Source organism: Pelophylax lessonae, assembly GCF_965119305.1.
Source record: "Pelophylax lessonae genome assembly, chromosome: 11".
Lineage (NCBI taxonomy): Eukaryota > Metazoa > Chordata > Amphibia > Anura > Ranidae > Pelophylax > Pelophylax lessonae.
The window spans coordinates 203,100,767-203,244,945 of record NC_138778.1 but is presented as its reverse complement, the minus strand read 5'-3'; the positions used below and the strand labels follow the sequence as shown (position 1 = coordinate 203,244,945).

At 43.2% G+C, this 144,179-nt stretch overlaps 1 protein-coding gene across 1 annotated transcript; it reads right to left on the bottom strand.

Annotated features, from left to right (window-relative positions):
• Positions 1 to 81,571: 81,571 nt before the first annotated feature.
• Positions 81,572 to 133,277, bottom strand: SLC17A9 (solute carrier family 17 member 9). Its single transcript, XM_082272396.1, has 13 exons — positions 133,022 to 133,277; positions 115,800 to 115,997; positions 110,587 to 110,726; positions 108,989 to 109,088; positions 104,528 to 104,649; positions 96,849 to 96,942; positions 94,106 to 94,202; positions 93,118 to 93,205; positions 87,370 to 87,404; positions 87,172 to 87,287; positions 84,615 to 84,670; positions 84,107 to 84,136; positions 81,572 to 81,961 (listed from the first exon to the last, which is right to left on the bottom strand). The coding sequence occupies exons 1-13, from the start codon at positions 133,150 to 133,152 to the stop codon at positions 81,792 to 81,794; spliced, it is 1,377 nt and encodes a 458-aa protein (XP_082128522.1). The 5' UTR covers positions 133,153 to 133,277; the 3' UTR covers positions 81,572 to 81,791.
• Positions 133,278 to 144,179: the final 10,902 nt, after the last annotated feature.

The window sequence follows — 144,179 nt, the reverse complement described above, 5'->3', positions numbered from 1 at the left end:
GCCTCTTCTCCTTCTCCTCTCGCTTCACAATTGTCCTCCACTCCACCTTCCATCATGCCGTCCTCACGTTGTTCTGGAAAAAGGCAGGCTTCCATGGCCCAAATGTTGGAGCGTAAAAAAATGATGATGCCAGATAACCCTCTTGCCCAACGCTTGACTGCTGGCTTGTCGGAACTGATAGCCCGCCAACTACTGCCATATCAACTGGTGGACTCGGAGGCCTTTCGGACATTTGTGGCCATTGGAACACTTTAATGGAAGGTCCCAGGCAGGAAATATTTCTCTCAGAAGGGCATTCCAGAGCTGTATGGCCATGTTCAGCAGCAAGTGAATGTATCTCTGGCACACAGTGTCGGTGCCAAGATTCATCTGACCACAGACACGTGGTCTAGCAAACACGGGCAGGGAAAGTATATCACTTTTACTGCCCACTGGGTGAACCTTCTGATGGCCGTCAAGCATGTAAACCGTGGCACCTGTGTAGATTTGGTTTTACCACCACGGATTGCATTCAGCCCTGCCTCTTCTTCTCTTCCTCCTACTCCATCCTCCCTCTCCTCCTCGGCTGACTCCTTCTTTGCCGCTGCTACCGTCTCTTCCGCTGTGCCGCCGCCCACATGCCAGGTGAGACGTTGCCATGCTGTGCTGTGGCTGTTGTGCTTGGAAGCCAGGAGACACACTGGTCCTGCACTCCTTTCAGCTTTGCATTCACAGGCAGATCAGTGGCTGACACCGCGCAATTTGACAGTTGGTAAAGTGGTGTGCGACAACGGTGCCAATCTGCTGAGCGCGCTGAAACAGGGCAAAATAACACACATGCCATGCATGGCACACGTCCTGAACTTGGTCGTGCAGCGATTCGTTGCCAAATACCCTGGGGTCCCGGACGTCTTGCGGCAGGCCAGGAAAATCTCGGGCCATTTCAGAAGATCTTACACAGCCATGGCTCGCCTTGCTGACATTCAGCAGCGACACAACCTGCCCGTCAGACGTCTTATTTGTGACTGCCCGACGCGATGGAACTCAATGTTGCATATGCTTGATAGGCTGCTCCAGCAGAAACGTGCAGTTAACGACTACCTGTACGAACTCTGCGGCAGGACAGGTTCTGGGGAGCTTGGGTTTTTTTCACCTCGACAATGGCTGCTCATGCGCGACGAATGCAGACTTCTGCGGCCATTTGATGAGATCACCAAACTGGTCAGTCACGGCCAGGGCACCATCAGTGACATCGTACCTTACGCCTTCTTTCTGGAGCGTGCATTGCGTCGTGTCATTGATCAAGCCATCGAGGAGCCGGAGCAGGAAGATGAGGAAGTCGCAATGTTGGATGAATTCCCAGTGGGTGCTACTCCATCTGAGGCAAGTCAACAACAGAAGTCTGAAGAGGAGTCAGAGGAGGAGGATGGTGCTGGGGGGGATGAGGAGGAGCAAGAAGAGCATGCTTTAAACCTGTCTGGGATCCCTGGTTTTGTCTGTGGATGGGGGGAGGAGAGCGAGGACGAGATTATCCTGGATGATGAGCTGGAGCCAGGCCTCTACACCGCGTCCAGTTTAGTGGGAATGGGGGCCTTCCTGCTCCAGTGTTTTAAGGGGGACCCCCGTATAAAAAGCATAAAGGGCAAGGACCAGTACTGGGTGGCAATGTACTTAGACCCCAGTACAAACAAAAAATGGCGGAAATGTTACCACCATCACAGAGGGCGGTCAGAATGCAGCACTTCCAGGCCTTGCTGCGAGAAATGCTGCATTCTGCTTTTGCGTGCGCTGGCAGAGGAATTTCCAGTCACAGAGAGACAGGTGTGGGTAGCAATCCAACAGCGCCTGCAAGAAGAGGGCGGCTTGAAGATGTCTTGGTCACTTCAGATATGAGATCCTTCTTTCAGCTGAACCATCGACAGCTGTACTCTGGATCCAACATCAGGGACCGACAGGTGTCTGACTACATCGGGTTAACTGCCGATGTGGACGCTCTTAGGAGTGATGAACCCCTGGACTACTGGGTGGGCAGGCTTGACCTCTGGCCAGAGCTTGCACAATTTGCAATGGAAATGGTGGCTTGCCCCCCATCCACTGTCCGGTACGAAAGGACGTTCAGCGCAGCAGGGGGGATCGTGACCGATAAGCGCACTCGCCTAGCTCATGACAGTGTAGACTACCTCACGTTTATAAAAATGAATGAGGCATGGATCTCTGAGGAATTCAACACATGTGACCAGTAGACCATGTTTGATTAAAATTCCTCATGACAGGCCACAAATATCCACTAGACCGCCATCCACCCACAACAATTCATGGTCCTTGTCTTCGGCAAATACAGCCGCATAGAAGGCATTTCATGTCCATTGAATGCCTAATTTTTGGGGCCTTTTATGGCTGACACTTACTTCTGTATCCTGTCAATGCGTAATGTACCTTCAGCCACAGAATACTACGTTCTTAGCTGTCAGGTAAACCCATGTGGGCTAATTTTTGGGGCCTGGAATGGCCGACACTTACTTCTTTATCCTGTGAATGCCTAATTTTTCAGACTGGAATTGAAAATCAATGGGTCTGTAAACATTCCGCCAAATTGTGGAACGGATGCGGACCCATTTTACAGATGTGTGAATGGACCCTATATGTACAGTGCCTTGCGAAAGTATTCGGGCCCCCTTAAACTTTGCGACCTTTTGCCACATTTCAGGCTTCAAACATAAAGATATAAAACTGTAATTTTTTTGTGAAGAATCAACAACAAATGGGACACAATCATGAAGTGGAATGAAATGTATTGGATATTTCAAACTTTGTTACCAAATAAAAAACTGAAAAATTGGGCGTGCAAAATTATTCAGCCCCTTTACTTTCAGTGCAGCAAACTCTCTCCAGAAGTTCAGTGAGGATCTCTGAATGATCGAATGTTGACCTAAATGACTAATGATGATAAATAGAATCCACCTGTGTGTAATCAAGTCTCCTTATAAATGCACCTGCACTGTGATAGTCTCAGAGGTCCGTTTAAAGCGCAGAGAGCATCATGAAGAGCAAGGAACACACCAGGCAGGTCCGAGATACTGTTGTGGAGAAGTTTAAAGCCCGATTTGGATACAAAAAGATTTCCCAAGCTTTAAACATCCCAAGGAGCACTGTGCAAGCGATAATATTGAAATGGAAGGAGTATCAGACCACTGCAAATCTACGAAGACCTGGCCATCCCTCTAAACTTTCAGCTCATACAAGGAGAAGACTGATCAGAGATGCAGCCAAGAGGCCCATGATCACTCTGGATGAACTGCAGAGATCTACAGCTGAGGTGGGAGACTCTGTCCATAGGACAACAATCAGTCGTATACTGCACAAATCTGGCCTTTATGGAAGAGTGGCAAGAAGAAAGCCATTTCTTAAAGATATCCATAAAAAGTGTTGTTTAAAGTTTGCCACAAGCCACCTGGGAGACACCAAACATGTGGAAGAAGGTGCTCTGGTCAGATGAAACCAAAATCAAACTTTTTGGCAACAATGCAAAACGTTATGTTTGGCGTAATAGCAACACAGCTCATCACCCTGAACACACCATCCCCACTGTCAAACATGGTGGTGGCAGCATCATGGTTTGGGCCTGCTTTTCTTCAGCAGGGACAGGGAAGATGGTTAAAATTGATGGGAAGATGGATGGAGCCAAATACAGGACCATTCTGGAAGAAAACCTGATGGAGTCTGCAAAAGACCTGAGACTGGGACGGAGATTTGTCTTCCAACAAGACAATGATCCAAAACATAAAGCAAAATCTACAATGGAACGGTTCACAAATAAACATATCCAGGTGTTAGAATGGCCAAGTCAAAGTCCAGACCTGAATCCAATCGAGAATCTGTGGAAAGAACTGAAAACTGCTGTTCACAAACCCTCTCCATCCAACCTCACTGAGCTTGAGCTGTTTTGCAAGGAGGAATGGGCAGAAATTTCAGTCTCTCGATGTGCAAAACTGATAGAGACGTAATACCCCAAGCGACTTACAGCTGTAATCGCAGCAAAAGGTGGCGCTACAAAGTATTAACTTAAGGGGGCTGAATAATTTTGCACGCCCAATTTTTCAGTTTTTTATTTGTTAAAAAAGTTTGAAATATCCAATAAATTTCGTTCCACTTCATGATTGTGTCCCACTTGTTGATTCTTCACAAAAAAATTACAGTTTTATATCTTTATGTTTGAAGCCTGAAATGTGGCAAAAGGTCGCCAAGTTCAAGGGGGCCGAATACTTTAGCAAGGCACTGTATTTGACATGTATTTACTGGCTGCTGTCAGTTCTGGCTGATTTAGGAAAAAAAAAATATTTTTTTGCTCTAAAAAAAAAAAAATTTTTTAGGGCAATTTTTCCAATTGCAATACTTCTGTTATGACATTGTCCATGTGCTGGGACTATTTGTGCACAGCTAGTAAGTCTTTTGTGGCTGCAAATATGACCTAAAGGTTGTTTAAGTTCGCCTCCCATTAAAGTCAATGGGCCCGCCGCGAACTTGCGGTTCGCGGACATTTGAGAAAGTTTGTGGCTAACGTTCGCGAACCGCCCCGGCCGATGTTCGTCCATCACTAGCGCTCAGTACTGATCACTCCTGTGTCCATTCATAATTGAAGCAGTGTAAACTCTTCTTTAGCTTATGAATGAACGGGAGCCTCTGTCTCCTATTCATTCATCTTCAGAGCAGCTAAGGCTACAGAGAAAGGAATTGAAGAATCTGTGTCCTCAAATCCTTTCTCTGTCTCAAAGGAGAGATGTCAGGGCTCTGTTTAGCCCCCTAATATTTCATCCAAGCACCCCCCCCCCCCAAACCGTTTTTAAAAAATTGTAAAAAAAATAAAATAATTACATGTAAAAAAAAATGTAAAAAATAATTTAAAAAACAATTATAATTTAAAAACTATATAAAAATAACGAAATGTAAAAAATCATTAAAAAAATTGTATTAAAATAATTAAATGTAAAAAAATATAATAATAATAAAAAACTCTAAAAAAACATAAAAAGTAAATCATAAATATTAAATAAACAAATGTATAAAAAAGAAAACAAATTGTAAACAATAATAAAAAAATTTGTAAAAAAATAATTAAATGAAAAAAATGTAAAAAAATCATTAAAAAAATAATAATTTTAAAAATATATAAAAATAACAAAATGTAAAAATCATTAAAAATATGTAAAACAATAATTAAATGTAAAACATTATAATAATAATAATAAAAACTGTAAAAAATCATTAAAACAAAAAAATCATAAATAATAATTAAACAATTGTATAAAAATAGCAAATTTTAAACAATAAAAATTAAACATTTGTAAAAAAAATAATTAAATGTTAAAAATAATTTAAAAAATAATAATTTTAAAAAATATATAAAAATAACAAAATGTAAAAAATCATTGGAAAAATTGTAAAAAAAAATAATTAAATGTAAAATAATAATAATAATAATCTTAATAAAAACTGTAAAAAATCATTAAAAAATAAATCCTAAGTAATAATTAAACAAATGTATAAAAATAACAAATTGAAAAAATAATTTAAAAATTTGTAAAAAAAACAATAATTGAATGTAAAAAAAATTAAAAACAAAAAAATTATTTCAAATGTAAAAAATTATTTTAAAAAATGTAAAAAGATAAATTGTAAAACGTAATTTAAAACTGTCAATTTTTTTTTTTTAATTAAGGGCTCATTTACATGTTTTTTTTTTTTTTTACCTATACAGTGTGTTTGAGCAGTTCATTTGTGTGGCTGGAGCTGCTTGTTATTCTAGGAGAATGCAGCTGCTGTACGAATGTACACTGTCTGTGTTTGGGGGCCGTACACCTGCACCCACACACCTGTCAAACACGGACCTGCGGCTGTGTGCATACAGCTGCTACATCCCCATCCTGTAACATAGGCTGCCTGCACACAGCAACAGTCACATTAAAAAAACATAAAATAAAAACATGCGGAATAGTGTACAGGACGCAGCACCTATGAATGAGCCTCAAGGCCTCACTTACACACAGAACTGTATTTATTCACTCAATGCAGTTTTATCTTTTAGGGTTAGCAGGAATTTTGTAAGTTATGTTAAGTTTGTGTCCGCAATAATGATTTTTGTGTATTTTAAAAATATTATTTTGATATTTTTTTTGGGGGGGGGGTGGGCTGTATGGGGCCCCCATGATTTCTAATGACAGCCCTAATTCCAACTAATATTATTCAGCAGAGAGCATAGGAAGTTATCAGATTTTTTGGCAGGATCAACAGGATTTTTCTAAATGTATCTGACAGATATAAGAAAACACTTTCTATGGTAAATTTAACAGACCAAAAGGGAACACATAAGAGAATTTTAAAATATATTTTAAAATTACGTTTTGATTATTGGCACCTAAAAAATCCCCAATTTCTTCTCCCCCCCCCCCTCCCTTGGGGGTTGATTGTTCTTGGAACACATAAGAGAATTTTAATGTCCAGCCAGTTTCTGGTGGGGTGACCCTTTAATCAAGGGTGTCACCCGGCCCCACTTTAAAAAAAGTGTGCCCCCCCCCCCAGTGATGGATAATCTCCACAATATCGCGATCAGGCTATTTGTAATCTCTTGTATGGCATTTAAATGAAGTGACTCTCAGTCATAAACAGGAGGGGGGGGTCTGTTCAGTAGTGTGGGGGGAGGGGACAACTGTGATTAATTTTCCTGGTATAATGACCCCTAGGTAAATCTTTGCAATTTTCATTTTGCTGAGCTTTAATATCAGATCCCATCAGATTTCATAGCCGCCTCCCCCTCTCACTCATGCCGCTTAATCCCGCAATTCTGCGCAGATTCCGCAGACAACTCCCGTGATTAGGGGGCCTGAAAGATGAATTTAGGATATTAATTCCTGCCGGCCAGATGGAGGGCGGCATCTGTTTTCATTATGAATATTGGTGTTAATCTGAGATTGCACAGACCATTACACATATTAAAAAATGACAGGTCACATGATTTACATAATTGGGGTGTGTTTATGGGGGTGAAGCAGGCGAAGGGTAAAGGTCATGGGGGTACCAGGTAATTGACCCTGGGGGGGGGGGCGAGAGATCCAAGGGTAGGTTTATCCCAAGTAAGGTTTAGCTGAAGTTTTATTTAACTGCTTGCCGACTAGCCGCTATACATATACTGCGGCAGGTTGGCAGGTTGTACCCATATGTCGCTTCACAGGAGCGCTCGTGGGAGCGCGCACACGCCCATTCGCCAGGGGGGATGCTGATCTGCGGGATGAGCGGCCGCGATTGCCGCCAGGCACCAGCGATCACTCCCCGTGGAGACAGAACGGCGGTCTGCCGATGTAAACACTGCAAACTGCTATTCTGTCAGCAATGAACACAGGGATCCTCTTAAACTGTAAGCTCTAAGGGCTAGGGGCCCTCCGATTCCTACTGTATTAAAGTGTATTGTATTTGTACTGTATACCCTCATGTTGAAAAGCGCTGCGTAAACTCTCGGTGCTATATAAATTCTATAATAATATAATAATATAATATTAATAATAATAATAATTATAATATATAATAACATATATTATAATATATGTGACAGGATGGGAGACAGTGGAGGACAGCTTGGGGGTGCAGTGTAATAGGAGTTAGTGTGACGGAAGGGGCCAGAGTGGCTGGAGGGTGGGACTGTGTGACAAGAGGGGGGCAGTGTGATGGGAGGGGGCAATGTGATGAGAGGGGGGCAGTGGATGGGATGGGGGCAGAGTGACAGGAGGGAGGTACTGTAATGGGAGGGGGGGCAGTGTGATGGGAGGGGGGCAGTGGAGGGCAATATGAGAGGGCAGTGTGACAGGAGGGGGATGTATGGGGGCATAGCATGATTGGGTGGGGGCAGTGGAGGGTAGTATGGGGAGGCAGTGTGACAGGATGGGGGGACAGCATGGTGGGAGGGGGGCAGTATGGGGGGCAGTGTAAAGGAGGGGGAAGTATGGGGGGACAGCATGATGGGAGGAGGGCAGTGGGGGTCAGTATGGGGGGGGCAGCATGATGGGAGGGGGGCAGTATGGGGGCAATGTGACAGGAGGGGACAGTATGGGGGGCAACATGATAAGAAGGGGGACACTGTCATGGGAGGGGGCAGTGGAAGGCAGTTTTGGGGGGGCAGCATGATGGGAGGGGGACAGCATGATGAGAGGGGTGCAGTGGAGGTCAGTATAGGGGGCAGTGTGACGGGAGGGAGACAGTGTGAAGGGAGGGGGGCAGTGGAGGGCAGTATGGGGAGGACAGTGTGCCAGGAGGGGGATGGTATGATGGGAGGGGTGCAGTGGAGAGCAGTATGGGGGGACAGTGTGCCAGGAGGGGGCAATATGGGGGGACAGCGTGATGGGAGGGGCTAGTGGAGGGCAGTATTGGGGGCAGTGTGACGGGAAGAAGACAGTGTGATGGGAGGGGGCGGGGGGGACAGTGTGCCAGGAGGGGGCAGTATGGGGGACAGTATTATGGGAGGGGGGCAGTGGAGGGCAGTATGGGGAGGGGTAAAGTGTGCCAGGAGGGGGCTGTATGGAGGGACAGCATAACAGGAGAAGGGTGGTAAGGGACGGGGGGAGCAGAGTGACAGACAGTAAGACACCTGGAATGCTATACTCACTGGGCAGTGGATTCCATTATATTCTGCTGCGGCAGATATGGGTTTGTATCTTACTAGACGGGAGCGGCCTCGGGGCAGAGATCATTTTTCCTACCATGCCCAGCAGCAGGAACAGCCTTAAAACAAGAAGTTGAAGTTGAAGCTGGAGTCGGGGGGCAGAGCTGGGAGGTGGTCCTAGGTACGAATGACTACTTGTGAACGTTGTGGATACAGCCAGCACCAGGCTGGATAGGAGGGCTGGTGGGGCGGCATATAGGAGTATCGATCACACTGAAAGCCCTGCAGAAGCAAGGAGGATAATGGAGGAGATTGGTTCTCCTATATTCCACCCCGCCAGCCCTCCTATCCAGCCTGGTGCTAGCTGTATCCACGATGTTCACAAGTAGTCATCTGTACCTAGGACCGCTTCCCCGACTGCGGCTCAGGCACAGGTGTAGACAAATGTGACAGGGGAGCTACACGGGCCCCCTGTAGCACGGGGCCGGGTCACCATGGCGACCCTTGTGATCCCTATAATTACTCCCCTGAGATGGAGTCAAGCGTGTGTGAGGAGGTGAAGAGTACAAAGACAAGTTTGTCTTGCCTACAGTCAAGCATGGTGGTGGGAGTGTCATGGTCTGGGGCTGCATGAGTGCTGCCGGCATTGGGGAGCTACAGTTCATTGAGGGAACCATGAATGCCAACATGTACTGTGATATACTGAAGCAGAGCATGATCCCCTCCCTTCAGAAACTGGGCCACAGGGCAGTATTCCAACATGATAACGACCCCAGACACACCTCCAAGACGACCACTGCCTTGCTAAAGAAGCTGAGGGTAAAGGGAATGGACTGGCCAAGGATGTCTCCAGACCTAAACCCTATTGAGCATCTGTGGGGCATCCTTAAATGGAAGGTGGAGGAGCGCAAGGTCTCTAACATCCACCAGCTCTGTGATGTCATCATGGAGGAGTGGAAGAGGACTCCAGTGGCAACCTGTAAAGCTCTGGTGAACTCCATGCCCAAGAGGGTTAAGGCAGTGCTGGAAAATAATGGTGGTCACACAAAATATTGACACTTTGGGCCCAATTTGGACATTTTTACTTAGGGGTGTTCTCACTTTTGTTGCCAGTGGTTTAGACATTAATGGCTGCATTGAGTTATTTTAAGGGGGCAGTAAATTTACACTGTTATACAAGCTGTACACTCACTACTTTACATTGTAGCAAAGTGTAATTTCTTCAGTGTTGTCACATGAAAAGATAGAATAAAATATTTACAAAAATGTGAGGGGTGTACTCACTTTTGTGAGATACTGTATATATATATATATATTTCATTTTTTTGTTGGTAATATTATTATTAATAACAATTATAATGATAATAAACAATAATGTTGCTATTAAAAAAAAATGGGGGGAGCTACCAGGTAATTGTCCCTAGGGGGTAAAGGTCTAAGAGGAGGTTTTTTTTTTCTAAAAATATATATTTTTTAAAACTTACGGTTAAATAAATTGATACTACTATTAAAAATATTTAAATAATTATAATTTTACCATTAAAAAAAAAGTAAAAAATTACCTGAAATTGGCAAATCTGAATCTAAATATTGACCGCATACCACCAGACGGGAGAAAAGTAGTGACACGCTTTCCATAACGAGATTATGGAAAATTCAAACACCCCCAAAAATAATAGATGCCATCAACACGACCCAAACATATTACACATATGAACTCCTACTGACAAAAAATAGGAGGACCCATTTACGTGAAAGCAAAGCATGGTCTCTATGGCTCAAATGGTTTGACAGTTATAATAAATGACCTCCTAAATCTTATTGGCCATAATTCTGATGTGTGACTATTATAAGATGAGTAAACAACCTACAAATATAAGAAGTTTACTAGATGGAACGAGTTTGCTAGTTAATCTGTTGTATATATCACATGTATTGCTAGGTCACTTGCTGAACAATGTTTTTAAACCGGATTTGACAAACTATGCACGTGAGCAATATTGTCTTTATTTGTGTGTGAAAAACGCAATAAAAAATGTATTTTATTTTTATATATATATATATATATATATATATATATATATTTATATATAATTTTTTTTTCAATTTTTTTTAGAGAGTATATATTTATATATCTATTTGTGTGTTAAAAACGCAATAAAAAAATATTTTATTTATATATATAAATACTGTTTTTTTATTTGTTTTATATATATATATATATATAATAATAATATTTTTTATATATATATATATATATATATAGATAGAAAAACGTTTTGGGACTTTAAGATGAGGCATAGCCACCTTCGGGCTAAATGCCTCCATCCCTGGATCATAAAGAAGCATTGGGGAAGGGGGGAAAAAATTGAAAGGGGGGTGTGCTAGGCAATAGATATAAATTGTAACATATGGTCAACTAAATGAAGTGTGGACATTCCACAACATAATCATAATATAGTAACATAATAACAAAGAACTAGTTGCCTAACATCCCAGAAGGCTGGGAAACATGGGATAAATGGAGGGGGGAGCAGGTGGGACTTTAAATGAAGTGCATACAAGGGGTTGGGATGCAAAGGACTCATATAGGTATAAAGGTGGGTCCACAGTAAAATAACGATATAAACAGTTTAATGTGTGTCATCAATCATACAGATATACAATGTTGGCATAGGTACATACATGTGATGGTATACAATAATACAGTTAAAACAACAGGATTAGAAAATCACATATGGCTGGCAAGGCCTAAAATGGTTGAGGCATTGGCTGTAAAACGGGCATATGCGAAACCCTGAAATAGATACATAAGTAACCGTATAAGTATACAAAAGGGATTGCATCATAATGAGCTCAACGCGTTTCGTGGAGTAGATTCCACTTCTTCAGGAGCGGATGCATCCCATGTCACTGCAAAGAGTAAAAAATTCCCCTTTTAAAATAAAATTATTATAGATAACAGGGATGGATATGTAATCCCAGTCCAAGCCAACTCCACCCAATGTACTCACAGCCATGAAAATCATGTAAGTATAGAATGTTGTGGGCATCGGTCCGATGGGGAATAACGTCCAACCGGGAGCTGAGGAAGACCAATAAGCGGCCCGGCGGGAAACCATGAGAGGGCATTCCGGAAGAAGCAGGTGTGTCCCAATAAAAGGAATAATTGTGATGAAGATCAAGAGAGGTCTCCTGAAGGGATGCCATATGCAAATAATCTATGCAAAAATAATATAATTGTGGGTTATAATGGTGAGATAGCAGGATTAATATACCATATAGAAAACCGCATACCCAGACAAAGGATCTCCGTTATATAAGATGTAAGTAGGTGGTGATAATAGGGACAACACGTGTGCAAGAATTGAAAAATATTAACCAGTGTAATACAGGTGAAGGACAAAAGCACCAGTAGTTGGGGAGGGATGAAACCAGGAACCCCATAGTGTTGTATAGACCTAGAGTGGTAGAAAACACCAAGTGAAAGAAGGATGCCAAAAAGAAAAGTGAAAGAGATGCTGGAGGAATATCCTGAGATGGTGCCCACCTGTGGCCACGAATGGCTCCCAACGTCACGGAGCACCACTAAGAGGGGGTAGAGGACGCCGCACCACCTGTGGCTGAAGCCGAACAGGACTGCGGCGCCGAGGAGTCCCCTAGTTATAGTGCGCTGACGGAAAACACACCTGCCGTCGTAATGGCGCATTGACGTCACACGTACGGCAGGGGATCCGTGACGTCGATGCACAATGGGTATGACCCGCCCATATCCCCGCGTCAAAGGCGAGGGGAAGAGGGGAGGGCCCCCGGAGTGCATCGCAGCTCCCGGTAACTAGACGAAACCCGGCGGGTCCGTAGGTCCACGGAAACGGGGTATGTAAACCCCATATGTAAACCATTTGCCAAAGTAACAGATAAATAATGATATTATTATTGTCAACCATTCAAATTGGATGTGGAGCCACCTATAATGAATGCAATAGTCACACTAATTTGGTAGTCATATCACCAGCCCTGTACGCACTTCCATCCCTAGATCAATAATACAAATAGAAAAACGTTTTGGGACTTTAAGATGAGGCATAGCCACCTTCGGGCTAAATGCCTCCATCCCTGGATCATAAAGAAGCATTGGGGAAGGGGGGAAAAAATTGAAAGGGGGGTGTGCTAGGCAATAGATATAAATTGTAACATATGGTCAACTAAATGAAGTGTGGACATTCCACAACATAATCATAATAATGATTATGTTGTGGAATGTCCACACTTCATTTAGTTGACCATATGTTACAATTTATATCTATTGCCTAGCACACCCCCCTTTCAATTTTTTCCCCCCTTCCCCAATGCTTCTTTATGATCCAGGGATGGAGGCATTTAGCCCGAAGGTGGCTATGCCTCATCTTAAAGTCCCAAAACGTTTTTCTATTTGTATTATTGATCTAGGGATGGAAGTGCGTACAGGGCTGGTGATATGACTACCAAATTAGTGTGACTATTGCATTCATTATAGGTGGCTCCACATCCAATTTGAATGGTTGACAATAATAATATCATTATTTATCTGTTACTTTGGCAAATGGTTTACATATGGGGTTTACATACCCCGTTTCCGTGGACCTACGGACCCGCCGGGTTTCGTCTAGTTACCGGGAGCTGCGATGCACTCCGGGGGCCCTCCCCTCTTCCCCTCGCCTTTGACGCGGGGATATGGGCGGGTCATACCCATTGTGCATCGACGTCACGGATCCCCTGCCGTACGTGTGACGTCAATGCGCCATTACGACGGCAGGTGTGTTTTCCGTCAGCGCACTATAACTAGGGGACTCCTCGGCGCCGCAGTCCTATTCGGCTTCAGCCACAGGTGGTGCGGCGTCCTCTACCCCCTCTTAGTGGTGCTCCGTGACGTTGGGAGCCATTCGTGGCCACAGGTGGGCACCATCTCAGGATATTCCTCCAGCATCTCTTTCACTTTTCTTTTTGGCATCCTTCTTTCACTTGGTGTTTTCTACCACTCTAGGTCTATACAACACTATGGGGTTCCTGGTTTCATCCCTCCCCAACTACTGGTGCTTTTGTCCTTCACCTGTATTACACTGGTTAATATTTTTCAATTCTTGCACACGTGTTGTCCCTATTATCACCACCTACTTACATCTTATATAACGGAGATCCTTTGTCTGGGTATGCGGTTTTCTATATGGTATATTAATCCTGCTATCTCACCATTATAACCCACAATTATATTATTTTTGCATAGATTATTTGCATATGGCATCCCTTCAGGAGACCTCTCTTGATCTTCATCACAATTATTCCTTTTATTGGGACACACCTGCTTCTTCCGGAATGCCCTCTCATGGTTTCCCGCCGGGCCGCTTATTGGTCTTCCTCAGCTCCCGGTTGGACGTTATTCCCCATCGGACCGATGCCCACAACATTCTATACTTACATGATTTTCATGGCTGTGAGTACATTGGGTGGAGTTGGCTTGGACTGGGATTACATATCCATCCCTGTTATCTATAATAATTTTATTTTAAAAGGGGAATTTTTTACTCTTTGCAGTGACATGGGATGCATCCGCTCCTGAAGAAGTGGAATCTACTCCACGAAACGCGTTGAGCTCATTATGATGCAATCCCTTTTGTATACTTATACGGTTACTTATGTATCTATTTCAGGGTTTCGCATATGCCCGTTTTACAGCCAATGCCTCAACCATTTTAGGCCTTGCCAGCCATATGTGATTTTCTAATCCTGTTGTTTTAACTGTATTATTGTATACCATCACATGTATGTACCTATGCCAACATTGTATATCTGTATGATTGATGACACACATTAAACTGTTTATATCGTTATTTTACTGTGGACCCACCTTTATACCTATATGAGTCCTTTGCATCCCAACCCCTTGTATGCACTTCATTTAAAGTCCCACCTGCTCCCCCCTCCATTTATCCCATGTTTCCCAGCCTTCTGGGATGTTAGGCAACTAGTTCTTTGTTATTATGTTACTATATTATGATTATGTTGTGGAATGTCCACACTTCATTTAGTTGACCATATGTTACAATTTATATCTATTGCCTAGCACACACCCCCCTTTCAATTTTTTCCCCCCTTCCCCAATGCTTCCATATATATATATATATATATATAAAAATTCTTTCCAATTTTTTTTACAGAGAGTATATATATATATATATATATATATATATATATATATATACAGTATATATATATAGTCTTTATTTGTGTGTGAAAAACGCAATAAAAATGTATTTTATTTTTTATATATATATATATATATTTTTTTTTTTTTTTTTTTTTTTTTTTCAGGCCAGTTAGCAAACTTAGATTTTTACACATGCCTTTGGAGTCATTTCTTCAGGTTGAGCTCTCAGTGGAAAGAGCTTATGAAGTCACATGATCTTAGTCAATAGTGATGCAATATCTACACATTAAAAAATAAAAAATAAAAAAACTAACAGTTAAAGAAAGCCCCTGTTGCCCCCAACCCCCAATGGCTGTGGCAGGAACCTGAGAATTTATCTGTAGATATCTCAGAAGGGTATCAGAACCCGCTTACTCAACTTTCAGAATTTAAAGAAAAACTGGCACATCAGTTATGGGCGGAGCGGTCCCATTTCTGGCGCCAAGGATGTTTTTTTTTCTCATCATGATAAAGTCTGAGTGAATAAAAAAATTAATATTAAATGTTTAATCAACTGGACTCAATAATGAAACTCCCAAATCCAATGAAGGCACCTCAGGATCATCCAATCACATTATTATCTGCTGCTTCCAAACTACTAAACATGACATAAAGCATAGGCCAGGGTCACATGATCTTGGTCTACCAGCAGCATTATGGATATTCCACCTCATTAGAGACTGCAGTAAGCCTATTGTATCCAGGCAGACAGTGTATGGTAGATCTGCATTGAGAGTAAAGGAACGGCAACGTCAAATCTGCCTATGCCATCAAATATGAAATTTCGACTTCATACACACTGGGGGTCAAAAATGCCACTTTTTATATGACTGGGGTCCACAGGGGTTGTCTCCAGCCGACCAAGCCGGGCATCCCGTTAGGTTCTTTGTTGCACTGTCTATATTGCATGTTCTGATCCTATGTTATGTCACACTTGTTGTACTTGTTTTTGGCATACCTCTAAATAAAGAATTTAGTTTAAAAAAATGCCACTTTTTTTTGTTAAAAAAAATGGCAATTGATGTTTTTTATTTCTGCCTCTAATTGCCCCTCCATGTTAGCCATGTCCATGCATACATTGGCGTTTATAGGCGTTTAGATACAGCGAAAACCGAGCCAGCGTGTTCAGGAGAGAAGTGTTTTGCCGCTTAAAAAAAAAAATTTGACGCTTCTAAATGCATGTAAACCTGCGATGCGTCAAGCGCTTGAGCGTTCATTATTTATAATGGACAAAATAAAATAATATTCTGGCCAATGAAATGAATGTCCAAGTTCAGCTTTTGTCGCATTTTTTTCTCTTGCGAAAAGGAGAAGTCAGCATTGCTACCGCGTGCGCGAAGTCTAAATGGTAATGCTGACACCCCACCCCCATCCTGGGTTCAAGGCCCCCCCCCCGTAGAGAGCAGAGTCTCTATTGCCCAGTCTGGTACCTGCTATGATGCCGCTTCCTTTATTGCCTCGTAGACAGGTTCTCTTTACATGGGGTCTCTCTTCACCCTATTGAGCAGTACATCAGATCTAAGAAAGGGTCCGGCTATACAGGACCCAGCACTGGCTACAGGATGAGCCCCCAGCGCGTCGTTCGCCTGCGTTTCCAGGTTTCGATGTGGCAGACGAGGGGTTAAACTTTTGCTATTGTGCGGGGGAAACAGATGGACGATTCCTTTAAAGGCCCAAACGTATGCAAATCTCCATAGTAAAGTGTGCAGGATGTATTTAATAAGAGTCCATCGCCCGGGGCCATGATTTAAATCCATCTCGCTCGGGCGCCGAGCCTTTTCATCAGTCAGGCGCCTTTGGCGCACAGTAGGCACGGACATCTGGGGGTCCCTCCAGCCTCTCCCCCCCCCCCCCCCACTTCATACGCCGCAACAACCTGGGGAACGGGAAAGCCATCTTTGGGATAAAAAATAAAAAAAAAACACACAACGTGGCGTCCATATTGACTTGTCCCCCGCGCCCCAGAGCCAAACCATTTACACAAGCTTTACATTTGGCATGCCAGCCCCCTGGCAATATAATATTGTACCCATTTGCCATCATTTCTACCCACAGCGCATATGGACAGATATGTATGTACAAAACTCACACACAAACTGCTTTCCGTCAGATCCTTCAAAGAGGACCTGTCATTGCAGAGTAAAAATAAAAGGACCTACCCGAACCGACGCATCCAGTAACAAATCAGAAATTGTTAGAGCATTTTCTTCTGTGCTCAATTTTATAATATATATATATATATATATATATATATATATATATACATACACACAAATTTACATTTTAAGTATCATTTCTAGTTATGACAAGAACATTGGTAATAAATATAAAAAATGGTATTACATTTTATTTAAAAGAAAAATAAAATGATATTTTTTTAATTAATTTTTATGTGTCATTTTAGGAATGGCAATAATGTTGGCAAGAAATATAAATAAAAAATGTTATTAAAAAATTCTTCAAGGAGGACCTGTCTCCTTGCAGAGTAAATTTGAAAGGACCTACCTGAACCGACATGTCCAGTAAAAAAAAATCAGAAAGTGTTAGAGCATTTTCTTCTGTGGCCAATTTTTATAATATATACATATATATATATATATATATATATATATATATATATATATATATATATATATATATATATATTACACACATTTACATTTTAAGTATAATTTCTAGTTATGACAAGAACATTAGTAATAAATATAAAGAATGGTATTACATTTTATTTAAAAGAAAAATTGAATTATATTTTTTTTTATTGATTTTTTTATGTGTCATTTTAGGTATGGCAATAATGTTAAGAAATGCAAGAAATATAAATAAAAAATGTTATTAAAAAATCCTTCAAAGAGGACCTGTCATTGCAGAATACATTTAAAATTCCCCACCAGAAATGATGCATCCATTAAAAAAATCAGACAGTGTTAGAGCATTTTCTTTTGTGGCCAATTTTTATATACATATATATATATATATATATATATATATATATATATATATATATATATATATATATATTTAGATTGTAAGCTCTAACGAGCAGGGCCCTCTGATTCCTTTTGTACCAAATTGTATTTGTAACTGTAACGTCTGCCTTAATTTTGCTAAGTGCTGTGCAAACTGTTGGCATTATATAAATCCTGTATAATAATAATAGCAATAATAAATAAAATAAAAAGAAATAAAAAAAGTGTGGAAACTTTTTAAAGAATATATATAATATAACATACTTTTATTGTTACATAGAAATGCTTTTTTTTTTTTTCTTTTAATAACATTTTTATTGATAATTCTTGCCAACATTATTGCCATAGCTAAGATGACATTTGCAAAAAAAAAAATTCAATAGAAAAATCTATCATTTTATTTTTATTTTAAACAAAATGTATTACCATCCTTTATATCTATTACCAATGTTCTTGTCATAACTAAAAATGATACATAAAATGTAAATATATATATATATATATATATATATATATAGATATATATATATATATATATATATATATATATATATATATATATATATATCTATATCAACTTGTTCATAACCCTTAGGGACCCCTCACTGCATTGCATTATAAAATGTTATGCAATGCATTTTACTCATACCGTATTATGCATCGTGATGAAATGTAAAATAAAAAGATTTTTAAAAAAAGTAAAAAAAATTATTTAAATATAAAAATATATTTTTTAATGTATTACCATTACAACTTGTTCATGACTCTTAGGCGTGGTTTACACCATTGCGTTAAAAACCAATCATGCATTTTATTTAAAGCGTGTTGTGCATTTTTTGCGTTAAAAGGTAGTTAAGAAAAAATATATATACTGTATATATGTTATTCATGACCCTAGGGCCCGTAAACACTGTTGCATTTGAAAACGCATGTGTGTTTAAATGCATTCTGCATTTTTTTACCACGTTTTTATGCAAATGCATGTTTTTTACATTTCATTTTCATTTGCCTAATTTTATGGGAAATATGGACATGTGAATTTTTAAAGAAATGCACTAATTAAAATGCACATTGCATTTTTAGTGCAATTGTCAGTACATTTCCAGTGTGTTTTCCATGCGTTGCCATCATCTATAGAGTAAAATTTTTTCGAAAAAGCACAAACGGGAGTTTTCAAAAACTCCAGGCGCTGATGTGACGAGCTTCATAGATTATAATAATAACTTTATATAACTTTTCTGGCAAATCCGCCCAGCCTCAGTTTGTCGAAGTTTCGGTGAATCCCATTTGAAATTCGGACACAAGTTTGATGGCAAAACCCAATGAAGTCCATAAAGAGATTAAGGGGTTAATCTCGTTCTTAAATTCTGGCCATTTTAAGGACAAATAAGCAAACTACTGCCATAAGGAAGTCATGTGGAGCTGGGCACTGCCATGGACATGTACCAATGCCAAAAAAAAAACAATATTTATATATATATATATATATATTATATAAAACAGAGGAGGGGCTTTTCACGCATCTTTGAGGGCAACATTAAAGAAAAAAATAAACACAAAACCTTTATAGTATAACTATTGCCAAAACTTTTTTTTTTCCCCCATTTTGCGTAGAGTGGGTGGGTTTAAACCCCTGCAAGATTTTTTTTTCACCATGTGTCCCATTGCAGACATTTTCCTTCACTTCCTGTCCCAAAGCCAAACAGGAAGTGAGAAAATTTCCTTCAAATTGGGCGAATTTCTTGCCCCCCCCCCACCCCGGTCACCAGAACTAGTGTCCTCATAGGAAGGTTTCCCCTTTATTACCTTTCTGGGGACAACCCAAAATGAATTAATTTATTTTTTTACTTTCACTTTCAATGATAATGGTAAACAAGACAAATAGAGAGGGGGAATCTCCCTAACCAGTGTGGCGGTGACAAGGGACAGTGACTGGTGACAGTTTGTAAAAAAAAAACAAAACAAAAAAATAATTAATAATGTTTTTACAATTTTTTAAAATATATATATTTTTTATACACACTGCGACCAGAGCTATACAGTGTCACCATAGTAACACTGTACCGCTCTGGAGAGTTAATCAGGATTTTTTTTTTTTTTTTTGGTACATACTAAGATTGCTTATAGCAATGAATTTCACTGCTACAAGCAAATATTTTGACTGATAGACAGTGTGTGCACACTGTGTATTGTTGTGAATAGCTGTGATTGGCCATAGCTAATCACATGGTACAAATGGGCTGTGATAGGCCCGGTCTGTACCATGTGATCACTGTGACCAATCACAGCCTACAACACTAATGTACACAACGAATGGCATGAAAGGAAGCCCATTCATTGTTTACAACTGTCATGTGATCTGCTGTGATTGGTCACAGCGATCACATGGTAGTGGCAGCGGGCGCGTTCTCTGGAGGACGTCATGTGACCTTCTCCCAGAATAATAGGGTTCCTGCCCGAACGTCATTTTACAATGGTGCGGGCAGGAAGCAGGTAAATAATGGGAGATACCTTATAGCTGTATGTGGAGTTACAGAACAGTAAAAGTTTTACAGACAGCCTCACTGATGTGATCTGGACAGATTTCTTTAGGACCGGTCATTTTGAAACCGCAGGATTCGCCACAATCCCATGGTAGAGGCCATTCCAAGCCTCGACCCCCCACCCCCGCTGGGATGTTTATTAGCTATATCTAGTCTATTTATTGGAAACCTCAGCGCAGGTTTGCATTTGGGGTGATAAAGGAGATAAAACAACATATCCTGCCGTAAAGACTCGCCAAGGTTAAATTAATATTTTGCACAAAATGGGGTAACGATTGCCCGCTGGTGTGATATAGTAATAATGGAATACAGTAAATCATGCATCACTAAATGGCGGACTGCTGGCCAAAAAGAGAACTGCAAGGCAATTCTACCCCGACCGCGGCTCCACCACTTAGCAGCCTGGATATCCTCTCCCGGCTGACAGCTTTCTTCTCCCGCCAGCTGCCACAGCATTCGTCCGTAGCATGCAGAAGGTGCGGAATGTCCGGACAGAGGGCGAGACATCCTTTTCAAGTTAGCAAGCCAGTGATTTATTGCTAGGATGTGTGGCAGTCCTAGCAGCCAATCCCCTGCCTGATAATATGAAAAGCATGCCCCGCCCCCTGTCTGGACATCCTGTGCCTTCTATCTTCTGTGTAAGGTAGGATCGCAAACATTGGAGGAGGATTACAGGGACGGAAGAATGGCTGTAAAGGGGACCAGTATAAAAAAAAGGGTGGATGGTGGTGCTGTGAAGGGGGCTTGGATACAAGGAAGGGGGGGGGGTCTGTGAAGGAGACTGAGGTGAAAGTATTGGGATGTAAAGAGGACTGGGGTGCTAGGAGGGGGGCTGTGAAGGGGACTGGGATACAAGGAGGGGGGCTGTGAAGGGGACTGGGATACAAGGAGGGGGGCTGTGGAGGGGACTGGGATACAAGGAGGGGGGCTGTGAAGGGGACTGGGATACAAGGAGGGGGGCTGTGGAGGGGACTGGGATACAAGGAGGAGGGCTGTGAAGGGGACTGGGATACAAGGAGAAGGGCTGTGAAGGGGACTGGGATACAAGGATGGGGCTGTGGAGGGGATTGGGATACAAGGAGGAGGGCTGTGAAGGGGACTGGGATACAAGGAGGAGGGCTGTGAAGGGGACTGGGATACAAGGATGGGGCTGTGGAGGGGACTGGGATACAAGGTGGGGGGCTGTGGAGGGGACTGGGATACAAGGAGAAGGGCTGTGAAGGGGACTGGGATACAAGGATGGGGCTGTGGAGGGGACTGGGATACAAGGAGGAGGGCTGTGAAGGGGACTGGGATACAAGGAGGAGGGCTGTGAAGGGGACTGGGATACAAGGATGGGGCTGTGGAGGGGACTGGGATACAAGGTGGGGGGCTGTGGAGGGGACTGGGATACAAGGTGGGGGGCTGTGGAGGGGACTGGGATACAAGGTGGGGGGCTGTGGAGGGCACTGGGATACAAGGAGGGGGGCTGTGAAGGGGACTGGGATACAAGGAGGGGGCTGTGAAGGGGACTGGGATACAAGGAGGAGGGCTGTGGAGGGGACTTTGATACAAGGAGGGGGGCTGTGAAGGAGACTGAGATGCAAGTAGGGAGAGGGCCTGAGATGCAAGTTAAGGGGGATTTAAAGGGCGCTGGGGTGCTAGAAGGTGGGCTGTGAAGGGAACTGGGATACAAAGAGGGGGGCTGTGAAGGAGACTGAGATGCAAGTAAAGGGTGGCTGTGAAGGGGACTGAGCTGTAAGTAAGGGGGGGCTGTAAAGGAGAGTGAGGTGCAAGGAAGGGGGGCTATGATATGAACTGGGGTGCAAGGAAGGGGGTCTGTGAAGGGGACTGGGATGCAAGTAAGGGGGGGCACTGCAAAGGGGACTGAGGTGCAAGAAAGGGGGGCTGTGAAGGAGACTGAGATGCAAGTTAGATGGGGCTGCAAAGGGGACTGAGGTGCAAGGAAGAGGGGCTGTGAAGGGGACTGAGGTGCAAGGAAGGCGGGCTGACATAAAGGGTGTAGGTATCTCTTGTAAGGTGGGGGTGCAGTAATGTGAAGGGGGACAGAGAGCATTTAAGTAAAGGAAGCGCTGTGATGTAAAGGGGGGCTTTGATGTAAAGCAGGCACTGTAATGTAAAGGGGCTGTATTTTAAAGAGGGGATTTATTGTAAAAGGGGTGCTCTGATGTAAAGGGGGTTCTGTATTGTAAAGTGGGGTACGATGATGTAAAGGGACACTGTAATGTAAATGGGGGCTGTATTATTCTGTGATGTAAAGTGGGGGTCCTGCAATGTAAAAGGGGAAACTGTAATTTAATGGGGGGGGGCTGTAATGTGATGAAACTGAGTCATTGCACAAACATGAGACTCGGACCTCTGCTGGATAAAAATTTTAATGGCCGGGCCTCCATTATTTTAATTCAATACCCCTGCAGTAGATTGTTCAGTGAGAAAATGATGTCAATGATGGTGATTAAAAAATCATTTAATTAAGCCGCACCGCTTAATTGTCTTTTACTGAGCAGGCACACACTGGAGGAAATTCAAGATCAGGCTTACAGTGGGTTGAGTGCCTGAAAGAAAAGTCATCCTAAACTTGAACAATTAAAACTGAACATGTGATGGACAAATACATAAGCAGGGATTACTTTGAATGAAAACAATGTGTAAAAATAATCAGCAGATCCATATATATATATATACATGCAGCAAATAAGCAAATTAGAAGCAAATCCAGCTTGGCTCCACCCCACACCTTCTGACCCTCCATAGTGGTTTATGAATGCTATAGGTGGTCATAGGAGTGGTATAGGGGTGGGCAGGATCAAGGTCAACTTCTGGGGGGGAAAAATGGAGATTTGCATGTAACTTAAAGTGGAACTTTACTATCCCAATAAACATTGATTATTTTTAATAATCATGCTGATAGCATTAGTAAATAGATGTATAGGTAAATCATATTTACTTGTTTTAAACTTTTTGATGACTTTCTCTTATGCCTATTTTTCGTTTTGTTATTTTTTTGTTTTTACTGGTGATAACTTCCATGTATGTTTTTTTTTTTCCTTTACTGACAAGTACTTCAGCTTATGCAATTTTTATTTTTTTTTATATTTTATTTACCGACGATGACCTCTGCTTATGCTTTTTTGTTTTGTTCTTACTACTGATGAGGGCCTCTGCTTATACATTTTTTTTTTTTTTTTTTTACTGACAATGACCTTTGCCTATGCATTTTTTTTTTTTTACTGAGGATGACCTCTGTTAATGTTTCTCTTTTTTTTTTTTTTTTCTTTACTGACGATGAACTCTGCTAATGCATTTTAGTTTTGTTATTTTTTCTACTGATGAGGGCCTCTGCTTTTGCATTTTTTTAATTTTACTGATGATGACCTCTTTTTTTTTTTTTTAACCGACGATGACCTTTGCTTATGCATTTTTGTTTTTTACTGCTGATGACCTCTGCTTATGCATTTTCCTTTTGTTTTTTTTCTACTGATGATGACCTCTGCTTATGCATTTCCTTTTTTTTTTTATTGCTGATGACCTCTGCTTATGCATTTTGCTTTTGTTTTTTTTCTACTGATGAGGACCTGTGCTTATGCATAATTTTTTTTTTTTTTTTTTACTGAGGATGACATCTGTTAATGTTTTTTTTTTCCTACTGATGATAACTTATGCTTATGCATTTTTCTTTTATTTAACTGACAATGTCCTCTGCTTATGCCTTTTTTTTCATTATTGACAATGGCCTCCTTTTTATGCTTTTTTTTTCTATACTGATGATGATGATGATGATGATAACCTACACTTTTTTTTCTATTTTTTATTTTTTTTGCTTTTTCTATTTTTTATTTTTTTCGCTTTTTCTATTTTTTATTTTTTTCACTTTTTCTCTTTTTTTATTTTTTTTTTATTTTATTTTTTTTTACTGATGATAAACTCCGCCTATGCATTTTGTAAATTTTTTTTTTTTTTTTTACGGATGATGCCTTCCACTTTGATTTTTTTCATCTTACACTCAATTGTCTAACAGGTGCATTTAAAGGGAAGCATACAGGAGTGTCAAATCTTCCAAGTGCCAGGTATTTTGTTTCCAAATCTTCAGCACAACTACCCCAGTGTAAGCATCTGGAGTCGCCCTTTAAGCACCCACCAACCAAGTGAGCTAACGCTTTAACCCCTCTGCTGCCAAGCTGCACCGCGTTCACCCCCCACCATTCCCTTCCAGCATTAAAGTTTTTTTTTCCCCCCTTTCTGGCGCCTGCTGTATTTTCCTTTAACTTCAGATGGCGGGTGGCAAGGAAAGTAATTTTTTATTTAAAACAAATTTGGGTCTCTGGCTCTCCGAGGAGCTTCTAATCAGCGCAAAGTGCCCGAGGCACGCCGGTGATTGACAGGGCAACTTTGCTGCTTGTGAAAAGCAAATTGGCTATTGACAGAGCGGAGCACAAAAGGAAAAAATGCTAAGCGCGTATTATTTAGAAGCTATTAGTGAAACGCTGTGAGCATCTGTTATACACATGTGCCAGAACACCTGTCATTTCGCTCCACATCACACAGCTCCCCTCCCCCTCCCTGTTCTTTCAAGCCCGGGCTTTGTTAAAAAGTTATTAAAAATTGAATGTCATCTTAAAACAAACTTTGCAGATCACTGCGGCCCCCCTGCCTCCCAAACCGCGTTTTATCTCCCTCTTCAAATGTTTTTTTTTTTTTGCTTTCTTTTTTTTTTTTTACTTAATTTTTTTTGTGGCAAGCGAAGGGTTAAGTTGGAGACCTTTCCTGACAGCTTTTAAAGCATGGCTGCCAACATTTTAAACATTGTGTCGCCGGTGTCTTTTTTAATTTGCGCTTGTCGCTCGCAATACCGCCGAGGCGCTCTTCCATTTTTTTTAATTGATTTTAAGCGGTTAAAGGCACAGTCCACTTTTGGCCAAAAAAAAATTAATAAATGCACCCGCATTGTTAAAATAAAATAAAAAAATAAATTACATTGTGTAAGTGCATTCCATATATATATATATATATATATATATATATATACATATATTTGTGGCATTAATAAATGGGTATTTTATTAAATTTTTGCATTCAATACCATTTATCAATGCCACAAAGATATTAAGAAATGCACTTACACAATGTATTATAAAAAAGAAACCCCTACACAAACTTTAAGGAACTGCCGCATGTTTTCCAGTCGGACCAAAAGTTCTGCCCTACGCGTTTCATCATTACCATGCAACGCCCTCAGGTTAACCCCCAGCCTCAGGACTGTACGGAGGAATAGACCTTCCATTATGGGTGTAGTGATGTCACTGTCATTCTGCCGGAGCGATCTGTGAGTCCCCCTGCCACAAAGGCTGGTGGAACTTCACAGATCCCTGTGGATGGATATGGATGTGAGGGCGGAGCCGCGCCCATTTAACACCTTCCTGCCTGGCCTATAGCAGATTGACAGCTGGGCGGGACTTTCCTCCTTTTGAGTGGACGTCATATGACATCCCATCCAGTGACTGATCACTATACCATCCCGCTGCCAGTGTTATGTGATCACTGTGACCAATCACAGCAGATCACATGACAGTTGTAAACAATGGATGGTTTCCTTTCATGCCATACATTGTATACAATTGTGTTGCTAGTTGTGATTGGTGACTGTGGTCACATGATACAGACAGGGCCAATCACAGCCGATCTGTACCATGTGATTAGCTTTGGCCAAATCACAGCTAATCACAACAAAAGACACTGGATGAATTAGTTTCATTCAGTAAAAGTGGTTGCTTATACCAATGAAATTCATTGGTATAAGTGATCATAATGTGTATAAAAAAATAAAAAATAAATCCTGATCACTTACCCAGAGTAGAAAGGTGTTACTATGGTAACACTGAATTGTTCTGACCACAATGTTTAAAAAAAAAAATCTTAAAAAACTAACATAAAGTTAATTAAAAAATTATTAAAAAAAAAAAAAAGTATTAAAAATATGTTTTTGTTTATATACTGTCACCAGTCAGTGTCCCTGGTCACCGTCACACCAGTTATTTCATAACACTGTACTGCACTGGTGACCATATGTAATAAAAAAAATAAAAGGATGTGAATTTTTTTTTTTTGTTTCTTCATTTTCCAGAAAATGTGCCAAAAAATTACAAATTTCAAAAAACTTGCTATGCCTTTTTTAAATAACTTTAACTCTCTACTTTCCAAAAAGAGAGGCATTTGGGGGATATTTGTATTGTCCTGATGTTTTTGGGCCTCAAGAAATGACATAGGCCGTCAGTACATCAGGACTGATCAATTTTTTAGAACTACAGTGCATCCGGAAAGTATTCACAGTGCTTCACTTTTTCCACATTTTGTTATGTTGCAGCCTTATTCCAAAATGGATTAAATTCATTATTTTCCTAAAAAAATTCTACAAACAATACCCCATAATGACAATGTGATAGAAGTTTGTTTGAAATCTTTGCAAATGTGTGAAAAATAAATAAAATGCCATGTACATAAGTATTCACAGCCTTTGCTCAATACTTTGTTGAAGCACCTTTGGCACCAATTACAACCTCAAGTATTTTTGAGTATAATGCTACAAGCTTGGCACACCTATTTTTGGGCAGCTTCTCTCATTCTTCTTTGCAGGACCTCTCAAGCTCCATCAGGTTGGACAGGGAGTGTTGGTGCACAGCCATTTTCAGATCTCTCCAGAGATGTTCAATTGGGTTCAAGTCTGGGCTTTGGTTGAGCCACTCAAGGACATTTACAGAGTTGTCCTGTAGCCACTCCTTTGCTATCTTGGCTGTGTGCTTGGGGTCGTTGTCCTGTTAGAAGATGAACCTTCGCCCCAGTCTGAGGTCCAGAGCGCTCTGGAGCAGGTTTTCATCAAGGACGTCTCTGTACATTCATTTTTCCCTCAATCCTGACTAGTCTCCCAGTTCCTGCTGCTGAAAAACATCCCTTCAGCATGATGCTTCCACCATCATGCTTCACAGTAGGGATGGTATTGGCCAGGTGATGAACGATGCCTGGTTTCTTCCAGACATGATGCTTGCCATTCAGGCCAAAGAGTTCAATCTTTGTTTCATCAGACCAGAGAATTTTGTTTCTCATGGTCTGAGAGTCCATCAGGTGCCTTTTGGCAAACTCTGGGTGGGCTGTCATGTGCCTTTTACAGAGGAGTGGCTTCCGTCTCGGCCACTCTACGATACTACTTGGCAGAGATGGTTGTTCTTCTGGAAGGTTCTCCTCTATCCACAGAGAAACTCTGGAGCTCTGTCAGAGTGACCATCGGGTTCTTGGTCACCTCCCTGACTAAGGCCCATCTCCCCCAATCACTCAGTTTGGCCCGCTCTTGGAAGAGTCCTGGTAGTTCCAAACTTCTTCCATTTACAGATGATGGAGGCCACTTAGCTCATTGGGACCTTCAATGCTGCAGAATTTTTTCTGTATCCTTCCCCAGATCTGTGCCTCCATACAATCCTGTCTCTGGGGTCTACAGACAATTCCTTGGACTTCATGGCTTGGTTTGTGCTCTGACATGCACTGTTACCTGTGGGACCTTATATAGACAGGTGTGTGTGCGTCTCTGAATCCTGTCCAATCAACTGAATCTACCACAGGTGGACTCCAATTAGGTTATAGAAACATCTCAAGGATGATCAGTGGAAACAGGATGTACCTGAGCTCAGTTTTGAGTGTTATGGCAAAGGCTGTGAATACTTATGTACATGGGATTTTTTTTTTCATTTTGTTTTTTTTTAACAAATTTGCAAAGATTTAAAACAAACTTTATTTCACGTTGTCGTTATGGGGGATTGTTTGTAGAATTTTGAGGAAAATAATGAATTTAATCAGTTTTGGAATAAGACTGCATCATAACAAAATGTGGAAAAAGTGAAGCGCTGTGAATACTTTCTGGATGTAATGTATAACAGTTTGGGGATTCTGTAAATTTCCTACAAACTAAATAATATACAAGGATTTGGGTTATTTCCACCAAAGAAATGTAGCAGAATACAGTTTGGCCTAAATTTATGAAGATTGTTTCTGTTATAAAATGTTGTAAATAAATAGAAAAAAAATGCTTTTTTCTTTTTTTCAAAAATGTTGGCCTTTTTTTGTGTTTATTTAGCAAGCTGAAAATTGGCTTAGGCAGGAAGGGGGTGAAAGTGCCCCGTATTGAAGTGGTTTAAAAAAAAAAGGAGAAGCACCCTGCAATTCGGAGGGGGGAACCATATTTCATGTATACCCTAAACATGTTCCAAAAGGTGGAGTATCCCTTTAAAAAGAGGAGGAGGGTACTAAAGTGAAGCTGAGCAGCTCAAACTTAGCATAAGAGGGAAATACACACAAGCACAGATCAACTCCGCTAAATGCCAACTAGTGAAATGGTCAAGTAGATCCAGTGATATAGACAGCTAAAGTTCCGTGCAAATCTCTGTTTTACTGTAAAAGCTGATCTTGGCACATTCCTGAGCTGCCAATCTGATAACGGGGGCCACCGATCACATATAAGAACCAATAGGGAGGATCAGAAGGTTCGAGGGTGGGGCCAAATTGGACCATGAATCTGAAATTTTTCAGTCCGTGCAGCTTTGCAAAAGGGCAACAGTTACAGTCAGGTCCATAAATATTGGGACACCGACACAATTCTAATATTTTTGGCTCTATACACCACCACAATGGATTTGAAATGAAACAAACAAGATGTGTTTTAACTGCAGACTTTCAGCTTTAATTTGAGGGTATTTACATTATTATTATATAGTATTTATATAGCGCCGACAGTTTACGCAGCGCTTTACAACTTGGGAGCAGACAGTACAAATACAATACACTTCAATACAGGTGAACGGTGTAGGAATTACAACACTTTGTATATGTGCCTCCCACTTTTTAAGGGACCAAAAGTAATTGGACAGATTAACAATCATAAATCAAACTTTCACTTTTTAATACTTGGTTGCAAATCCTTTGCAGTCAATTACAGCCTGAAGTCTGGAACGCATAGACATCACCAGACGCTGGGTTTCATCCCTGGTGATGCTCTGCCAGGCCTCTACTGCAACTGTCTTCAGTTCCTGCTTGTTCTTGGGGCATTTTCCCTTCAGTTTTGTCTTCAGCAAGTGAAATGCATGCTCAATCGGATTCAGGTCAAGTGATTGACTTGGCCATTGCATAACATTCCACTTCTTTCCCCTAAAAAACTCTTTGGTTGCTTTCGCAGTATGCTTCGGGTCATTGTCCATCTGCACTGTGAAGCGCCGTCCAATGAGTTCTGAAGCATTTGGCTGAATATGAGCAGATAATATTGCCCAAGACACTTCAGAATTCATCCTGCTGCTTTTGTCAGCAGTCACATCATCAATAAATACAAGGGAACCAGTTCCATTGGCAGCCATACATGCCCACGCCATGACACTACCACCACCATGCTTCACTGATGAGGTGGTATGCTTTGGATCATGAGCAGTTCCTTTCCTTCTCCATACTCTTCTCTTCCCATCACTCTGGTACAAGTTGATCTTGGTCTCATCTGTCCATAGGATGTTGTTCCAGAACTGTGAAGGCTTTTTTAGATGTTGTTTGGCAAACTCTAATCTGGCCTTCCTGTTTTTTACTGATGATGATGATGATGATGATGATGATCTCTGCTTATGCATTTTTTTTAATGATAATGTCCTCCGCTTATCGTTTATTTTTATTTTTACTGATGATGACCTCCACTTATACTTTTTTTTTTTTTTTTTTATGATGATGACCACTGCTTATGCATTTTTATTTATTTTTTCTGATGACCTCCACATTCTTTTATTATTATTGATGATGACCTCTCCTTTTGCATTGTTTTTTCCCTTTACTGTTAATGACCTCCACTTACCCATTTTTTTTACTGATTATTACCTCTGTGTATGCATTTTTTTTTTCTTTACTGATGATGACCTCCACTTACGCGTTTTTTTTAATTTTATTTATTTATTTATTTTTTTTACTGATGATGGCCTCCACTTACGCTTTTTGCATTTTCTATTTTTTTTACTGATGATGACCACTGCTTATGCATTTCTATTTTTTTTACTGATGATTTTCACTTTTTTTATTATTATTGATGACGACCTCTCCTTTTGCAATGTTTTTTTTTCCACTTATGCTTTTTGCATTTTTTTTTTTACTGATTTTACTGATGATGACCACTGCTTATGCATTTTTATTTTTTTACTGATGAACTCCGCATTTTTTTTTATTATTATTGATCACAACCTCTCCTTTTGCAGTTTTTTTTTTTTTTTTTCTTTCTTACTGCTAATGACCTCCACCTATGCATTTTTTTTACTGATTATTACCTCTGTGTATGCATTTTTTTTTTTTTAACTGATGATAACCTCCACTTGTGCATTTTTTTGTTTACTGATGATAACCTCTACTTATGCATTTTTTTTGTTTACTGATAATGACCTCCACTTATGCATTTTTTTTTTTTTTGTTTACTGATGATGACCTCTCCTTTTGCATTTTCTTTTTTTGTTTACTAATGATGACCTCCACTTATGCATTTTTTTTTGTTTACTGATGATAACCTCCACTTATGCATTTTTGTTTTTTGTTTACTGATGATGACCTCCACTTATGCATTTTTTATTTTTGTTTACCGATGATGACCTCCACTTATGCATTTTTTTTTTTTTTTTTTTTACTGATGATGACCTCTCCTTTTGCATTTTTTATTTTTGTTTACTGTTGATGACCTCCACCTATGCATTTTTCTTTTGTTTACTGATGATGACCTCTCCTTTTTCATTTTCTATTTTTGTTTACTATTGATGACCTCCACCTATGCATTTTTTTTTTTTTTTTGTTTACTGATGATGACCTCTCCTTTTGCATTTTTTATTTTTGTTTACTGTTGATGACCTCCACCTATGCATTTTTTTTTTGTTTACTGATGATGACCTCTCCTTTTGCATTTTTTATTTTTGTTTACTGTTGATGACTTCCACCTATGCATTTTTCTTTTGTTTACTGATGATGACCTCTCCTTTTTCATTTTTTATTTTTGTTTACTATTGATGACCTCCACCTATGCATTTTTTTTTTTTTGTTTACTGATGATGACCTCTCCTTTTGCATTTTTTATTTTTGTTTACTGTTGATGACCTCCACCTATGCATTTTTTTTTGTTTACTGATGATGACCTCTCCTTTTGCATTTTTTATTTTTGTTTACTGTTGATGACCTCCACCTATGCATTTTTTTTTTTTTGTTTACTGATGATGACCTCTCCTTCTGCATATTTTTTTTTTCTACTGTTGATGGCAACTTTTTCACCCTACACTTATTGTCTGAGTTTGTGCATACAAACAAGAAAAGAAAAACAATGATTGGTGCAAGAGAAAAAAAAATTGACAAGGGAAATTAAAAAGAAAACAATAAATGATATAAGAAAAAAAAAAAATATGATTGAAACAAGAAAAAAAAAAAAATATGATGAGTGACACACCCTTCAGATTCCTTCCAGTTTTTAAATAAAACCAGCTTCGTAACTGAATTTTAGCTAGAATGCTTTTTACTCCACAGATATAATTATTATCTTGAAGATTGCGAGTGTCGCATATTTCCCTCCATGATCGGCGCTGTAATACGGACCTCCATGACGCCCCTGCCGTGCCGGCTGCATCGCCAGGTACCTAAATCAGCCCAAAAATTCCCCACCAATGGCGAGCCCCCATTATCTCCATTTTCTACAGGTGACCCCTGTGTTTGCCGTGGCGTCTGTAGAAGATGTAAACAGCGATCGGCTCCTGTGATCAGCGAGCTAATAAACCGTTTCTAGATAAAGTTTAACCATGTATCCGCTAATTAGGCCAGGGGAGGGGCAGCTTGTTAGTCGCCAAAACAAGTCCTGGTCAGTCGCTGTTTACTCGGGTCATTAGAGCCGTTCATTAGTGCGTTCGGAATGCAAACTAGCTGATAGTAAAACGACCAGCAATGGGGACGATTTAAAGGAAACGCCACGGTTTAGCGGCAGAAAAATCACGCCACGCGGACGCATTCTTATACAGCGCACCTATAGACGAAGCGTCATTCCGTTTTTAGCGCAATGGGTTCCAGTGTAGGATTTTTGACGCAATGGCTTTTTCACTATTAGTCAGAATATGGAGAAACGTGAAGGTGGCCATCGCTGACCTCGCCTTTGAAAATGCTGGTTTCCTGGCTGTCGGGGCTCATTCACACAAGCTAGTGCCCTCTGAAGAGCGATCTGCAGTGGACTGATTTTTAGAGGGCATTTGACAAGTGGGGAGGAGCCTATATGTCGCATGATTTAAAGGTGACATGATTTAACCCTATAAATGCTGGGGCGGCCCCAAAGATCTGCTTTAGTCGCGTTCGGTGGCAGCGGCGACATCGCGGAACCAGTACTTGTACAGCTGTTTGTAGCTACGTGCGAGTGGTTGGGGTCGGTAAAACTGCAAATCAATAATGCCCACTGGTGGCACGTGAAGCCTGATGCCGATTGTTGGGCTTTGGTATGTTTCACCAAGTTGGCCCTTCAGGTGTTCACTGGATGCATGCTTGTTGGGGGTCAGTGACCAAAGAGTGTTAAAAGCAGAGGTAGTCACTTTTCAGAGGGAGATAAGTGTAAGCTGTAATTAGCCACTTGCCTCCCAGGCCAATTCTGGTATTTCTCGCCTACATGTAAAGATCATAATTTTTTTGCAAGAAAATTACTCAGAACCCCCATACATACATATATATATATATATATATATATATTTTTTTTTTTTTAGCAGAGACCCTAGAGAATAAAATGGCAGTCGTTGCAAAATTTCATGTTACACAGTATTTGCGCAGCAATTTTTTAAACGCAATTTTTCTGGGGAAAAAGGCACTTTTATGAATAAAAAAACAAAATGTTTTTTTTTTGCTAGAAAATGATTTAGAACCCCCACATATTATTTATATAAATATATATATATATATATATATATATATATATATATATATATATATATATATATTTATTTATTTGTTTATGTATTTATTTTTGGCGGTTGTTGCAATATTTTATGTCACACAGTATTTGCAAATTTTATGGGGAAAAAACACTTTATGAATAAAAAAACAAAATGTTTTCTCCTGCTAGAAAATGATTTAGAACCTCCACATATTATTTATTTATATATATATATTTCTATTTTTTATATATATTATGTATATATATTATTTATATACATTATATTTATATAAATATATATATATTTATTTATTTATTTTTGGCGGTTGTTGGATAATTTTATGTCACACGGTATTTGCGCAGCAATTTTTTAAACACAATTTTTTGGGGGAAACAAAAACACTTTCATTAATTAAAAAAGAAAACACAATATTTACCTACATTTTTTGTATAATGTGAAAGATGATGTCACAGCGAGTAAATAGATACCCAACATGTCACACTTTAAAACTGCGCACACCCGTAGAATAGCACCAGACTTCGGTACTTAAAAATCTCCCTAGGCGACGTTTAAAAATGTTTAAGGTTACCAGTTTAGAGTTACAGAGTAGGTCTAGCGCTAGAATTATTGCTCTTCCTATATATCGTTCATGTCGATACCTCACGTGTGGTGCGAATGTCGTTTACATATGTGGGCGCAAACTTCGTATGCGGTCGTTCTGTGTACAAGCATGAGGGAATCGGGGAGCTATAAATCTTTTTCTTTTCTTTTTTTTCTTGTTTATTTTTACACTCTTCCTTTATTATATTTTTTGTTTATTTTTACACTTTTCCTTTATTTTTTTATTGTTTATTTTTACACTTTTCCTTTAATTTTTATTTTTGATCACTTTTAGTCCTATTACAAGGAATGTAAACATCCCTTGAAATAGAAATATAGCATGACAGGTCCTCTTTATGGAGAGATCTGGAGTCTATATTTCCCCCATATCTCTCCTCTATGCTGGAAATCCCGAGATAAAAAAAAAAAAAAAAATTGATCTCAGGCTTCCCAGCACAAAAAAAAGGCAGTTTTCATTTGCCAGTGCCGGTGTTCTAAAATTTCCTCGGACCCATGAAAAAATCGGACCTCGTCACTTCCGGTGGTCCTACGTCATGAAACAGCTGATGGAGTCTCAAGTGCGCATGCGCACAAGACATTATCTTGGTTTGGTAAAGTTATAACACATAGCGGGCAGCTGACTGAGAGAAGGCGGGGCTGAGGTGGGACGGAAGACACCGCCGCGTCATCTGCAGAGCTGAATAGAGGAGGCGGGACGGAGGTGCGGCCGTAATAGATGCAGGGCTTAAGCGACTCCTTCTGTTTTATTATCTTTAGTAATTATCATATTATTCATCCTTAGGATTTAATAACATTTAGTATTTCTATAGTACAAAATAAGAAATAACAGTCCCGCCTCCTCTATTCAGCTCTGCAGATGTGCCTCTGTCCCTGTAATGTTTCAGTGAAGCGGCGGTGTCCTCCGTCGCACCTCAGCCCCGCCTCCTCTCAATCAGCTGTCCGCTCTCTGTTATAATTTTGCCAAACCGCGAAAAATTTCTTCTGCGCATGCGCACGGACGACTCCCATCAGCTGTTTTGTGATGCTCTGTCCACCGGAAGTGACGAGGTCCGATTTTTTCACGGATCCGACAAAATTTTACAACACCGGAAGTGACGTCATGACATAGCTCTGGCCTCCGAGGGTCATAGAGATGGCCGGGGACCATGGGGATGGACGTCCCTCTCCCGCCGCCTGTAAAAGCAATAAAGCGGCTACACAGACTCTACGATGGCTTTTACATTGTAGGAGATCGGCAGCAAAAGAATTTGCAAAAAAAAAAAAAAAAAGCTGCTGCACCCATCATTCAGATATCTCCAGTCCAAGTCCCCAACGTCATATGACATCATCCCAGGGGTGTGGTTAACTACTTGCCGTAAAATCACGCACCTGTATGTCATTTTGCTCACATGATTTTACCGGGGTGATGCCTGCAGCTGGTACTGTTTTATTAGAGCCAACGGTGGGCTTTCTTGTAATAACAACTAATGCGGCTAATTAGCCACTCGACTGTTATTACAAGCAGGAGTGGACGCTCCCCCTCCCGCCACCTTCCGTGGCTCACCTGGCCTCTCCCGTCCCACCGGAAGACCCGAGCGACCACCTGGCACGTCCGTCAACTGTCCGGAGACCCGAACAAAGGCGGAACCGGCTTTAAATGGGTCTCTGATGTAACCCGGAAGCAACGTCACAATGTCACAACGTCACTTCCGGTTCACTCAGCAGCCAATGGTGCAGAGGAGTGGTTTGGGGTCTGTTAGACCCCAGATTCCTCCATAAAGAGTACCTGTCACTGCCTATTACTGTCACAGGGGATGTTTACATTCCTTGTGACAGCAAAAAAGTGATCAAGAATTTTTATTTTTAAAGGGACAGTAAAAAATAAAATAAAAAAATAAAATAAAATAAATAAGAAAAAAAAAACAAAGTAAAAAAATAAAATAAAAAATAAAATAAAATAAATAAGAAAAAAAAACAATGTTTTAAAAAAAATTAAAATAAATTTTTTAATTTAATTTTTTAATGTATTGGAAAAAATTCAATAAACTTTCAGTAAAAGAAAATGTTTTATTTTTTTTTAAATGCCCCATCCCTCGTTGCTTGCGTGCCAAAGCGAGAGCAATAATTCTAGCACAAGACCTCCTCTGTAACTCCAAACGAGTAACTGATAAAAAAAATTTAAAGTGTCGCCTATTGAGATTTTTAATCACTTCAGCTCCGGAAGGTTTTACCCCCTTAATGACCAAGCCATTTTTTGCGATTCGGCACTGCGTTACTTTAACTGACAATTGCGCGGTCGTGCGACGCTGTACCCAAATACTATTGATGTCCTTTTTTCCCCCCACAAATACAGATTTCTTTTGGTAGTATTTGATCACCTCTGCGATTTTTAGATTTTGCGCTATAAATGAAAAAAGAGCGACAATTTTGAAAAAAACACAATATTTTTTACTTTCTGCTATAAAACATTCCCAATAAAAAAAATGTAAAAAATCAAATTTTTTTAACATTTTTATACCAATTTGTATTCTGCTACATATTTTTGGTAAAAAAAAATCCCAAAAAGTGTATATTAATTGGTTTGTGCAAAAGTTATATTGTTTACTACTACTAACTACGGGATAGAGTTATGGACTTTTTATTTTTTTAATTTATTTTTTATTAGTAATGGCGGCGATCTGCAATTTTTTATCAGGACTGCGACATTGCGGCGGACAGATGGGACACATAACTGACATTTTTGACACTTTTTGGGGACCAGTGACATTACTACAATAATCAGTGATACAAATATGCACTGTCACTGTATAAATGACACTGGCAGGTAAGGGGCTAACACCGGGGGTGATCAAGGGGTTAAATGTGTTCCCTATTGTGTTTACTAACTGTGTGGGGGGATGGATTGGACAGAGGCACAATCTTTCCTTGCCTCTCTGACAGAAGACCCGTCTGTTTTGTTAACATAAGCAGACGGCTCTTCTGTTATTCTAGCCGAAGATTGTGGGAGACCAGCAGCGATCGTGCACGCTCCTCCCGCGGTCTGACTCCTGCTGTGTCTAAACACAGCGGGAGCGTGGCTCCAGGGGCGTGCACGTGCCGCCGAGACCGTGTGCACATAATCACCTAGATCTACATGATTATGTGCAGCTGAGCCGCCTGCCGCAGTAAATCTGAGTGGGGCGGTTGGCAAGTGGTTAAGTACCGTTGTTTGGCGCCATTCCACGAGTGTGCGCAATTTTAAAGCATGACATGTTAGGTATCTATTTACTCGGCGTGACATCATCTTTCACAGTATACAAAAAAATTGACCTAACTTTACTGTTTCGTTTTTTAAATTCATTTATTCATGTGCACTAATAGGAGGCACTAATATGCAGCACTGATGGGCATTGATAGGTGGCACTGATGGGCACTAATGAGGCTGCACTGATGGGCATTGATGAGGCTGCACTGATCAGGAGGCACTAATATGCAGAACTGATAGGCGACACTGATATGCAGCACTGATGGGCAGCAATAATGGGGGGCACTGATAGGTGGTACTGACAGGCACTACTGATGGGCACTGAAAGGCAGCACTGATGGGCACTGATTGGCATCACTGGGGGACACAGTTGGACATCACTGGAAGGCATTGCTGATGCGACTGCACTGACAATAGCACTGATTATCAGTACAGACCCCCCCCCCCCCCTGTCAGGAAAAGGCGCTTATTGGCTCTCCTCTACTCACGTGCTCTCAGTGCGAATAGAGGAATGCTGATAACCGACACTTCCTATTTACACTGTGATTGGACACAGCTGATCACATGGTAAAGAGCCTTTGTCATCGGCGTGAGATGCGGTGTGACCGAGTGACGCATCACAGCACCGATTGCCATACTGCGTGCCCACGGGGGGGCATGCATGAGCGGCTTGTTCTGATGGACATCCTATGATATCCAGCCAGAACAATAAAACCTCCACCGGGCCATCATTTTGCTATTGGGTGAACGAGAAGGTGTTAATCGATGGGTGTATGGCTAGCATTAGTGATATGAGGACTAGGGATGAGCACAGGAGTGTTCACACACAAGCTGACAGCCAATCATAGGCGGCCGAGGCATGGAATTTAAACAAATCTGAATTAACAAAAAAAAAATTCGGATGAAATTCGAATAGTTTTCTAATCTAATTTGAATAGTTTTCTAATTGAATTTGAATTTCCGTAGAGTATAAAATAGAATAGAAAAGAAGATAACAGAAAAGAAAAGAACAGAATAGAATAGAAGATAACATATGAGAATATAATAGACTAATAGAGTAAAACGGAACAGAATGCAAAATAAAAGAATAGAAAAAAATAGAATAAAAAATAAAGGGATAGAATAGAAAATAAAAGAATAGAATATAAAAGAATAGAGTAAAACAGAACAGAATAGAATAGAAGATAAAATAATAGAATATAATAGAGTAAAACAGAACAGAATAAAAAATAAAGGGATAGAATAAAAAATAAAGGTATAGAATAAAAATAAAGGGATAGAATAGAAAACTAGAGTAAAACAGAACAAGATAGAATAGACTAGAAGATAAAATAATATAATAAATAGAGTAAAACAGAACAGAATACAAAATAAAAAAATAGAATAAAAAATAAAGGGATAGAATAGAAAATAAAAAAAATAGAATAGAAAAGAATAGAGTAAAACAGAACAAAATAGAATAGAATGGAAGATAAAATAATAGAATATAATAGAGTAAAACAGAAAAGAATACAAAATAAAAGAATAGAAAAAAGTAGAATAAAAAATAAAGGGATATAATAGAAAATGAAAGAACAGAATAAAATAGAATAGAACATAAAGGAATAGAATAGAATAAAACAAGAAAGAATTTAACCATCTTCTGAAATTTGAATTTCAAATAGAAAAAAATTGAATTTGAATACAATAGAAAATAATAGAATAGAAAATCAAATCATAAAATAGAAAAGAATAGAATAGAGTAGAATAGAATAGAGTAGAATAGAATAGAATAAACAACAGATAAAAATAATAGAGCAGAAAACAAGAGAATATAATAGAAGAAAACAATGGAATAGAACTGAATAGAAAGAATAGAACCATCTTCCAAAATTTGAATTTCAAATGGAATAAATTTGATTTCGAATGGAAATCGAATGACATTTGATTCTAATTTTAATGTAATTCCAAATAGAATTTGAATCGATTAAAATTCAAATAAAAAAAAATGAATTCCGAAAACAAATTTAACTAAACACAAATAATGTAAATATCAAATCGAAAATAAACGCATTTTTTTTAGTTACGCACATGTCTAACAATGGTGGACTGAGTGGGTCAATCCCCCCCGGCGTGTTTAAACCCTTCCCCCACTCTGTCCAAAGATAAAAGATACATTTGGTGCAGAGATACATTTTATTTCTTTTGTTCCCAATAAGAGTTTATTTAAAGGGGCAGCCCCTCTCCTCCTGGTGGGCTTTGACATGGCATACCCATCAGACCCAGAACTCCAGGAAGATGAACCGCGGACCTTGTTATTACTTTTATTAGCCATAAAACCTTTTGGGGTTTTTTCTGTGCACCTCTCTAAATCTAATTTCACTTGGTTACCAAGAGTTCAATTACCTGGACAATTGCCATCACTCTGTCCCTTTTTGTAGCCCAAATGGACACTCTGATTGGATAAGAGGTTGGCAGGTGGACAGGACTTAGCCCTGAAGTCCAAAGTGAAAGTATTTTCACAGAGGTGCATAGAGGGGGCTTCCTGGCTAATAAAGGGAACTTCAGACACCTTGGCATAGGATAATTGTGTGTATACTTTTAGAACAGGTCCACTTTAGGTCTAATTTTATATGTACTGTATAGGCAGAACGCCTTTGTGTAAATCATGGTTTCTCAACCAGGGTTCCGTAGAACCCTAGGGTTCCTCCAGAGGTTGCTAGGGGTTCCTTGAGCATTGGGCAATTTCTGCCTCTCAGATACAGTAAGTTCCCAATGACACCATTGATCTTCTTAGCTATCTGAAAGAAGGTAATTCTTCCCAATGACCACAAGTGTAAGGAACGTTCATCCCACTGACCATCACACCGATGTATCATGAGTTGTAAATAGAGTCATTTTTAGCAGTTCCCTGAGAACTGAAAAATATTTCAAGGGTTCCTCTGTGTTGAAAAGGTTTTAGAACCTTTTTTAGAAGACGGGTCCACTTTAGGTCTAAAGCCCCGTACACACGTACCGATCGTCGGCATACAAACGTCGGTGGACGAAGGATCTGCCGATTGTACGCGTGTTAGTATGGTGCCTCCGACAGATGTCTGCGCACAATCCGCGGACAAAAGTCTTTCTTGCAAACATGAAAATATTTGTATGCCGACACCAGAACGGACGATTGTTCGCCTGTCAGTACGCAATTCTGCCGACACACAGCTACAAATCCCAACACGCATGATCAAACCAAATGAGTTCCCGGAAGAATTTTCTCTAGTAAACTCGACATTTTATTCAGAAAGAACTTTCGGCTCGCGGAAGTCCAAGAAATAGGTGAAATGCGGAGCACATGCTCATCTTGATAAATGTGAGAAGAAGGAAGATGCTGCTCATAATGCCATACTTTTCTAATAAAAAGGCATGTGTTCTGTTATGATGAAGATAATGTTTGTCTATTCTATCTGTTCTATCAAATTTTAGAATTAAATAATTTGAACTCTTCACCATTATTTTTGTATTTTCACACCAAAGATCTAACTATTGATATGACCCTTTATTCTTTTATGAATTAATGTCTAAAACATATTTTTCAGGTTATGTACAATATTAAACATGTTAACAAATTCAGATAGGCCATTTTTTATTTTCATTTTCTTTATTTTTTGGATCTCAGCAAAAAAAAAACAAAGCAAACATCAATACTTTCCGTATAATAAACTAAACATAAAAAAGGTCCATTTGGACAAAATTAAACTAGAAACTGGCAAACAGGGGTAAAATAAATAATAGGGGGTTACACAAATTAAAGTTGGTGATAGCTATAATCAGGTTGCCATGAGGGCAGGTTTGGATCCTGCTGGCCATATTGCCACTGGCCATGTGGCATTTGGCGAGGTGGTGGGTGTTGTGGAGGTGGAGGTGGAGGTGGAGGTGGAGGTGGAGGGCACGGGTGCTCCTGGCATGCATGGCTGTGCTCATTAAGTATGCCGTTTTCTGCGTTTTGCAGCACATCCAGAATAATTTTTCTGGCATACTGACACTGCCTGAGGTCCACCTTATCCAGGATTTTGGCAGTCATATTCCCGAAGGACTCATTGGCCTCCGGTTTCCGACGTAGGGCTATGGTGGCCTCCTGGATAAACTCGTCGGTGATGTCATCCACGTGCTTCCTCTTTTGCCTCCGTTTGGCAGGAGGAGGTGGTGGTGGAAATAGTTCCGCAGGCTCCTCAGGCTCCGCAGGCTCCCCAGGCTCCTGGCTGCAACCTGGCTCCTCCTCAGTGACACTTCCCTGTTGATGAAATGAACAATTGATTAGAATGTTATAGTGTATATAAAAATGCATGTTTGTTATATTATTGTGAACAAATAGCAGACTTTACATACAGTGGCGTATCTAGGGTCTCCAGTGCCCTTGTTGAGGAGCTGTATTTGGCAACAACCCCCCCCCCCCCCCAAGATCAATGGAAAACTGTAACCCACCCCCCCCAAAAAAAAATTAAAGGGCATTAAAAGTTTCTAATTTGCCCCTTGTTTGCCCAGTGTAGAGCTCTCTAGTGGGCAATCATTGTCTCAGGTGTGAAAAAGAAAGAGAGGGTTGAGAGATAGAGAGAGGGAGAGAAAGAGGGGGTGTGAGAGAGAGAGGAGGGGGTTGCAGAGAGAGAGGGGCCTGAACTTGCAGAGGGCTTGATGTAGGGCATTGAGGGTGAAGCAGTGCAGGGAAACATGAATAAGGAAGCCACCTGCCTTGCTGACCCAGAGTGAGAGACCAGAGACATGGAAGCAAGGATGGATGGATCATTTGCAGGAGCTGTTAGTTTTGTATTAAAAAAGGTTGAGCCAGAGGAATGCTGAGGCTACAGCAGTGTTTCTTTGGACCAGAGGTGTGCTGGGGATGCAGCAGTGTTTGTAAGACCAGAGGTGTGCTGGGGATGCAGTGAGAGGCAGTCTCAGTCTCCTGGTCTTTTGGCTCAGCTGCTCTCAATGTTTTACACCTGCATGAAGCAGCTCTCAATGTTTTACACCTGCATGAAGCTGCTCTCAATGTTTTACACCTGCATGAATCCGCCTGCAAACTGGGGGTTCTGGGGTGTGCAGGCTGAGTGGATTGTTAAAATAAACAATAAAACAATGCCAATGTTTTTGTGACCCACCCCCCTTGGCCTGCGCCCCTGGCGGTTGCCTGTCATGCCAACCCCTTGCTATGCCCGTTTACCTAAAGGGTCAATTATGGTTTAGCTTATAATTTTGTTACATGATTACATTTTAGCAGACAATATATTGTGAAATGCCATACCTGAGTAAAACTCTCCTCCAGGAAATCCTCATCCTGGCTTGGATCTACCGACACTGAGCCCTCTGCCGAAGTAGAAGGCAGTGTTGAAATTGACGGCCTGGATTCCATGGTGTCTGCCAGGAACCGCATGTTATCAAAGTACCACAGCCGTGGTACATGTACATTCCGTGCCCCTGCTCCAGACTGGGTGGAATCTTCTATTTTTTTTAACTCCCGCCTGTAGGCAGTACGAATACTGTTTATTTTTTTGCGGATATAATCAAAATTTGCCCCAGGACAGACGGGCTTGTAGAAGGCCACCAAATGTTCCATGGCCTGTTTTCGGAGTTTTCGATTTTTATAATCCGCGGACTTCACTTGCCACAAACACGGCAGTTGCCTGAACTCATCAATAAAACTTATTAAAAAGTTGTGGGTGGTGAAATTGTCCACCATATTGCAGGACAGTATATGCCTGCAAGACACAAAACAACACAAAACATATTAAAATAGCATGTATTTTGGCACATAATAAAGATATTCCTAATAAAAGCTGTATAGGGCCCAAAACACACACTTTCTATTAAAAGAGTCGTACCTTTGTTTGTGGGGAAAAGTCGTGATTCGCCGCTCGATCGTGCTCCAACTCTCGATATGTCCGCTAGCGAATCGTCGGCCGAACGATCTGGCGTCCTTTAAATACAGCGCAGGCGTCAACTCCTCCTCCAGTGGCGGGCTTGTGCAGGGGTGTGTACGTGCCGAAGATCAGGCCTACATGCGACACTCACACCTGAAGCAGTGGAATAATCATTGTTTAATTACGAACCATGTCTCAACAATCTGGGAGCTCAATTAGTGGGGGCCGAAGTGATTGGGCCACCCGAAAATCAAGGGCTACACCCATGTCAAAGGCAGAAATGGTGGAGATGGTCTCCATTTTAGAAAAAACGGATTACGATGGAAAGTTGGCAAATTACGAGCGGCCCAATGCCAGGAAAGATGGCATCATGGACAAGGTGGTGGCCTGTTTGGTCAGAAAATTCGGTGTCGAGCGATCGAAAGATCAGATTAGGAAACGATGGTCTGACCTCAAACACCGTGAGCAGGATCAGCTTTCCCAAATCCATCGGATTTTGAAAAAAAGTAAGTTTTATTTTTTCTTTATTTTTTTAATCATGCAATATGTTTTTTATAATTTGGTGTATGTTGTATTAACATGTCTAGATTATAATGTCTATGTAAAAAGTTAGATTACTCATTTTAGTTGTCATGTCGTGATTTGATCGATCTATTGTTGATGTTTTAGTATATGACATTAAAAGTCAGGAAGCCATAGTGAAAAATATATGTATTGTGTTGCAACGAACGTTCTTTCCTGCACGAATCTTCTCAGCAAACATTCCTATTAATCACAGATTATTATTCAAACCTTTAAATAGGAGAAAAACGTAAACTCCGTGCCAAACAGTGGGAAAGGAGGAGGAGAGGTTTGGCAGCTCCATCTGCAGTGGAGGAAGAAGAGGAGGACATGGGCACAGAAGGTGGCACAGATTCCACTAAAGGTAATTGGTTCCTATGCACTGTCAAACATTAATGTACCATATTTTTCGTAGATAACCATGTACATGTCTTCATATTTGTTACTAAAAGAGCTATCAAGCAGGGCACCATGTCCTAACAAATGTACCTCTGGTGACTTTTATGATATGGCCAATGTTTTGTATTATGTAGATGAAGACATTATTCCAGAAATAATACTGGTGGAGCCAACAAGTGACCAGACATCAGAGCAACATGAAGGTTGGTAGGCACAGATTTTTGTGTAGTGGTATCATAGAAATATGTGTATTTGCAATGATTGTTTAACCTTATATTCTTGTATTCCCTTACAAATTTACATTGCAGATGTTGCATCATGCCAGGATGTGGCATCCCCAGCCAGGTCAGAAGCCCGATCTCCTGGCAACGTGCCAAGCAGCATGGAAGCCAGTTCAGAAACTGTGGAGGAACCAGGACCAAGTGTCCAAGAGCCAATTGTGTGCCCACGTAGGTTTTTTCAGAATGATTTTTATCAGTGTTATTTTTAGCCTCCAATTTACAACACTAGTTCCCTATGGGAGCCTCTTTATTTGAATGGAAGTGGCACCGTAAGTCGGATCAGGATGCTCTGACTTGCGGGGCCACTTGCGTTGTGAAGATTTTTGAGGGGGAACTACACCCAAAAATTGAACAACCCACCGTGGGTGTCCCCCCAAGTTCACAACCAGGCCTTTTGTGTGTGGTATTGAGTTTGAGGGTATGCCCACAACAAAAAGACAGCGTGGGTTACCCCCAAAACCCCTACCAGACCCTTATACAAGCATGCAGCTTGTCAGGCCAGGAAAGAGAACGAGCAAGCGGAACAAACACCCCCTGGACCACAGCAGGACACATGCCCTCAACATGGGGGGGTTTTGTTGCTTTGGGCCAGGGGGCCTCTGCACCGCACACCCAAAAGCACCTTACTCCCATGTAGAGGAGGACAAGAGCCTCATCCCCACAACCCTGTCTGGTGGTTTTGGGGGGTCATGCGGACAGGGGGTTCCTAGGACTTTGGAAGCAACCTTTAACAAAGGGTGGCCCCCAGATCCCAGACCCCAATCACTATGTGAATGGGTATGGGGTACATAGTACCCCTACACATTAACCACATAAATGGAAGTGTATGTGAATAACGACAGGAGACGTTTATGAAATGTTCTTAAATATCTTCATCCGGTCTTCTCCACTCTGCTCTTTGGATCTTCTCCTCTCCACTCTTCTGCTGTCCAATCTTCTGCTCTTATGTTGTCTGCTCTTTTGCCCTAGGCTCTTCTTCTTCCTCCTGTCCTCCTCCAATGCTGTTGCCGTGCATTCTGCCCGTCTCTGGTCTCTGCATCTTAATATATATACATTACAACCATGCCCTCACAATGACGTCATCATGCGTTCACACCCCTAATGAATATATAGTAAGCTCAGGAGACCGGCAGAATCATCAGCAACAGCATCGGAGGAGGACAGGAGGAAGAAGAAGAGCCTAGGGCAAAAGAGCATAAGAACAGGGTAGGTATTAACTCGAGAGGAATTTAAGATTACCTGGACACCAAATGTTTCTCTATTATTATGACCTCATGTAGGTGATTCACATTGACTCATTTTTTTTTAATTTTTACAGACCATGTTTTACATAGTTGCACATTAGCCAAATTGACCCGTGAGGCTCTCCAATGCTGCGCAGACCTGGAACAAATAAAGGAGACTGCAACGGCATTACAAATCAAAATGCGCAATTTTGTGGACATGATTGGCAAATTTTAAGCCACAATTTTACTAGGTTTTTAATGTTTGTATTGGGATGTTCCTGATGTTACAATTTTTTTAGAATGTTTTAGGGCATTTTAATTACACTCAGATGTTAAAGAGTGTACCCAAGTTTGGGAAAAGCACTTTACAACACCCTAACCCTAACCCTAACCCTAACCCTAACCCTAACCCTAACCCTAACCCTGTGAATGTTTGATACTAAAACGTTTTTACATTCAACAATGTGTGTTCAATTCTTTATTAGACTTTAGTTGGGGGGTCGAGGTCTAAAGCTGTGTAAAGAAGCACTAAATGTATGATGGCTGTCCTATTCCCATATTTACATGTTAATGAAAGCATTTTGGACACTGCCATATGCGAGTTGCTGGAGGTGTCAATGAAATGTTAAAGATACCCCCAGTTTTAACGCATATCACAGTGCGATCTGACATTTCACACAGGATCGGATCACACAAGTTTGAACGATTGTGCGATCCTATCCTGATGCGGCTGAATAAATGCATCATGTGCGACTTTTGTGCGAGTGCAGTGCGAATTGAGCCATACAAACTGTATAGCTGATTTTCGCATGAACATCTGATCGCATGTAATAAAGGAGCAGTGCGCTACGATATTACATGCCATCAGATGTGCAGTGTGAATTGAGACATACACTTTGTATGGCTACATTCGCACTGAACACGCATACAAGTCGCACATGACCCTTTATTTCTGATGTATCTGGATTGGATCGCACAGTGCTTAACACTTGTGGAATACAATCCTGTGGAAAAAGTAAGTGGCGGGTCACCCTTATGCAATGCTGGAAGGCTGCAAAGTCGCAGACTTCCCGCATCGCATAAGTGTGACTCAACACTCAAGGTACTAGCAGTCCTAGGATTCAATATGGCATTGATATTGGCAGTAGAAATCAGTGTAGGGAGATCAGTGTAATCTATAGTGTATTGCTTGTTCGTTGCTCTAGTTCACTTTCCATTACCTATATATATAACACTTTGAGATGAACAATGATCAAGTTTCACATAACACTGACATATCCTAACATTGGTGGGCAGTGAGAAGGATGTCATAAATGAACACAACATAACAGGTGTAGGTACTTTGTTAATACCCTAATGTATTATATGAAATATATAGTATGGGCAACTTCTGGACAATGAACACCAATGTAAGGTGACATTAGATGAACCTTGGGTGTGACCTAGTTCTCAATGTGACAGGGTTTGTGTACATTTTGTGGGGTGCAGAAGGCCCTTGTATTTACACCACTGGCTAAAAAATAACACATGGCCATCATCACTTTGGATCAGCTGGTGAGAGACTACAGTCAAGAAACACACTGATGAATGTATTAACCCTTCCAAAGTCACACATATATAACACATGATTAACCCAAATAATTGTGTTTGGCATATGTGCCCAAATGATTATAATCCACAATACAGAATCATTGCAATTTTTGTTTAATGTGTTGAAAAATAATATATCTCTGACATTTATCTTGTGTGTCCAATCTTTAACAAGATTAATGGGTGTGTGACAGTGATTGCTGCCAGGACACAGCTCCTCTCCCCACGAAATAGTCCAGATATTCCTGGCGGATCTGACGGGCCCTGTGTGATGCCAATGCTGACCGTCCAACTTCCATTGACGTCATGGACTCCACTTGGTTAGAAGGTTGGGCCTCTCCACTTGTACCTGGCATAGCAGGGTCAGTATCCAGTTGCTGCAAGACATAATTTTGTGCATTCCTGCGTAGGAAGTTGTGCAAAATGCAGCAACACAAGACCACATTATCCACTTTGTACAGTGCCAGGTTTATGGACGTCAGGAATATCCGGAACCGGTTGGCCATTATCCCGAAGGCATTCTCCACAACTCTGCGAGCTCTGGACAACCGGTAGTTGTAAATCCTTTGGTCTGGGGTGAGGTTCCTCTGAGGGTAGGGCTTCATGAGATGCTCCCCAAGCGCAAAAGCCTCATCTGCGATAAACACAAAGCTCATACCCTCAACAGTTTGCTCCCTGGATGGCAGGTTCAGAGTGCCGTTCTTTAGACGACGAGCGAACTCCGTCTGATCAATAACTCCCCCATCCGAATTGCGGCCATTTTTGCCAATATCCAAAAAAATAAACTCATAGTTTGCATTAACTATGGCTAGCATGACTATACTAAAAAAACCTTTATAATTATAATAAAATGTGCCGGAATTCGGAGGGGGGACAATGCGGACGTGCTTCCCATCAATAGCACCCCCACAATTGGGAAAATTCCACTTCTCCAGAAATTGATCAGAAATCTCCAGCCATTGCTCTGCGTTTGAAGGAAACTGTGGGGAAAAAATAAAAAAAAAAAAAAAAAAAAAAATTAGTGCTTGAGCACATCACATTATTAATTACACACACAGTTGTCTGTTAAATGCTTATGCAACTTGCTAAAAAAATATACAACAGGAAGGCAAAGGTTTGGATATGGGGATGTAACATCTACATACATTTCTTTTCAACCTCCTATTGTTCTTATATTGTAAAGGGCCATACACACTAGAAGATTCTCTGAAGACTTTTTCGTACAGATTTAACTTTTCTATGTAGTGCAAGGGCCTACCAGATTGCATAGGATTTGAAAGTGTTTGTTGGACCTCATATTATTTGGTTTTGGTAAATCGGAAGGATAAATTGTTCTGACAATCTTCTAGTGTGTATGGCCCATTATACTCACCAGCTAGAGCTGAGATTTACAAACTACGGCCCTCCAGCTGTTGCAGAACTACACATCCCATGAGGCCTTGTAATTCTCTCACATTCACAGACATGACTAGGCATGATGGAAATTGAAGTTCGTGAACAACTGGTGGGCCATAGTTTGAAGACCTCTGAACTTGAGCTTTGGTATATGCTGACTTTGAGATTTAGCATGTGGGTGGGGGGATGGGTAAGTAAAACTGGGCATTTATACATCAATTAGGGCTTGTGGTCAGTGAAGGTTTTAACATCATTACATAAACATACAGAATCATAGGTGGGAATGGATGGACTGATGTATTTTAGATAAATCATTAACTAGGTACTAAAACATTGGCCAAGGAATAATTGTTTGAGGGAAAGCAATAAAATGACCCAAATTCAAAATACTGTTAACAGGCAATGCGTTTAGGGACACATAGGAGAGAATGGTGGGGTGGTTAGTGGGTAATTTTACAAATGGTTAAAGATAATCTACATCTTTACTACTATGTGCATGCGGACAGAGGGTAGTTTACAAATAATGGCCTGTGTCAATTGCTGTACATCCAAAAACATCATAATTCGGGTGAAACTAGTAATACATGTAATGTAATGTAAAAAATCAAACATACCTTGATATAGTCCTTCTGCAAGACCTTGATGATGGCAGAGCAGGTCTCAGGGATGATGACTCCCAGTGCTTGGGGGGAGATGCCTGTGGTGAACTTCAGATCCTGCAGGCTTCTCCCTGTTGCAAGATACCTCAACGTCGCAATTAACCTTTGCTCAGGAGTAATTGCAAGCCGCATACAAGTATCCTGCTTCAGAATATAGGGGGACACCAGGGCAAGAAGACGGTAAAAGATGGGATCCGTCATCCTCAAATAATTCCTGAAGTCATCAGGATTATTTTCCTGGAGCTCCCTCAGCAAGGACATATGAGAAAATTGATCACGGTTAAGCAACCAATTTTTCGTCCAGGAGGTCCGCTTCTTCTTCCTATTGCTCGTACGTCGTCTCAGAGCCAAAACTCCAACACTAACGACAGCAACGGACGAATTCACGGTCGCCATAATAAATTCTCGAACGATGTCTCGGAAAATAGCGAAATGTCGTCAACCAAACAAATGCTACCGAAATCAGCGCGAGATGCCCAGAAGGGTCACGGCCAAACACTCACTTCCTCTTTTGTAGCGGCGAACGTGCGTGGAACGTAGTGACGTCATTTTCTGTCGGAAGACAAATGTCCTGGGCAAGTTTGGAGCACTTTTCAACAGACAAACAACAAACACACCAGCCGCGAACATTTGTAGGACGTTCCGTCGGCCGACGATCGGTACGTGTGTACGGGGCTTAATTTTATATGTACTGTATAGAAACACGTGACACATATATCTAATTAACCACTTAAGCCCCGGAAGATTTTACCCCTTTCCTGACCAGGGCCTATTTTGCGATTCGGCACTGCGTGACTTTAACGGACAATTGCGCGGTCGTGCGACGCTGTACCTAAATAAATTTGACATCCTTTTTTTCCCACAAACAGAGCTTTCTTTTGGTGGTATTTGATCACCTGTGCGATTTTTTGATCATGCGCTATAAACAAAAAAAGAGCGTCAAAAAATAACAATATTTTTCACATTTTTTATATGAAATTCCCCCCCAAAAAAATGTAAAAATCAAAATTTTTTAACATTTTAGGCCAATTTGGTAAAAAAAAATTGCAAAAAGCGTATTTTGATTGGTTTGCGCAAAACTTATTGCGTTTACTAACAAAGAGAAGATTTTTGTCATTTTTCTTGTTTTTTATTTTTAACGAGTAATCGTAACGAGTAAAGCGGCGATCTGCGATTTCTTTTGCGGGACTGCGACATTGCGGCGGACAGATCGGACCCTTGACTGACATTTTTGACACTTTTGGGGTTACCAGTGACATTACTACAGTAATCAGTGCTATACATATGCACTGTTACTGTAAAAATGACACTGGCAGTGAAGGGGTTAACTGTGGGTCCCTAGGGGTGTGATTCTAACTGTGATTGGATGTGGCTTGAGGTGTAAGAACAGAGATCAACAGTCCTACATAGCAGAACCATATGATCTCCATTCTTACACAGGGGAGAATGACAGGCGGCTTTGTTTACATTAGCCGCCTGCCTTTCTCCCGCTGTAACGGACAATCGCGAGTGACCGGCGGAAATCGTGTCCGCCGGGCACACGCGCGCGGGGGGGGGGAGTCCGTGACCGGGCGGCGCGCGCTCGCTCCCCAGAGCCTCACAGGCTAGCAACGTAGTACTACGTCGCTTTGCCTGTGAGAGGCTGACTGCCGACGTAAATAGTCGTTGGGCAGTCGGCAAGTGGTTAAAGTAGAACGCCTTTGTGTAAATCAGGGTTCCTCCTGAGGTTGCTAGGGGTTCCTTGAGCAATGTGCAATTTCTGCCTCTCATAAGTTCCCCCTGACACCATTGATCTTTTTAGCTATCTGGAAGAAGGTAATTCTTCCCAATGACCATAAGTGTAAGGAACGTTCTTGCCACTGACCATCACACTGATGTATCATGAGTTGTAAATAGAGTCATTTTTAACAGGTGTTCCCCGAGACCTGAAAATTATTTCAAGGGTTCCTCTGGGTTGAAAAGGTTGAGGACGCCTTTGTGTAAATCATGGTTTCTCAACCAAGGTTAGAAAAATTCCAAGTTTGAGACCCCACTCAGGGTATATCATGAAATCAAAAGGTTTCTTTATTCCTCATAAATAAAGTAGACAGACAGTGTACAATCAGACGTGTCGGGTTGACGCGTTTCACGATGCTGGAGATCGCTTACTCATAACAATGTGGTTATGAGTAAGCGATCTCCAGCATCGTGAAACGCGTCAACCCGACACGTCTGATTGTACACTGTCTGTCTACTTTATTTATGAGGAATAAAGAAACCTTTTGATTTCATCATATACCCTGAGTGCGGTCTCAAACTTGGAATTTTTCTACTCTTGGATGACGGATCTGACCTGCACCGGGTTTGGAACATACACCTGAGCAGCTTTCTCTCATTGTTTCATTCTCAACCAAGGTTCCATGGAACCCTAGGGTTCCTCCTGAGGTTGCTCGGGGTTCCTTGAGAAATAAACAGTTTCTGCCTCTCAGATAAGTTCCCACTGACACCATTGATCTTTTTAGCTATCTGGAAGAAGGTAATTCTCCCCAATGACCACAAGTGTAAGGAGCGTTACTCCCACCGACCATCATACTGATGTAACACGAGTTGTAAATAGAGTCATTTTTCGCATGGGGTTCCCTGAGACCTGAAAATTCTCCTCCTGCTGGTCCTGAAGATGCGCAGTCTCTGCTCAGTGACGCTGAAGAGTTTTAGAGATTACCCTCAAACAAAAGTGTGGTCAACGCTTCAGAGAATGCCCTCTTCAACCATAGGCTTCTCACACAGGTGTTTTATTGCATGGCTGGTCCTTTAAAGGTGCCATATTGTGTTCACTTTCTGTCCTTGGATGGTAAGTCACGTGACCAAAGATCTTAACGGAGATCCCCCCCCCCCCCCCAATGTCCCAGGCCCCTTGAGGCTCCTCCAACACAACCCCAATCATACGAGTTCCCCTGTAGGGAAAAAAACAGTCACATCCCTTTCAAATGCTAATGTGTTTGGATCAAAATAAAATACAAAAATACTAACCTGATTTTATTCGTGCCATGTTCTTTTTATCTCACAATTTAAATAATTCAAAGACGCTTCTGTTTTTCCCTCAACCCAGGGCGCGCATCGCTGGGGAGTCCGCAGGAATGGGGTTACGGAGTTCACAGGGGGAGGGGGGAGACGGCGAGGAGACGATCTGCCAGTTTGTATTATGCAAAAAAGTTAGTTGGAGTGATGTTCTTACTGCTCTCCTACACCGGATCTGTACACCTAATAACACACTACCGGGGATTGTATGTCTGGTGATCGCATGGCCTGTAATCGCATGACCAGTGATTGTAAGAATATGTGATTGCATGACCAGTGATTGCACGACCTGTGATCATGCGACCTTTGATCGCATGACCAGTGATTATACAACCTGTGATCGCATGACCAGTAATTGCACGACCTGTGATCGCATGACCAGTGATTGTATGGCCTGTGATCGCATGACCAGTGATTGCACGACCTGTGATCGCATGACCAGTTATTGTATGACCTGTGATCGCATGACCAGTGATTGTACGACCTGTGATCGCATGACCAGTGATTGCACGACCTGTGATCGCATGACCAGTGATTGTATGGCCTGTGATCGCATGAGCAGTGATTACACGACCTGTGATCGCATGAGCAGTGATTACACGACCTGTGATCGCATGACCAGTGATTATATGACCTATGATTGCATGACCAGTGATTGTACAACCTGTGATCACATGACCAGTGATTATAAGACCTTTGATCGCATGACCAGTGATTATACAACCTGTGATCGTATGACCAGTGATTGTATGGCCTGTGATCGCATGAGCAGTGATTGCACGACCTGTGATTGCATGACCAGTGATTTTACGACCTGTGATTGCATGACCAGTGATTGTACGAACTGTGATCGCATGACCAGTGATTGTACGACCTGTGATCGCATGAGCAGTGATTGCATGACCTGTGATCGCATGACCAGTGATTACATGACCTGTGATCGCATAACCAGTTATTATACGACCTGTGATCGCAAAACCAGTGATTGCACGACCTGTGATCGCATGACCAGTGATTGTACGAGCTGAGATCGCATGACCAGTGAATGTATGGCCTGTGATTGCATGGCCAGTGATTGTACGACTGGTGATCGCATGACCAGTGATTGTACGACCTGTGATCGCATGAGCAGTGATTACACGACCTGTGATCGCATGAGCAGTGATTGCATGACCTGTGATCGCATGACCAGTGATTGCACAACCTGTGATCGCATGAGCAGTAATTGCACAACCTGTGATCGCATGACCAGTGATTGACCTGTGATCCCATGAGCAGTGATTATGATTACACAACCTGTGATCGCATGAGCAGTGATTGCATGACCAGTGATTGCACAACCTGTGATCGCATGAGCAGTGATTGCACGATCTGTGATCGCATGAGCAGTGATTGCACGACCTGTGATCGCATGACCAGTGATTATACGACCTGTGATTGCATGACCAGTGATTGTACGACCTGTGATTGCATGACCAGTGATTGTACGACCTGTGATTGCATGACCAGTGATTGTATGACCTGTGATCGCATGACCAGATTGTATGACCTGTGATCGCATGACCAGTGATTGTATGGCCTGTGATCGCATGACCAGTGATTGTATGGCCTGTGATCGCATGAGCAGTGATTGCATGACCTGTGATCGCATAACCAGTTATTATACGACCTGTGATCGCAAAACCAGTGATTGCACGACCTGTGATCGCATGACCAGTGATTGCACGACCTGTGACCACCATATTTTTATAGCCTTGAACCATGCCTCTGTACCCCACCATACCTATATATGCCCAACCATGCCTTGAAGTATATCAGACCATATTTATATCTACCAAACCATACCTCCATCTATATTGTGCCATACCTATAAATCCTCAATCATGTGTCTATCTGCACCCCACTATACTTATATATGTCCTCAACCATGTCTCTATCGTAACCCCACCATACCTATATATAGCCTTAACCATGCCTCTGTCTTAACCCCACCATACCACCCTCAACCGTGCCTCTATCTTAAACCAACCATACCACCCTAAACTATGCCTCTATCTTAACCCAACCATACCTATATATATATATATATATATATATATATATATATATATATATATATATATATATACTCAACCATGCCTCTATCTTAACCCCACCATACCTATATATATCCTCAACCATGCCTCAATCTATACCCCACTATTCCTATATATATCCTCAACCATGCCTCTATCTATACCCCACCATACCTATATATACAGTATATCCTCAACCATGCCTCCATCTATACCCCACCGTACCTATATATATCCTCAACCATGCCTCCATCTTAGCCCCGCCATACCTATATACTGCATATTCCCAACTGTGCCTCTATCTTAACCCCACCATACATATATATATCCCCAACAATGCTTCCGTCTAAACCCTGCCATACTTCTATATATCTGTAACCATGCCTATACCTCCTCAACCATGCCCACCATACTCATATATATCCCTAACTATGCCTCTATCTTCACCCCACCATACCTATACCCCCCCAAGCATACTTCTATGTATTCCCTGCCATAAATATACAGTATATTAGTCTATCTATTCTCAATGACCGAATTGAGAGCTAGTCCCAGGAAACTTTTTGACTTAAAATGGTTGTAAAGCTCAGACATATAAACAAAGTATATCCCTCTATAGTGTGTACTTGTGTCAATCCAGAGCACTAAGGGGTTTATTTACTAAGGTCCCTTTCACACATACGGGCCGATCAGATCCGCCTGTATCTCAGTCAGACGAACCGTGAATCGGATGCTCCATGCATCCCTATGGGGCAGCGCATGTCAGTGGAGACATCTCCGCTGACACCCGCTGCCATCCGATCCAATCCTGTCCGTGAAATACGGACGGGTGGAAACCCTGTTTTCCATCCGTCTGGCGGATCGGATGAGAACGGACAGGCGGTCTGTTCTCATCCAATTCCCCCATAGAGGACAGCGGGGATCTGACAGCTCTGTCTCCACACACAGAGCGGAGACGGAGCTGTCATCTGCCTGCTCAACGGGGATCGGCGGATCGATCCCCCGCTGAGCAGAACGGAGTCCGTCGGCGGAACGGACAAGTGTGAAAGGACCCTTAAGCTGCAGAGTGCAAAATCAGTCTCACTTCTGCATAGAAACCAATCCGCTCCCAGGTTTTATGGCCAAAGCTTATTTGAACAAGCTGAAGTTACAAGCTGATTGGTTATTAAGCAGAAATGAGTCGGATTTTGAACTCTCCAGCTTTAGTAATGAAGTGTCATTTCTGTCTGCTGCTTTGTTCCTCTGCTATCAGCAGGAGTCACTTCTGACAAGTTTTCCTGACACCAAGAGGAAAATGGTGACAGAGGAGGGACCTCCAGCTGATTTACAGCCACAGCTCTGCTCCTGTGTGCTAAATGAAGGGGGGTGCGTCCAGTGCCAGGACAAGGTCATCCAGCGCCCACAGCAAGGATGCCAAACTGCGCCCCCCCTTCCCTTAAGGTCAAGGTGCCCCCCCATGCCTGCAATAAACCATTGCGCCCAGGGCAACCGCCCCTCCTGGCAATCCCTTCTCCTGGCCCTGGGTGCGTCCCTTCCCTCCAATAAGCTCACGGAGTTCTTATCACCGAGCTCTGCAGAGTGTAACTTCAGCTCTCCACCCTTTTTTCTGAACTCTGACAAGCTGTAAAAATTCAGCACTTTGCATGGATGTAGAGAAGAGAAGACTGCAGATAAACAGGTACAACTTACGTAGGAGTATGGTATATGGAGGGCTTACAACCACTTTAAAGCCAAATGCATAGGTGTCTCTTACAAACTGCCACCCTTCGAGTGGATACTGTGGCGCTGATTCTGGTATGTCTCTGGCTAATGGGTCATACAGGTTTCAGGATCTGGCTAGACATCTAACCGCGCCTTCTGTTGTCCTATGGGGGACATGCAGTGTAAGTGGCTGGTCCCCCCCCCCCCCCCCAGCTCCCGTGAAATTGGTGTACGACTGGGCGACTCCGTTTGGCTCGTGATGTTGAGATACACTTGGAAGACTTTCTAGGTTCATCGGTTCATCTATCTGGCTAAAGTAAACCAGGTCTTACAGGTGGACCCTGTGGACGAGGTGGATGGGAATTTTAGTGTGCCCAAGAGTATCAATTAGATAAAATACAGATTATAAAAATATAAATTTTATTAAAGGCAAGATAGTAAAGACATCATGTGAGAATATAGTATCTAGGTGTATTGCAGCACATCCTCTAATGTGATGGATCGACGTGTTTCACCCACACGTTGGGCTTCTTCAGGATCCAGATGTGTCGCAGGCTCTCAAAATTGTATATATATATATATATATATATATATATATATATATATACAGTGGGTACGGAAAGTATTCAGACCCCCTTAAATTTTTCACTCTTTGTTATATTGCAGCCATTTGCTAAAATCATTTAAGTTCATTCTTCTTCCTCATGAATGTACACATAGCACCCCATACTGACAGAAAAACACAGAATTGTTGACATTGTTGCAGATTTATTAAAAAAGAAAAACTGAAATATCACATGGTCCTAAGTATTCAGACCCTTTGCTCAGTATTTAGTAGAAGCCCCCTTTTGATCTAATACAGCCAGGAGTCTTTTTGGGAAAGATGCAACAAGTCTTTCACACCTGGATTTGGGGATCCTCTGCCATTCCTCCTTGCAGATCCTCTCCAGTTGTCAGGTTGGATGGTAAACGTTGGTGGACAGCCATTTTTAGGTCTCTCCAGAGATGCTCAATTGGGTTTAAGTCAGGGCTCTGGCTGGGCCATTCAAGAACAGTCACGAAGTTGTTGTGAAGCCACTCCTTCGTTATTTTAGCTGTGTGCTTAGGGTCATTGTCTTGTTGGAAGGTAAACCTTCGGCCCAGTCTGAGGTCCAGAGCACTCTGGAGAAGGTTTTTGTCCAGGATATCCCTGTACTTGGCCGCATTCATCTTTCCCTCGATTGCAACCAGTCGTCCTGTCCCTGCAGCTGAAAAACACCCCCACAGCATGATGCTGCCACCGCCATGCTTCACTGTTGGGACTGTATTGGATAGGTGATGAGCAGTGCCTGGTTTTCTCCACACATACCGCTTAGAATTAAGGCCAAAAAGTTCTATTTTGGTCTCATCAGACCAGAGAATCTTATTTCTCACCATCTTGGAGTCCTTCAGGTGTTTTTTAGCAAACTCCATGCGGGCTTTCATGTGTCTTACACTGAGGAGAGGCTTCCGTCGGGCCACTCTGCCATAAAGCCCCGACTGGTGGAGGGCTGCAGTGATGGTTGACTTTCTACAACTTTCTCCCATCTCCTGACTGCATCTCTGGAGCTCAGCCACAGTGATCTTTGGGTTCTTCTTTACCTCTCTCACCAAGGCTCTTCTCCCCCGATAGCTCAGTTTGGCCGGACGGCCAGCTCTAGGAAGGGTTCTGGTCCTACCAAACGTCTTCCATTTGAGGATTATGGAGGCCACTGTGCTCTTAGGAACCTTAAGTGCAGCAGAAATCTTTTTGTAACCTTGGCCAGATCTGTGCCTTGCCACAATTCTGTCTCTGAGCTCTTCAGGCAGTTCCTTTGACCTCATGATTCTCATTTGCTCTGACATGCATTGTGATCTGGAAGGTCTTAAGGCCCGTACACACGTACCGATCGTCGGCATACAAACGTCGGTGGACGAAGGATCTGCCGATTGTACGCGTGTTAGTATGGTGCCTCCGACAGATGTCTGCGCACAATCCGCGGACAAAAGTCTTTCTTGCAAACATGAAAATATTTGTATGCCGACACCAGAACGGACGATTGTTCGCCTGTCAGTACACAATTCTGCCGACACACAGCTACAAATCCCAACACGCATGATCAAGCCAAATGAGTTCCCGGAAGAATTTTCTCTAGTAAACTCAACATTTTATTCAGAAAGAACTTTCGGCTCGCGGAAGTCCAAGAAATAGGTGAAATGCGGAGCACATGCTCATCTTGATAAATGTGAGAAGAAGGAAGATGCTGCTCATAATGCCATACTTTTCTAATAAAAAGGCATGTGTTCTGTTATGATGAAGATAATGTTTGTCTATTCTATCTGTTCTATCAAATTTTAGAATTAAATAATTTGAACTCTTCACCATTATTTTTGTATTTTCACACCAAAGATCTAACTATTGATATGACCCTTTATTCTTTTATGAATTAATGTCTAAAACATATTTTTCAGGTTATGCACAATATTAAACATGTTAACAAATTCAGATAGGCCATTTTTTATTTTCAATTTTCTTTATTTTTTGGATCTCAGCAAAAAAAAAACAAAGCAAACATCAATACTTTCCGTATAATAAACTAAACATAAAAAAGGTCCATTTGGACAAAATTAAACTAGAAACTGGCAAACAGGGGTAAAATAAATAATAGGGGGTTACAAAAATTAAAGTTGCTGGTAACTGAAATCAGGTTGCCATGAGGGCAGGTTTGGATCCTGCTGGCCATATTGCCACTGGCCATGTGGCATTTGGCGAGGTGGTGGGTGTTGTGGAGGTGGAGGTGGAGGTGGAGGGCACGGGTGCTCCTGGCATGCGTGGCTGTGCTCAGTAAGTATGCCGTTTTCTGCGTTTTGCAGCACATCCAGAATAATTTTTCTGGCATACTGACACTGCCTGAGGTCCACCTTATCTAAAATTTTTGCCGTCATGTTGCCGAAGGACTCATTGGCCTCCGGTTTCCGACGTAGGGCTATGGTGGCCTCCTGGATAAACTCGTCGGTGATGTCATCCACGTGCTTCCTCTTTTGCCTCCGTTTGGCAGGAGGAGGTGGTGGTGGAAAGAGTTCCACAGGCTCCACAGGCTCCTCAGGCTCCGCAGGCTCCCCAGGCTCCTGGCTGCAACCTGGCTCCTCCTCAGTGACACTTCCCTGTTGATGAAATGAACAATTGATTAGAATGTTATAGTGTATATAAAAATGCATGTTTGTTATATTATTGTGAACAAATAGCAGACTTTACATACAGTGGCATATCTAGGGTCTCCAGTGCCCTTGTTGAGGAGCTGTATTTGGCAACAACCCCCCCCCCCCCCCCCAAGATCAATGTAAAACTGTAACCCACCCCCCCAAAAAAAAATTAAAGGGCATTAAAAGTTTCTAATTTGCCCCTTGTTTGCCCAGTGTAGAGCTCTCTAGTGGGCAATCATTGTCTCAGGTGTGAAAAAGAAAGAGAGGGTTGAGAGCTAGAGAGAGGGAGAGAAAGAGGGGGTGTGAGAGAGAGAGGAGGGGGTTGCAGAGAGAGAGGGGCCTGAACTTGCAGAGGACTTGATGTAGGGCATTGAGGGTGAAGCAGTGCAGGGAAACATGAATAAGGAAGCCACCTGCCTTGCTGACCCAGAGTGAGAGACCAGAGACATGGAAGCAAGGATGGATGGATCATTTGCAGGAGCTGTTAGTTTTGTATTAAAAAAGGTTGAGCCAGAGGAATGCTGAGGCTACAGCAGTGTTTGTTAGGACCAGAGGTGTGCTGGGGATGCAGCAGTGTTTGTAAGACCAGAGGTGTGCTGGGGATGCAGTGAGAGGCAGTCTCAGTCTCCTGGTCTTTTGGCTCAGCTGCTCTCAATGTTTTACACCTGCATGAAGCAGCTCTCAATGTTTTACACCTGCATGAAGCTGCTCTCAATGTTTTACACCTGCATGAATCCGCCTGCAAACTGGGGGTTCTGGGGTGTGCAGGCTGAGTGGATTGTTAAAATAAACAATAAAACAATGCCAATGTTTTTGTGACCCACCCCCCTTGGCCTGCGCCCCTGGCGGTTGCCTGTCATGCCAACCCCTTGCTATGCCCGTTTACCTAAAGGGTCAATTATGGTTTAGCTTATAATTTTGTTACATGATTACATTTTAGCAGACAATATATTGTGAAATGCCATACCTGAGTAAAACTCTCCTCCAGGAAATCCTCATCCTGGCTTGGATCTACCGACACTGAGCCCTCTGCCGAAGTAGAAGGCAGTGTTGAAATTGACGGCCTGGATTCCATGGTGTCTGCCAGGAACCGCATGTTATCAAAGTACCACAGCCGTGGTACATATACATTCCGTGCCCCTGCTCCAGACTGGGTGGACTCCTCTATTTTTTTTAACTCCCGCCTGTAGGCAGTGCGAATACTGTTTATTTTTTTGCGGATATAAGTAAAATTTGCCCCAGGACAGACGGGCTTGTAGAAGGCCACCAAATGTTCCATGGCCTGTTTTCTGAGTTTTCGATTTTTATAATCTGCGGACTTGACTTGCCACAAACAGGGCAGTTGCCTGAACTCATCAATAAAACTTATTAAAAAGTTGTGGGTGGTGAAATTGTCCACCATATTGCAGGACAGTATATGCCTGCAAGACACAAAACAACACAAAACATATTAAAATAGCATGTATTTTGGCACATAATAAAGATATTCCTAATAAAAGCTGTATAGGGCCCAAAACACACACTTTCTATTAAAAGAGTCGTACCTTTGTTTGTGGGGAAAAGTCGTGATTCGCCGCTCGATCGTGCTCCAACTCTCGATATGTCCGCTAGCGAATCGTCGGCCGAACGATCTGGCGTCCTTTAAATACAGCGCAGGCGTCAACTCCTCCTCCAGTGGCGGGCTTGTGCAGGGGTGTGTACGTGCCGAAGATCAGGCCTACATGCGACACTCACACCTGAGGCAGTGGAATAATCATTGTTTAATTAGGAACCATGTCTCAACAATCTGGGAGCTCAATTAGTGGGGGCCGAAGTGATTGGGCCACCCGAAAATCAAGGGCTACACCCATGTCAAAGCCAGAAATGGTGGAGATGGTCTCCATTTTAGAAAAAATGGATTACGATGGAAAGTTGGCAAATTACGATCGGCCCAATGCCAGGAAAGATGGCATCATGGACAAGGTGGTGGCCTGTTTGGTCAAAAAATTCGGTGTCGAGCGATCGAAAGATCAGATTCGGAAACGGTGGTCTGACCTCAAACACCGTGAGCAGGATCAGCTTTCCCAAATCCATCGGATTTTGAAAAAAAGTAAGTTTTATTTTTTCTTTATTTTTTTAATCATGCAATATGTTTTTTATAATTTTGTGTATGTTGTATTAACATGTCTAGATTATAATGTCTATGTAAAAAGTTAGATTACTCATTTTAGTTGTCATGTCGTGATTTGATCGATCTATTGTTGATGTTTTAGTATATGACATTAAAAGTCAGGAAGCCATAGTTAAAAATATATGTATTGTGTTGCAACGAACGTTCTTTCCTGCACGAATCTTCTCAGCAAACATTCCTATTAATCACAGATTATTATTCAAACCTTTAAATAGGAGAAAAACGTAAACTCCGTGCCAAACTATGGGAAAGGAGGAGGAGAGGTCTGGCAGCTCCATCGGCAGTTGCCGAACAAGATGAGGACATGGGCACAGAAGGTGGCACAGATTCCACTAAAGGTAATTGGTTCCTATGCACTGTCAAACATTAATGTACCATATTTTTCGTAGATAACCATGTACATGTCTTCATATTTGTTACTAAAAGAGCTATCAAGCAGGGCACCATGTCCTAACAAATGTACCTCTTGTGACTTTTATGATATGGCCAATGTTTTGTATTATGTAGATGAAGACCTTATTCCGGAAATAATCCTGGTGGAGCCAACAAGTGATGAGACACCAGAGCAACAAGAAGGTTGGTAGTCACAGATTTTTGTGTAGTGGGATCATAGAAATATGTGTATTTGCAATGATTGTTTAACCTTATATTCTTGTATTCCCTTACAAATTTACATTGCAGATGTTGCATCATGCCAGGATGTGGCATCCCCAGCCAGGTCAGAAGCCCGATCTCCTGGCAACTTGCCAAGCAGCATGGAAGCCAGTTCCGAAACTGTGGAGGAACCAGGACCAAGTGTCCAAGAGCCAATTGTGTGCCCACGTAGGTTTTTTCAGAATGATTTTTATCAGTGTTATTTTTAGCCTCCAATTTACAACACTAGTTCCCTATGGGAGCCTCTTTATTTGAATGGAAGTCGCACCGTAAGTCGGATCAGGATGCTCTGACTTGCGGGGCCACTTGCGTTGTGAAGATTTTTGAGGGGGAACTACACCCAAAAATTGAACAACCCACCGTGGGTGTCCCCCCAAGTTCACAACCAGGCCTTTTGTGTGTGGTATTGAGTTTGAGGGTATGCCCACAACAAAAAGACAGCGTGGGTTACCCCCAAAACCCCTACCAGACCCTTATACAAGCATGCAGCTTGTCAGGCCAGGAAAGAGAACGAGCAAGCGGACCAAACACCCCCTGGACCACAGCAGGACACATGCCCTCAACATGGGGGGGTTTTGTTGCTTTGGGCCAGGGGGCCTCTGCACCGCACACCCAAAAGCACCTTACTCCCATGTAGAGGAGGACAAGAGCCTCATCCCCACAACCCTGTCTGGTGGTTTTGGGGGGTCATGCGGCCAGGGGGTTCCTAGGACTTTGGAAGCAACCTTTAACAAAGGGTGGCCCCCAGATCCCAGACCCCAATCACTATGTGAATGGGTATGGGGTACATAGTACCCCTACACATTAACCACATAAATGGAAGTGTATGTGAATAACGACAGGAGACGTTTATGAAATGTTCTTAAATATCTTCATCCGGTCTTCTCCACTCTGCTCTTTGGATCTTCTCCTCTCCACTCTTCTGCTGTCCAATCTTCTGCTCTTATGTTGTCTGCTCTTTTGCCCTAGGCTCTTCTTCTTCCTCCTGTCCTCCTCCAATGCTGTTGCCGTGCATTCTGCCCGTCTCTGGTCTCTGCATCTTAATATATATACATTACAACCATGCCCTCACAATGACGTCATCATGCGTTCACACCCCTAATGAATATATAGTAAGCTCAGGAGACCGGCAGAATCATCAGCAACAGCATCGGAGGAGGACAGGAGGAAGAAGAAGAGCCTAGGGCAAAAGAGCATAAGAACAGGGTAGGTATTAACTCGAGAGGAATTTAAGATTACCTGGACACCAAATGTTTCTCTATTATTATGACCTCATGTAGGTGATTCACATTGACTCATTTTTTTTTAATTTTTACAGACCATGTTTTACATAGTTGCACATTAGCCAAATTGACCCGTGAGGCTCTCCAATGCTGCGCAGACCTGGAACAAATAAAGGAGACTGCAACGGCATTACAAATCAAAATGCGCAATTTTGTGGACATGATTAACCCTGGACATGATTAACTAACCCTAACCCTAACCCTAACCCTAACCCTGTGAATGTTTGATACTAAAACGTTTTTACATTCAACAATGTGTGTTCAATTCTTTATTAGACTTTCGTTGGGGGGTCGAGGTCTAAAGCTGTGTAAAGAAGCACTAAATGTATGATGGCTGTCCTATTCCCATATTTACATGTTAATGAAAGCATTTTGGTCACTGCCATATGCGAGTTGCTGGAGGTGTCAATGAAATGTTAAAGATACCCCCAGTTTTAACGCATATCACAGTGCGATCTGACATTTCACACAGGATCGGATCACACAAGTTTGAACGATTGTGCGATCCTATCCTGATGCGGCTGAATAAATGCATCATGTGCGACTTTTGTGCGAGTGCAGTGCGAATTGAGCCATACAAACTGTATAGCTGATTTTCGCATGAACATCTGATCGCATGTAATAAAGGAGCAGTGCGCTACGATATTACATGCCATCAGATGTGCAGTGTGAATTGAGACATACACTTTGTATGGCTACATTCGCACTGAACACGCATACAAGTCGCACATGACCCTTTATTTCTGATGTATCTGGATTGGATCGCACAGTGCTTAACACTTGTGGAATACAATCCTGTGGAAAAAGTAAGTGGCGGGTCACCCTTATGCAATGCTGGAAGGCTGCAAAGTCGCAGACTTCCCGCATCGCATAAGTGTGACTCAACACTCAAGGTACTAGCAGTCCTAGGATTCAATATGGCATTGATATTGCCAGTAGCAATCAGTGTAGGGAGATCAGTGTAATCTATAGTGTATTGCTTGTTCGTTGCTCTAGTTCACTTTCCATTACCTATATATATAACACTTTGAGATGAACAATGATCAAGTTTCACATAACACTGACATATCCTAACATTGGTGGGCAGTGAGAAGGATGTCATAAATGAACACAACATAACAGGTGTAGGTACTTTGTCAATACCCTAATGTATTATATGAAATATATAGTATGGGCAACTTCTGGACAATGAACACCAATGTAAGGTGACATTAGATGAACCTTGGGTGTGACCTAGTTCTCAATGTGACAGGGTTTGTGTACATTTTGTGGGGTGCAGAAGGCCCTTGTATTTACACCACTGGCTAAAAAATAACACATGGCCATCATCACTTTGGATCAGCTGGTGAGAGACTACAGTCAAGAAACACACTGATGAATGTATTAACCCTTCCAAAGTCACACATATATAACACATGATTAACCCAAATAATTGTGTTTGGCATATGTGCCCAAATGATTATAATCCACAATACAGAATCATTGCAATTTTTGTTTAATGTGTTGAAAAATAATATATCTCTGACATTTATCTTGTGTGTCCAATCTTTAACAAGATTAATGGGTGTGTGACAGTGATTGCTGCCAGGACACAGCTCCTCTCCCCACGAAATAGTCCAGATATTCCTGGCGGATCTGACGGGCCCTGTGTGATGCCAATGCTGACCGTCCAACTTCCATTGACGTCATGGACTCCACTTGGTTAGAAGGTTGGGCCTCTCCACTTGTACCTGGCATAGCAGGGTCAGTATCCAGTTGCTGCAATACATAATTTTGTGCATTCCTGCGTAGGAAGTTGTGCAAAATGCAGCAACACAAGACCACATTATCCACTTTGTACAGTGCCAGGTTTATGGACGTCAGGAATATCCGGAACCGGTTGGCCATTATCCCGAAGGCATTCTCCACAACTCTGCGAGCTCTGGACAACCGGTAGTTGTAAATCCTTTGGTCTGGGGTGAGGTTCCTCTGAGGGTAGGGCTTCATGAGATGCTCCCCAAGCGCAAAAGCCTCATCTGCGATAAACACAAAGCTCATACCCTCAACAGTTTTCTCCCTGGATGGCAGGTTCAGAGTGCCGTTCTTTAGACGACGAGCGAACTCCGTCTGATCAATAACTCCCCCATCCGAATTGCGGCCATTTTTGCCAATATCCAAAAAAATAAACTCATAGTTTGCATTAACTATGGCTAGCATGACTATACTAAAAAAACCTTTATAATTATAATAAAATGTGCCGGAATTCGGAGGGGGGACAATGCGGACGTGCTTCCCATCAATAGCACCCCCACAATTGGGAAAATTCCACTTCTCCAGAAATTGATCAGAAATCTCCAGCCATTGCTCTGCGTTTGAAGGAAACTGTGGGGAAAAAATAAAAAAAAAAAAAAAAAATAAAATTAGTGCTTGAGCACATCACATTATTAATTACACACACAGTTGTCTGTTAAATGCTTATGCAACTTGCTAAAAAAATATACAACAGGAAGGCAAAGGTTTGGATATGGGGATGTAACATCTACATACATTTCTTTTCAACCTCCTATTGTTCTTATATTGTAAAGGGCCATACACACTAGAAGATTCTCTGAAGACTTTTTCGTGCAGATTTAACTTTTCTATGTAGTGCAAGGGCCTACCAGATTGCATAGGATTTGAAAGTGTTTGTTGGACCTCATATTATTTGGTTTTGGTAAATCGGAAGGATAAATTGTTCTGACAATCTTCTAGTGTGTATGGCCCATTATACTCACCAGCTAGAGCTGAGATTTACAAACTACGGCCCTCCAGCTGTTGCAGAACTACACATCCCATGAGGCCTTGTAATTCTCTGACATTCACAGACATGACTAGGCATGATGGAAATTGAAGTTCGTGAACAACTGGTGGGCCATAGTTTGAAGACCTCTGAACTTGAGCTTTGGTATATGCTGACTTTGAGATTTAGCATGTGGGTGGGGGATGGGTAAGTAAAACTGGGCATTTATACATCAATTAGGGCTTGTGGTCAGTGAAGGTTTTAACATCATTACATAAACATACAGAATCATAGGTGGGAATGGATGGACTGATGTATTTTAGATAAATCATTAACTAGGTACTAAAACATTGGCCAAGGAATAATTGTTTGAGGGAAAGCAATAAAATGACCCAAATTCAAAATACTGTTAACAGGCAATGCGTTTAGGGACACATAGGAGAGAATGGTGGGGTGGTTAGTGAGTAATTTTACAAATGGTTAAAGATAATCTACATCTTTACTACTATGTGCATGCGGACAGAGGGTAGTTTACAAATAATGGCCTGTGTCAATTGCTGTACATCCAAAAACATCATAATTCAGGTGAAACTAGTAATACATGTAATGTAATGTAAAAAATCAAACATACCTTGATATAGTCCTTCTGCAAGACCTTGATGATGGCAGAGCAGGTCTCAGGGATGATGACTCCAAGAGCTTGGGGGGAGATGCCTGTGGTGAACTTCAGATCCTGCAGGCTTCTCCCTGTTGCAAGATACCTCAACGTCGCAATTAACCTTTGCTCAGGAGTAATTGCAAGCCGCATACAAGTATCCTGCTTCAGAATATAGGGGGACACCAGGGCAAGAAGACGGTAAAAGATGGGATCCGTCATCCTCAAATAATTCCTGAAGTCATCAGGATTATTTTCCTGGAGCTCCCTCAGCAAGGACATATGAGAAAATTGATCACGGTTAAGCAACCAATTTTTCGTCCAGGAGGTCCGCTTCTTCTTCCTATTGCTCGTACGTCGTCTCAGAGCCAAAACTCCAACACTAACGACAGCAACGGACGAATTCACGGTCGCCATAATAAATTCTCGAACGATGTCTCGGAAAATAGCGAAATGTCGTCAACCAAACAAATGCTACCGAAATCAGCGCGAGATGCCCAGAAGGGTCACGGCCAAACACTCACTTCCTCTTTTGTAGCGGCGAACGTGCGTGGAACGTAGTGACGTCATTTTCTGTCGGAAGACAAATGTCCTGGGCAAGTTTGGAGCACTTTTCAACAGACTAACAACAAACACACCAGCCGCGAACATTTGCAGGACGTTCCGTCGGCCGACGATCGGTACGTGTGTACGGGGCTTTATATAGACAGGTGTGTGGCTTTCCTAATCAAGTCCAATTAGTATACTCAAACACAGCTGGACTCAAATAAAGGTGTAGAACCATCTCAAGGATGATCAGAAGAAATGGAAAGCACCTGAGTTAAATATATGAGTGTCACAGCAAAGGGTCTGAATACTTAGGACCATGTGATATTTCAGTTTTTCTTTTTTAATAAATCTGCAACAATGTCAACATTTCTGTGTTTTTCTGTCAGTATGGGGAGCTGTGTGTACATTCATGAGGAAGAAGAATGAACTTAAATGATTTTAGCAAATGGCTGCAATATAACAGAGTGAAAAATTTAAGGGGGTCTGAATACTTTCCGTACCCACTGTATATATATATATATATATATATATATATATATATATATATATATACATACACATACACACACACACACACCCCCTCAATAGAAACACCAAACTAAAATTCATCGGCCATGCCATAGAGCCTATATTGATATTGTCAAAAATGTGCACAGCGTATGCGCAGGGAGAAGGAGCTCACAGGCCCACAAATGAAAATAAATACATAGTTACAAAGTTACATAGTTTGTGAGGTTGAAAAAATACATCAGTCCATCCAGTTCAACCTATGATGTGTGTGTGTGTTTGCTGTTAACCGTACATTGTATACCCCTGTATGTTGTGGTCTTTAAGGTGCCCATCTAATAGTTTTTTGAAACTATTGATACTCCCTGCTGAGACCACTGCTTGTGGAAGAGAATTCCACATCCTTACTGCTCGGACAGTGAAGAACCCCTTACGTATTTTAAGGTTAAACCGTTTTTCCTCTAGTTTTAGTGAGTGGCCACGTGTCTTATTGTAATACCAATAGACCGTAAGTGGAAGACAAAGTTCAAAAAACATATAGCTACCAAGAATCATCTCTGGTTAGAGCTACATGTCAAACAGGAGGAGTATATTCATATAAAGGAAACACACTGTTCAGCATCCATGCTGACAGCAAGCTGCCCCCCCCCCCCCCCAGCTCCCGGGGTGAAATTGGCTTGTGATATTGAGATACAGTTGGAAGACTTACTAGGTTTATAAGTTTATCTGTTTACTGTACATATATGGAGTTCCTCTGCAACTATTTAACCAATAATATCTATCGGTGCCTCTCCTGAGGAAGCAAGTTTTTTTTATCTCACGAAACGCGTAGAGAAAACCTGCACAGATCACCCATTTCTATGGAAGGTTTTCAACCTCGTGTTAATGCGGTTCACTTATGTACCTTGATTGTTGGCAACTATATACGACAAAATGTTCTTAATGTATGGAATATGTTTTGACGTGGAACAATAAATTATTTTGTAGATTTGACATAATTTCTGGGGTGTGAGTCGTTAAAGCCCCGTGGGCAATGAACTGTGTTTGCTCCTACAAACATGGCCTACTTGCCCCAAATGGCAACACTCATCTCTGAAATGCAAGTCTTCTCCTTTCCGGAATCAGGTGAACCGACAGTCCGTTTCATCATCCCCCCCCCCATCAAAACAGCAGAGCTTTGCACCAAACTTCGCCGGCTCCTTGGAAAGGCCACGGGCCAAAGTTGGCTTTTAATTAAAATGCATATTCTTTAATTAAAGGCAGCGTAACACATGAAGGGCACTCACTGAAATACGATATGTGACATAGTCATTACCCCGCTGTTAATTACTAATTAATGAAGCTATTTCAATTAATGGCCTTCCTGCTGTCATTGCGGGTCTGACAGGCCTCCTAGCTGTGAGTCAGAAAAGAATTTGCGGGATGTCAGGGCATCGCTGGAATGCCACAGAATGGGCCCGCATTGAATATTCATGCGCCGAGGCTGCAGTTCTTTTCAATTAAACATAATAGAGACAATCCTTTTGTCAAACGTACAAATCAAACGCATGTCAGGAAGGGGTCCTTTGTAACGACAAGAAGAATGTAGCCCCAGGCTTTCTCTTCCAAAACTGTGAAATGGGGAGAAATGAGAGGGAGAGGTGGCGCAGACTGCAAGCTCTTTGGTCAAGACAACTTTAATCTCCTGGGGTGGTGCTGGGAAATATTAAAGCGCAACTCTAGACCGTAAGATCAATCAAGGTGCTGCGAACACCATCCAGGACCCCCTGATGCTGCTTAACTGATCTTTAAAGTCGTTTTTTCGTTGTACTTGGCATCCTGCCTCGTTGTATACAGTTTTCTAATGCTGAAGTTTAGTTTTGGCAGTTATTACAGCTTGGACCAAGGTAACTACTGTATGCATATGACATACCACATAAGCAGTCCATTGACCAATGGAAGAAGGGCACATGGCAGGCTTCCATGGCCATAGCTTCCCATTGGTAGCAGCATTCTCACTCTTCAACAGGAAGTGCCATTACTGGTAGAATCTCCAGCTTGGACCAATAGACTTACAGTACATTGTCAAACGTATTGGGACACCTGCCTTTGCGTTCACATGAACTTTAATGGCATCCCAGTCTTAGTCTTCCATTGGTCATAGGACTGCATATCAAATATGGCACATACATACACTATATTGTCAAAACTATTGACCGTGCATAGGGTTCAATATGGAGTTGGCCCACCCTTTGCAGCTAGAACAGCTTCAACACTTCTGGGAAGGCTGTCCACAAGGTTTAGGAGTGTGTCTATGGGAATGTTGGAGCAGTATTCCAGAAAGCAATTGGGAGGTCAGGCACTGATGTTGAACCAGAAGGCCTGGCTCACAGTCTCTGCTCTAATTCATCCCCAAGGTTTTCTATCGGGTTGAGGTCAGGACTCTGTGCAGGCCAGTCAAGTTCCTCCAGCCCAAACTCGCTCATCCATGTCTTTATGGACCTTGCATTGTGTACTGGTCCAAATCATTTGGTGGAGGGGGGGATTATGGTGTGGGGTTGTTTTTCAGGGGTTGGGCTTGGTCCCTTAGTTTCAGTGAAGGGAACTCTTAAGGTGTCAGCATACCAAGACCTTTTGGACAATTTCATGCACCCAACTTTGTGGGAACAGTTTGCGGATGGCCCCTTCCTGTTCCCACATGACTGCACACCAGGGCACAAAGCAAGGTCCATAAAGACATGGATGAGTGAGTTTGGGGTGGGGAAAGTTGACTGGCCTGCACAGAGTCATGACCTCAACCCACTAGAACACCTTTGGGATGAATTAGAGAGGAGAGCTGCAAGCCTGGCCTTCTTTCCAACATCAGTGCCTGACCTCACAAATATGCTTCTAGAACAGGGGTGGGCAAATTTTTTGACTCGAGGGCCGCAATGGGTTCATATATTGGACCCTGGGCCCGGACCAAGAGTAGATGGACGGTGTGTAGATGCAGTTATGCCAGGGGGCCCCCTTTCAATGCAGATATGCCAGCGTGCCCCCTTTCAATTCAGATATGCCAGGGCCTCCCCGCGAGACCAGTGCACTTACCTCAGGCAGCGCTTCTCTTCAGTCCCCCCGGCGTCGTCTCGAGTCCTCAGTCCTCCCGCCTCCTCCTCGGCCAATAGCATAGGGTTTGCCTTTCGGGTCATCCTGCTTCCTGATTGGCCAATAGGAAGATCCGTGTGACAATAGCAAATTTTCATTCGCTATTGTCACACAATGGGCGGGCTCGGGGCGCACTGCTCTGTGCGCCCCGGCCGCCACTGCCAAAGTTCCTCAGGCGGCCCGGTACCGTTTGATCCACGGTACCGGTCCGCGGGTTGGGGAACACTGCGCGCTCCGCAGGCTGGATTAAAAGGTCCGCCGGGCCGTATACGGCCCACAGGCCGTAGTTTGCCCATTCCTGTTCTAGAAGAATGGTCAAACATTCCCATAGACACACTCCTAAACCTTGTGGACAGCCTTTCCAGAAGAGTTGATGCTTTTAAAGCTGCAAAGGGTGGGCCAACTCAATATTGAACGCTACGGACGGTCAATACATTTGACAATATAGTGTATGTATGTGCCATATCCGATATGCAGTCCACTGACCAATGTAAGAAGGGCACATGGGAGGCTGACAATGCTGCTACAAATTATAAGCCGTGGGTTAGCATTGTCATTCTGCAACAGGAAGTGCTTTTAGTGGAAGGATCTCAAGCTTGGACCAATGTAAGTAGTTATGTGCCATGCCCGATAAGCAGTCCAATGATCATTGGAAGATGGTAGGCTGACACCGCTGCTACAAACTGGATTCCTGGCTGTAACCACGTATGTGCCATAGCTATGGGTTCCAAGTGAAAGCTGGAAATCACTGTGGTAGGCACCATTAGTACAATGATCTCGACTAGCTTCCGGGTCCCATGCCAAGCGCCTGCTCTGCTACATTGTGAACACAGGAAATCGCAATCTCAGCACGGGCGCCATTCAGGGAACACTTTGCATTTTCTCAAATTATACAAGGTGGTAACGTGGAGGGCTGACACCACAGTCTCCACGTTGTCCAATCAGAGAGCACTTTGCAATAATTGAGAGAATGTCAAAGGGCACCCGTGCCAAGCTGACGACTTCCTGTGTTTACATTACACTATGGCAGAGAACCCAGAAGCCAGCAGCAATCACTGAAGTAGCGGTGCCTACTACAGTGGTTTCCAGCTTTCATGGGTATCTCACAGGTATGGCACATTCATTCTTACATTGGTCCAATCTGGAGATCCTGCCACAGGCGGACAATGCCAAACCACAGCCTCCCAATGCATAGCAGTGTTGTCAGCTGGGCATTTGCATTCCTACTGTTGGCCATTGACTGCTTATCAGGTACATCAGGCTTGTTGGTAGCCTTTTATCAGGGAACACAAGGCTGCTATTGCTGCTCCAGCTTTCTAAAAATGCTAGGCATCTGGCTGTCATGCTGATCCTCTGGCTAGTTAATAGAGGTTAGCTTAAGACAAATTTAGTTTTGGATTGAGTAGATTGTTTGTGTATTTACATGCCAAAGGATTGAGGTAATTAATTAATTCTTGTGACTACAAGTCCACCCCTGCAATGGTAAAAGTTTATAAAGGAGGAAGAGGAGCGGACACAATGGCAATTCTACAGCCTCTGTAACACTGATCTTCCTCCTTTAGGCTTGTTTGGACGTCTTGTCCAAATACAAGCAGCTTAAGTACCGGAATGTGATCTGGTATCAGCCTCTTGTAGGGCTAGAATGTGACAGGAAAAATCAACACAAGAAGCCAATCAGTTCATGTATTGACAAGAAGCATGCTGATAGGTGAGAGAAGAGTGACTTTAGAGAGAAGAGATGACCTTATCATTGTGATGCTTCCCATTTCACTGTCCAATCCCAAGCTGGGGGCTCGTCCGGGATGGCCTAGTCCCAGAGGAATTGGGCTGAATGATGCTAGCCATCAGACTGGCAGAAAAAAGTATTGCAGTGGAAATCTCTGAATTGAAGGTGAATATTGCAGCAGTCGTTTATTTTTGCCTTATCCTCTAATCCAGTGGTCCTCAGGGCCCACTAACAGGCCAGGTTTGCAAGATAACTGAAATAGATCCCAGGTGATATAATTTGCTGCTCAGTGATTGCATTACTCTAGTCTGCATCTCCCCAAGGTAATACTTAAAATCTGGCCTGTTAGTGGGCCCTGAGGACCGGAGTTGAGGACCACTGCTCTAATCGACTAGTCATTTTTATTTGGTTTGGGTTTAAGTGACACTTTAGACTCCCCCTGTTCTATTTCCAACAGAAATACTCATTTGAAAGCTGTCTTTCCTATATTTGATTACTATTATTATTTTTTACAACATGGTACAATAAGTGGGAAATCTTGCCTCCCTTGCAAAGCTTTTAATTGCTGTCTGTGTCGCTACTGAAGATTTTCTGGCATCACCAGGAGAGGAAGGGAGGAAAAAGTCCTTTTAATGTAGCCACAGCTGAAGAAATAATTTAAACATCGTTTAGGTGTAAAGTTGCCTATACAGTGTATGTTACATGTATGTATGTGATGGTTTGGGCAAACTTTCCCTCCGACTCATACATTGCCTCTTATCAAAAACAAATTTCAAATCCAGAGAGCGGCACGTGCGTAGATGCCCGAAGCTGAAAGAGACGGGAGCAGATGATGGCAGCTTCAAGGTCACTCAGCAGAATTTCCCCTGCAGAAGTAGCAGGAATCAGGCTGAGCCTATGAATTGCACCACGTTGCAGGTGGAGGGTAAACAGCGGCCGCGATCCCCTGTAGAAACACAAGGCTTTCAGAGCCAGGCGGCTGCCGCTCAACATCTGTTCAACGCGCCATTCCTCCTCACTCATTCCGCAAACCACCGTCCACATTTATTGCCCAACCACCAGCCGCTCTTCTCCTCCTGGTCAGTGCCAAGCTGTATATGGGATGCAGGAGAGGACCCTACAGACGGTTCAGGGTCCAAGTGACAGGACAAGAGGGAGAGTGAAATACTTAACACCATCTGTCCACTTGGCACAGAGCAGAGGCCTTTGGGAGGGAGCCATAGGCTTACATTAGCTCATCCTCAGAGCCACTGTCTCTTCCATACGGCAGGCAAGAGCACAGCCATATGGAGTCAGATCTTAGTGGTGACTGGAGGGCAGAGATGCACCTCCGTCTGTAATCTGCAACAACCAGGGTATAGAAAAGCACAAAATATAAATCTGTGTCACATCATAGACCTCCCACTGAGGAGACAATACAGGAACGGGATGACCTCAGTCTATAGAGTCTTACTAGGATCCTGTATACCTCAGTACCTAGGGCCCCTACTAGGAGCCCGTATACCTCAGTACCTAGTGCCTTACTAGGAGCCCGTATACCTCAGTACCTAGGGCCTTACTAGGAGCCGTATACCTCAGTACCTAGGGCCTTAGTAGGAGTCCGTATACCTCAGTACCTAGGGCCTTAGTAAGAGCCCGTATACCTCAGTCCATAGGAATGGGATACTCAAACTATGGCCCTCCAGCTGTTGCAGAACTACACATCCCATGAGGCATTGTAAAACTCTGACATTCACAGTCATGACAAGGCATGATGGGAATTGTAGTTCCTGAACAACTGGAGGGCCATAGTTTAAAGACCCCTGCCATAGGGTCTTAAAAAAAGCTTGTATATCTCAGTGCATAGTCTTACTATGAGCCTGTAGACCTAAAGACCTAGGGTCTTACTAAGAGCCCTTATACCTCAGTCCATAGGGTCTTACTTAATGCCCATATAACTCAATACTTAGGACCTTAGTAAGAGCCCGTATACCTCAGTCCATACAGTCTTACTAGGAGCCTGTATACCCAAGAACCTATGGTCTTACTAGGATCCCATATACCTCAGTACTTAGAGCCTTACACCTCAGTCCATATAGTCTTACTATGAGCCAGTATACCAAAGAACCTAGAGTCTTACTAAGAGCCCATATGCCTCAGCACCTAGGGCCTTACTAAGAGCCCGTATTCCTCAATACCTAAGGCCTTACTAAGAGCCCGTATTCCTCAATATCTAGGGTCATACTAAGAGCCCATATTCCTCAGGTCATAGAGTCTTACTAAGAGCATGTATACCTCAGTCCATGGAGTCTTATTAGGAGCCTGTATACCTCAGTACCTAGGGCCTTACTAAGAGCTCATATATCCAAGTCCATAGAGTCTTACTGAGGGCTCATATACCTCAGTATATAGAGTCTTTCTAAGGGCCCGTATACCTCAGTCCATAGGGTCTTACTAAGCTTGTATACCTCAGCCCATAGGGTCTTACTAAGAGCCCGTATACCTCAATCCATAGGGTCTTACTAAGAGCCCGTATACCTCAGTCCATAGGGTCTTACTAAGAGCCCGTGGAACCGGTGTTGGATTTTTACGGATGTCAGGAACAGGCCAATGAAAGTCAGCGCCATCTAGTGGCCATAATACAGTATTCTCCTGGTTCACTCTATGAAGAACATTTAACCTTCAGAGTAAGGCTGGCCATACATTATACAATTTTGTTATTCAATTTCCTTTAGATTTACCTTCAACTATGTAATGCAAGGTCCTGCCTGATTGCATACACAATGAGAGTCTTTAGGTTTGACCTCATATTACATGGTTTAAATGAAAATTTGAATAATGTATGGCCAGCCTATAGCCTAACAACACTTGATTTTGCCCCCGTTCGTACAAAACGAATATCTCTGCACAGTTTTTATAAGTACACAATTGAGAGCTACTGTAATTTTTTACCTGAAAGTAATCATTTATAAGTGACCTTGACATTAGGTCTGCTTCTGTGCAGCACAAATTATAAAAAGAAAAAGGGGACTTTAAAAAATTAGCATGCAATGATAATATAACTTATATTAATTTATTAACTTTCAATTTTCATGTAATATATATATATATATATATATATATATATATATATATATATATATAAAAAAAAAACTAAACATTTTAAAAAGTAATCTGTTCCCCTTTAAAAACAATGACATAACTTTTAAAACTTTATAAGGGTTTTAATACATTTGCAATAAATTGGCAGTTGCACACGTCTGTGCTTATATCTGGCATAAACAGACCTTTCTAGTGTAAAATAAATTAGAATATAAAAAAAAATGGCTCATATTTAGCTTCTGCCTTTAACCTTAATATTTTTGGAACATTTGAAACATCTTCATGTGGAAGCTTTATTGCAGGTACAGACCCTGGGGTAGCAATAAAGCAATGGGGTATTATCTCCAAAGGCTTTAAACTCTATAATAGCGATCGACTGATATCGGGTTTTTTTAGTACCGATATTTTGGTCATCGAATATCGGCCGAAATTTTCAGACATTTAAAAAAATTATAATTATTTTTTTTTTTTTCACAGGTACTCTGGACTCCTCTGCACTTAAAAGCATTCAAGTTTGGCTGTTTTGAATGCTCGCATTTTTTTTTAATTTGCCGCCGAATACCCGGAAGTGAGGTCATGAGGGTTTTTTACATGGAGACCCGATCAGAGCCGAATAAGTCTTTGATCGGGTCTTCTCTTCGGCGGCTGTGCAGGTAGGATGCCTGGGTCTCCTGACCCACGGGAAGGCGGCGGGAGGGGGGGGGGGGGGTTGACGTCCCCTCCTGCTCCTTGTAATGACAGCCGAGTGGCTTCTCAGCCGCATCGGTTGTCATTTCAAGACAGCCGGGCATCGGCTATGGATGCCGGTACCGGGGTGATGCCTCTAGCTGCAGGCATCACACCGGTACAGCACTTTCCCCGAAATATTGGTAACCTCCGGGGCAGATTCCGATATATAGGGAAAAGTGCATATCGGCCTCCGATAATCGGTCGATCCCTACTCTAAAATGGTTGTGTCGTTTGGGGCCTCCTTTGAGGTATAATTCATCTTCAGTTATCAACCATAGAATTCATAGAGTTAACTGCTGCTAAGATTAGTCCAATTGGGGGATCATTGGATCAAATGCCCCTTGCATTGGTGGGAACCAAGCCCCACTTACGTTGGTGGCCAGAACATCACTTTTGTTTGCTCTGCCAAGTGTGTTTGACCTAGAACTACAACCCCAATTCCATAAAAGTTGGGACGCTGTATAAAATCTACATAAAAAACAGAATGCAATGATTTGATTTGAATTTCATAAACCCATTCACAATAGAAAACAGAGAACGTATCAAAGGTTTAAGCTAAGAAAATGTACCATTTTACCCACTTCAGCTCAGGAAGGTTTTGCCCCTTCGTGGCCAGGGTGTTTTGTGCTATTCAGTACTTTGCTACTTTAACCAAGTGACATCCGGAAGGTTTACCCCCCTTAATGACCAGGCCAATTTTTGCTTTTTGGCACTGCACTACTTTAACCACTTAAGGATGGAGCCTATTTCTGACATTTGTGGTTTAAAAAAGTAAAAGAAAACAAAATTTTGAATACTTTAATTGCTATTAAAAGGAATGTATGAACAATATAGGCCATGTGGGACTTTAAGTGAGACACCAGCAGGAAATGCCCAGCGTCTCCATCCCTGTATCAGAAAAACTGAAAGTTGAAAGGATTAAAAGAGGTGCATGGAGCATTTCATGCACCTCTTTTAATCCTTTCAACTTTTAGTTTTATTAGAAGGAATGTAAACATCTCTTGTATTAGAAATAAACATGACAGGGCCCCTTTTTTTGGAGGAGATCTGGGGTCAAAAAGACCTAAGATTTCTCATTTACAATTAAAAAAAAAAAAAAAAAAAAAGTCATGTTACTTTTTCTATAAAAAAAAAAAAAAATGGCCATTTAAGGCCGTTAGACGGAAGTGACCTTTGGCGTCAGTCCAGTCCTCCAGGGGCATAGAGTCGAGTGGGGGCCATCTTGCCCTCCCTCGACTTCCTGCCCATCACTCCACAGAATCAGATCGTTTTCGCTGCTGACGGCTCCGGTTAGCAAGGAAAACTAAAGGGAAGCCGCGGGAGTGGGGGGTGGGGGATGGGCACCTCTCTCGCTGCCCATAAAAAAAGTGATCCTGTGGCGAATCCTCCACTGGGACCACTTTTATGTGAAAGAGGATCGCCTGCTGTACAAAAAATACCGGGGTTATGGCAGCTATCTGCTGCCATAACCCTGGTATAACGTCATGTACAGTGGGTGGTCCAAAAGTGGTTAACTGATAGTTGCGCAGTCATGCAGCGCTGTACCCAAACTCAATTTAAATAATTTTTTCCCCATAAATAGAGCTTCCTTTTTGGTGTTATTTGATCACCACTGGGGTTTTTTATTTTTTTTTCGCTACAAACAAAAAATGTTTTTTACTTTCTGCTATAAAAACGTATCCAAAAAAAAATCAAAATGTCTTCATAAATTTAGGCCAATATGTATTCTGCTACATATTTTGGGTACAGAAAATCCCCAATAAGTGTATATTGGTTTACGCAAAAGTTATAGCGTCTATAAACTATGGTGTATATATATACTGGAATTATTTTTTTTTATACTAGTAATGGCAGCAATCAGCGGTGTATAGTGGGACTGCAACAGTATAGTGGACAATCTGACACTTTTTGGGGACCAGTGACACAAATATGCAGTCACTGTACTGACACTGGCTGGGAAGGGGTTAAACATCTAGGGTGATCAAAGGGTTAACTGTGTGCCTAGCCATTGTTTATGTGTACTTTGTGGTGCTTTTACTAAGAGACGTGCTGGACTTTATTCCCTGCTTTGCAGATAAACAAACATTGACAGAGCTCTATCCTGTCTTCCTCCTCGCTGGTCAGCGGCGCTCATCCACTGGCCGGCACCCCCTGGATCTGCTTGTGCTTTGACTAATCACAGCAAAGCCGGCACACCCCCCTACCCAGAAAATCTCACTCTAAATATATATATATATATATATATATATATATATATATATATATATATATATATATATATATATATATATACATACATACACATACAGTGGGTACGGAAAGTATTCAGACCCCCTAAAATTTTTCACTCTTTGTTATATTGCAGCCATTTGCTAAAATAATTTAAGTTCATTCTTCTTCCTCATGAATGTACACATAGCACCCCATACTGACAGAAAAACACAGAATTGTTGACATTGTTGCAGATTTATTAAAAATGAAAAACTGAAATATCACATGGTCCTAAGTATTCAGACCCTTTGCTCAGTATTTAGTAGAAGCCCCCTTTTGATCTAATACAGCCAGGAGTCTTTTTGGGAAAGATGCAACAAGTCTTTCACACCTGGATTTGGGGTTCCTCTGCCATTCCTCCTTGCAGATCCTCTCCAGTTCTGTCAGGTTGGATGGTAAACGTTGGTGGACAGCCATTTTTAGGTCTCTCCAGAGATGCTCAATTGGGTTTAAGTCAGGGCTCTGGCTGGGCCATTCAAGAACAGTCACGGAGTTGTTGTGAAGCCACTCCTTCGTTATTTTAGCTGTGTGCTTAGGGTCATTGTCTTGTTGGAAGGTAAACCTTCGGCCCAGTCTGAGGTCCAGAGCACTCTGGAGAAGGTTTTTGTCCAGGATATCCCTGTACTTGGCCGCATTCATCTTTCCCTCGATTGCAACCAGTTGTCCTGTCCCTGCAGCTGAAAAACACCCCCACAGCATGATGCTGCCACCACCATGCTTCACTGTTGGGACTGTATTGGACAGGTGATGAGCAGTGCCTGGTTTTCTCCACACATACCGCTTAGAATTAAGGCCAAAAAGTTCTATTTTGGTCTCATCAGACCAGAGAATCTTATTTCTCACCATCTTGGAGTCCTTCAGGTGTTTTTTTAGCAAACTCCATGCGGGCTTTCATGTGTCTTACACTGAGGAGAGGCTTCCGTCGGGCCCCTCTCCCATAAAGCCCCGACTGGTGGAGGGCTGCAGTGATGGTTGACTTTCTACAACTTTCTCCCATCTCCTGACTGCATCTCTGGAGCTCAGCCACAGTGATCTTTGGGTTCTTCTTTACCTCTCTCACCAAGGCTCTTCTCCCCCGATAGCTCAGTTTGGCCGGACGGCCAGCTCTAGGAAGGGTTCTGGTCGTCCCAAACGTCTTCCATTTGAGGATTATGGAGGCCACTGTGCTCTTAGGAACCTTAAGTGCAGCAGAAATCTTTTTGTAACCTTGGCCAGATCTGTGCCTTGCCACAATTCTGGCTCTGAGCTCTTCAGGCAGTTCCCTTTGACCTCATGATTCTCATTTGCTCTGACATGCATTGTGATCTGGAAGGTCTTATATAGACAGGTGTGTGGCTTTCTTAATCAAGTCCAATCAGTATAATCAAACACAGCTGGACTCAAATGAAGGTGTAGAACCATCTCAAGGATGATCAGAAGAAATGGAAAGCACCTGAGTTAAATATATGAGTGTCACAGCAAAGGGTCTGAATACTTAGGACCATGTGATATTTCAGTTTTTCTTTTTTAATAAATCTGCAACAATGTCAACAATTCTGTGTTTTTCTGTCAGTATGGGGTGCTATGTGTACATTCATGAGGAAGAAGAATGAACCTAAATGATTTTAGCAAATGGCTGCAATATAACAAAGAGTGAACAATTTAAGGGGGTCTGAATACTTTCCGTACCCACTGTATATATATATATATATATATATATATAATATCTCGCTCTCTAGTATATATACACACACATATACACATTTTTTTTCTCACAAATAGAGCTTTCTTTTGGTAGTATTTGATCACCACTAGATTTCAAATTTTATAGACTGAAAAAAGCACAAAATTAAAAAAAAAAAAAAAAAAAAAAAAAAAAGAGAAAATCGAATTTCTTCATAAATTAAAAGGCAAAAATGTATTCTGTTATGTCTTCACTAAAAAAAAAAAAAAAAAAATAATCCCAAAAATTGTATATTGGTTGGTTTGCGTGAAAGTTATACTGTCTACAAAGGATGGCCTATATACTGGAATTTTTATTTTATTATAATTTTATACTACTAATGGCGGTGATCAGCAATTTATAGTGGGAATGTGATAGTGTGTTGGGAAATCTGACACTAACTGACACTGGGAGGGGGAGGGGGGGGGACTGACTAACACTGACATCTCCAGTGCCACTAATACAGTGATCAGTGCTAATACTATACACACTGTCACTGTACTGAGACTGGCTGGGATGGGGTTAACATCTAGGGGCAAACACGGGGTTAAGAGTGTGTCTGACAATGTGTAATGTGTGCTGCTAGTACTAATCAATGTGGTTGTTATTTAAATACACAGCCGCATGGACACTGCGTACACAGAGCCCTTTGTTGTTAATAAACACAGAGCTCTGTGCTGTGATTCGCTAAGCCAATCAGCAGGTCCCGGCCATAAATCATTGTCCATCCAGGCCCTGCTGACCAACTTGTGCTTTTCTGAATCACAGCACAGAGCGTGCGCACCAGCCCCTATCCAGAAATGCTGGATCACGAATGTATGCATGGCACAGAGCAGCCGCCTTGCCGCATTATTTTTACATGGGGTGGTCTGCAACAGGTTAAGAAATAAAATAAGGTAATTTTGGTTTTCTTTTGTGAATAATATATGGGTTTATGAGAAAAATCCTTGGCATTCTGTTTTTATGTAGATTTTACACAGCATCCCAACTTTTTTGGAATTGGGGTTGTTTGAAGGCATCATCAGATGAGAGGTCAGTTGGCCAAAGTTCAAGGAACTTTTAGCCACCTCTGGAGGAGCTAGACGATCCATGAAACCCTTTTTCAGAATGGCTGCTCTAAGGTATCACCCTGTTGTAAGGTTCAAATTTAAGACCTTCTCTGAGGTATCATTCATCTCCAAATCTTGTCCGATATCTTTTTAGAAGCATTGACCATCTTCAATTTGACGAGCTGAGATCCCTGAAGAAGCATTTACGATAGCTGGGTCCAGCTCAGGTCTTCGTCAGGGTGTAATCCCTCAACTCAATCTGATCTCAAAAGCATCAACTATCTTTAGGCTGCATCAGGAGACCTCAGACTCCCACCCTGAAATTTCCTCCAAAATATTGGCCACGCTCAGATCAAGCAGTCGGCTTCTAGACCCGGACGACAGGAGTAACGTTCTCGATGTCCATCCTTTCAGTTTTGGCAAACTCCAAATAAATGAGGAGACCCAACACATTCACAGCAACCAGTAGGTGAAACATGGAATCCCAAGATCCGGTGATATCGAGGAGGTAGCCAGAGAGGTAGACCCAGAGGATTCCTAGGCCAGAGACACAACAAGAGTCAAAGAAAGTATTACAAAATTCACATCTAAAGAAATAAAATTGTGCTTCTGACAATGGCAGTTAATCGGGGGGTTTACTAAACTGCACTGAAAAATATCAGATGGAATGTGTGCGTTAACAGCACCAACCCCCGGGGTGTTCTGTTGACCTCAAACATCCAGTCCTAGGGTGACAATGCTGTTCCTTCTTAGAGACAGTTGGACAAGTGAGCGTTGTCACTACAAGCGTGCACGCAGGGTGTGCCAGGTGTGCCTGGGCACACCCTAATCACGCAGTGCTGCACAGATTCCCCCTGCTGCTTGGCTGCAGAGAAAGCGTAATTATTGTAAACAAATATTGTAAAAAATAAAATTGTAAAACGTTATAATAAAAAATAATGTCATTAAACTATTGACACCAACCTCAGTCCTGCTGATATTGTCCACTGCTCTGACACCAACCTCAGCCCTGCTGACATTTTCCATCGCTTTACTGACACCAAGCTCAGGCCTGCTGACATTGTCCACTGCTCTACTGACACCAACCTCAGCCCTGCTGACATTGTCCACTGCTCTACTGACACCAACCTCAGCCCTGCTGATATTGTCCACTGCTCTACTGACACCAACCTCAGCCCTGCTGACATTGTCCACTGCTCTACTGACACCAACCTCAGCCCTGCTGATATTGTCCACTGCTCTACTGACACCAACCTCAGCCCTGCTGATATTGTCCACTGCTCTACTGACACCAACCTCAGCCCTGCTGACATTGTCCACCGCTTTACTGACACCAACCTCAGCCCTGCTGACATTGTCCACTGCTCTACTGACACCAACCTCAGCCCTGATGACATTTTCCACCGCTTTACTGACACCAACCTCAGCCCTGCTGACATTTTCCACCGCTTTACTGACACCAACCTCAGGCCTGCTGACATTGTCCACTGCTTTACTGACACCAACCTCAGCCCTGCTGACATTGTCCACCGCTTTACTGACACCAACCTCAGGCCTGCTGACATTGTCCACCGCTTTACTGACACCAACCTCAGGCCTGCTGACATTGTCCACCGCTCTACTGACACCAACCTCAGGCCTGCTGACATTGTCCACTGCTTTACTGACACCAACCTCAGCCCTGCTGACATTGTCCACTGCTCTACTGACACCAACCTCAGCCCTGCTGATATTGTCCACTGCTCTACTGACACCAACCTCAGCCCTGCTTATATTGTCCACTGCTTTACTAACACCAACCTCAGCCCTGCTGACATTGTCCACTGCTCTACTGACACCAACCTCAGCCCTTCTGACATTGTCCACTGCTTTACTGACACCAACCTCAGCCCTGTTGATATTGTCCACTGCTCTACTGACACCAACCTCAGGCCTGCTGACATTGTCCACTGCTCTACTGACACCAAAATCAGCCCTACTGACATTGTCCACTGCTCTACTGACACCAACCTCAGCCCTACTGACATTGTCCAATGCTCTATTGACACCAACCTCAGCCCTTCTGACATTGTCCACTGCTCTACTGACACCAACATCAGCCCTGCTGACATTGTCCACTGCTTTACTGACACCAACCTCAGCCCTGCTGACATTGTCCACTGCTTTACTGACACCAATCTCAGCCCTACTGACGTTGTCCAATGCTCTACTGACATTGTCCACTGTTTTACTGACACCAACCTCAGCCCTACTGACATTGTCCACTGCTCTATTGACACGGTCTATTGCCCTACACATACACACATTTTTATATTATATATATATATATATACACACACACACATACACATGCACAAAACCATGTGTGTTTAAGCTTTTGGGTGCACACCCTAATGCAGTGGGCTGCACACACCTATGGTTGTCACCCTAGGACAGGAAGCAAATTACTGGAAGGATCACCTGGTGAAACTAAAAGAAAAAAGGCTAACAGTAACATAAATGCAGCCACCACATCTGAGAAATGGTGAGCTGCAAATAAATTGCATTGTTCTTGGGTTTACATCTATTGTATGCTTCTCTAACAGAACATGATCACTTGTCATGTCACAGTGACCTCTTGTGGCAGACATGGATTATACATGCAATCATACCTGCAAAACTATAATGCACTTCAGAACTTACCAAACAAAGAACCGCCAGTGTTAGCCACTCCTAAAAACAAAAAAAGGGGGTTTATTTTTTGGACTTGTTAAATAAAGTAAAAACATATTACACAGACGTGTCCATTGGTCCATGGAGAAGCTAACAATACAATGTCCCAACCACATTTTTTTTTGGGGGGGGGGGGGGGGGGGTGTTGGGAGAAGCCAATGCAAACACAGGAGAGACAAACACTTCACATAGAACTAAAATGCTCACAAAATTGCAACTCAATAAGCAAAAATGATAAGAAATGGTCACTGAACCGAACCACCAATAGTGATGTCACAACACTGCCAGAGTACTATTATTATTTATAGATCTCGTATTTTCTACCAGCAATAGTTCCTATGTTGTGCCTTTCTTCTGGATGGTCAGTTCTTTTTTGGGTGTTCCAGAGATCTGATTGGGTTTAAGCTGATCCAGTCAAATGCATGTTCTAAGGCTCTGATTGGTCACTGGCTGGTCAAATCCAAATGCATGTACTCACCAAACAGGAATCCAGAACAGGATGGAGCGAGTTCCTGGATGTTGATGGTTAGGCCGCTAGGAAATAGAGGGAATGACAGTCAATTATTTTCAATCTGATTACCCCAAAATTGCATATTAAAAAAAAAAAAACTAGAAGGAAAAATAATTGGTGTCTCCAATGGGCATGGTACTGGGGTGAAATAGGCAGTATGCGTTATAACTGAAGTGTTTTATCATCATCATTATTATGATTATTTCAGGTACTTATATAGCGCTGTCAATTTACGCAGCGCTTTACATATAAATTTTACATTCACATCAGTCCCTGCCCTCAAATAGCTTACAATCTAAGGTCCCTAACTCACATTCATACATACATAGTAGGGCCAATTTTTTTTTATAGAGGATCCAATTAACCTACCAGCATGTCTTTGGAGTGTGGGAGGAAACCGGAGTACCCGGAGGAAACCCATGCAGGCACAGGGAGAACATGCAAACTCCAGGCAGGTAGTGTCGTGGTTGGGATTCGAACCAGCGATCCTCTTGCTGCTAGGTGAAAGTGCTAACCACTACACCACTGTGTTTTAGGTGATGTTGGCTCTGTGGCTATTAGTGATAGTTATGCAGAGGTAATTTCCACTGTTGTAGGCACGCCCTCAGAACTACGTCTCCCATGAGTCATGTCTCTTCGCAAAGTGTCTGAGGAGTCAAGGTGGCAGCATTATCTTCCTGGGAAAGAAATTAATGTATGCACGTGGAGGGGGACAGAGAGGGGCTGGGATAGGCAGAGTTCTGTAGTCCAGCAGAAAGGGCCAACAATTCAGGTTGGATTTTAGTGCACTACAGCAGAGTTTCAGCAACTTTTAACTATGCAAAATTTCAAGGCTCCCCAGTTTACAAAACCGTAAATGTTACTTATCACTGAGAAACCTGAGCGTGGGATGATGTACATAACCACCTGGAATAACTTCACACCAGAGGTCCCCGCATCACATCAGAGCTCCTCCCCGCATCACACCTGAGGTCCTCCATCATATCAGAGGCCCTACCCGCATCACACCAGAGGTCCTACCCGCCATCACACCAGAGGTCCTACCCGCCATCACACCAGAGGTCCTACCCGCCATCACACCAGAGGTCCTACCCGCCATCACACCAGAGGTCCTACCCGCCATCACACCAGAGGTCCTCCCCGCATCACACCCGAGGTCCTCCATCATATCAGAGGTCCTACCCGCCATCACACCAGAGGTCCTCCCACCATCACACCAGAGGTCCTCCCACCATCACACCAGAGGTCCTCCCACCATCACACCAGAGGTCCCGCATCACATCAGAGCTCCTCTCCGCATCACACCAGAGGTCCTCCATCATAATCAGAGGCCCTACCCGCATCACACCAGAGGTCCTCCCACCATCACACCAGAGGTCCTCCCACCATCACACCAGAGGTCCTCCCACCATCACACCAGAGGTCCTCCATCATGTCAGTGGCCCTACCTTTTCACATCAGGAGGTCCTCTCTGCATTACACCAGAGGTTGTTCTTCATGTCAGAGGTCCCCCCATCACATAAAAGGCCCTCCCCCAACCACACCAGAGGTCCCCCCAGCATGTCAGAGGTCCTCCCTTCCCATCAGAGGTCCTCCCCACATAACACCAGAGATCCTCCATCATGTCAGAGGCCCTACTTCACATCAGGGGTCCTCCCCCAATCACACCAGAGTTCCCCCCCATTATATCAGAAGTCCTCCCCGCATCACACCAGAGGTCCTTTCTTTAGAGAAGAGGTCATCACCCCATATTAGAGGTCCTCCCTTGCCATCAGAGCCCCCCCCACTCACATCAGAGACCCCCAAATCATGTCAGAGGCCCCAAACCGTGTCAGACCCCCCCCCCCCCATCACATTAGAGTCCCCATCATATCAGAGTCACCCCTATACCTCAAGATGCCTTCTACATACGAGTCCCCTCATCATATTAGCGCCCAACCCCCCACCACCACATCAGAGGTCCCTCATCACATCTCATCACATCACACTGTCCCATCACAGAGCTCCCCAAGCCCACAGTCCCCTTTTCACATCAGAGCCCTAACTTTTGGCTCCAGAAGTGTGGCAAAGGATTGAAGGACGAGAAAGTCCGGAGGAGGCAGACTTACATCTTATCCTCAATGTTAGGGACAGCCCTGCATGCCACCTACCCTGGATCAGAGTCATGCATTGCCATGGTGCAAGCGAATGACACCTTATGTCCTGACCGTAGAGGCTCATTGGTTGTTATGGTGCTGGCCTGTCCACACCATGGCAGCTCGAGATGCTGATCCAGGGCAAACCAACAGGTATTTTATTGTATTTTTTTTAAAGGGACAAACCATAGGGAAATGTGCATGTATTGCACAGTTATACGGATTAGATCTTGACTTAGTTTCTGGGCCAGTATTAAGTGGACCTGTTGCTTTGTCCTGCATGGGTAAAGCATGCGTACCTTTTACTATTTTTACTTTCTGAAGTCACATTGTGAAAATTCAGTGAATCACGTGACCTTGCACAGTCCAATCGCAGCAGCTGCCCTTACCTGTGGTTGAAGGTTTGCAAGGCCACTGCCACTGAGATGAAGACCAGAGCTTGGCAGAAGCTTTCAGACTGTCCTAGAAGGAGGATGAAGATGCTGGAGACCCCCATTCCCATGATCTGCAGAGACAAGGGGCACCATTAGAGGAGGGGAGAGAATTTAGAGGCTTCGGTCATTATACAGAAAAATGGTATACTGTACCTGCATGAGCTTCCGCACAAAGATGGGTCTATATCCTAGAGGAGAGAATAGGGGAGAGTCACTTAGACAGGCCAGTCACTTTCCATCACCCCAAACTGGTTCATCCATGTCTTTATGCGCTTTGCTTTTGCACTGGTTACGCAGTCATGGTGGAACAGGAAGAGGCCATCCCCAAACTGTTACCACAAAGTCGAGAGCATGAAATTGTCTAAAATGTCTTGGTATGCTGATGCCTTAAGAGTTCTCTTCACTGGAACTAAGGGGCCAAGCACAACCACTGAAAAACAACCCCACACCACAACCTCCCCCAAAATGATTTGGACCAGTGCACAAAGCAAGGTCCATAAAGATATGGATGAGCGTGTTTGGAATGGAGGAACTTGACTGACCTGCAGAGTCCTGACCTCAACTCGATAGAACACCTTTGGGATGAATTAAAGCACAGACTGTGAGCCAGGCCTTCTTGTCCACATCAGTGCCTGACCTCACAAATGCGCTTCTGGAAGAATGGTCAAACATTCCCATAGACACACTCCTAAACCTTGTGGACAGCCTTCCTAGAAGAGTTGAAGCTGTTATAGCTGCAAAGGGTGGGCCAACTCAATATTGAACCCTACGGATGAAAATTGGGATTTCATTAAATTTCATGTGTGTGTAAAGGCAGGCGTCCCAATACTTTTGAAAGTATAATGCATCTAACTAGACAATATTTGGGAATCCTTCGCTCCTCCCACCACATTTACAGCAGCAGGTACAATCAGGTACCCCTGAGAAAGTCCTGTGACGACACGCGTAGGGTGTACCTGAGTGACGTATTTGCCGAAACCAGAAGTGACGCGGGATTGCATTTTTTTACTTTATTAATTTAAGTGCAATTTTATATAAAAAGCAAAAGGAGGTTTTTTTTTAACTTGTTACACAATTTTGGACCCCTGTGCTGTGTGAGCTTGTTTGCAGGGAGAACCGCAATCTTTTACGGGGTCATACACCTATTTAGGTGGCTACAGCTCATTTCACCCTAAAAGTCCATAGAAGGAAAAGAGTGGAGAGACGCTTTGGCAGAGTGGAATTAGAGTACAGTCCCATGGAGGGGAAAGCGTGTGACCTGAATATTAGCAGGTCTAGAGGTGAGCGCATGAGTGGGTTGGTGGTGGGAGGCACTGCACAATATATCTATGAAGATTATCTGAGAGGTGGATTGGAAGTCACATTATAAAGATGAACAGTTCCAGAAACTGAAATATTCACATTTATTATATTGGATTTTGTTTATCAGTCACAATATTATTTTGTTATTATTATATTATTTTATTATTATTATAATATTTTATTATTATATTATTTTATTATTATTATTCTATTTTATTATTATTTTTTTATGTATTTATTTAGTGTTTTGTATTTTACCAAATGATTTTCCACAATGTGCACTTTAAAATAAGCTATTGGGGTAGAAGCAACAAAAAAAAAAAAATCTTTATTTCACAGTCATGTACATGTCATGTGAAGACTGGAAGTTCAGGGAAGCAGCACCGAAAGCTGTAAACTTAAGTGCTGGAGTAAGAATTGTAACAAAATAGTTAAATGGGGAATGTTTATTTTATTGTGTTCAATGTGTTAAGCTATAAAACACAGAAGGTATCATTCTACTCTAAGGTACCAAAGCCAATGGCTGGCATAAAAGCCAGGGGACTAGCATTTTCAGAAGCAATTGTAGCCTATAGTGCATCTGGAAAGTATTCACAGCGTTTCAATTTTTCCACATTTTTTTAAGTTACAGCCTTATTCCAAAATGAAATAAAATTCCTTATTTTCCTAAAATTCTACAAATAATACCCCATAGAATGATAAAATGAAAGAAGTTTGTTTGAAATCTTTGTAAATTTATTAAAAATAAAAAACAAAAAAAATCCCATGTACATAAGTATCACAGCCTTTGCTCAATACTTTGTTGAAGCACCTTTGGCACCAATTACAGCCTCAAGTCTTTTTGAGTATGATGCTACAAGCTTGGCACACCTGTTTTTGGGCAGTTTCTCCCATTCTTCTTTGCAGGAATTTTCAAGCTCCATCAGGTAGGATGGGGAGCGTCGGTGCACAGCCATTTTCAGATCTCTCCAGAGATGTTTAAGCCTGGGCTCTGGCTGGGACACTCAAGGACATTCACAGAGTTGTCCCGTAGCCACTCCTTTGCTATTTTGGTTGTGTGCTTAGGGTCGTTGTCCTGTTGGAAGATGAACCTTCGCCCCAGTCTGAGGTCCAGAGCACTCTGGAGCAGGTTTTCATCAAGGATGTCTCTGTACATTGCTGCATTCATTTTTTCCTCGATCCTGACTAGTCTCTCAGTTTCTGGCATTAAAAAACATCCCCACAGCATGATGCTGCCACCACCATGCTTCACTGTAGGGATGGTATTGGCCAGGTGATGAGCGGTGCCTGGTTTCCTCCAGACATGATGCTTGCCATTCAGGCCAAAGAGTTCAATCTTCGTTTCATCAGACCAGAGAATTTTGTTTCTCATGGTCTGAGAGTCCTTCAGGTGCCTTTTGGCAAACTCCAGCCTGGCTGCCATGTGCCTTTTACTGAGGAGTGGCTTCCATCTGCCCACTCTACCATACAGGTCTGATTGGTGGAGTGCTGCAGAGATGGTTGTTCTTCTAGAAGGTTCTCCTCTCTTCACAGAGAAACGCTGAAGCTCTGTCAGAGTGACCATCGGGTTCTTGGTCACCTCCCTGACCAAGACCCTTCTCCCCTGATGGCTCAGTTTGAACGGGCGGCCCGCTCTAGGAAGAATCCTGGTGGTTCCAAACATCTTCCATTTACGGATGATGGAGGTCACTGTGCTCATTGGGACCTTCAATGCTGTAGACATTTTTCTGTACTCTTTCCCAGATCTGTGCCTCCATAGAATCATATCTTGGAGGTCTACAGGAAATTCCTTGGACTTCATGGCTTGGTTTGTGCTATGACATGCACTGTTAAATGTGGGACCTTCTATAGACAGGTGTGTGCCTTTCCAAATCATTTCCAAATAAACTTAATTTACTACGGGTGGACTCCAATCAAGTTGTAGAAACATCTCAAGGACGATCAGTGGAAACAGGATGAACCTGAGCTCAGTTTTGAGTGCCATGGCAAAGGCTGTGAATACTTATGTACATGGGATTTCTTCGTTTTTTTTTTTAATTTTTAATAAATTTGCAAAGATTTCAAACAAACTTCTTTCACATTGTCATTGGGGGGGAATTGTAGAATTTTGAGAAAAATAATTTTAGAATAGTGCTGTAACATTACAAAACGCTGTTGTAAACACAGCTGACCATTGTTCTCTCTGAAATTATCATCACAGAGCACCTGTGATCCTTCTATATAGGAACACAGGTGTCTATGATCATTTCACAAGTCCATCCCCCATACAGTTAGAAAACACTCCCCTAGTCTCACACTTAACCCTTTGATCACCCCTGGTGTTAACCCCTTCCCTGCCAGTGTCATTATTACAGTAACAGTGCATATTTTTAGCACTGATTACTGTAGTAATGTCACTGGTCCCCCCAAAAGTGTCACAAATGTCAGTTAGGGGTCCGATCTGTCCGCCGCAATGTCGCAGTCCCGCTAGAAATCGCAGATCGCCACCATTACTAGTAAAAAATAAAAATACATTTTTGAGGAATTGAGGATCCCTGCTTTAGGGTGTCAGCTTTCAGAAAATATATAATGTTTGAGGGGTTTTATGTAATCTTTGGGCCTAAAATAATTTTTATAACATGTTCAAAAGAAACGCAAAAACGGCTCTGGCCGTGAAAGGGTTAAAGGTTAAAGTTCATCTTCGGAAACATGCTCCATCCGTAAGATTGGTTACTTAATAAAAACTGTCTCCTAACTTTTTTAGCTGGCTCCTAGATTCAAAGCAAATTTGTTAAGCCCTGGGGTAATGGGTGTATATATAAAATTGGGAGTGCAGCCCTAAATGAATCATAATAGTATAAAGTCCTTAAAAAAAAAAATTCTTAAAAATTAGTCCACAGGAGTAGTCAAAGCAGGAACCGGACAACCAATGGAGACAGATGAGTAAAGATAAAGGTAAGGGGGTGACTCAAGACACACCCAAGGTGACTTATCAAAATGCGCTCACCAGATATCCCAGACCACTAATGGAGAAAGCAGAAACCGGACCACCAATGGAGACAGAGGGAACTGGACCACCAGTGGAGACAGCAGGAACCGGACCACCAATAGAGACAGCAGGAACCGGACCACCAATGGAGACAGCAGGAACCGGACCACCAATAGAGACAGCAGGAACCGGACCACCAATGGAGACAGATGAGTAAAGATAAAAGGTAAGGGGGTGACTCAAGACACACCCAAGGTGACTAATCAAAATCCGCTTACCAGATATCCCAGACCACTAGATTCTAGGTGGTCAAGAGGGCTTATTAGCAGAGCTTTCCTAAGCAGGATGTCATATACAGCGGGTGTATAGGGATTCCCAATGTGATAAAACCGAAAAAGCTTCCATAGTGCATTAAAAGATATCTGATTTATCAAATTAAAAGTTGGTATTGCACTTACAAATTTGCAGAAGCATACAGGAGAATGGACAACAACATAGGTTGGTACGGCAAGCAAGCAGTGTTCCTGCGGGCTCCGTTTCAGACATCCGGCTCTCGAGTGCGATCAACGAACAGAGCAGGTTAAGCGTGATGACGTAGCCGTCACAGACCACGGCGTTTATATTGTTCCTGCGGCATGGGCTTCCTTCACCATCCCTCCCTTATTTGATCTATGGTGTATTTTTGGCTAAATCCAGTGCCTAGAATGGCGGCTTTGCCTATAAATACTTCCTTGCGTGATGTCAGGCCGCTCAGACCAACCCAAGTGGATGTTATCTTTGACGAAACGCATAGGAGGTCCGTGGCTGCTAAGTCATCATGCTTAACCTGCTCTGATTGGTTGATCGCACTAGAGAGCCAGTGGTTTGAAATGGAGCCCGCAGGAACACTGCTTGCTTGCCGTACCAACCTATGTTGTTGTCCATTCGCCTGCATGCTTCTGCAAATTTGTAAGTGCAATACCAACTTCTAATTCATTAAATCAGATATCTTTTAATGCACTATGGAAGCTTTTTCGGTTTTATCAGATTGGGAATCCCTATACACCCGCTGTATACGACATCCTGCTTAGGAAAGCCCTGCTACTAAACCCTCTTGACCACCTAGAATCTAGTGGTCTGGGCTATCTGGTAAGCGGATTTTGATTATTAACCCTGGGTGTGAAGTGAAGTTCTTGAGTCACCCTCTTACCTTTATCTTTACTCATCTGTCTCCATTGGTGGTCCGGTTCCTGCTGTCTCCATTGGTGGTCCGGTTCCTGCTGTCTCCATTGGTGGTCCGGTTCCTGCTGTCTCCATTGGTGGTCCGGTTCCTGCTGTCTCCATTGGTGGTCCGGTTCCTGCTTTGACTACTCCTGTGGACTGATTTTTAGGAATTTTTATTTTAAGGACTTCATATTATTATGATTCATTTAGCGCTGCACTCTCAGTTTTATATATATTTTTGGAGTTTGGTTGATTGTTCTTAGTGCTGGCAGCATTTTTTACTCTCGGTCTTTGTCTTTTTGCTAATGGGTGTATATCTGATGGCTCGGGTCTAGTAGCTCTTTACCGAGAACCAGACTGCAGCCATGCGTCAATCACCTGATACATTGATGGCTGGGGGCTCATCCATAAAGCAGCGGAGGTCTTACCTGTTTTAATGAGGTGGTCCGTTAGGCGGCCGCTCAATAAAGCAGCTGGAATTGCGATAAGCCAAGGCACTACATTGAATACCAAGCCCTGGAAGAGAAAAGAACAGGTTGGGAGGAGGGTCATCCAGGGTCACAGCGGCATGGGCTTTGCTGGAAACAGTTAATTTTACTACATTTTTTGATTTACTAAACTGCAACAGGTGTGATGTCCTAGATATCGGCATCATCACTGAGATTTTAGGTTGTATGAAATAGTTAATCCACCATGAATTACTTGCTCCCTGTTGGTAGGAACCTGTAGTTTATGTGTGATGCAAGTGGGGGCAGCACACCTCCCACTGACAACCAATGACCCTGAAGCAAGGTGGCACAGACAACAGTCTATTGCAGTGGTCTCCAAACTGCGGCCCCTTGCTTGCTTTTATCTGGCCCTTGGGGCAATATTCCCCCCCCCCCCTTTCCCCACACACACTGTCCGCAACAACGGGGCATAGTTCCTCCCATTAACACCAATGATGGGACACTATTCCTCCCACTGATACCAGTGATGGGGCACTATTCCTCCCACAAACACCAATGATGAGGAATTATTCCTCCACCTGATACCAATGATGGGGCATTGTTTACTCCCACTGATGCCATGACATTTTCTTCTCCCACTGGCCACAGTCCGCCACCCCCCTAAAATTTGAAGGACAGTAAACTGGCCCTTTTTTTTATAAAGTTTGCAGTCCCCTGATCTATTCTATCTTCCTGATTTCGGAGACCAAATATACAGATAGAAAGCTCTAGAAAGTGCAAAACGGCGTGAGGTTATATTTAAAGAGCCAAGCAGCTTTTCAACTATAAATTGAAAAGCTTAGACTGGAGTTCCCTTTTAAATGATCTGTGCAGTTCTACCATTAGGCCAGTAGATGGCGCACGATGATCACTGAATGTAACATTTAAAGAGATATTCCATAAGTTCTGCATGGCAGGAGATGCTCACCTTGGAATCGGGGAAGCGGTTCTTGAAGAAGATTGGCACCCAGGAGAAGAGGGTGAAGGCACTGCTGGCTACACTGATCTGGCCGATGATCACAGCCCTGAGGATACAACAGAGTTTATAGATACAATCAGCGACTGGCTGGGATTACACAATGAGATTTTCATTAACCGCTAAATCTCACCTCCAGTCATACCGGCTCCTCTCCTGGACTGAAACTGCTGACTCTGATTTCACTGTACAATGTGAGCTTCTCACAATGTGCATTAGAAGCTGTAGCAATCAGAAAGAGCCAATCTCATTTCCTGGCTGGAAGACATCTAGCATCATTTAGATCTTTCCACCCCTGCCTGGCTGTCCTGGGCCCACCCCCTTTCATTCACTGGATCCACCCCTGCCTGGCTGTCCTTGGCCCACCCCCTTTCATTCACTGGATCCACCCCTGCCTGGCTGTCCTTGGCCCACCCCCTTTCATTCACTGGATCCACCCCTGCCTGGCTTTCCTTGGCCCACCCCCTTTCATTCACTGGATCCACCCTTGCCTGGCTGTCCTTGGCCCACAACCTTTCATTCACTGGATCCACCCCTGCCTGGCTGTCCTTGGCCCACCCCCTTTCATTCACTGGATCCACCCCTGCCTGGCTGTCCTTGGCCCACCCCCTTTCATTCACTGGATCCACCCCTGCCTGGCTGTCCATGGCCCACCCCCTTTCATTCACTGGATCCACCCCTGCCTGGCTGTCCTTGGCCCACCCCCTTTCATTCACTGGATATCAGTTCTTTCAAACATGGAGGCTCAGCATCACATGTGGGTGGTCTGCATGCAAATACATCCTACCTAGGAACGCCCACTCCTCCAGATAGACACCCACCTATCAAGGCCTTTAGATATTTGCATAACTCCTCCCAAGAGCCAGCCCACTGCCTGCATCAGGACTGAGGGCTCTTGAGAGGAGTACTGGGGCAGGGTGCTGTGATGTTTTCAGTAGGGTATGTACAGCAGCCTGCTGGCCCCTTCCACCGGCCATGATCTGCCTGCATTGCATAGAGAAGCACAGGGACCCAGTTTGGCCTAAAAACACATGCATCATTTTAGTGCAACACAAGGCAATGCATCGGTGTGAACAACACCAACTGCTACCAATGTCATTTCCTACAATGTTACACTATCCAACACACACCTATGGCCCTAGAGTGAACTGGCCCTGTACTCCACTGGACCCCATAGGAATAAGTGCATAGTGAGAAGAGGAGCAGGTGGGGGGGTCAGCACTGCAGAATGGGTTTGGAGGGTATTTTACCCAGCAGGCTGCACTCAGAGGAGTGGGGATATTGCATAGACAAAAATGCTAAAAGGTGTCCTTTAACCGCTTGCCAACACTTACTGCAACAGGGCGGCGCCGTTGCACAGGATCATTATATATATATATATATATATATATATATATATATATATATATATACACACACACATACATATATAATATATGTGTGTGTGTATATATATATTACACACACACACATATATATACATATATATATATACATATACACACACACACACATACATATACAATATATGTGTGTGTGTGTATATATATATATATTACACACACACACACACATATATACATATATATACATATATATACATATACACACACACACACACACACACACACATCCTGTAGATGATCCTGCTGCACTTCATTGCGTGCCGCCGAAGGCCCGCTCCCACTGTGATCCTAAACCGCGGGTTCCGATGTCCACCGGCACCCCGCTGATCGTTCTGTACACAAGGCAGATTGTTGTTCTGTCAGTACAGAAGGCATGGATCCCGTGTTCCTCTAAAGCAGAAACATCGACCCATGTCTTCCTCTAAAAACAAGCACCTCCCCCACTACACTGAATCACCAGCTAGGCACACATTTAACCCTTTGATCCCCCCTGATGTTAACCCCTTCCCAGCCAGTGTCATTAGTACAGTGACAGTGCACATTTTTTAGCACTGATCACTGTATTAGTGTCACTGGTTCCGAAAAAAAAAGTGTCAGTTAGTGTCCAATTTGTCTGCCACAATATAGCAGTCCAGCTATAAGTCGCTGATCGCTGCCATTACAAGTAAAAAGAAATAGAAAAATAAAAATTTCATAAATCTAGCCTCTAGTTTGTAGCTGCTATAACCTTTACGCAAACCAATCAATATACGCTTTTTAGGAGTTTCTTTACCAAAAATATGTAGCAGAATACATACTGGCCTGAACTGATGAAGAAATTCGATTTTTACATTTTGTTATTGGATGCGTTTTATAGCAGAAAGTAGAAATAATTTTTATTTTCAAAATTAGCGCAAAAATAAAAAAAATAAAAAAAACTGCAGTGGTGAACAAATGCCACCAAAAGAAAGCTCTATTTGTGGGAAAAATAGGACTTACATTTTATTTGGGTAAAGCGCCGCACGGCCGCTCCATTGTAAGTTATAATAACGCAGTGCTGTACTGCAAAAAATTGCATGGGGGTGACAGGGGGTAAATCTTCCGGAGCTGAAGTGCTTTTTAATGTAATCCTATGCAACTCAACCATGCAAACTTCCTCAAGCTCCACTGCATGCCCTATAGCTCTCTATTGGCCGGTGAGGCTGCCCTTCATACATTAAAGCCAATCAGGAGGCTTTCGGAGAAATACTGGACTCCTACAAGTAAAATACTCCTATGGAGTCTATAAACACACACACACACACACGTACCAGACGGGAGCCTTCTTTAAGAGGCGTCTCCAGGGCATGTTGGTCTTGGCTGATGTAGCGAAGCCTCTTCCCAGGTCGGAAAACATTCTCTGTTCTGTGGAAGAAAAAAAAAAAAAACGTTTAATTATATGGCGTAACAGACTCAGAACGCACCTGTTCACCTTCATTTTCTTTTACTTTTTGGTGTTTTTATAAAACATTTGCAGATCTAGTCATCCTGCGAAACTGTATGTACATTTGTTTTCTGAGAACGGGGACAAAATCGCTATTGTCTTTCCAGTTTAGATGTTCTTATTCTGAATCAGGCAAATACTGCATTATGGCCACTAGATGGAGCTGATGAACATATGAAAAAAGTACTTGCGGTACTACTGTATGGCTATAAGCGCCATCTAGTGGCTATAAACGTGGTATTTTCCTGATCTTATGAATGAAAAGCAACCAAGTTGGAGAGAAAAGATGGGTTATACTTACTGATAACTCCTTTTCTAATAGTCTTCCAGGACAGCCCATGAGACCTTAGGCTCCTCCCCCAGGGACAGGAAACACATTCCAAAATTCAAATAAAAGGCGGTGCCTTAGTCCTCACCTTCAGTATTTCATGAGAACCGTAGGACACCCTGTAAAACATATACATAGATATATATATACACATATCATTTATACATAATACCAGATAAATCGGGTGGGAATCCGGCTGTCCTGGAAGACTATTAGAAAAGGAGTTATCAGTAAGTATAACCCATCTTTTCTCAAAGTCGTCTTCCAGGACAGCCCATGAGACGATAAGCAAGAAACTTACCAGTCTAGGGAGGGACCACTGCCTGGAGCACCTTTCGACCGAACGCCTGTTCCTGAGAAGATAGGAGGTCCAGGCGATAATGTCTAACAAAGGTCGAAAAGTTAGACCAGGTAGCTGCCTTACAGATTTGTTCTGGAGAGGCACCGGCCCTTTCAGCCCAAGACGTGGACAGTGCTCTAGTAGAGTGTGCAGTAATGAAAGGTGGAGTCACCTTTTTCACCATATAGGCTTCTGTGATAGCCTGTTTGATCCATCTAGCTAAGGTTGCCTTAGAAGCTTTTTCCCCTTTATGGGGGCCGGAAAATTGTAAAAACAAAGTATCATTCTTCCTGAAGGTTTTAGTCACCTCCAGGTATCTCAGAAGGGCTCTTCTGACATCCAAACAACTAAATTCTCTTTCTTTATTGTTGTTTGGGAAATTGCAAAAGGAAGGAAGGACTATGTCCTGAGTCCTATGAAAAGAAGAGACCCTCTTGGGCAAAAATCCTGGATCTGTTTTTAGCACAATCCTGTCGTCAAAAATCATAAGAAAAGGTTCTCTGATTGAGAGAGCCTGTAATTCGCTAACTCTTCTAGCCGAAGTAATAGCTACTAAAAATAAAGTTTTTAGGGTGAGCATTTTTACTGACAGGTCTACCAAGGGTTCAAACGGACTGGTAACCAAAGCCTGGAGTACCAGGGATAGATCCCAAGCTGGACACGTTTTAATCCTGGTTGGCTTTGTCCTGGCAATTGCTCTGAAAAAGGCATTCACATTAGGGTCTTCTCTAAGGGAGAACCGAAGGAAGACACTAAGGGCGGCAGCCTGTACCTTTAAGGTCCCTAGGGAGAGACCTTTGTCTATGCCTTCTTGAAAAAAATCTAGGATAGTTGGAATATCTGGGGAAAATCTCTGATTCTCCACCATCCAAAAATGAAATTTCTTCCAACTTTTTGCATATATTTTCCTAGTGACCGGTTTTCGACAGCTGGTCAATGTTTGGATGACTCTGTCTGAGAACCCCTGAGAACCTAGAATTTGTTCCTCAGATACCAGGCCGACAGGTTTAGGGTCCTGAGAAATGGATGGACCACCGGACCTTGAGTTAAGAGATCTAGTCTCCAAGGGAAGGTCATTGGAGATAGTGCAGCCAATGCCTGAAGGCGTGCCAACCATGGCCTCTTGGGCCAGTATGGGGTTATCAGGATCATCTCTATATCTACTAGGATTATGGAAAATAATTTTTCTATTTTCCTGTTTGCCTAGGAGGCAAACAGATCCACTACCGGTAGGCCCCAAGGGGTTGTGACTTTGAAAAACACCTCTTGGTTGAGGAACCAATTGTCCTGGTTCATCTGGTGGTGGTGCAGATATGTCTGTGATACCTGGATGGTCCAGCTTCGCCTTATTGATAGGTGAAGAGAGGATTTCCACCCCCAAAGGGTCCTTTTCAACTTGGTGGGAACCTTTACTTTCTGTTCTAAGGAACTTGACTATCCATCCCAATTCTGTAGGAAGAACATTTGGAGTGGACGTAGTTGGAACCCTGCCCAGGGGACCGCTGGGAAACAGGAGGTCATCAAGCACATCCTTCTTGTGACGTCCCTCAGAGAGACCCAGATTCTTTCTGGATGTAGAAGACAGAACTCCAGCCTGTGTCCTTGGCCTACTAGGTCTAGAATAAAAGGGCTGGAAGAAATCCTCTTCCATAGTGGGAGGAAGGCCCCTAAACTTCCTCCCACCCTGGGAAGGGAGTCATTGGGGCTTGTCGGGGCGTTGAGGAGGGTTAAACAGAATGTTGCCCTTCCCTTTTCCTTTATGCCTGGTCCAATGTTTTTTGAAATTTTGCTGGGTTTCAAAAGACTTCTGCTGTTTACCCCTGCCACGAGCATTCCTCTGAGCATAGGGGAATTTCTTCTTTTCTGGGAATCCCTTCTTTTTATCCGCTGTACGCTCCAGGGCTTCTGTTAGGCCTGGGCCAAAAAGGTGGTCTCCCGTGAAGGGAAGACCACAAAGGCGAGATTTAGAAGTAACATCACCTGACCATGTCTTGAGCCATAGGCTTCTTCTGGCCGTATTAGCCAAAGCTGAGGTCCTTGCTGCCATTCTTACAGCTTCAGCTGAAGAATCCGCCAGGAATCCAATTCCCTGAAACAAGAGCGGAAATGATTTATTAATCTGTTCCCTCGATGTTCCAGCAGACAAGTGTGTTTGGATTTGAGATAGCCAGAGCTCCAGGTGTCTGGCTATGCAGGTGGATGCCAGGGCTGGCTTTAAGCTCATAATGGAGGCTTCCCAGACCCTACGCAAAGAGATATCAGTTCTCTTATCCATAGGGTCTTTTAGAGCTCCTGAATCCTCAAATGCCAAGTCAGTGCCTTTGGAGATTCTGGAAAGGGAGGCATCTAGCTTAGGGATTTTGTTCCAAGGCTGATCCCCACTGTTGTCAAATGGATACCTTCTTTTCAAAGTCTTTGGAAAAAAAGGCTTTTTATCAGGAGAATTCCACTCCTGTTTAATCATATCCAATAGGGAGCTATGCACAGGGAACACTCTAGCATGCTTTTTATGACAAGCGTACATCAAGTCATGCTTAGAGAGATGCACTTCTTCCTCCTCAATTTCTAGAGTTGTATAAACTGCCTTTAGTAGGTTATCTACATCCTCCAAGCTCAATTTAAAGTTGGAGCTATTATGGGAATCCTTGTCTATGGGTTCCTCCCCTGATCCTGATCCTTCTTGCTCCCCACCGGAGGAGTGGGAAGAAGAAACTTCCTCCAAACCCACTGGGATATTCAAAGATGGGGCCTGGGCCAATGGAGCCTGAGCTGGGGTGGAAGGCTGGACTGGTGCCTGCATCTTTTCAACGAGAGTTTTGAATGAACTAATGGTACTTTTTAGTTCATCTCTCACTGAGGTCAGCATTTTCTGGGTAGAGACTGCAGGGTCGTCTCTGACCAGTTTAGCTATACATGCCCGGCACACTGCTTTGTTCCAAGAGGAACTCAATTTCTCTCCGCATACAGCACACTTCTTTTTGGGGGGCTGAGGTGGGTTATTGACCTGAGCCTTGGCCTGGAAGATAAAAGACAAGAGAATTATAATCAGGGAAACTTGTCCTCCTCCCACCTCCCGCTTATCCCCCATTTGTGATTTAGAAAAGAGGGAGCGGTGCTGCTTAACCCCTGCCCCTAACGATAGAAAAGAGAGGGGGGAAGGGGAACGGAGTTCCTAACAGGTATCTGCAAATAGGGTGTACATTTCCCCTTGCTTACCTGAGAGGTGCCGATGCCAGAGCCGACTTCCACCGCCTGTGCGGTTACTGTCGTGTCCATCGCTCTGTATGGTGATCCCAGCACTGCTGTTTCCACCTAACATCGGTCGCCCATATGTACTCACTGTTCGCGCCTTCGGAAACTGGAACGAGGGTTTCCGGCGCCCGCGGATGCCGTCACTGCGCCGGAAGTGACACTGTCGCTTCCCGTGAGGCCAGAGTGGATACGCTGAGTTCCGCCCCCTCCGTTTTTGGCGCCAACTTCAAAATTTCTTCCGAAGTTAGCGGTTCCGGGTACACAGGACTCTGCTCCAAGGAACCGGCCGACCAACGGAGTGGACTCCCCAACGTTCCACCAGACAGCATCCGTAGTCCTGCCGAGAGGCTAGAAGAACAGGAGACAGCGGTCAGCCCCTATTGCGGCACTAAGGGGGTACCGCTATGGGCTGAGGAGATGCATCTTTCCAAGTCTTTCCAAGGACAGTCCAGGAGACCGGGAGCTTCAGTTCCAGGAACATGTTACCCCCTGTCCGGAGGAAACACTAAATACTGAAGGTGAGGACTAAGGCACCGCCTTTTATTTGAATTTTGGAATGTGTTTCCTGTCCCTGGGGGAGGAGCCTAAGGTCTCATGGGCTGTCCTGGAAGACGACTTTGAGAAAAAAATTTTTGCCAGCATTCACACAAAAAGTACGTATAGTACATACAGTTTTGCAGGATGATTCACTCTGCAAATTTATTATGAATACCCCCCTTTGTGTTTTACAAACATACATCCAAGTTCCAGTGGTGCCAACTCATTAAGTGGCATTTTAAGGGTATGTATGTCATCCATCTACAAGGCAATTTCTAAGTCTTTTACATCTAGCAGCCGCCTTCCAGGTACAGACCCAGCCCTATACAGCTTCCACACTATCCAACGTCCAAGCAGAACCCTGCATTTCCAAAGACTGGCCACCAGAGGCTATAGATCTGAACACCATTGTTCTGTGGTTTCCATTGCCACTCTTCCTCTATTGCTTGGCAGGAAGGAAGTGGTTGGGGTTTCCCCACAGACAGTGAAAGAATCAATGTAATCTCTATTACAGAAAACATGTTAATGTAATTTTAAAATTAATTTTTAATCTTTTTTAACCCCCTCCCAGCATCCATTTAACTGAGCAATTCCCCCTATGGGGTGAGAAGGTCAACCTGATCACATGACTACCGATTAGCTGTCACAGTGGTCGCATGATCAGGATTCGGTCATTACTAGACAATGGGAGCGGTCTTTGACACATTACACCTGCATGGTGTAATATGTCACCAGGGAATATCCGATTGCCTCTCGGGGGATCAGGAAGGAAATGTTTTCCCCTGCTGGAGCAAATTGGATCATGCTTTGCTGGGGTTTATTCACCTTCTTTTGGATCAACTGCGGGTATAGGAGTGTGTATATGGGATTGTGTATATGGGATTGTGTATATACGATTGTGTATATACGATTGTGTATATACGATTGTGTATATACGATTGTGTATATACGATTGTGTATATACGATTGTGTATATACGATTGTGTATATACGATTGTGTATATACGATTGTGTATATACGATTGTGTATATACGATTGTGTATATACGATTGTGTATATACGATTGTGTATATAGGATTGTGTATATACGATTGTGTATATAGGATTGTGTATATAGGATTGTGTATATGGGATTGGGTATATAGGATTGGGTATATAGGATTGGGTATATAGGATTGGGTATATGGGATTGGTTATATGGGATTGGGTATATGGGATTGGGTATATGGGATTGGGTATATGGGATTGGGTATATGGGATTGGGTATATGGGATTGGGTATATGGGATTGGGTATATGGGATTGGGTATATGGGATTGGGTATATGGGATTGGGTATATGGGATTGGGTATATGGGATTGTATTGTTAAGTTTTCAATACCTTTTTTTCCTTTTTATTAGTTGAACCAGATGGACTTGTGTCTTTTTTCAACCTGACTAACTATGCAACTATGGTCCACTGTTGTCACCACCAGAAAACCTGACCTGAGAAAGGCCATGCAGCCATCGCTGGAGTGCATGTAGGTAGGAAGTAGATGCAAAGCGGCTGCAGGCAATTATCAGCTCTAAGATATTAACATAGGACAGAAAAAAGATAAAAAACTGATATTACATTTTATAAATTGTTTATGGTGCACATTGGTTAAGCAAGCTAAATGTTATCAAGTTAGGGTTTACATCTACTTCATGAGTAAGGTTTAAAGGGTTCCACTGAGTTTAAGGGGTCTTTTAATGATATCAGCAGCACCGTTGGAAGACAGAAGAAGCATTTTCTCCAGATCTTGAACATTACTGATCAGTCTGAAGCGGTCCCAGGGTTAAACCTGGGCATGACCAGAATAAATTTAAAGGAAAAAAGGGGGGTTATGGTCTGGTATCATCAGTAACACACCTCCATCCCGATACATACATAGAAAAAGAGGAAAATGGCCCGTGGGACTTTACATGAGGTGAGTACAAGTGGCTGGAAATGAAAGACAAAATAAGATAAATAAAAAAGGTAGCTTTTATTGCAATAAATTGGAAGTAGATAAGAAAAAAAAGACATCATGAGAGATGCATGAAATGTCAAACTAGTAATAAAATGTGAACAATGCCTAACATTCATGGTAGTGAATCACACAATGTATACATCATAATAGTACAGTATATCTCAGTCTCATAAATATCCATAAATACATATATCATAATAGAGGAGTATAATGCATCCTGAACTGACGCGTTTCGCGAGCTGTAAGCTCGCTTCTTCAGAGTAAATGCATAAGATATACGTCTAAAAAGAGAGAAACACACATATATTGGAGTAACAAAAAATGATTGAATAAAGAAAAAGTAAATAAAAAATAAAAAAGTTTTCTGTAAATATGAGGGACTCAGACACTTCCTGTGAGCATTTGGCACTCTGAGTCCCTCATATTTACAGAAAACTTTATTTACTTTTTCTTTATTCAATCATTTTTTGTTACTCCAATATATGTGCGTTTCTCTCTTTTTAGACATATTTCTTATGCATTTACTCTGAAGAAGCGAGCGTACAGCTCGCGAAACGAATCAGCCAAAGATGCATTATACTCATCTATTATGATATATGTATTTATGGCTATTTATGAGACTGAGATATACTGTACTATTATGATGTATACATTGTGTGATTTACTACCATGAATGTAATGCATTGTCCACATTTATTACTAGTTTGACATTTCATGCATCTCAGCGCATGATGTCTTTTTTCTTATCTACTTCCAATTTATTGCAATAAAAGCTACCTTTTTTATTTATCTTATTTTGTCTTTCATTTCCAGCCACATGTACTCACCTCATGTAAAGCCCCACGGGCCATTTCCCTCTTTTTCTATGTATTTTAAAAAAAAGTTTTGGTTAGAGATATGGTTAATGGGCTTATTGATGACCAGACTTCAGGTTTCATTTTATCATGCCAAGCCAAAAAGAAAGATTACCCTTGAATGGCTAAAATTTGCAGCAGATCTTCTCTGAGCTTTAGTTGTACCCCCTTAGGGTATCCCAGATGTACAGGAGGGTGACTTACTTTGCATGTAGGTGCCCAGGCAGTAGCTCCACACAAGGGCAAGGAATCCAGCAAAATAAAAGACATAATCCCAGCCGTACCAATCCTGAAGAAGAGAACCAGCTCCTCCAATCAGCAGTGTCCTGCAACATTGAGACAGAGTGTAAATACAGCAATACACACAACTATCACTGCTTATTTGTTGCCTTCCCTTATTTTAGTTGTAGGGACAGCCTCATTGGGTGTCTCTGTGCTTCTCTATTAAATGCAGCCAGATCATGGCTGGTGGGAGGGGACAGCAAAGTGCTGTACATATCTTCCTAAAAACATTACAGCACCCTGCCTCAGTACTCCTCCTAAGAGCCCTCAGCCCTGAAGCAAGCAGTGGGGGGGCTCTTGGGAGGAGGTATGCAAATGTCAAAATTACTTGATGGGTGAATGACAGTGGAGTGCGGGAGGAGTGGGTGCACATAGGCAGACTGCATTTGCATACAGACGACCCTGGCCTACAGATAGAAACAAATAAAAGAAAAAAAGAAGAGAAAGACCAGCACTAGAATCACAAGAGAAAAAGTTGAGCACTAAAATCACAAGATAAAAGACCAGCATTAGATTTAGAAGAAAAAAAGACCAGCACTAGAACAAGAGAAAGACCAGCAGTAGTTTTAGAAGAGAGACCAGCACTAAAATCAGAAGAGAAAGACCAGCACTAGAATCAGAAAAGAAAGACCAGCACTAGAAAAAGAAGGGAAAAGCCAGCACTAGAATCACAAGAGAAAAGCCAGCACTAGATTTAGATGAGAAAGACCAGAACTAGAATCAGAAGAGAAAAGGCCAGCACTAAAATTACAAGAGAAAGAGTAGCACTAAAATCACAGGAAAAAGGCCGGCACCAGAGTCAGAGCACTAGAATCACAAGAGAAAAGCCAGCACTAGAATCACAAGAGAAAAGCCAGCACTAGAATTAGATGAGAAAGACCAGCACTAGAATCACAAGAGAAAGACCAGCACTAGAATTAGATGAGAAAGACCAGCACTAGAATTAGATGAGAAAGACCAGCACTAGAATTAGATAAGAAAGACCAGCACTAGAATTAGAGGAGAAAGACCAGAACTAGAATCAGAAGAGAAAAGGCCAGCACTAAAATTACAAGAGAAAGAGTAGCACTAAAATCACAGGAAAAAGGCCGGCACCAGAGTCAGAGCACTAGAATCACAAAAGAAAAGCCAGCACTAGAATCACAAGAGAAAAGCCAGCACTAGAATCACAAGAGAAAAGCCAGCACTAGAATCGCAAGAGAAAAGCCAGCACTAGAATTAGATGAGAAAGACCAGCACTAGAATCACAAGAGAAAGACCAGCACTAGAATTAGATGAGAAAGACCAGCACTAGAATCACAAGAGAAAGACCAGCACTAGAATTAGATGAGAAAGACCAGCACTAGAATTAGATGAGAAAGACCAGCACTAGAATTAGATGAGAAAGACCAGCACTAGAATTAGAGGAGAAAGACCAGCACTAGAATTAGAGGAGAAAGACCAGCACTAGAATTAGAGGAGAAAGACCAGCACTAGAATTAGAGGAGAAAGACCAGCACTAGAATTAGAGGAGAAAGACCAGCACTAGAATTAGAGGAGAAAGACCAGCACTAGAATTAGAGGAGAAAGACCAGCACTAGAATTAGAGGAGAAAGACCAGCACTAGAATTAGAGGAGAAAGACCAGCACTAGAATCAGAAGAGAAAGGCCAGCACTAGAATTAGAGGAGAAAGACCAGCACTAGAATTAGAGGAGAAAGACCAGCACTAGAATCACAAGAGAAAGACCAGCACTAGAATTAGATGAGAAAGACCAGCACTAGAATCACAAGAGAAAGACCAGCACTAGAATCACAAGAGAAAGACCAGCACTAGAATCACAAGAGAAAGACCAGCACTAGAATTAGATGAGAAAGACCAGCACTAGAATTAGATGAGAAAGACCAGCACTAGAATTAGAGGAGAAAGACCAGCACTAGAATTAGAGGAGAAAGACCAGCACTAGAATTAGAGGAGAAAGACCAGCACTAGAATTAGATGAGAAAGACCAGCACTAGAATCACAAGAGAAAGACCAGCACTAGAATTAGATGAGAAAGACCAGCACTAGAATTAGATGAGAAAGACCAGCACTAGAATTAGATGAGAAAGACCAGCACTAGAATTAGATGAGAAAGACCAGCACTAGAATTAGAGGAGAAAGACCAGCACTAGAATTAGAGGAGAAAGACCAGCACTAGAATTAGAGGAGAAAGACCAGCACTAGAATTAGAGGAGAAAGACCAGCACTAGAATTAGAGGAGAAAGACCAGCACTAGAATTAGAGGAGAAAGACCAGCACTAGAATTAGAGGAGAAAGACCAGCACTAGAATCAGAAGAGAAAGGCCAGCACTAGAATTAGAGGAGAAAGACCAGCACTAGAATTAGAGGAGAAAGACCAGCACTAGAATCACAAGAGAAAGACCAGCACTAGAATTAGATGAGAAAGACCAGCACTAGAATCACAAGAGAAAGACCAGCACTAGAATCACAAGAGAAAGACCAGCACTAGAATCACAAGAGAAAGACCAGCACTAGAATTAGATGAGAAAGACCAGCACTAGAATTAGATGAGAAAGACCAGCACTAGAATTAGAGGAGAAAGACCAGCACTAGAATTAGAGGAGAAAGACCAGCACTAGAATTAGAGGAGAAAGACCAGCACTAGAATTAGAGGAGAAAGACCAGCACTAGAATCAGAAGAGAAAGGCCAGCACTAGAATTAGAGGAGAAAGACCAGCACTAGAATTAGAGGAGAAAGACCAGCACTAGAATCACAAGAGAAAGACCAGCACTAGAATTAGATGAGAAAGACCAGCACTAGAATCACAAGAGAAAGACCAGCACTAGAATTAGATGAGAAAGACCAGCACTAGAATCACAAGAGAAAGACCAGCACTAGAATTAGATGAGAAAGACCAGCACTAGAATTAGATGAGAAAGACCAGCACTAGAATTAGAGGAGAAAGACCAGCACTAGAATTAGAGGAGAAAGACCAGCACTAGAATCACAAGAGAAAGACCAGCACTAGAATTAGATGAGAAAGACCAGCACTAGAATCACAAGAGAAAGACCAGCACTAGAATCAGAAGAGAAAGGCCAGCACTAGAATCACAAGAGAAAGACCAGCACTAGAATCACAAGAGAAAGACCAGCACTAGAATCACAAGAGAAAGGCCAGCACTAGAATCACAAGAGAAAGGCCAGCACTAGAATCACAAGAGAAAGACCAGCACTAGAATCACAAGAGAAAGACCAGCACTAGAATCACAAGAGAAAGGCCAGAACTAGAATCACAAGAGAAAGGCCAGCACTAGAATCACAAGAGAAAGGCCATCACTAGAATCACAAGAGAAAGGCCAGCACTAGAATCACAAGAGAAAGACCAGCACTAGAATCACAAGAGAAAGACCAGCACTAGAATCACAAGAGAAAGGCCAGAACTAGAATCACAAGAGAAAGGCCAGCACTAGAATCACAAGAGAAAGACCAGCACTAGAATCACAAGAGAAAGGCCAGCACTAGAATCACCAGAGAAAGGCCAGCGCTAGAATCACAAGAGAAAGGCCAGCACTAGAATCACAAGAGAAAGGCCAGCACTAGAATCACAAGAGAAAGGCCAGCACTAAAATCACCAGAGAAAGCCCAGCACTAGAAATCACAAGAGAAAGGCCAGCACTAGAATCACCAGAGAAAGGCCAGCACTAGAAATCACAAGAGAAAGGCCAGCACAAAAATTACAAGAGAAAGACCAGCACAAAAATTACAAGAGAAAGACCAGCACTAGACACTGAAAAGAAAGACCAGCACTAAAATCTGAAGCGAAAGGCCAGCACTAGAACCAGAAGAGAAAAAACAGCACTACAGTCAGAAGAGAAAGGCCAGCCCAAGATTTAGATGAGAAAGTCCAGCACTAGAATCCGAAGAGGAAGACCAGCACCAGACCAGCACCAGAATCTGAAGAGGAAGACCGGCACCAGAATCTGAAGAGGAAGACCAGCACCAGAATCTGAAGAGGAAGACCAGCACCAGAATCTGAAGAGGAAGACCAGCACCAGAATCTGAAGAGGAAGACCAGCACCAGAATCAGAAGAGGAAGACCAGCACTAGAATCAGAAGAGAAAGGCCAGCACCAGAATCTGAAGAGGAAGACCAGCACCAGAATCAGAAGAGAAAGGCCAGCACTAGAATCAGATAAGAAAGACTAGCACGAGATTTAGGTGAGAAAGGCCAGTACTAGAAATCAGTAGAGAAAGACCAACACTAGAATTAGTAGAGATACACCAGCACTAGTCTTCTTAAAAACCAAGAGTAAAAGAATGAGCCATGGAGAGAAACCCTGGAGGGAATCTGAGATGACAGATAAAACATCTGAGAAGACAAGATTTCAGAAGTCAAGTTTACCCGCACTGAGAGCCACAACCAACAAAGCTACAGAAGAAGCCGCGTTCTTTGTCACGGACTCGCATAGCGAACACGCTGCTTAAAGATGGAAAGTGAACTCCTAGAAGATAAATACAAAGAATTAATGGTTACATAGTAGATAAGGGTGAATAAATGACAGAGGTGATACAGGTCCTTCAAGTTCAACCTCTATGTGCATGAAAGTTTCATACGTTTCTAAAACAAAATTGGTGTAAGATGGTTGGTGGTTGGAGAAATCCCCATAGACATATAGAAGGCTACCAATTAAATTAGGCTACGAAGGAGGTCCCTCTACTTTCCACAGCTGGCTGTCTGGAATCACATGTCTGGAAGCATGGGATGTTGTATAAGGCTTGGTTAAACTTGTATAAAGCTTCGAGCGGCTTGTGATCTGTTCCCCAAATGACTACATGAGTGTAGTGCACTAGTGAAATCGGTCTGTAACAAGAATTTGTCACTCTGCCCACCTGGAGCAAAGTGATTGGTTCTGTTGTTGGACACCCCATTCCACCCATCTGTCAGGGCAATGTGCCCAACACAGGCCCAAACACTGTACTCCGGGAACAAGAGAGTAGGTTGTATGCGTCCCCATACTTAGATTTCTGAACGTCCTGACAGGCAATTGAGGGCGGAGGAAGACTAAAGTATATATTAATGGATGGGGGAGGGTGGCTATTAAGAGAACCTGTCAACTTTGCCTTCAATGGGATTCTATTTAGGGCTCCCAGTGCTTAAGACATTGATTCAAACAGGATTGTGGAGCAGATGCCCACCTTAGCCCTGGTCTGCAGCCATGCCATGCTCTGCACTATACAGTGCAGACAGGCTGAATGTAAACAAAGCAATGTTTACACTGAACCAGACTTGCGATGACAGCTCTCAAATCAAGGGAAGGAAAAGATAGAAGTGATGAGGGGAGTGGTAAGGAGATGCATGTCATTCGCTTCTACTGGTTATAGAAGTGATGAGGTGCGTGGCAAGGATATGCATGGCATTAGCTTCTACTGATTATAGAAGTGATGAGGTGAGTGGCAAGGAGATGCATGGCATTAGCTTCTACTGGTTATAGAAGTGATGAGATGAGTGGCAAGGAGATGCATGGCATTAGCTTCTACTGGTTATAGAAGTGATGAGGTGAATGGTAAGGAGATGCATGGCATTAGCTTCTACTGATAATAGAAGTGATGAGGTGAGTGGCAAGGAGATGCATGGCATTAGCTTCTACTGGTTATAGAAGTGATGAGGTGAATGGTAAGGAGATGCATGGCATTAGCTTCTACTGGTGATAAATGGGTATCTGGAGAGGACTCGTGCACACTAGAAAGTCCAACTCTATTCACAATGCAGGTCAGTACCCTAAAGAGACCATGTGTGCCACCCACCCCCAAACACAGGTCTACCAAATACAATGGAATTATCTTGGTCCATGCATCTTGCTGCATCTGGTGGGATCATGACTGATGGGAGTTACTACAAGGAATCAAGAGATGGGAAACCTGGCCTTACGGTACAACACCTTGGAAGGACCCCTTTACCAATCACCGCTGCCCCAAAGATACTGAGCGCCCATATCTCACCTTGTAACAGTCCCATTAGGAAGCGCAGGAAACTGACCAGGTAGAGGGATGCCGTGGTGGCACGAGCAGCCAGAGGAGTCACAATTGTGATGAGCCCCCATAGCAGAGCGGACACCAGGAGAACTCTTTCCCCGCCGACTCTAGAGATGGAAGACAGAATGTTATCAGCAGGAAGAGGACATAAGAACTGGGTGAGGTCATCCCAGCAACCATTCAGCCTCTCCCTTTCATGTTGTCCAAGGTAGACTGGACAATAAAATGGAAAATACTAACTGGTTACAAAGTTAAACACACAGGTGTCCATGAATAAAAATATATGCCGTGCAGAGGTCTTAAGATGGATACACACTATACAACTTTTGTTGATTGATTTCCTTTAGATTTACCTTCAATTACGTAGTGTAAGGGCCTGCCAGATTGTATACAAATTGAAAGTGTTTAGATTTGACCTCATATTATATGGTTTTGGTAAGTCTAAAGGAAAAAATCTAAAGACAATTGTATAGTGTGTATGGCTGGATACACACTATACTACTTTCTTTCGTTTTTTTCCTTTAGGTCTGACCTCATATTATACGGTTTTGGTAAATCTAAACACTTGCAATTGTTTGCACTACACAGTTGAAGGTAAATCTAAAGGAAATCTAACAACAAAAGTTGTATAGTGTGTATCCAGCTTTAGGCATTCGAACAGGCGCAACAAATGATCCCTGGATTGTTTGCAACATGATTACCTCCTATGATCGTCACCTCCATCTACTGATCACAATACAGTATTTTTACAAAATGCCTCAAGTGATAACAATACCACATTATGGTCACTAGAGGATCACAGGGAATAATCATATTACAAACAATACAGAGATCCCTCCTTGTCCCAGTACAAATCCTTAAGACTTTAGGCATTCATGTTTTTTATACATATACCCCATACAGTTACCGTCTAGACCAGGCATGCCCAACCTGCGGCTCGGGGGCCGAATGCGGCCCGGAACCACAGGCAATGCGGCGCACTGCCCCCTGACAATTTTATTTTTTTGCTAGGGAGGAAGGAAGTCGAGTCGGGGGCACGGCCACAGAGGCTGCCTCGGAGGGGATCATCCACTAGTTGTGTTAAATTAGTGCTGGGGGGGGCGTGGCAGCACGGGAGGGCACGGCGGCATTTTATTACTTATATACCTTAACTATAGTATATATTATATATGCGGCCCGAGAAAATTTCTCTACACTCAGTGTGGCCCAGAGAAGCCAAAAGGTTGGACACCCATGGTCTAGAGTAGACCCTTATATATGAAATATTTCATTTGGCACCACATTTTTAATATTATAAAATATTATATGGATTTTTCCCATCCACCACATGCGGTTGATGTGTACAGTGTACAGTAGTCACCAGAATCCCCAGGGACCACTAGGTTTTGTATAGATAGGACACCAGACCATCCAGAGATTCTTTCACAGGGAACGATATTCGCCTTAATGCATAACCTCCCCGCAGATATCATACAACAAAAAGGTAAAAAAAAACAAGGCGATCGTGCAACACCGTTTATTAAAAATATCCCCTATAAAACATCTCTAGGTAATCTGCTTATGTTAAAAGTGCCTAGACCAGCACCAGCTCGAATCGGTTCTACCAAACCCCTCAATCCTCGATACCGGTAAGATCTCACCCCTCGCTCTGATCCGCCGCTCAGCGTACGTTCCCCGGAGGTACCGGATAGGACATCAATGGTTTGATATAAACTTCAAACAGCAACCAGATCTCAATGCATTTCACCTGTCATAGGCATCATCAGGAAATCCGGTTGCCGCCTTAAACACTGAGATCTTAATAGCTACTGGTCCCTTCTCATTGGTGGACCACCACTGAGCACAATTACTTGTTTTATAAAATGGGTTTGGAATATTCTTACTGTTACTCATTCAGCCATATGGATATAACCATATATAACGCCCTGAGATTATTAAAGCAACAAATGAATACTTTAATAATCCTGCACTTCCAGGTAAGGTAAGGACTATCGAGCTGGCATCGCTCTTTACAATTAGTTTACAATCAGAAACAACATCCAAATGCAGATCTAAAAAAACATCCATACTCCCGTACATATAGAAATCAAATAATATGTACTGCATGTGTAGCACTGCTGCCCCCTTGAGGACTACTGAATTCCTCACCTTTTCGGGTCCCTCTGGGTTACCGGTAGCAACTGCATGCAGAAACTTTACTTTCTGGCTCAGTCTATGAACAGTCGCAGTGATGGCAAATCTTGGCACCCCAGATGTTTTGGAACTACATTTCCCTTGATGCTCATTCACTCTGCAGTGTAGTTGAGCATCATGGGAAATGTAGTTCCAAAACATCTGGGGTGCCAAGGTTCACCATCACTGGTCTAGGGGTTGTTGTTTTATTATAAATAGGGATGGGAGAAGGGAAGGGTGGGATACCCCAAAATTCGAACTATTCATAATTCTGAGGACTTCTACTAGATGAATTGTAGATAACGAATCTCTGAACAAAAGACTTGGTTGCACACTATCTTCAGTGTACTCGCCCAGCACCCTCTTTCACTCCACCAGCTGACACCCGTCCTCTCACTACTCTACTCCTGGGTGGCCCCCTTCCTGGTCAGGCCCCTAGACACGATCCCCTGTACTCACGATACTGCTTTTCCAGGTTCTCCAGTGTCTCAACCCCTCTTAGTCAGCTCTCCTGGACCTCTGGGTTCAGCTCCTTCCTTCTGGCTTACCATGCCGACTGCCTGTGACCATACACTAACTGCTGCAGAAGAGGAGGCAGCCTCCACCCTCCTTCTGGGACTCTACTCACCAGCCAAAGACTCCGAGCACATGCGCTCCTGGCTTTTATACTACACCCCACAATGCACCAAGACAGCAGTCTGTGCCAATCACTGGGGCTGTATCAAAGCCTGTGTACCCATTGGTCAGGTTTCCTCCACTGTCCAACATGCCTCCCTATTGGACCAGTGAGGACACTCCCTCAGACCAGATGATTCACACACTGAGCAGACCTAACCCACAGATCCTGCTCTCTGTTAAGCAGAGAGAATATCGAATTTACCTGCTGCTCCTCTGATAGGCAGACAGAGCCAAAAACTATACTTTCTCTCTAGCACCTACCTAGGATCTCTCTCTCTCTCTCGTTCCTCTAGTAATCTGACGCGTTTCAGGTGACCACCACCTTTCTTCAGGGGTATAGGAGATGGAGGTTACAAGGTTCCCAGAAATGAGGATATTTATATGATAAGAAAAGAAGCCATTATGCTACTGGAGGAACACTTAGGCAGGCCATACACTATGCGAATTTTAAACAATCTGATCGATAAACGAAAGCGGCTCTCGTGTACAGTATGCGAGTGTACCATCAATGTGCTTCAAGATGTACTTTCAAACACAATTTTTTTGTGCCAGTATGGGAAGTGATGCAATGCTGTTTTGACCTTTTAACCACACCTCAACTGGACACACCCCCTACTGTAACCGCACCTCCACTGGACACACCCCTTACTGTAACCACACCTCCACTGGACACACCCCCTACTGTAACCACACCTCCACTGGACACACCCCCTACTGTAACCACACCTCCACTGGACACACCCCCTACTGTAACCACACCTCCACTGGACACAGCCCCTACTGTAACCGCACCTCCACTGGACACACACCCTACTGTAACCACACCTCCACTGGACACACCCCCTACTGTAACCACACCTCCACTGGACACACCCCCTACTGTAACCACACCTCCACTGGACACAGCCCCTACTGTAACCGCACCTCCACTGGACACACACCCTACTGTAACCACACCTCCACTGGACACACCCCCTACTGTAATCACACCTCCACTGGACACACCCCCTACCGTAACCACACCTCCACTGAACACACCCCCTACCGTAACCACACCTCCACTGAACACACCCCCTACTGTCCTGTGTTTTGTTAGGTGAAATCACGCAACTCCCCCATTAATGATACGAAATTTGGCCAATTTTTGCAAAAAAAACCCAACATGTTGGATCAGTCAATTTTAGCTGTCGTACACAAATTGCGTGTCGCACATACCACACTAACGATACGAAAAATTATCAATTTTACGTTCGATTTGGATTTCCGTTCGAAAATCGCATCATGTATGGCCTGCCTTACTCCCAAGAAGGAGGCTGTAACATTTTTGTTAAGATAATCTCCATAGCCATATTACTTTTATGATTATCATTGGGTTCGTATGTCTGTACACAATAACTAAGTGATATACTTTATATTTTTATATGGAACAAATAACATTTATATTATTTACAAATGTTGGTTAGCGGTTGCCTTTATAGTTCCATTTACCAAGGGGGTTAATTTTCTTTACTATTTCCTCAAGGGATGGTGGTCACCTCTATCCAGGACTTCAAGTGATTGGATATTTTTTTTTTTCCGCTTTTAGAAAATATATCATGTTTGGGGAGTTTTATGTAATCTTTAGGCCAAAAATTATTTTTTAGACATGTGCAAAAAATGGTATAAGATGAGTTCACTTTTGGGAACATGTTACATGTTCTACCCGTAAGCTTTGTCAGTTTAAAAAAATAAAATTTATTAAAAAAATATATATATATAAAAAAAAAAAAAATAATAAAAAAAATATATTAAAAAAAAAAAAAGATAAATAAAATAATAATAAAACAAAATGGCTCCTAACTTTTAAGCTGGCTCCTAGACTCAAAGCAAATTTGTCAAGCCCTGTAGTAAGGTGTTGTACAAACTGTTGACACTCTACATGTATAAAATAATAATAAATAATAATAATAAAATGTATAAAAATAATAATAATAAATAATAATAATAATAAATGTATAAAAATAATAATAATAATAAAAATAATAATAATTGTATAAAATATTAATAAATGTATAATACAATTTTTTTAATTAATAATTATTAATACTAATATTACTATAATGTGCGTAGTATCAATATATTCCATATTTCATATTTGTACAATACATTTTCTTTAATAATAAAAAGATAAAATATCAGTTCATAAATGGAGGGTAAAAAGAAAGAATTTTCCATCATGGTGGGAATATTCTGCAAGCTATAGAAATGAAAACTAAATCTGACCACAAGGGCGCCCCCTACAGTGCCAAGGCTTCAGCTGGCATTTCAGGGTTCTACCTCCAGCTACTCACTTGTCGCTCAGGTGACCTCCGGCGATCTGCGTCAGGCAGTAGCCCCAGAAGAAACTGCTTAGAGCCAATCCAGTCTGCTTCTTGTTCCATCCGAACTGCTCGCTCATCGACACCGCGCAGATGGGCAAACTGGAGCGGGCGCAGTACAGGAAGCATGTCCCCGCCAGGAGGGTGAACATCCAGAGCCGAACCTCCCACCTGCCAACACAGAACCAACCATTTCAATATCTAAATGACACATCACATCCATATACAATGTATTAAATAAAGCTCATAGAACACCCATCGATTTTTATACAATCTCCACATTTATTTTATGGTCTGCCAAGTGTAGTGACCAATCAGATTTTTTTGCTTCTGTGTGTGGCCACCTCTTAGCAAGACATAGCTAAACAGGTCTGAAACAGGAAAAAAAAAATAGAAAAAAAGCTTTATTCCAAAGGACATGTTACCCCCTTCTCGCCCAGCCACGGCGTCCCTTTAACCACTTGAGCTCCAAGCAGTTTTCCCTCCATGACCAGACCATTTTTTTTTTTGCTTTTCAGCACTGCGCTACTTTAACTGGTAATTGCTCGGTTATGCAACACTATAGCCATAAATGCAACACTGCACTCATAAATTAAATGAAATAAATTGAAAATATGAATGAAATAATATATTAATTTATTAAATTAATAAAATGTAATTAATTAAAAAAAAAAAAACAGTATTTTCAACTTTCTGTTACAAAACATATCCAATAAAATCCAATTTCTAAGTTTGGCCAAAAATGTATTCTACTTCAGGTCTTTGGTACAAAAAAAAAATAATAAGTGCTTGGTCAAGCAACACTGTACCCATAAATGCAACACTACACTTATAAATGAAATGGATAGCATTTTTCTTTTAAAATAGAGCTATAAACAAAAAAAGAAAAAAAAAAAATGCAGAAATTTTTTTTGTTTTTTCAAAAACAATATTTTTAGCTTTCTGTTACAAAACATATCCAATAAAATCCAATTTCTTCATAAAAATGTAGGTCAAAATGTATTCTGCTACATGTCTTGGGATTTTTTTTTTTTACCAAATAAGTGTGCTTGTGTGAAAGTTTTAGCTATAATGTATAAACTGGAATTTTTACTCAGTTATAGACACTATATTAGTAATGGCAGTGATCAGCGACTGCGATAGTGTGGCGGACAATCGGACGCTAACAGACACTGGCTGGGAGGGGCGCTAACTGAGTTGCTAGGGACACTAAGGCTAGCCATACACGCTTCAAATCTCCTGCTGAACCGGCCAAGATTTGAACTGTTAATGGGCAGGCTGAATGTACCAAGATCAACTTGGGTGCAACCAGCCTGCCGGATTCAGCTGGGATTAGCCCTAGCGACTGCTATAGTCGCTAGCAATGATCACTGTCTTCCCCCGGCGGGGACAGCCCATAGAAGACCATTGCTGAACCTGATTCTCCTGTCAGCAGTGTCTGTGTTCATGGGGGAATCATGAAAATGTATTTCCTGCAACCCGTGGTTGCAGGAAAGAAAATTGCACCGTGTATGGCCGGCCTTATACAGTGATCAGATATAATACTGTACAATGTACTGACACTGAAGGGGTTAACATCAAAGGGTTTACTGTGTGCCTAATAGGTGTAACGTGTGCTGCTTTTGCTCACAGATCTGGCTGTTTTTTCTCCCAGCTTTTGCTCACAGATCTGGAAAAAATAGGCAGAATTTAAAGACTAGAGATTACATAGAAATTTGGAAGGATGGGGGGGGGGGGGGGGGGGGACTAAAGATTGGGGTCCGATAAATGCACATAGAAATACAGGTGAAGGAGTGTAACATAGGAATAGAATGGAATAGGTAAGGAGATGGAAGGGATAGGGGTAGTAGGGGGATTTATGGCGGGTCTGAAATGTGTAGAATTTTTTAAAAATGGTTTGTAAAATTTAACTAAATTTAAAAAAAACTGTTGAAAAAAAAAATGTCCTCAAGATTCTACAAACAATCATCCCCCATAATGACAATGTGAAAGAAGTTCGCTTGAAACCTTTGAAAATGTATTAAAAATAAAAAACAAAAAAAAAAAATCCCATGTACATAAGTATTCACAGCCTTTGCCACGACACTCAAAACTGAGCTCAGGTGCATCCTGTTTCTACTGATCATCCTTGAGATGTTTCTACAACTTGATTGGAGTCCACCTGTGGTAAATTCAGTTGATTGGACATGATTTGGAAAGGCACACACCTGTCTATATAAAAGGTCCCCCAGGTAACAGTGCATGTCAGAGCACAAACCAAGCCATGAAGTTCAAGGAATTGTCGGTAGACCTCCAGGAAAGGATTGTATGGAGGCACAGATCTGGGAAATGGGACAAAAAAAATTCTGCAGCATTGAAAGTCACAATGAGCACAGTGGCCTCCATTAGGAAGAAGTTTCGAAGCACCAAGACTCTACCTAGAGCCGGCCGTCCGGCCAAAATGAGCGATGGGGGGGGAATGGCCTTAGTCAGGGAGATGACCAAGAACCCGATGGTCACTCTGACAGAGCTCCAGTGTTTCTCTGTTGAGAGAGGAGAACTTCCAGAAGAACAACCATCTCTGCAGCACTCCACAAATCAGGCCTGTATGGTAGAGTGGCCAGCCGGAAGCCACTCCTCAGTAAAAGGCACATGACAGCCTGCCTGGAGTTTGCCAAAAGCACCTGAAGGACTCTCAGACCATGAGAAACAAAATTCTCTGGTCTGAAATAAAGATTGAACTCTTTGGCCTGAATGGCAAGCATCATGTCTGGAGGAAACCAGGCACCGCTCATCACCTGGCCAATACCATCCCTACAGTGAAGCATGGTGGTGGCAGCAGCATGCTGTGGGGATGTTTTTCAACAGCAGGAACTGGGAGACTAGTCAGGATTGAGGGAAAGATGAATGCAGCAATGTACAGAGACATCCTTGATGAAAACCTTCTCCAGAGCGCTCTGGACCTCAGACTGGGGCGAGGGTTCATCTTCCAACAGGACAACAACCCTAAGCACACAGCCAAGATAATAAAGGAGTGGCTACGGGACAACTCTGTGAATGTCCTTGAGTGGCCCAGCCAGAGCCCAGACTTGAACCTGATTGAACATCTCTGGAGAGATCTGAAATTGGCTGTGCACCGACACTCCCCGTCCAGCCTGATGGAGCTTGAGAGGTCCTGCAAAGAAGAATGAGAGAAGCTGCCCAAAAACAGGTGTGCCAAGCTTGTAGCATCATACTCAAAAAGACTTGAGGCTGTAATTGGTGCCAAAGATGCTTCAACAAAGTATTGAGCAAAGGGTATGAATACTTATGTACATGGGATTTTTTGTTTTGTTTTTTATTTTTAATAAATTTGCAAAGATTTCAAACAAACTTCTATCACATTGTCATTATGGGGGATTGTTTGTAGAATTTTGAGGAAAATAATGAATTTATTCCATTTTGGACTAAGGCTGTAAAATAACAAAATGTGGAAAAAGTGAAGCGCTGAGAATACTTTCCGGATGCGCTGTATATGGGGATATAAAGAGGAAGCACCTATTGCTTTATGGCAGCTCTGCTCTTTTTCCCTGCTGAAATATATGACTTTGGCGAGGAGGCGTGGCCTCTTTTTTTTTTTTTTTTAATTCTTCAAATGTGTCGAACTGTTGGAGGTACGGGGACCCGAGGAACATTGGTAGGTGGTTCCTGTTTAATATTTAAGGAAGTCTTATAATTAGAACAGAAAATGCATCATATGAGAATGGCTATTCGGCAGCACGGCCGCTTTCATTTCCCTTTTTATTTTTAAAGTAGAACAATAGGCAAAACTTTATTTTTTTATTTTGGATAGAGCAAGAGAGGGTTAGAACACGTCAGATTTATTTTCACCATCTGTGTCCCATTGCGGAGATTTCCATTCACTTCCTGTCCCATAGCCAAACAGGAAGTGAGACGAAATCCCTGCAAATTAACCACCTCAGCTCCAGAAGGTTTTACCCCCTTCATTTTTTGCGATACGGCACTGCGTTGATTTAACTGACAATTGCGCGGTCGTGCGACGATGTGCCCGAATAAAAGTTCATGTCCTTTTTTCCCCCCACAAACAGAGCTTTCTTTTGGTGGTATTTGATCACCTCTGCGGATTTTATAACTCTCTGACCCTTTCCGAAAATGCAGCGGCTGAAGAACTATAGATGTGAACGTGTCCTGTAGTCCCATGTGAAATGGGACTGTAGTGCGTTTCTGCACAAAGCACTAAACAACGCATAGCTGTGAACCGAGCCTTATACATGTGTTGCCCTCAGAAGAGCGATCCACAATGGAACGCTTTTCAGAGGGTCGTTTGACAGAATGCTTCCTCACCACCTGTTTTAACCACTTTACCCCCAGCCACTGTGCTGCTACTGCGGCACAGTGGCTCGTTCCCGTCCAGCGACGTAGACCTACGTCGCTGGACACCCCCCCCTGTAGGAGGCGCTCTCCCGCTGTTTTCAGTCACAGCGGGAGTCGGGCCAGGGGAGGAGCAGCGGCGATCGCCACCGCTCTTCCCCGATCGTCGGGGAATTGAGTGAGGAGATCCACCCGCCTGTGTAAACAGAGCGTGCGGATCTCCCAAGTGACAGGGAGAGACAGATCGGAGTGTTCAGCATAGCTGAACATGCGATCTGTCCTTCTGTCACTCAGTCACCTCCCCCCCCCCCCACATGTCAGTAAGCACCAGGCATACATTAACCCCTCCTTCTCCAATAAAGTTAACCCCTTCCCTGCCAGTGTCATTTTTACAGTAACAGTGCATATATATAGCACTGATTACTGCAGTAATGTCACTGGTACCCCCAAAAGTGTCAAAAATGTCAGTCAAGGGTCCGATCTGTCCGCCGCAATGTCGCAGTCTCTCAAAAAAAAAAAAAAAAAACGCAGATCGCCGCCATTACGCGTTTAAAAAAAAAACACCAAAAATGACAGAAATCTTTCCCGTAGTTAGTAAACGCAATAACTTTTGCGCAAACCAATCAAAATACGCTTATTGTGATTTTTTTTACCAAACATGGGTAGCAGAAAACAAATTGGCCAAAAATTTTAAAACAATTTGATTTTTAAATTTTTTTGGGGGGGAATTTCATATAAAAAAAAATGTTAAAAATGTTATTTTTTCAAAATAAATGCTCTTTTTTTGTTTATAGCGCAAAAAGTAAAAAAACGCACAGGTGATCAAATACCACCAAAAGAAAGCTCTGTTTGTGGGAAAAAAAGGACGTAAATTTTGTTTGGGTATGACGTCGCACGACCGCACAATTGTCAGTTAAAGTCGCACAGCGCCGAATCGCAAAAAGTGGCCCAGACGTAAGACAGCAAAATCCTCTGGTGGTAAAGTGGTTAATCCCTATAAGCGCGCACCACAAAGGCTGTTGCCACAAAGCACTAAACACATGGGTGTGAACCAAGCCTTATACAAGTGTAGCCCTCAGAAGAGCGATCCACAATGGAACGCTTTTCAGAGGGCGTTTGACAGAATGCTTCCTCACCACCTGTTTTAATCCCCATAAGCTCATACCACCAAGGCCATGGCCAGCAGGGTCCCCATTCATTGTTGCAGTACCGCCCTCCTAAGGTATTCTGCCTACAGCACTGTCTTTGCAGCTCAGGGGAGGGGGAGCGGTAAAAGCGCTTCTTAACTGCCTGTCCGTGCTCTCTTCCAATCACAAGTGTACACAAGGTGTTCTAGAATCTAGAGTTGTCACCAGAGCAGGTGTCCCCAGTGGATGGTTTTTCCCCAGCTCCTGTTATGGTGACAACTCTAAATGTAGGATTTCCCTTACATTCCATGCCGGTGATAACGGTCACCAGTGTAAGAAGGGTTAATCTCTCCAGTAGAGACAAACCTGACGGGGTTCCCGTCCTTCCCAATTCCATCCAAAACTAAAAAAAAATAAAAAATGTAACAAATAAAAAATAAAATAAAAAATTGGCTTTACATTCACCTTAATTAGCATGCGTTGTCCATTGACAATCGCCTGATTGGCCAGTCTAGGCAACACAGACAGTTCTGCTTCTTACATGTTTGGGATCAGCTAATATTTATCAGAGTTTACTTCCTGGAGGTGATCCAGAGCAAACGATTGCCAGCGCCGATCCTCATTACAAATGGAGCCGCTGGCAGGGGAGCGGCACACAACTCTAATCCTACAATCAGTGTCCTACGGGCAGACGTGTGCCGCCCCAAATCTGCCGCCAACTTCTGACCGACCGATTTCATCTTTCCTCTACCCTTCCATAAAGCTTAAAAGTATCATCTGCTGTGCTTAGAAAAAAAATAAAGAAGCTGCTGAAAATGCAGAGCGCCTGGCTGTCACACTGACCCAAAAACAAGTAAGCAACTCAGGAGCTCTGCTGGACTTCACTGGCCGCATGCTCGGGGGATGTATTAAATTCAGAGGCAGCTGAAATTCTCAGATTTTTAGTGTCTTGTGTGACAGGCTGGGGTGCTGATAGGGGAGGGGGGGGGCACACCAGTCCTCCTGTAGGGGGCCCGGGCACACAGGGGGGCCCAACAGCATAGGGAATCGGTGCGGTCAGGGGGAGGGGCAATTACAGAAGGAAAACCTGTGCGGCTCTCTGCAGCAGCTGAAAGCCAGTTCCCCCCCCCCCTCCTGCCAGCTTTCAGCTGCTGCAGGGAGAGACACAGACAGAGGGCATCATTCCTGTAATTGCTTCTCCGACACCGATTCCCCCCCCCCCCCCCCCGTTCTGCCTGCTTCTGATCAAGGTCCATAAAGACATGGATGAGCGAGTTTGGGGTGGAGGAACTTGACTGGCCTGCACAGAGTCCTGACCTCAACCCGATAGAACACCGTTGGGATGAATTAGAGCGGAGAGGAGGTCAGAACTCCTCCTACAGATCCTGAACCTCTGTGTAGCCACAGCCCCTTCTTGTCTGCACCTTCCCTGGTCTCAGCATTTAGCAGACCAGGGTGGTGTGCTCTGGACATTTAGTCTTACAGATACAACTGGCCCTTTGAGCGTGACCATAATGCTGATGCGGCCCGAGATAAAATTGAGTTTGACACTTTTGCTCTAAGGTTTCGTTGCTGTTGGGAGATGGGGGGTGGGGGGGGGTCTACCATAGGGGCCCCTTGGAAAACCCTAACGAAAGATGGCAGACCGTACCAACAGCTTTACATGGTGAGCATGGCCACCTAGGCCCAGAGAGGACTTTCAAGCTAGGCAGAGAACACATCTGTTGGCGGCAAAGTTGAGGGCAACTAGGGTGGACAGATTTTTTTTTTTTATTATTTTTTAAATCAGATTTTTTTATTTGTATCAAACTTATTTTAATAAAATGATTTTGGAGTAAAAATTTATCTAAAGATAGTTCTCTATTTAACATACATTGATCATTTAGTTTATTCAGCATGAAATGGAGCTTAGTTATGTAGCTGTATTTTCAGAAATAGTTTACATTTTTGGTAAACTCATTCAATGAATCCAAGCTCTGCAAGGTGAGATCACATGCACTGCATTGATGCATTCTCACAATTTCACACTAACTACCAGCAAGAATAAGTCCTTACATTTAAAGAGCACCTGTCATTTCAGATCCATCATGGCAGCACCTGTTAGCGGGTATCCACTCACCTACTACCACCACGTCCCTCACTTTGTTGGGTCACTGCCGCATTACCAGCCGTCCCATTAAAGTGAATGGGACTGTCAGTGGTCAGAGGAGGAGCCTCTCCGGGACAGAGATGAGAGTTGCTCTTTAAAAACTATGATATAAATCATGATTTAAAGAGTAACTCCACTTTTGTTGAGAAAAAAAAAAAAGCATTCCACTCTGGGAATCTCTGTACATTGCAGGGATTTGAACAAACTTTGTTGCAGATTCCTACCTTTTGTTATTCTTAAGAAATCACTGTTTGTTCCTCTGTGCTGAGTGGGTCAAACGGGAGTGATTCCATAATTATCTATCAGCTGTGCAGCTGCAGGGCTCTAATGAGGAAAGCTGTTGGGCCTGCATCCCTTTAGACGTGTTCCTATTGGGAGTATCTCACCAAAAATGACATTTTTGTTGCAGGGGATGCCAGAAATCTGACTTGCATTTTAGTGCAGACTTCTGGGAAAATTGGTGAGCCAATCACACAAGCAGGAAATTATGTTTCTGGGGGTGTGGCCAGTATGCATTCTGTGTACAGAACAGCTCCAGGCGGCCATATTACATTGCATTTTCAGAAAATTACAACAGCTGCAGATTGAAAAGGAAAGGGGATTTTTAAGAACATTCAATTACAATATGATTTGTGTCGCAATTTTATACGTTATATTGTTTTTTCTTTATTTGCTGATTTTTTTCCCCCACGAAAGTGGAGTTACCTTTTAAATTGTGATTTAAATCAACTTGATTTAAATCAAATCCACCCCGAGGGCTACGGTCACTCTTGCCTAAAGCCTCGTACACACGCAACGAATTTCCGCCGACCGGTCGTCCGTCTTTTGTCCAGAGTTGTGTTTTGTTGGTTGGAATGTGCTCTAGACTGCACACGAATTTTCCCACACGACAGAATTCTACTTCAGAAGTGATGTCATGTGTTGGATTGCTTTCTATGTGTTCTTTCATCTCTGAACATGCCCAGTCTTGCTCATAAGATTTTTCCCCGCCGAAATCTGTACTAATGAGATGAAAATCGGACGTGTTTTGATGGTCGACAAAAATTTTATAGCCTGCATACCAGGATTTTTTCGGCCGAAAATTCGGAGTCGATTGTCGGAAGCACCATACTAACAAGCCGAAAATCGACAGATCGGTCGGACAAAAATTTCCCGGCCGAATTTCTACTCGTGTGTACGGGGCTTTAGATGTGTTCAGTGAAAGACTTTACCAAACAAAGCTTCACCCATGGGCCATCTCCAAAGTCAAGGGCCAATGGGATTAGTGTGCATTGTTTTCCTGTGTCTGGAGCCTGACTGGAGTGACCAAGGAAATGTCCTTGTAGTAACGGACCACCTTACCCGATACGACCAGGCGTTCCCTACTGAAGCCCAACAATCCTAAACTGTATAGCCAAAGCTTTTGTGGAAAAGATCTACGTGCATTCTGGCCTGCCTCAAGCAATCGTATCAATTTTGATCAAGGAAAAGACTTTCAGAGTAAGCTCATCAAAAGTCTGTTAGATCTGCTAGGTATTCAGAAAACCAGAAAAACGACTTCTGGTCCTCAAGGGGGACACCCAGCCGCAGAGGCGTAACTAGAACCTTCAGGGCCCCGGTGCAAGAAACCATGAAGGGCCCCCCCCCCGGACCCCTGGCCGGGGCCCTTCCCTTCAAGCCCGGGGCTCTTCCCACTGATCCTGGGGCCCTTTTCTCCCCTTGCGGGGCCCTTTATTACGGTCCCACAGCGGGTCCCTTTCACAAGTTTTGCAGTGGGCCCCCTTCCTGCCATCTTGGGGCCTCCCCACGGTGAGGGAATTTCAGGGCCGGTCGCAAGTGTGACCTTTGTGATCCTGGAAGTTCACCCACTGGTGTCAGCAGTTTTTATTTTTTGGTATTTTAATTGTATTTTTTTATCATTTTATTTTATTTTTTTACAATGTCACTGACTATGACTCTGTCCATTTAGAGAAGCAAGGAGCTGGTAAATATTACATATTTACCGACCCCTTCCTGGTTCTCTATTGTGACACATCCCCTGCAGCGGCCAGCGGGAGAGGGGAGGGATCACAGAGGGGGGGGGGGACCAGGGGAACACACAGGGGCCCAGAGACAGCAGAACACAAGTGAACTGGATAGGAGGAGTAGCGGGGGCAGCATACAGAGGAACCAATCTCCTCCATTTTCTTTCTGCAGCTACAGGAGGAAAAAGGAGGACAGTGATTTCTCTACAGGCTGCCACTGCCGCCCCTCCTATCCAATGCTGGGCCCCCTGGAGCATTGGGCCCGGTTGCAATTGCAACCCCTGCAGTTACGCCCCTGCCCAGCCGGAACAATTCAACCACACCCTTTAAGACATCCTTGTGACTCTCTCGCACAAAATAAATAGCATTAGAGCAGGCACATTGCAGCTGTAGTGTATGCTTAGAATTGCACCGAAAACGACTTTACGGGCTATTCACTGTACCTGCTGATGTAAGGGAGGGAAATTTGACTACCTGTCGAACTGGCTTTGGGAACTTCCATAGATCAGATGTCATAAATGTCACTGAGGACCTGTAGCTCACTTAAGAAAGAATTTGAAAACACATTATGAAAAAACTCTGGGGGAATCCAATGCCTGAGGTTAATAGAACAAAAAGGACTTTGACCCTAAGTGCCGGTTCACATTTGTGCAATCACAGAGATCGCATGTAATTCGGAGCGCACTTTTTCTAAAATTACATGCGATCTCTGTGCGGTGCAAATTCAGCCATACAGTTTGTATGGCTGAATTTGCACCGCAATCGCACTAAAACACGCACATGACCCTTTTTTTGGTCTGCAGCAGAATCGGATCGCATGGTGGTTCACACTAGTGCGATCCGATCCTGTGCGAACTTGCAGATCAAACTGCGATATGCGATCTGATCTGGGGGTGTCGTTAACATTTAATTGACACCCCCAGCGTATCGCATATAGCAGTGTGAACTGCCAGGGGTGCGGATGCGATGCGGGAACACGCTGCATATTCGCAGCGTTCCCGCATCGCACAAATGTGAACCGGCACTAAAGGAAAAGTACAAGGAAATAAAAATTGCTGACCGCTAGAGGTCACTACCCTTTATAGCAGGAATGGGCAAACTACGGCCCGCAGGCTGTATACGGCCCGGCGGACCTTTCAATCCGGCCCGCGGAGCGCGCAGTGTTCCCCAACTCCCGGGCCGCGGACCGGTACCGTGGATCAAATGGTGCCGGGCCGCCCGAGGAACTTCGGCAGTGGCGGTCGGGGCGCACAGAGCAGTGCGCCCCGAGCCCGCCCGTTGTGTGACAATAGCGAATGAAAATTTGCTATTGTCACACGGATCCTACTCCTGGCCAATCAGGAAGCGGGTCCTCCTGCTTCCTGATTGGCTGAAAGGCAAACCCCATGCCATTGGCCGAGGAGGTGGCGGGAGGACTGAGGACTCGAGGAGACGTCGGGGGACTGAAGAGAAGCGCTGCCTGAGGTAAGTGCACTGGTCTCGCGGGGGGGGAGGCTGCCTGGCATCTCTGCATCGAAAGGGGGGAACGCTGGCATATCTGCATTGAAAGGGGGAACGCTGGCATCTCTGCATTGAAAGGGGGAACGCTGGCATCTCTGCATTGAAAGGGGGAACGCTGGCATCTCTGCATTGAAAGGGGGGAACGCTGGCATCTCTGCATTGAAAGGGGGGAACGCTGGCATCTCTGCATTGAAAGGGGGGAACGCTGGCATCTCTGCATTGAAAGGGGGGAACGCTGGCATCTCTGCATTGAAAGGGGGAACGCTGGCATCTCTGCATTGAAAGGGGGAACGCTGGCATATCTGCATTGAAAGGGGGAACGCTGGCATCTCTGCATAATTCACACATACACACCGTCCATCTACTCTTGGTCCGGCCCCCGGGTCCAATATATGAACCCATTGCGGCCCTCGAGTCAAAACGTTTGTCCACCCTTGCTTTATAGTATGCGAACAGCTGCTCAGATCTGCCCAGAAGGGAAAAATGGGTTCATTAAAGATCTGGTATCTCTTTTCAATCATCTCTTACCCATAGCAGAAGCAGTCCGGATGTCCTCACAGACTGATGCTAGTCCTACCTGAGGCCTCAGAGGACCTCGTAGTGTCATCCACAGCAGAAGATGTCGAGACAGATTTGTATCACATGGAGATAACAATGGAAATTGGATGAGGCCCAACCTACTGCATCGCAGGAACCCACAAATCAAGAAAGACATTCGGCCCCCCATAGAGACGGACATATCATACCTTGGGAGAAAGCTCAGTGAAGAGAGGATTACTGCACTCTGTACGGCACCTATTGCAAACCTAGACTGTACCTATACCAACACTATAACGCATTATATGGAACCTTTACCGCATCTGAACCACATCTACCGTGCACCTATGTCAAGACTATAGAGTACCTACACTGTACCCATATTGTAGGAGGGTTAAAGCGGAGTTCCACCCAAAAGTGAACTTCTGCTCATTTGCTTGCTTCCTCCCTCCCTCCGGTGCCACAGTTGGCACCTTTCAGGGGGGAGGGGGGGTACAGGTACCTGTTTTAACAGGTACCCTTCCCCACTTCCGGGAGACAGCGCCGTGGTGCCATCCCTCGGTAGTTCCGACCAGCTTCTCCTTCCCCCCCGCCGCCGAGCCAAACAGAATGTGCAGCGTGCATCACGCATGCGCAAAAGGGAGCCAAAAGGCTTCATTGCCGGTTTCCCTTACAGTGAATGGCGGCGGCAGCATCCGGCAGCGGATCTGAAAATTGGCTGGGGTGCTGACATAGCGGACTCCCTGGACAGGGAAGGGTCTATATATTAAAAGTCAGCAGCTACAGGATTTGTAGCTACTGACTTTAACTTGGACTGTTGTTAAAGCGAGTTCCAAAATTTTTTGAGTTTTAAAACACCCCCTTATTGTTTGCACATTATCGGATTGGCATTATTAGTTAATGTAGCTTTTGTAAATGTTATGCATTTTAACCACTTGCCACCCAGGCCAATTCCGACACTTCTCTTCTACATGTAAAAATCATTATCTTTTTTTTTTTGCTAGAAAATTACTCAGAACCCCCAACATTATATATGTTTTTTTTTTAGCAGAGACCATAGGGAATACAATGGTGGTCATTGCAACTTTTTAGGTTGCACAGTATTTGCGCTGCAATTTTTCAAACGCCTTTTTTCTGGGGGGGGGGGGGGGGGGAAACTTTCATTAATTAAAAAAAAAAAAAACACTAAAAGTTAGCCTGATTTTTTTTGCATAATGTGAAAGATGATGTTACACCGAGTAAATAAATACATGTCACGCTTTAAAATTGCGCACACCTGCTGAATAGCGCCAAACCTCGGTACCTAAAAATCTCCCTAGGCGATGCTTTAAAAAGTTACCTGTTTAGAGTTACAGAGGAGGTCTAGGGCTAGAATTTTTTCGTTTGCGCCAATACCTCACATGTGAGGTTTGAATGCCGTTTACATATGCAAGTGCGGTGTAAGTATGCGTTCCCTTCTGCGAGCGGGGGCGCTTTACATTTTTAAAATTTATTTACATTTTTTTAAATATTTTGACGGGGATGCTGAACAGCCACTATAATTGTTTTTACGGTGCAGGGAATCGCCGGCAGAAAAAGAAGATATTTCAATGATTCCTGTAGCTACACCCGTCATTCATATATCCCCACTCAAAGTCCACAACGTCATATGACGCCGTTGGGCAGGTAGTGGTTTTAAAAACGTCTACAAACTAGGGGAAAGATGTCATTTTTATTTATTTATTAGTAATATCGGCGATCTGCTATTTTTAGCGGGACTGCAACATTGCAGCAGACAGATCGGACCCCTAACTGACATTTTTGACACTTTTGGGGGCACCAGTGACATTACTACAGTAATCAGTGCTAAAAATATGCACTGCTACTGTACTAATGACACTAGCAGGGAAGGGGTTAACCCAGGGGTGATCAAAGTGTTAAGTGTGAGCCTAGGGGGTGTTTTCTAACTGTGGGGGATGGGCTTGTGAAATCAATACAGAGACCTGTATTCCTAAAGAGGAGGAACACAGGAGCTCTGCATTGATTGCTGAGAGAACGGTCTGCTGTGTTTACAACAGCAGACCGCCGTTCTCTCTTCACTGGGAGTGATTGCGGGTGCCCAGCGGCAATTGCGGCCGCCGGATCCCGTGGACTGGGTTCCCCGCTGGTGAGTGGGTGCGCGCCCCCATGATTGCTCTCGTGGGGTAAGGCGATTCCCAGGAACCTGCCAACTGCGGCTGCTGGTTGGCAAGTGGTTAAAAGGGCCCCGACGATAGCCGGCAGAAGAACATCTCCCATAATAATTATTTTGCAAGCTGCTTTTGTTACCTTACCCACTCTGCTACCATCCTCCTTTTTCTATTGAGAGTGCATACCCAGTCAGCGTAGGACTAGCATCCTTGCCATAAACGCTCTCTGGCAGTGTAGTTCCATCACTTTATAGACTAAACTTTACTACTGCTCACTGCTGCACTTGAGGTGGCCTTGCTACTGTTTATGCTGATTTGGATTCCAAATGTCATCTTATGCCTAGTCCCTACTGTTACGCACTTTGTATGCAAAATTGTGTTGTGACCATTGGTAATTACATGGTTAGTCGGTTAAAAAAAAAAAAAAAAAGACAAGTCCATCCAGTTCAACCCACACATCCACAATCTATTTTATGCTTGCCTAGTTACTAACCCTATTGAGTGACAACATATAAATTTTGCCTTTACTACCTGGTTTGGTTCTGGTTTTCTTTGATATAGTACTCTTATTGGGTACTAAAGTGGGGTACACACTAGTAGAAAATCTGCCGAAAATTCCCGCCCGAGGTGAAATCTTTAGATTTTCGGCTATTGTGTACACAACCTTCAGCAGCCGATCCCGACATTTTCAACGAAAAAAAAAAACGGAGGGACAAACACCAAAATTTTTATCGTCCGTCCCCAGACAACCAATTTTCGTTTAATGTGCATGCAGTACGTCCGTGAAAAATCAGATACGAAAGACCGCGCATGATCTGAAGTTGCCGACGACCCGGAAGTCTGGGAACAAATGTCCCCAAAAAAAAAAAAATCTGACGAGAAATTTCGTGAAAATTTATGCACTCTCTACTAAAAACGGTTGTGAACGCGAGCATGAGAGAGAAAAATCGGAGGATATTTCGTCCGATTTTCGTCAAGCCCTTAAGGATTACAGTAAAACCTTGGTTTGAGAGTAACTTGGTTTAAGAGCGCTTTGCAAGACAAGCAAAATTTTAAAATAAATTTTGACTTGGTTTACAAGCGATGTCTTGATATACAAGCAGCTTCAAGTCACAGCTGAGTATAAAAGAGAAGAGAGGCGCCTCTAAGTGTAGCAATATGGTTACATTTAATGAAGGTACAACATTTAGCAACTCCCATGGTTGATGATTGGAACAGGCACATCTAAGTATGCAGGCATTCAGGCTAAAGCTGTCCACATAGACCATCCTCTGCACCGCCATCTACGTCATCCCTTCCATGCAGCCCCTCGTTTTTAGATCCCTTTACTGCAGGGTGGTCTTCCCGGTCAGGATTACAGACTGGCAGCCGGCGGTGCAGAAGATAGTCCATGTGGACAGCTTTACCCCGGATGCCTGCCTGTTTTATTCATCAACCATGTGAGTTGCTAAATGTTGTACCTTCATTAAATGGAACCATATTGCTACACTTAGAGGCGCCTTTCTTCTCTTTGATATTCTGTAGCTCCTACTGGATTTTGCTTCTTATCCCCTTGTGGAAGGGGCTATTTGTGGATGGACATTTTATGGTTATATAACCTATCGCAATGCTATAATCTTTTTATATGGACTATAAACTGAAGGACTTATGAATAAATGGTTGTGGAACGAATCATCTGAGTTTCCATTATTTCTTATGGGGAAATTTGCTTTGATATAAGAGTGCTTTGGATTACAAGCATGCTTCCGGAACGAATTATGCTCGCAATCCAAGGTTTTACTGTACTTCCAGTGATTTCCTGTGATATGGCATGTTTGTACACTCAACCTAGTGTGTCAGAGGGACTGAGGTTCTTGAGAAGGTTGAGGCAAAGAACATGGGACTTACTGGAGGACCAGCGACTCCTACATGGGATAGCGCTACACAATTTTACATGACCTTCCAATAAAACACAGAATAAGACCACAGATCCCCTTTTTTACGAGCCCTCCTGCAGGTTTGTAAATGTCAGCTGTCACAGCCATTCACTTTACCAATTCTCATTTATGTCATCAGTCTTCTTTATGACAAGAAGTGAAATAGTTACATTGTAACACAAATCTAGGATATACAAATGTAATAAAAAACATTTACAAAAATGTATAAAACACAAGTAAATATTTATGGGAAATCCAGTTTGGTCTCTAAATAAAGTGAATCTGCAGTTCTAGCAAAGTGATGAATGCTGTGATGGTGCTTGTGCTTTCACACTGGGACTTGTACTTCCATCCCCAGCAACACAAGTCTCAGCACACCCCGAGTACCATGCTGAGACTTGTAGTTCCACCCCAGCAACACAAGTCCATGCAAACCCTAAGAAACATGGTGGGATTTGTAGTTCCACCCCAGCAACACAAGTCCCAGCAAACCCTGAGAAACATGGTGGGATTTGTAGTTCCACTCCATCAACACAAGTCCCAGCAAACTCTGAGAAACATGCTGAGACTTGTAGTTCCACCAGCAACACAAGTCAATGCAAACCCTGAGAAACATGGTGGGAATTGTAGTTTTATTGCCAGCAACATACGTCTCAGCAAACCCTGAGAAACATGCTGGGACTTGTAGTTCCACCCCAGCAACACAAGTCCATGCAAACCCAGAGAAACATGGTGGGATTTGTAGTTCCACTCCATCAACACAAGTCCCAGCAAACTCTGAGAAACATGCTGGGAATTGTAGTTTTATTGCCAGCAACATAAGTCTCAGCAAACCCTGAGAAACATGATGGGACTTGTAGTCCCACTCCAGCAACACAAGTCCCAGCAAACATGGTGGGATTTGTAGTTTTTATTCCCAGCAACACAAGTCTCAGCACACCTTGAGAAATATGGTGGGATTTGTAGTTACACCCCAAACACCACAAGTCCCAGCAAACCCTGAGAAACATGCTGGGACTTGAAGTTCCACCCCCAGCAACACAAGTCCATGCAAACCCTGAGAAACATGGTAGGATTTGTAGTTTTGTTGCCAGCAACATAAGTCTCAGCAAACCCTGAGAAACATGCTGGGACTTGTAGTTCCACCCCAGCAACACAAGTCCATGCAAACCCTGAGAAACATGGTGGGATTTGTAGTTCCACTCCATCAACACAAGTTCCAGCAAACCCTGAGAAACATGCTGGGAATTGTAGTTCCACCAGCAACACAAGTCCATGGAAACCCTGAGAAACCTGGTGGGATTTGTAGTTTAATTCCCAGCAACACAAGTCTCAGCACACCTTGAGAAGCATGCTGGCACTTGTGGTTCCACCCTAGATTAGCAGCAGTCCCACACACCCCATTCTCATATACAACCCTCATCAGATCCAATGTGTCCACTTACTCTGACCAGTGCTGGTCCCCACTGGGCTTCTTGGTTCTATCTCCATGCTGGGGGCTCTGCAACCCATCTTTCTGTAACAGGAGGTCCACTTCACTCTTATTGTAAACATGTTTTCCCCCTTTGGTGGCCATCCAGAAGGACAAGGGGGGGGGGTTTATCCCACACTAGCCCAGAGAAGCATTTTCCTACAAGCACCCCCAGATGATCATCATAGTCCACCAACTCCTCCTGCTTGACTGAGGCTGCAACTCTGAGTGTTTCCTCTAAACCCCCAGGCAGGGTGGGGGAGGGGTTGGCTTTTTACATCACAGATAAACTTTTTTTTATATTTCCACGTGTCAGCTGTAGAAGGGTTTCCTGTTCCTGGTGTACAGGCTGTGCTGTGCAGGAAGAAGCTGGAGGGACTGAACTGGGTCATTAGGTGGCTTAAATGCCAACAGTTCCAAAGGCAGCAGTCATCTATATAGGTGACACCCTTTCTTATTGCACACACCTAATTATAATGTATTTATATAATGTATAGTCACTGCTTTCAATCTAAGGTCCACTCTCTGCATGCATACTAATACAGGATCCAATTAACCTACAAATGTCTTTGGAATGTGGGAAGACTCCCACACTAGCTCATGCAAACTCAATGCAGGTATTGTCCTGAATGGGTTCCAAACTTATAAACCTTAGGCTGTAAGGCAGGAGCCCCAATAATGATGCATTCCACTGCAAACCCCTCCCCCCCCCCCCCAACCCTTTACCCCATTTGTCCAAAGCTGTTCTGCTGGTAGATCCAAACAATTATAAATCCGAGTCTTTCTGTTCTTCTTATGGTCCCAGGTCTGTCTGTCCTACCTATGGAACCAAGTCTTTCTGTCCTTATAGATCCAAGTCTCTCTGTTCTTCTTATGGACCCAAGTCTTTCTCTCCTATCTATGGACCCAAGTCTTTCTGTTCTTCTTATGGACCCATTTTGTTCTCTCTTACTTATGGACCCAAGTCCCTGTGTTCTTCTTATGGACCCAAGTCTTTCTCTCCTATCTATTGACCCAAGTCTTTCTGTTCTTCTTATGGACCCATTTTCTTCTCTCCTACTTATGAACCCAAGTCCTTGTGTTCTTCTTATGGACCCAAATCTTTCTGTTCTTCTTATGGACCAAAGTATTTCTGCCCTACCCTTGGAACCAAGTATTTCTGTCCTCTCTTTGGACCCAAGTCTTTCTGTCCTACTTATGGAATCAAAACGTACTGTCCTTCCTTTGGTTCAAAGTCTTTTTGTTCTACTTATGGACTAAATCTTTCTGTCCTTCTTTTGGACCCAAGCATTTCTGTTCTTCCCATGGACTCCATTATTTCTCTTATACCTTTGGACCAAAGTATTTCTGCCCTACGCTTGGATTCAAGTCTTTCTGTCGTTCCTTTTGACCCAAGTTTTTCTGTCCTTCCTATGGACTCAATACTTTCTGTCCTTCCTTTGGACCTAAGTCTTTCTGTTCTTCTTATAGACCTAAGTCATTCTGCCCATCTTATGGATCCAGGTCTTTCTCTCCTACCTTTTGACACAAGTCTTTCTCTCCTATATTTGAACCCAAGTCTTTCAGTCCATCTTATGGACCCAAGTCATTCTGTCCATCTTATGGATCCAGGTCTTTCTCTCCTACCTTTTGACCCAAGTCTTTCTGTCCTATATTTGGACCCAAGTCTTTCTTTCTTACCTTTGGATCTACAGTAAGTCTTTTTATCCTACTTATGGACCCAATTCTTTTTGTCAGTCCTTTGGACCCAAGTTTTTCTGTCATTCCTTTGGATCTAAGTCTTTGTATCCTACTTATGGACCCGATTTTTTCTGTCATTCCTTTGAACCCAAGTCTTTTTGTCATTCCTTTGGACCCAAGTCATTCTGTCCTTCTTAAGGACCCAAGTCATTCTGTCCTTCCTAAGGACCCAAGTCTTTCTGACCTACATTTGGATCCAAGTCTTTTTGTCCTTCCTTTGGATCCAAGTCTTTCTGTCCTACTTATGGACCCAATTTTTTTCTGTCATTCCTTTGGACGCAAGTCTTTCTGTCATTCCTTTGGACCCAAGTCTTTCTGTGCTTTCTTTGGACCCAAGTCTTTCTGTCATTCCTTTGGACCCAAGTCATTCTCTCCTTGAGGAGCCAAGTCATTCTGTCCTTCCTAAGAAAATAAGAAAAAAAAGTCTTTCTGTCCTACATTTTGATCCAAGTCTTTTTGTCCTACCTTTGGATCCAAGTGTTTTTCTCCTACTATGGGCTCACATCTTTCTGTCATTCCTTTGAACCCAAGTCATTCTTTCCTTCTTGTGGACCCATGTCTTTATGTCCTACATTTGGATTTGAGTCTTTCTGTCCAACCTTTGGATCCAAGTCTTTCTGTCCTACTATTGACCCAAGTCTTTCTGTCATTCCTTTGGACCCAAGTCATTCTGCCCATTTTCCTTTGGACCCAAGTCTTTCTGTTCTTCTTTTGGACCCAAGTCTCTCAGTCCTTATGAACCCAAGTCTTTCTTTCCTTCCTTTGGACCCAAGTCATTTTATCCTTATGGGCCCAACCCGTCTTTTTGACCCTTTTTTTTTTTTTACCCAAACTAGTTTGTTCTTTCCTCTAAAGCTGCTCATGTTTTGTGTCCAAATTCCTTTCCTACGCCAGAAAACTTTTTTTTCCATCACAACTGGCCCTATTTGAACCCAGACCCTGAAGTCAGTCATAGATGGACCGAACTTTAGCCGATTCAGCAGGAAGGCCGGTTTTACTGAGGTCGAGCTATCGATTGACTTCAGTACAACCAGCCTGTCAATTTTTTTTACCTGCCAGCAGTGATCATTGTATTCTGCAGGTTGGGAAGGCTTTCTGCTGGTAGAACACAATAGTGCTGCGGGAGGGATTCCCTCATCAAAACTGTATTGATGGTAGATTAAAAAAATGTTTTTTTCCTTCAACCTGTGGTTGAAAGAAAGAAAACTGCATAATGTATGGGCTCTGCCTAAGGTACCTCTTTCCTCCACAACTGAGTTTTATTCCCAATCTGGTCTGTCCTTTCCCTAAATTCCTGCCCCCTGTTTTGTGCATAGATATATATATATATGTGCGTTTATTTATTCACACGTGGTCACATGTCTATATATTTTGGTTTAGCGCTGCAATTTTATATTATTTTCACTATATAAACCAGCCATCTGGTGAGTGCATAGGCACGGTGGAGGGGAGCACTATTTGGGTTGACTTTATAAATAAGAAGTGCACTGGTGGCTTTTCATTTACCCTATATAACAAGAAGATCTTCCTATATTCATTATAGCGTTTGAATGACTCGCTTCTTCAAGGACTTACAATATCTTTGACTGGATCCTTAGCAGATGGACTAGCCTCATTATAGTTTGATATGTGGCTATTGGTCTCATTATAGCACTGATTTGGACACTCATTATCATTTTAGATTTTTTAGCACTGCACTTATTGTTTACATCCAACGGGGATTGGTCCCATGGAAAATGATGATCCTGATATTCATTATGCTATGCTATTCCAAATAAAACATTTGAAATTCTGAACCATTTCATTTCATTGTGGCCCGCAACCAGTTACCAAATCACTTAGGGTCCTTCCGCACGGAACGGAGTCCGTTCTGCTCAGCGGGGATCGATCCGCTGATCCCCGCAGAGCAGGCGGATGACAGCTCCGTCTCCGCTCAGATCCCGCTGTCAGATCCCCACTGTCCTCTATGGGGAGATCGGATGAGAACGGACCGCCTGTCCGCTCTCATCCGATCCCATCTGATCCGATCCGCCAGACGGATGGAAAATAGGGTTTCTATCCGTCCGGATTTCCCGGACAGGTTCGGAATCGGATAGCAGCTGGTGTCAGCGGAGATGTCTCCGCTGACATCCGCTGCCCCATAGGGATGCATGGAGCAAACTCTCCAGGCGGATCGGATCGCCTGTGTGAAAGGGGCCTTAAGTGGCCTGTGTTCTTCAAAAGGTTGAATTGCCATCACATCTAATGATTGCTAAGCTGCAGTATAATCAATGTTTGCTTTTGAGTTTAATGCAGCTTTAAAAGGACATTGATTCTCATTGATCTTTCTGATTACCCAGTAATAATATTGTCAAATTAAAGAGACACCGATATCTGAAGTTGTTTTTTTGCAAATCTGGTTTAGCTATTCATATTCTATTCCCATTGCAAACATTGCTTATTGACTTACTCACTTATCGCCTTAATTTCCTGCTGGTCATATGTTTGTATAAGAAGCCTTATTGATGCAGACGCCTCGGTAAATACAGCAGATTGTGTATAGGGAAAAGACCATGGGATGAATTTTGCTCATGTGGCTGCTTTAGGATAAAGTCGCAGAACATACTAACCTCTTGCCACCCATGTAACAGATATATGCAGCAGCAAAGAGGACAGGCTTTTACGTGCTTCAGCCACATAAGTGCATCTATGGACGGCCGGAGTTTCTGTGTGAAGAGCATGCTCACTGTGAAAAGAATAGAACAGGCTGAAATACACTGTTACCAAAAGTATTGGGACACCTGCCTTTACACACACATGAACTTTAATGGCATCCCAGTCTTAGGGCTCCTTCACAAAGGCGGACCGTTCAGATCCGCCTGTCGGTTTTTTTGGCGGATCTGAACGGTCCCCCCATGCATCCCTATGGGGCATCGGATGTCAGAGGAGACATGTCCGCTGACATCCGATCCGTCAAATCTGGACGGATGGAAACCCTATTTTTCATCCGTCCAGCGGATGGGATCGGATGAGAACGGACCGACGGTCTGTTCCCATCCTATTTCCCCCATAGAGATGCATGGGGAACTGACAGCTGTGTCTCCGCACACAGCACGGAGAACAGCTGTCATCCTCCTGCTCCGCGGGGGATCGGTGGTTCGATCCCCCGCTGAGAAGAACAGACTCCGTCCGACGGACGGAGTGTGTGAAATGGGCCTTAGTCAATGGGGTTCAATATTGAGTTGGCCCACCCTTTGCAGCTATAAGCCTCGAGATTTTTTTACCTTAATGCATTAAAGTGGTTGTAAACCCGATTCATGAAATCTGACCTGGGCACATATACACTGTAGTACCAAAAGTATTGGGACACCTGCCTTTACATGAACTTTAATGGCATCCCAGTCTTAGTCCGTAGGGTTCAATATTGAGTTGGCCGCCCACCCTTTGCAGCTATAACAGCTTCAACTCTTCCGGGAAGGCTGTCCACAAGGTTTAGGACTGTGTCTATGGGAATGTTTGACCATTCTTCCAGAAGTGCATTTGTGAGGTCAGGCACTGATGTTGGATGAGAAGGCCTGGCTCGCAGTTTCCGCTCAAATTCATCCCAAAGGTGTTCTATCGGGTTGAGGTCAGGACTCTGTGCAGGCCAATCAAGTTCCTTCACACCAAACTCTCTCATCCATGTCTTTATGGACCTTGCTTAGTGCACAGATGCACAGTCAGGTTGGAACAGGAAGGGGTCATCCCCAAACTGTTCCCACAAAGTTGTGAGCATGAAATTGTCCAAAATGTCTTGGTATGCTGACGCCTTAAAGCGTGATACACAATATACAACTTTTGTTTTTAGATTTACCTTCAACTATGTAGTGCAAGGGCCTGCCTGACTGCATACAAATTGAAAGTGTTTAGGTTTGACCTCATATTTTATGGTTTTGGTAAATCTAAAGGAAAAAATCTAAAGACAATTGTATAGTGTGTATGGCCCATAAGAGTTCCCTTCACTGGAACTAAGGGGCCAAGTCCAACCCCTGAAAAACAACTCCACACCATAATCCTCCCTCCACCAATTGATTTGGACCAGTGCACCAAGCAAGGTCCATGAGGACATGGATGAGCGAGTTTGGGGTGGAGGAACTTGACTGGCCTGCACAGATTCCTGACCTCAACCTGATAGAACATCTCTGGGATGAATTTTAGCGAGGACTGCGAGCCAGGCCTTCTCGTCCAACATCAGTGTCTGACCTCACAAATGTGCTTCTGGAAGAATGGTCAAACGTTCCTATAGACACGCTCCTAAACCTTGTGGACAGCCTTCCCAGAAGACTTGAAGCTGTTATAGCTGCAAAGGGTGGGCCAACTCAATATTGATTTTTTGATGGACCATCTGGGCTGAAGGACCAGCAAAGCATCTGAGACATAACTTCAGCCCATGGCTACATTTCTATGGGAGAACTAGGTGACCAGTCAAGGCATAAAGGGTAATGCACTATTGGCTATTGTTGCTTTGCATGTGCGTGTTGAAGAGGATGATATAAGCCCTGGTGAACTTTGGGAACCTGCTACACCTATTTGTATGGAGAGAAGCAGTTTGATAATCCCCATGATTTCAGAGAGCGCCATTTACATATCGTTCTGGTAAGAGGCCATCTTGCTTTCTGCACGTATGGTGAAGAGTAGAGATGTATAGAACAGTTCCCGGCGAACTTAGCATGTTCGCGTTCGCCGCTGCCGGCGAACATATGCGATGTTCGGTCCGCCCCCCATAAGACATCATTGAGGCAAACTTTGACCCTGAACTTTACAGTCAGCAGACACATTTCCAGCCAATCAGCATACCTCCCTCCCACACCCTCCCACCTCCTATAAATAAGCAAGGGCAGCATCCATCTTAGATCATTCTGAAGCAGTGTGTGTAGTGAGAGTAGGGAGAGCTGCTGCTGCTGCTGTTAAGCTAGGGACAGTTAGTCAGTGTTCCTGGTCTTGCAGTGTTCTTGGTCCACTACTGCTGTAATATCAGCACCCCAAAAAGCCCTTCTAAGGGCTGGTATTTGTGTTTTTTTTTTTTTTTTTATATATATATATATACCTAGCGTCCCCAAAAGCCCTTTTAAGGGCTGGTAATTGAGTTGTTTCTTCTTATATATATATATCTATATCTATCTAGTGTCCCCAAAAGCCCTTTTAAGGGCTGGTAATTGAGGATTTTTTTTATTTATATATATACATATATATATATATATATATATATAGTGTCCCCAAAAGCCCTTTTAAGGGCTGGTAAGGTAATAGAGTTTTTTCTTTATATATATATCTATATATATCTATTGTACACTGCAGTTGCCTGCCCGCTGTGTGTGAGAGGCCACAGACCCACCACAGACTGTACTGTGTGCACACCACACTCATTTCGGGTGGCACAGGCACAGTACCTGGCATTTTAAAAAATATTTTTTTTTTCCTCTGTCATAATTGCAGTGAGTGCTGTGTCAGGTCCACAGAGTGCACTGTACCCACTGCAGTGCACTGCCCACCACTGATATATATACGGTGGCACAGCATCTTGTTGCAATAAATTGAAAAAAATATATATTTTTTATTATTGCAGTTGCCTGGGCTGCCAGTTACTGTCAGGTCCACAGAGTGTACTGTGCCCACTGCAATGCCACTGTGTGCCCACCCACCACTGATATATAAGGTGGCACAGCAGCTTGCAAAGTAAAATAAAATATATATTTTTAAAATTGCAGTTGCCTGGGTGCCAGTGACTGCTGTCAGGTCCACAGAGAGTGTACTGTGCCACTGCCCACCCACCACTGATATATAAGGTGGCACAGCAGCTTGCAAAGTAAAATAAAATATATATTTTTTAAAATTGCAGTTGCCTGGGTGCCAGTGACTGCTGTCAGGTCCACAGAGAGTGTACTGTGCCACTGCCCACCCACCACTGATATATAAGGTGGCACAGCAGCTTGCAAAGTAAAATAAAATATATATTTTTTAAAATTGCAGTTGCCTGGGTGCCAGTGACTGCTGTCAGGTCCACAGAGAGTGTACTGTGCCACTGCCCACCCACCACTGATATATAAGGTGGCACAGCAGCTTGCAAAGTAAAAGAAATATATATATTTTTTAATTGCAGTTGCCTGAGTGCCAGTGACTGTCAGGTCCACAGAGTGTACTGTACCCACTGCCCAACACTCCTATAGGGTGGCACAGCACCTTGCACTCATAGTACACAACACATTAAAAAAGAAAATGACAGGCAGAGGCAGGCCACCCCGCAAGGGCCGTCGTGGTGCTGTGATTTCCTTAGGCCCTAGAATAATGCCCAGTGTTCAGAGGCCACCACAGACCCTGAACTCAAAAAATTCTGAGGCCATAGTTGACTGGCTTACACAGGACACCCAATCGTCTACAGCTTCCGCTCGGAACCCTAATACACCATCCTCCTCCAGCTCAGCTTCGGGCACCTCTCAATTTACCACTCGCCAGCCCGCCGGCACCACCACCAACACTAGCACCACAGCCGCTTCACTTGATCCGTCAGAGGAGTTATTTTCACATCAGTTGGAAGAAATAAGTGATGCGCAACTATTAGTGCCAGAGGATGTAGATAACGGGGATATGTCTCAGTCAGGCAGCATTATACACATGGACGTACATTGTGATGATGATGATGTTGTACCTGCTGCTGCTGCCTTTGCTGAGTTGTCAAGTGAAGCGGCTGATGATGACGATGTGTCTGTGGATGTCACCTGGGTGCCTGCTCGAACGCCTATGGGATCAACACATGAGTAAAAGCAGCACACAAACTGAAAGCCACCATCCTCCTCCTGGTCCAGCATCTTCAGCCACGTCAACCACTGCTGTCCTCCATGCCCCCTATCAACAACCCGCCCCTCCGCCTCTCACCTTCAGCAGTTCCTGCTCGTCACCTGCCCACAGTCAGGTGTCTGTCAAGGAAATGTTTGAGCGTAAAAAGCCAATCTCGCAGAGTCACCCCCTTGCCCGGCGTCTGACAGCTGGCTTGTCGGAACTCTTAGCCCGCCAGCTTTTACCATACAAGCTGGTGGAGTCTGAGGCCTTCAAAAAATTTGTCGCTATTGGGACACCGCAGTGGAAGGTACCCGGCCGAAATTATTTTTCACAAAAGGCAATCCCCAACCTGTACTCTATTGTGGAAAAGGAAATCATGTCACGTCTGGCACACAGTGTTGGGGCAAGGGTGCATCTGACCACTGATAGCTGGTCTGCAAAGCACGGTCAGGGCAGGTATATAACGTACACTGCGCATTGGGTAAACCTGCTGGCGGCTGCCAAGCATGGAATGCGTGGCTCTGCTGCAGAGGAGCCTGCTGCCACCTCCTCTACTCCTCCTACTCCATCCTCTTTGCTAACCTCCTCGGCTGAGTCCTCTTCTGCTGTTGCGTCTTGCTCCACACCAACTGCACCCCCCCAGCTCCCCAGGGGCTATTCCACATGCCGGATACGACAGTGTCACGCTGTCTTGGGGTTGACTTGCCTGAAAGCAGAGAGTCACACCGGACCAGCACTACTGTCCGCCCTGAATGCACAGGTGGATCAGTGGCTGACCCCGCACCAACTGGAGATCGGCAAAGTGGTGTGTGACAACGGGAGCAATTTGTTGGCGGCATTGAATTTGGGCAAGTTGACACATGTGCCGTGCATGGCACATGTGTTGAATCTGATTGTGCAACGTTTTGTGCAGAAGTACCCAGGCTTACAGGACGTCCTCAAGCAGGCCAGGAAGGTGTGTGGCCATTTCAGGCGTTCCTACACGGCCATGGCGCACTTTGCAGATATTCAGCGGCGAAACAACATGCCAGTGAGGCGCTTGATTTGCGACAGCCCGACACGTTGGAATTCAACACTGCTAATGTTCGACCGCCTGCTCCAACAAGAAAAAGCGGTCAACGAGTATTTGTATGACCGGGGTGCTAGGACAGCCTCTGCGGAGCTGGGTATTTTTTTGCCACGCTACTGGACGCTCATGCGCAATGCCTGTAGGCTCATGCGTCCTTTTGAGGAGGTGACAAACCTAGTGAGTCGCACTGAAGGCACCATCAGCGACATCATCCCATATGTTTTTTTCCTGGAGCGTGCCCTGCGAAGAGTGCTGGATCAGGCCGTAGATGAGCGTGAAGAGGAAGAGTTGTGGTCACCATCACCACCACCAGAAACAGCCTTACCATCGATTGCTGGACCTGCGGCAACACTGGAAGAGGAGTGTGAGGAAGAGGAGTCAGAGGAGGAATGTGGCTTTGAGGAGGAGGAACACCAACCACAGCAGGCATCCCAGGGTGCTCGTTGTCACCTATCTGGTACCCGTGGTGTTGTACGTGGCTGGGGGGAAGAACACACCTTCAATGACATCAGTGAGGACGAGGAATTGGACATGAGTAGCTCGGCATCCAACCTTGTGCAAATGGGGTCTTTCATGCTGTCATGCCTGTTGAGAGACCCTCGTATAAAAAGGCTGAAGGAGAACGACCTGTACTGGGTGGCCACGCTACTAAACCCCCGGTATAAGCAGAAAGTCTGTGATATGTTACCCAATTACCGGCAGTCGCAAAGGATGCAGCAGCTACAAAATAAGTTAAAAACTATGCTTTACACAGCGTATAAGGGTGATGTCACAGCACAACGGGAATCCAACAGGGGAAGAGGTGAAAGTAATCCTCCTCCTACCACCACAACCACGCCGGCAAGGACAGGACGCTTTACAGACGTCTTGTTGATGGAGGACATGCGGAGCTTTTTTAGTCCTATGCATCGCCACAGCCCTTCGGGGTCCACCCTCAGAGAACGACTCGACCGACAGGTAGCAGACTACCTTGCCTTAACTGCAGATATCGACACTCTGAGGAGCGATGAACCCCTTGACTACTGGGTGTGCAGGCTTGACCTGTGGCCTGAGCTATCCCAGTTTGCCATTGAACTTCTGGCCTGCCCCGCTTCAAGTGTGCTGTCAGAAAGGACCTTCAGCGCAGCAGGAGGTATTGTCACTGAGAAGAGAAGTCGCCTAGGTCAAAAAAGTCTTGATTACCTCACGTTTATTAAGATGAATGAGGCATGGATCCCGAAGGGACTGACAGTGGGGGATGCATTTGACTAAAAAAGGCCTGGTGATGACTGAGATGCCTTGGCCTAAAAATGGTCCACACGCTGCTGTATATAATCATTCTCTGCATGCCGGATGACTTACGTGACGTCTCCGCCACCAACTACGGCAATGTTTTAGTGCACTTTCTGCCTTAAAACCTCAATTTTTCAGGCCGCTGCTACAGCAGCGGCTGCAACAATACCTACTTTTTCATGCATGTGTACATGCCTAATTTTTCTGGCCTCTGGTGCTACACTGTGGCTGCAAAAAAACAAAAAACAAAAAAAAA

Coding starts and splice junctions, on each gene's coding strand:
- SLC17A9 (XM_082272396.1), bottom strand. CDS start 133,152: ATGGCCACCAAAGGGGGAAAACATGTTTACAATAAGAGTGAAGTGGAC. Junction 87,405..93,117: donor GGACCACCTCATTAAAACAG/GTAAGACCTCCG, acceptor TCTCTCCTCTAG/GATATAGACCCATCTTTGTG. Junction 84,671..87,171: donor TTGCAAACCTTCAACCACAG/GTAAGGGCAGCT, acceptor TCTATTTCCTAG/CGGCCTAACCATCAACATCC.